Raw genomic sequence first — 144,179 nt, forward strand, 5'->3', positions numbered from 1 at the left:
ACCCCAACAAACATACAACAGCATATGACACCACAGTGGAGACTACGGACTGATAAAACATGAGAAGGAGCTTAGGACAGATGTTGAAGGAGGCCAGCCTCCTCAGGAAGTACATCCTGCTCTGCCCCTTCTTGTACACACAGTCCTAGTTGAGTGACCAGTCCAGTCTGCTGTCTAGCTGCAGTCCCAGGTACTTATAGTTTTCTACCATGTCCACCTCACTGCCCGCGACGATCATTGGCTGTGGAGAGGGAGGTGCCCGCCGGAAATCCAGCACCATCTCCTTTGTCTTGGAGATGTTGAGCTGGAGCTGGTTCTGTTGGCACCACTCTACAAAGTCAGCCACCAATGGCCTGTACGCCCCCTCATCACCCTCCCGGATACATGCCACTATCGCAGTGTCATCGGAGTACTTCTGTATGTGTCATGTATATGAGTTGTGCTTGAAGTCCGACGTGTAGAGGGTGAAGAGAATGGGGGAGAGAACGGTCCCTTGTGGCACCCCGTGCTGCTGGTCACTATAGAAGACAAACAGTCCCCCTTACGGACGTACTGGGGTCTGTCCGTTAGGTAGTCCGTAATCCACCTCATGAGGTAGGGGTCCACAGCCATGGAGGTCAGTTTGTCCTTCAGGAGCAGGGGCAGGATGGTGTTGAAGGTGCTTGAAAAGTCAAAGAAGAGCACTCTGACGGTACAGCCTCCAGCGTCCAGGTAAGAGAGCACGAGGTGGAGGAGATACAAGACAGCGTCGTCAACCCCAACGTTGGCCTGATAGGCAAACTGGAGAAGGTGCATAGCACCCTGCACCTGTGGACGCATGAGCTCCAGGACCAGTCGCTCTAGGATCTTCATTACATGGGAGGTAAGCGCGACCGGTCGGTGGTCGTTGAGCTCAGAAGGGCGTCCTTTCTTGGGTACAGGGACGATGCAGGAGGTCTTCCACAGTGACGGGACCCTCCTCATCCGCAGACTGAGGTTAAACAACCTCTGCAGGGGGTCCCCCAGTTCTGAAGCACAGGCTCAGAGGAGTCTTGGGGAGACCTTATCCGGTCCAGCCGCCTTACAGGGATGAAGCCTCCTTAGCGTTATCGTCACCAGGTCTGCAGTGATGACGGTCTCAGTCGTGGTGGGTAGGAGGACGTGGCAAGGTTGGAAGTACAGTGGTTGAGGTAGGGCCATAGAGCTTCGCAGTTCTTGGAGTGGGCTCGGGAGAAGTGGCAGGGGTGGAAGGAGAGGAAGCACAGGAGGAGGGAGCATCAGTGGAGCGGTCTGCAGGGCCGGGAGAGGCCTGGGACGAGGAGCCGTGAGTGGTGGGGGAGCTGAACCGATTGAAAAAGCTGTTTAGTTCATTCGCTCGTTCAATATTCTCCTCCACAGAGCTGCGCCCTTTCCCATGTCCGATGATGGTTCTCATCCCATTCCAGACCTCCTGCGCCTGGTTGCACCCCAGCTGCTTCTCCAGCTTCCTCCCTTACGCCTCCAGAGTCTCACTTCCTGCTGGGCCTTCCTCATCTCCTCCTCGTTCTTGCTCCTGAACGCCCACTTCTTCCTGTTCAGGGCGGCCTTGATTTTATATCAAAATGAACAATGTGAATGGATAGGGGAAAAAAAATTTTTCCTGCCATTTCTTTCCACCATCAACCATGACGAACACAGTTAGGAGCATTGCTCTGCACAGCTGGTGACTTCCCTCTGGAACACGAGAACCGCCGGCTGTAACACTACTTCCTATGACCAGACTTCTGATTTACAGCTACTTCTCTACCTTGCTCAGAAATTTTTAAAAAATGTGACTTTGTGCTGCCCGAAGGCAGGTACCAGCAGAATCACTGCTCGTTGTGTGAAATTAAGAATGAAAAAAACATCTCTCTACTGGCACTAGCTTTATATATGTATACCATCGACAGAAAAATGGAAACTAAAATCAAGCGCACCGGGCTTGAGTTTAGAGATAAGACTGTGGATCAGTATTGAACATTTATCCAAAGCTGTTTAAATCAATCCACTGGACTTTTTTTTTTTTAATTTCTAATTTTATATACTTATTTGATCCCCAAAGGGAAATTAAAAAAGCACACTCTACTTCAGTGGATCTTAACCTGTGTTCAATCGAACCCTAGGGGTTCGGTGAGTCGTTTTCAGAGGTTCGGCAAAGATGGACGTCAAGACAATATACCTGACACGATGTGTCGGGTGTTTTTGCCGAACAAACACGAATCACTGTGTACGTTTGTCACATCGTGTCAATTCGTGATGACACGCCCCCCTTAGCCATCACTGGCTGCAGGTGATCACGCTACATCGATTAGCCTACATGTGCTACATGGAATTTTGTGCATTCAGTAGTCGATTTATGCCTGTCATGATGGTACGTCATCTGATTGCTTTTTTAATATTTTAATCCATAGTAACTATGTTGAACAAAAAAAGAAAGTGGTCGGACGAATATGTGCAACGTGAATTTACGTGTACAGGTACTGTATAACGGAATTGATGGGAGTCAGCATTCTGCATGATTTGCAGTGTCAAGTTGAGCAACTCTAGTCTGGCAAAATAAAAGAACACTTCCTTAAGCTGCATGGAAAACAAAAGAAACAGACTTTGCTGTGAAAATGACATAAGAGTAGCACTTGCCAAGGTGAAGCCACGCTTATCTAAACTTGGTCTCTCAATAACAACAGCAGACGTCAGACTGATTTGCAGGTAAGTAATTTCTTGTGAGTTCATGTGCTGTCTTGGCTTTGTTCTTTGAAAAAGGTGACATTAATGCACAATTCATTAAATACACCAGTAAAACATATGCTTATGTCTTAAATTTGAAAATTAAAAAAAAAAAGATTTCACTAAAGAAGGGTTCGGTGAGTGAGCATATGAAACAGGCACGGTTCGGTACCTCCAACAAAGTCAAGAACCACTGCTCTAGTTTGTTCAAACGTACATACATATTAGTGAGTACAGGTCCCTGTGCGCGCACACACACACACACACACACACACACACACACACACACACACACACACACACACACACACACACACACACACACACACACACACACACACACACACACACACACACACACAGGGGGGCCTGTAGGCATGCAAGAGGAGGTTGAGTGGTGAGCAGCTCCTTCATGGTGCATCCCTCATGAGGAATTTTGTAGAGGGGACGGTGCCTTGCTCAAAGGCGCCTCGGCAGTGCTCCAGAGGTGAGCTGACACCTCCCACTGTAAGCTCACACACTGGGTGTTTTTGGGCGGGAGCGGGAATTGAACTGCCGATCATCAATCATAGGACAACCCGCTGTACCGCCTGCTCTACCACTGAGCCACTACCGCCCCCACAAGGGGCTGAGCATATGAAACCGGCACGGTTCGGTACCTCCAACAAAGTTAAGAACCACTGCTGTAGTTAGTTCAAACGTACATACATATTAGTGAGTACAGGTCCCTGTAGCACACACACACACAGCCCGTTCCACATTCCTCACCACTGTACTGTGACCCTCACCTTGATGGCCCTCATGCCCCCCCAGACCTCACGCACCTGGTTGCGTCCCAGCTGGTTCTCCAGTTTACTCCTTTAGGTCTCTTTAGCCTCACTACTAGGTAGTCTAACTACCTGCTGGGCCTTCCTCACTCCTGAACGCCCACTTCTTCCTGTTCAGGACAGCCTTGACGTCCTTGGTTGCCCATGGTTTATTGTTGGGGTAACATTTTACTATCCTGACAGGTACTACCGTGTCCACACAAAAGTTCATATAGTCTGTTAAACACTGAGCTGCCCACTGGACGCTCTCCTAATGTGAGCCCACGATGACATCCCAGTCGGTCGTCTGGAAGCAGTCCTTCAGCATCTCCTCAGCTTCAGGGGACCATCTCCTGACCTGCCGGGTTGTTGCTGGTAGTCGTTTCACCAGCAGGATGTAGGTGGGCTGTAGGTGCACTAGGTTATGGTCTGATTTACCTAGTGGGGGGAGGGTGGTATTTCTCCTTGGCATTCGTGTAGAACAGATCGATGGTCCTGTTATCCTGTGTGAGGCAGTCAACACACTGAGCCAGTGTGGGGAGAGATGAGTCTAAGGTGACATGATTAGACATGACTTAGGCCAACAAAACCATTGTTACACAATGAATCAAGTCTTGTTACAGCAGAGCCACACAGTTTTGTTGGTACGGGCCTAATGAACAATATCCCCCCTGAAGGCCTGCGCCACAACAATTTTAACATCAGGACATTCAAAAGGAATAACTACCCTTCCGGCAGTGGCTTTAGCCTTACTCTCCGCCTCCCATGAAAGCATGGCAACAGAGCAGGTCCTAGGCAAGATGAAAATGGCTGGGAAGCTCTCTAGCCAATGCTCCAATGAGGAGTGTTTCTTGGACAGGTTTCTTGGACACTTCAGATCTTGATTCTGAGCTGTAAACAACCACTGCTAGCGTTGCTTAGAGAGTTGCAGTAATGGTGCTGCAGGACATCCAGCAGTGATGGCGCTCATGAACTCAGGTAATGATGGGAGAGTAGATAAATCCATTAATCCCTACAGTGTGTGTTTACATGTTACCCACAAAGAAAAGGGCGGTGTTTGTTCATATCTGTGTTTTATGTAAAGCAATCAAAATAACGACCCACCCTGTGGAGCTCGGTATTAATATGAAGTATCCCAGGGGTCATAATTGTAATGTATTGTTTTGTGTAATGTTTATTTTGACACCTCAGTGTATTTTTACCTGTTTTTCAAGATGAAGAGATTAACACATTTTCTCAAGGACATTGAGAAATTACTTTTTTGTTGCTTGTTCATTTGTCATATATAGATTCTGTTTATCACAGTTTCTTTTTTCTTTAACTATCTTGTTTTTAAACACTGAGAAACCCTTCTTGGGACCTATAGGTCTGTCTAGTATCTTTGTATGTTGTTCTTTACTTGAAGCATGCAAACTTTTGTGTAGACACACACATCCAGGTAGGGAATAATCTAAAACATTCAAAAATCTAAATATCTTCAAATCATTCTATTATGTCAACATGCTTCATGTTTGATCCCCTTTGTGAGTGTGTGTGTGTGTGTGTGTGTGTGTGTGTGTGTGTGTGTGTGTGTGTGTGTGTGTGTGTGTGTGTGTATGTGTGTGTATGTGTGTGTGTGTGTGCGTTGCGCTCTTGCAGTAAAAGAACATCCTCTTCTGTTAATCCATCCATCTACCACAGTGGGATTCTTGATTGGCACTCAAATGTGGCAGAGCAGAGCTTAACCCATCCTTTACTAAATGCATGCATCCCCCCTTCCGTACACATACACACACACACACACACACACTCTCTCTCTCTCTCTCTCTCTCTCTCTCACACACACACACACACACACACACACACACACACACACACACACACACACACACACACACACACACACACACACACACACACACACACACACACACACACACACACACACACATCAGCTGTACCACTCTCATTATCAGGGTGAGTGACAGGGTGAATGAAGGGAAAGGAGGGGGGAGTTAATGATGGGAAAAGAGGGGATGGTGCAGTAGTGAGACTGACAAGCATTGCAAGCCTCCGTCAGATGACTGGAAGCTCTTTGAAGCAACAGATACTACAGCGGCTGACAGAAGAAGAAAAGAGAGAAGAAAAAGAGAAACCTTCGTTTCTTAACCTTCGATCACTTCCTCACATGGCTCTTTTCTATTTTCCACCTGGCCCAGGAATCTTCCAGCTTTGAGGCTTTCCAGTCCTGTTTCTCACCTCTACCTCCCCTTCCTCACAGTGCATTTGTTTTGGTCTGGAACCTGGCATAGAGCCTTACAACTATAAACTCTGGAAATTACAGACTGAACGACATATGCGGTGATTGTCTGAATTGTCTGCCTCACACCAGCACAGGCACCAACAAGGACGTCCAGATTTAATTATATTGCAGTCAGATGTAGCTTCACTCTCCAAGTGAGTGTGCCACAGATGGCATGGCCAGACTCCTCCAGCCAGAAACTTGCAGCTGTTGATGTGCCACACCGTTGTGAAGATGAAGAAATCTCATGGAAGGTCCAAGTTTCTGCAATAGTGATATATTCTTTCACCTAAATGATCCAGCGCCAAAAGCAGACTGTGTTGTGAACGCGTGATCCAGACTCTCCTCTTCTTGTTCATAGAGAATTCAAGATGGGTCCAGTTCTGCTGCTTCTTCTGTTGCCATCTCTCCTATCCAGCACACAGGTGACTCCAGAATTTACATCAGGAGTCACAGTGGACATAGGTAACAGCACTGACTCTTCAACAAACAGTACAGCAAGTCTAGGCTTCCCTACCATCCCCTCTATTTCTGTAAAACCAGCTTCCGTGATGCCTTCAGAAGCTCCTATTGAGGAAAACGATGACTGGTTACCAGCAGAGACCTTTATGTACACCGGCGAACCCTCCACCATTGAAGTGGCGCATTGCTCAAGGGCATACAGCCCTCCAGCGCAGACTGGTTCCCTGCCTATCAGCTTCACTGTTCCACTCCGACCTGCTCTGGATGCACTTACAAACACAGCCAACTTCCTCAACATGATCTTTCAGGCCAGTGATCTGAGGGAGAGCACTGTACAGGAGGATATGGAGTGGTACCATGCACTGGTTCGTGCCCTCCTGGAGGCTGATATGCTCATCCAGCAGGCCCTGCTTACCTTTGACGCTGACCCGACTGCCCCTGTGCCACAGCTGGTGCTTCGTGCTTCCCGTAACCCAATGGGCAAGGTGCAGACCATCGTCCTCCAAGATTTATCAAAAGCCTGGGAGAGCCTGCACCTGCCTGCCCCATCTCCTGATGACAGCTGGTTCACAAGTTTAAAATTCCCAGAGTCCATTCGGCCTAAGGCAGCCCTGTCAAAAAGGGTGCTACTCAATGACCTTAACACCTTAGACACACCCAAATGGAGACAAGGTGACAGCTATGTGACTAATCGCAGTAGTGTGCGCTGGGACAGCGCACCATTCCTCGACTGCAAGGATGGGCATTTTGTATATGGCTGGATGCTTACCTTGTCCACATCCTTCTATGGCCTCAAACCTGACCTCACCCCAGAATTCAGGTTAGGTTATGCAGATACACCAACACACACACACACACACACACACACACACACACACACACACACACACACACACACACACACACACACACACACACACACACACACACACACACACACACACACACACACACACACACACACACATGCACATTCTCACACGGAGATGAAACTTTGCAACTTGTGTAAGACATTTAAACATGACTGATACAGTAGAGACCCTAGAGGATACATGTGCAGTCAAATTATCATTGTCACTAATTTCTTTTTGTCATGAGTATTGTTATGTAAAAAGAATATTTACAATAGGTCCTTCAAAAAGCCACAAGGTTAATCATGAAGCCTCAATCATTTCTTTTTATCCATTTCATTTCAATCTTCTCAACTGGACCATTACTTTTGGTACATATTCTTTTAGGTTGAACATGTAGCAAACTTGACTGTAGCACAAATTACCAAACAATGTTATCAAAAATAGTTTTGTTGACATTAGACTTCAGTACATCTGAGACCTGACACTAGTATGTCAGAGAGGAGAACCCAAAGACTGAAAAGAAAGGATCAGTTATGAATTTTTGTGGAGTCAAACATTAAAGCTTCCTCTTATATTTGCCTTTCTCCAACAAATGGAACAGGAAGCAAATGGGACAGCAGCATTTGAGGTACAAAGACCATCTTCCATTATGTGTTCAATATGCACAGTCTCCGAACGTAACATTGAGTACATTTGCTCAGGAACTTCACCTACTGTAGGTATTCAAGGAAGGTATTTCAGTCCCTTTATTTTTCGCAACTCTAATATACAGCAAACAGAAAACTGTACTTATAACTTAATTATATTTTTCATAGTTTTCTATCTTTTGAAATCCAAGCATGTGTTGGTTTTAAATGTTCCAGATAAAGTGAAGGATATGATATAATCAAATTAAATAAGCAAAACCCCCCAAAAACAAACACTATATTAGATGGAAAATAAAATGCATTTAAAGCTGTTTTTCTTGAGTACATAGACCTCATCTTATAGGTGACCTTAGTATATGATAGAGTGCATAGATTAAACCAGTTTGTAATATGTAAAGTGCATAAAATCACGTCACCTTCAAAAATACTGTATGTAATGCTGAAATGTAACATTGATAAAGTTATAATTTTAATAGACAATAACGCACACAATGACACAATAACGCACACAATGACACAATAAAAAAACAATCTGGAATATATAATTGCGCCAATACTACATTTCTTAAATTTAGAATAATTTGCCGGGGCTACATAATTGTAATTAAGGTTTTGAATTCATGACTTGAAATTAGTGAATAATGCGGTATATTCCATATGCACTAATATTAGTCACAAGTACCAATAGAACTACATACTACATTTCTACTAGATTTCCAGTTTCCTAATGCGTTTCTATTGTAAATTTTACTTCACAACATTTATTTAATAATTGGCAAGGAACGGTAAATGGTGATGGACAGGCTGACAGACGAGGTTAGACAGGAATCCCCATGCCTATGATGTTTGCAGACGACATAGGGATCTGTAGTGAGAGCAGGGAACAAGTGGAGGAGAAGCTAGAGAGGTGGAGGTTTGTCAAGGAAAGAAGAGGAATGAAGGTCAGCTACAGTAAGACAGAGTACATGTGTGTGAATGAGAGAGACCCAAGTGGAAGAGTAAGGTTACATGGAGATGAGTTCAAGACGGTGGAGGATGTTAAGTACTTAGGGTCAGCAGTCCAGAGCAATGGAGAGTGTGGAAAAGAGGTGAAGAAGCGGGTACAGGCTGGATGGAACGGGTAGAGAAAAGTGTCAGGTGTGATGTGTAATAGAAGAGTTTCAGCTAAAATGAAAGGAAAGGTGTACAAAACAGTGGTGTGACCAGCGATGTTGTTTGGCCTAGAGACAGTGTCACTGAGGAAAAGACAGGAAACAGAGCTGGAGGTAGTAGACATGAAGATGCTGAATGTCTCTTTGGGAGTGACCAGGATGGATAGGATCAGGAATGAGTACATCAGAGGGACAGCACATGTTAGAGGTTTTGGAGATAAAGTCAGAGAAGCTAGACTGAGATGGTTTGGACATGTCCAGAGGAGAGATAGTGAATACATTGGTGCTAAGTTTTGAACTACCAGGCAGGAGGCCTAGAGGAAGACCAAAGAAGAGGTTTATGGACGGAGTGAAAGAGGACATTGAGAGAAGAGGACGCAGAAGACAGGGTTAGATGGAGGCAATTGATTCGCTGTGGCAAACCCTGAAGAGAGCAGCCGAAAGGAAAAGAAGAAGAAGACAAGGAACAGTAAATGTTTTATAGTAGAGAAAGGGTGTAGCAACCTTCTTGTCTGACTGACTATAGAAACATGCCTTATACCACAAGCCAGCCTTGAGACCGACACACAAGCATCCATGCAGACGGCTGAAGGTACCATACAGGGCACCGACTGATGATTCATGCAATTACTTATATATTAATGGAACAGCCAGTGGATGTAATCCATTTAGCTTTCTCCTGGACACTTCAACAATTTGAATGAGCAAATGTAACCACTGACCTCCTGTTAAGTGTATAACTGCTTGATTTTCTGAGGAATTAACAGATCATTAGTAATTTTGTACATTCGTTCATTCATTTTCTCAACCGCTTCATCCGCTTGCACATGTCGTGGGGAGCTGGAGCCTATCCCAGCTGTCATAGGGCGTGAGGTGGGGAAACTCCGGGTGCGTCGCCAGAGCAGAGCTACACACAAACACACACACACACACACACACACACACACACACACACACACACACACACACACACACACACACACACACACACACACACACACACACACACACACATTCCTATGGTTAATTTGGGACTGGCCAATCAACTTAAAGCGTATGTTATCGGAAGTGGGAAGAAGCTGGAGAACCCAGAGAGAACCCACGCAGACACGGGGAGATCATGCAAATTCTGCACAGAGCGGGACTCGAACCCGGAATCCCCTTACTGTGCAGCGACAGCGTTACCCACTGCGCCACCATGCTGCGCAATTTTTTTTTATTCAGATTGATAAAATATTTTCAAAAAATTCATAATGATGATGGGATTACCTTCTCTGTGGCACTCTGAAGACGACTTTGATAACCATGTACTTGATTGACAGTCTGGCAAAAAAAAAAAAATCACACTGTGATAGAGAATAAAAGAGAATACATTTTAAAGCAATACAGATGTCAGCAAGGAGAAAATGATTTCATGGTACTTTTTTACTCTGACAAAATTTGTCTGTCTTTGTTGTGTATCTGTGTTTGTATATTTCTATATCAGAGGTGTGATCCGTGTGGATGTCAACATTCAAGACATCGATTTGGACCAGTGTGAAACAGGAGATAGCTGGTTTGCTGATACTCACAAGTGTAACCGCACTTCCATGGAGGTAAAGATAATAACACACTTAAATGGGAAAAACAGTTACTTGGGTACTATTAGCTGAAGTTTCATAGAAAAGCTTCTTATGTACTATTGCTTACTGATGGATGGCTGTGTCCACTCATTCTGCTTTGGTAAATATCTCTAAAGCTAATAAATTAAAAAACAAAACAAAACAGTATATATATATATATATATATATATATATATATATATATATATATATATATATATATATATATAATATAAATATATGTTGTATAAAATATAAAGGGGAAGTTTATTTGACACCGAGATTAATCTTATGATATATTGATTCCCTCCTTTTTTGTCAGTCATCATTCAGTGCATTAATGCAGAACTAATACAACCATCCATCCATCCATCCATTCTCTTCCGCTTATCCGGGGTCGGGTCGCGGGGGCAGCCAGCAGCTTAAGCAGGGAAGCCCAGACTTCCCTCTCCCTAGCCACTTCGTCCAGCTCCTCCGGGAGAATCCCAAGGCGATCCCTGGCCAGCCGGGAGACATAGTCTCTCCAGCGTGTCCTGGGTCATCCCCGGGGCCTCCTCCCGGTAGGACGTGCCCATAACACCTCACCAGGGAGGCGTCCAGGAGGCATCCTGACCAGATGCCCGAGCCACCTCATCTGGCTCCTTTCGATGCGGAGGAGCAGCGGTTCGACTCTCAGTCCCTCCCGGATGACCGAACTTCTCACCCTATCTCTAAGGGAGAGCCCGGACACCCTGCGGAGGAAACTCATTTCGGCTGCTTGTATCCGGGATCTCGTTCTTTCGGTCACGACCCACAGCTCATGACCATAGGTGAGGACAGGAACATAGATCGACCGGTAAATCGAGAGCTTTGCCTTTCGGCTCAGCTGCTTCTTCACCACGACGGACTGATACAGAGTCCGCATCACTGCAGACGCTGCACCGATCCGCCTGTCGATCTCCCGTTCCATTGTACCCTCACTCGTGAACGAGACCCCGAGATACTTGAACTCCTTCACTTGGGGCAGGATCTCATCCCCAACCTGGAGAGGGCACTCCACCCTTTTCCGACTGAGGACCATGGTCTCAGATTTGGAGGTGCTGATTCTCATCCCAACCACTTCACACTCAGCTGCGAACCGCTCCAGTAGTGTTGGAGATCACAGCTTGATGAAGCCAACAGCACCACGTCATCTGCAAAAAGCAGAGACGCAATACTGAGGCCACCAAACCAGACACCCTCAACACCTTGGCTGCGCCTAGAAATTCTGTCCATAAAAGTTATGAACAGAATCGGTGACAGAGGGCAGCCTTGGCGGAGTCCAACCCTCACTGGAAACGAATCCGACTTACTGCCGGCAATGCGGACCAAACTCTGACATTGGTCGTACAGGGACCGAACAGCCCTTATCAAGGGGTTCGGTACCCCATACTCCCGAAGCACCCCCCACAGAACCCCCCGAGGAACACGGTCAAACGCCTTCTCCAAGTCCACAAAACACATGTAGACTGGTTGGGCAAACTCCCATGCCCCCTCAAGGACCCTGCGGAGTTTGTAGAGCTGGTCCACTGTTCCACGGCCAGGACGAAAACCACAGTGCTCCTCCTGAATCCGAGATTCGACTTCCCGACGGACCCTCCTCTCCAGAACCCCTGAATAGACCTTGCCAGGGAGGCTGAGGAGTGTGATCCCCCTGTAGTTGGAGCACACCCTCCTGTCCCCCTTCTTAAAGAGGGGGACCACCACCCCAGTCTGCCAATCCAGAGGCACTGTCCCCGATGTCCACGGGATGTTGCAGAGGCGTGTCAACCAGGACAGCCCCACAACATCCAGAGCCTTTAGGAACTCCGGGCGGATCTCATCCACCCCCGGGGGCCTGCCACCAAGGAGCTTTTTAACTACCTCGGTGACCTCAACCCCAGAGATAGGAGAGCCCGCCTCAGAGAACCCAGACTCTGCTTCCTCATGGGAAGGCGTGTCTGCGGGATTGAGGAGGTCTTCGAAGTATTCTCCCCACCGAGTCACAGCGTCCCGAGTTGAGGTCAGCAGTGCCCCATCCCCACTATATACAGTGTGGATGCTGCACTGCTTCCCACTCCTGAGACGCCTGAAGGTGGACCAGAATTTCTTCGAAGCCGTCTAGAAGTCGTCCTCCAATGCTTCACCGAACTCCTCCCACGCCCGAGTTTTTGCCTCAGCAACCACCAAAGCTGCATTCCGCTTGGCCAGCCGGTACCTATCAGCTGCTTCAGGAGTCCCACAGGCCTAAAAGGCCTGATAGGACTCCTTCTTCAGCTTGACGGCATCCCTTACCGCTGATGTCCACCAACGGGTTCTGGGGTTGCCGCCACGACAGGCACCGACCACCTTACGGCCGCAGCTCCAGTCGGCCGCCTCGACAATGGAGGCGCGGAACATGGTCCACTCAGACTCAATGTCCCCGCCTCCCCCGGAACGTGAGTGAAGTTCTGCCGGAGGTGGGAGTTGAAACTCCTTCTGACAGGGGATTCCGCCAGGCTTTCCCAGCAGACCCTCACAATACGTTTGGGTCTGCCAGGTCGGACCGGCATCTTCCCCCACCATCGGAGCCAACACACCACCAAGTGGTGATCAGTTGACAGCTCCGCCCCTCTCTTCACCCGAGTGTCCAAGACATGCGGCCGCAAGTCCGATGACACGACCACAAAGTCGATCATCGAACTGCGGCCAAGGGTGTCCTGTTGCTAAGTGCACATGTGGACACCCTTATGTCTGAACATGGTGTTCGTTATGGACAGTCCGTGACAAGCACAGAAGTCCAATAACTGAACACCACTCGGATTCTGATCGGGGGGCCGTTCCTCCCAATCACACCCTTCCAGGTCTCACTGTCATTGCCCACATGAGCATTGAAGTCCCCCAGCAGAACGATGGAGTCCCCAGTGGGAACGCTCTCCAGCACGCCCTCCAAGGACTCCAAAAAGGGTGGGTACTCTGAACTGCTGTTTGGTGCAACAGTCAGGACCCGTCCCCCCACCCGAAGGCGGAGGGAGGCTACCCTCTCGTCCACCGGGGTGAACCCCAATGAACAGGCGCCATGCCGGGGGGCTATAAGTATACCCACACCTGCTCGGCGTCTCTCACCATGGGCAACTCCAGAGTGGAAGAGAGTCCAACCCCTCTCAAGAGGACTGGTACCAGAGCCCAAGCTGTGTGTGGAGGTGAGCCCGACGATATCTAGTCGGAACTTCTCGACCTCACACACCAGCTCAGGCTCCTTCCCTGCCAGAGAGGTGACATTCCACGTCCCAAGAGCCAGCTTCTGTAGCCGGGGATCGGATCGCCAAGGTCCCTGCCTTCGGCCACCGCCCAGCTCACAATGCACCCGACCCTATGGCCCGTCCCACAGGTGGTGAGCCCATGGGAAGAGGGACCCACGTTGTCCTTTCGGGCTGCGCCCAACCGGGCCCCATGGGTGCAGGCCTGGCCACCAGGTGCTCGCCTTCGAGCCCCACCTCCAGGCCTGGCTCCAGAGGGGGGCACCGGTGACCCGCATCCGGGCAAGGGAAAACATGTTCCAATGTTTTTAATCGTCATTTGGGGTCTTCGAGCAGTCCTTTGTCTGGTCCCTCACGTAGGACCTGTTTGCCATGGGTGACCCTACCAGGGGCAGAAAGCCTCAGACAACTTAGCTCCTAGGATCATTGGGACACACAAACCCCTCCACCATGATAAGGTGACCACTCAAGGATACAACCGATCTTAGCTAATTCAAGCCACATTTATTTTTTTAATACCATCACATAACTTATATAAAGATATCTTCCAGGAAGGCCAGGTCCAGACCAAATAGTTCTGCATGAGCAAGAGCAAGGAAAGGAAAAACTGACTTGAACAGGCAGAAATCTTTAGTAGGAACCTCAAGCAGATTGGTCGATTTGATGGACTTTTAAAAATTGTATACTGATTAAATTTTTTTGAAACACCTGGGACAATGGCAACTAAAGTCTAGGCAAGTTGTGAAATTAATGTGATTAGCTGACAACAAGTTTGTTACATGATTGGGTATAAAAATTGCTTGCCAAGGAAGTTGTCCCAGCACATACAGCAACAATTTAAAAATATTTCTGGGCATGAAAAAATAATGAAAATGCAAAGATTTGAATTTCATTGCTCACATAATATAATATCATTAAAAGATTTAGAGGGACAAGGCCAAAAAAACAATATTACATGGCTTTGATCTGCTTTTACTGCAGAGTGCAGATCACACTGCAGTAAAAGTAGACATGATTCTGAAGTGCACATCACTGCTTGGGTTCAGGAACACTTCCAAAAGCCATTGCCTGTGAACATTGTATGTCACTGCATCCACAAATGATAGCTGAACCTCCATGCAAAGAGGAAATCATGTATAAAACAGCCAATACCACTCCTGCCTTCACTGGGCTAAAGCTCATTTGAAATGGACTGAAGTGAAGTGGAAAACTTCACTTCTGTATGAAACGTACAGGTTAAAGAGCAACACGTAGTGCAGAGTAGATTTCATTTTCAGGGAAGACATTTGTTTTTTGTTTTTTTAACAATAGACGATACACAGCACATTTTTATTGATGAAACTTCAGGGTGCCCTCTTTTTTGTGTAACACAAAATCATGCTTCATCTCTTAATTATGCAGTTAAAATAATAATTATCTCTATTTTAACTCTTGATGCTGCTTGTATATACTGTAGGCTCAACTTTGGGTAAAAAATGTTCACAACTGGCAAACGGCACTCACCAGACTGATCGATCGCAAACATTTTCAACTCTAAAATTTTTGTCACTTTATTTCAAGGGGAAAAAAAAATAAAATTTTGCAGTGATTTATTTGATTTCCCAACCTACTGCAGCAAGTGATAGACATCTGCTGCAGACAGAAAATATAAAGGCTAATCAGTCAATCTACAAACATTTAAAATGTAAAAAATACAATGCACACAGCAACACTTTGTGATTCAGAGTAATATATGTACAGGACATGCTTCCTTAAAGGTGAACAAAATACACTCAGCTCATAAAACACATGCTGGGAACCAAAGTTTACCATTGATACAGTAAGTTTCAAAAATATTTAACTGGAACATGAAATAAAAATCGTATATGGGTGCTAGCTTTCTGTTGAAGAACAGTCATGTCTACGATTAATGTTAGAAATATCCAAATCCATACAACTTAATCTCTTGAGAAATATGATGTGACAGGTGATTGAAAGTTCCAGAATGAATACTAAGTGTACTACAGTAAATTGTATGAAAGAGAATGTCTTTATTCTGCTGTTTCACAATTGAACTCTTCTGTCTGCTGCCCTCTGACTCCAAACCTATTTTAGCTCCAGTTTCTCTTTTCCCTGCCATTCTCTCTGACCAGACCCAATCCTCTACCTCTTATGTCAGACCACTTGCAGGCTGTGGCTGTGGGATGATCTAATGGATTATTGGCAATAATCCAGTCCACTGACATACTTCCCATTTATGCATCACACTCAGAGGTCTGAAACACAAGAGAATAATAGGACTAAAAATCCCCAAATCCTCATGGCAGTCTTACTTGAGTTAAGGATGGAAAACCTTTGGTAGAGCACAGTTTGTACTTGGTCACCCACTTTCTTCTTGAGACTATCCTCTCACCAAGCGAGTTAAGGTCATATTTTTAGGTTTATACGTCTCTCCTATTTTGTCTAATCAATGACTTCCATATGATTGCCTTGAAAGGACCAATGACAATAAAGTTGACTATGACTATGACTATACTTCCTTTGTCTTTAGTGCCCCACCATCATAGTTATTGTCATCTGCCTTGATCTGTGTTTCCATTCTATGCCAGTTTGTGATGAACTCATATATCTCTTGACTATTTCCAGTGTGCTTTAGTAACCCCCCCATTCCAAAACTTCCTATTTATGAAGATTTGCGAACATCTTGTGTGCTGATGACTCCCTAATTAAAGACAACCATTCTTGGCTCTTTGCACTCATACCTTTGGGTCCTACTTTCTGATGCTCACAGTTTGAGCACATTCATCTTTCTTGTCTTCTCCCATGTCAAACTCACCATCATTTCTCCTCGTATGTCATCTCATTGTCATCAATTTTCTGTTTGCAGCCTACATTTTCTCCCTGTATCTTTGCATGTTCCCTACGGCTTGCTCGCACCACCACAAACATACAATATAGATAAACTGGTGACTCTAAATTGCATCTGGGTGTGAATAGTGGGAAGAATCCTTGTCTCTCATACAACATTTTGATTAATTTGGGATTTGCCCAGGCTGTTGCGCCCTTCTTATCTGATAATAACTGTGATAGTCCTCACAACCCCTCATGGGATAAGGATACCATAAATGGATAGATGCCTTAAAGTGTCTTATTTCTTTTTCTAACACATCAACAGTTGTCTGTCTCAAGTCATCTCATCTCACCTGTACTGTTTTATCTCATCTCCACTCAGATCATCTTCATAAGTCATATAGTCTTGTCCATTCTCATTTCTTTTTCTGATGTCTTAAAATATGACATCTCATCGTGTCTCTTTGTGTCACATCATTAAATCTCACTCTTTCTCATTTCATCTCATCTTATCTCTTTTTGTCTCATTTCATAATGTGTTGTATTGCCCTATCTCCACTTCCCCTTCACCTTCATCCTTCATCATACCCTTACTCTTCTTCTTTTCCTTTCGGCTTTTCCCTTCAGGGGTCGCATCAGCGAATCAATTTCCTCTATCTAACCCTGTCCTTTGAATCCTCACACCAACTACCTTCATGTCTTCCCTCATTACATCCATAAACCTCCTCTTTGGTCTTCCTTTAGGCCTCCTTCCTTGCAGTTCAAAACTCAGCATCCTTCTACCAATATATTCACTATCTCTCCTCTGGACATGTCCAAACCATCTCAGTCTGGCCTCTCTGACTTTATCTCCAAAACCTCTAACATGTGCTGTCCCTCTGATGTACTTATTCCTGATGCTATGCTTCCTGGTCACTCCCAGAGAGAACCTCAGCATCTTCATCTCTGCTACCTCCAGCTCTGTCTCCTGTCTTTTCTTCAGTGACACTGTCTCTAGGCCAAACAACATCACTGGTCTCACCACAGTTTTGTACACCTTCCCTTTCATTTTAGCTGAAACTCTTCTATCACACATCACACCTGACACTTTCCTCCACCTGTTCCATCCTGCCTGGACACGCTTCTTCACCTCTTTTCCACACTCTCCATTGCTCTGGACTGTTGAGCCTAAGTACTTAAAATTCTCCACCTTCTTGATCTCTTCTCCCTGTAACCCCACTCTTCCACTTGGGTCCCTCTCATTCACACACATGTACTCTGTCTTGCTGCGGCTAACCTCCATTCCTCTCCTTTCCAGGACAAACCTCAACCTCTCTAGCTTCTCCTCCACCTCTTCCCTGCTCTCACTACAGATCACAATGTCATCTGCAAACATCATAGTCCATGGGGATTCCTGTCTAACCTCGTCTGTCAGCCTGTCCATCACCATAGCGAACAAGAAGGGGCTCAGAGCTGATCCCTGATGCAGTCCCACCTCCACCTTGAACTCCTCTGTCAAACCTACAGCACACCTCACCACTGTCTTACAGTCCTAATACATGTCCTGCACCGCTCTAACATACTTCTCTGCCACTCCAGACTTCCTCATACAATACCACAGTTCCTCTCTGGGCACCCTGTCATAAGCTTTCTCCAGATCTACGAAAACACAATGCAGCTCCCTCTGGCCTTCTCTGTACTTCTCTATCAACATCCTGTAAGCAAATACTGCATCTGTAGTACTCTTTTTTGGCATGAAACCATACTGCTGCTCACAAATGTTCACTTCTGCCCTTAGTCTAGCTCCCAGTACTCTTTCCCATAACTTCATTGTATGGCTCATCAGCTTTATTCCTCTGTAGTTGCCACAACTCTGCACATCTCCCTTGTTCTTAAAAATGGGCACCAGCACACTTCTCCTCCATTCCTCAGGCATCTTCTCACTATCTAAGATCCTGTTGAACAACCCAGTCAGAAACTCTACTGCCACCTCCTAGACACTTCCATACCTCTACAGGTATATCATCAGGACCGACTGCCTTTCCACTCTTCATCCTCTTCAATGCCCTCCTCACTTCATCCTGACTAATCTTTGCTACATCCTGGTCCACAACAGTCACCTCTTCTAGTCTTTGTTCTCTCTCATTTTCCACGTTCATCAACTCTTCAAAGTACTCTTTCCATCTTCCCAGCACACTACTGGCACCTGTCAATAGACTTCCATCCCTATCCTTAATCACCCTAACCTGCTGCATGTCCTTCCCATCTCTATCTCTCTGTCTTGCCAACCGGTATAGATCAGTCTCTCCCTCCTTACTGTCCAACCTAGCGTACAAGTCATCATCCCCTTACTAACCTCATCATATCTCATGTCATCTAGTCTCATTTCACATTGTCTTACGTCACATTATCCCTTAACGTAAGGTCTCCTTTGTTACTTGTTTGCCTGTTTGTTTGTTTTAAGGGGCAACATATTAAATAAAACAGTCCACTAAGCTCAGTCCACTAAGTCCTGGGCTGGGGAATGGAGGGTCGCAGGCTCAAGACCCATGTCGGGCAAAAATTTCAGTGTGAGCTGACAGTGGCAGGTGTCAGTTCACACCCGAGCAATGTCGAGGTGCCCTTGAGCAAGGCATAGTCCCCTTTACAAGTTGCTAATTAAGTGTACATCACAAAGGAGATGCCTGCCGCTCTACCTCCCCATCACATGCATGCCTACAGGCCCCGTGTGTGTGTGTGTTACACACCTGTACTCACTATGCTGTATATGCATGCAACAAATTACCAGTGTGTGTTGGAGTGGACTAATACTTTCCCTATGGGGATTAATTCAGTTGATTAAAATTAAAATGCAACATTTTGCTTTGTCATGTCAATCAATCAATCAATCAATCAATCAATCAATCAATCAATCAAACTTTATTTATAAAGCGCTTTTCATACAGAGTGTGTAGCCCAAAGTGCTTTACATAAAAACAAAATAAAAAGTTTACACAGGAAAAATCTGCCCCTCATGCCCAACACACACAAGGTAGACTAAAAGGTTAAAAGTATTATTTAAAAAAAACAAACAAAAAAAAAAACTAAAAAGATTTCAGTTAAAAGCCAAGTTAAAAAGGTGGGTCTTAAGTTTGCCTTTGAAAATGTCCACAGACTCTGTTTTCCTCAGGTCCTCAGGCAAGCTGTTCCACAAACGTGGGCCGTAGTGGTAAAAGGAGACCTCCCCATATGTTTTGGTTAAAACTTTTGGAGTAATTAAAAGAGCAGTGCCTGAAGACCTGAGAGATCTAGAGGGTGAATATGTTAAAAGCAAATCAGATAAATAATTAGGACCAAGACCATTAAGAGATATAAAAACCATTAAAAGGATCTTAAAATTGATTCTGAAGCGTACAGGTAACCAGTGCAGAGACTTTTAAATTGGTGTAATGTGTTCTCTCTTTTTGGTCCTCGTCAGAAATCGTGCAGTTGAGTTTTGTAGATGTTGTAATGGAGTAGTGCTTTTTTTTTTGGAGAGACCAGAAAGAAGAGCGTTGCAGTAATCAATTCTACAAGTAATAAAAGCATGCATTAGTGTCTCTGTATTGGTCCAAGATAAAAATGGTCTTACCCTGGCAATGTTCTTTAGATGATAAAATCCATTTTTAACCGTATTTTTGATATGAGCATTACAATTCAAATTAGAATCTAGAATAACACCAAGGATTTTTACCTGCTCAGATGTCTCAGAGCAGGGGGCCAGACAGACTGTTTTGAGAGTCTGTTGGGAACATCTGGCAGAACCCTCTGTCAGTGAGGTCTTCAACTCCCACCTCCGGGAGAGCTTCTCCCAGATCCCGCAGGAGGCTGGGGACATTGAGTCAGAGTGGACCATGTTCTCCACCTCCATTGTCGAAGCGGCTGCTCGGAGCTTTGGTTATAAGGTCTCTGGTGCCTGTCGTGGTGGTAACCCCCAAACCCGGTGGTGGACACCGGAAGTAAGGGATGCCGTCAAGCTGAAGAAGGAGTCCTATCAAATCTTGTTGAATTGTGGGACTCTGGAGGCAGCTGACAGGTACAGGCAGGCCAGGCGTACCGTAGCTCGAGTAGTCAAGGAGAAAAAATCTCGGGTCTGGGAAGAGTTTCGGGGAGGTCATTGAGGAAGACTATCGGTCAGCCTCAAAGAAAAGCTGGCAAACCATTCAGCGCCTCAGGAGGGGAAAGCAGTGCACAGCCAACACTATTTACAGTAGAGGTGGAGAGCTGCTGACCTACACTGGGGATATTGTCGGGGGGTGGAAAGGTGTCATGCCTTACACAGAGGAAGCAGAGGCTGAGGTCTCAGAGGTGGACCAGTCCATCACCCAAGTTGAAGTCACCGAGGTGGTTGCCAAACTCATTGGTGGCAAAGCACCGGGGGTAGATGGGATTCGCCCTGAGTACCTGAAGTCTCTGGATGTGCAGGGACTGTCATAGTTGACAGGTCTCTGTAACATGGCATGGCAGTCGGGGACAGTACCTCTGGATTGACAGACCGGGGCGCTGGTCCCTCTTTTCAAAAAGGGGGACCGGAGGTCCAACTATAGGGGGATCAAACTCCTCAGCCTCCTGGGGAACGTCTATTCCAGGGTACTGGTGAGGAGGATTAGACCTAAAGTCGAACCGCGGATTCAGGAGGAACAATGCGATTTTCATCCTGGTCGTGGAACACGGGACCACCTCTATAATCTCTATCAAGTGCTCGAGGGTTCATGGGAGTTTGCCCAACCACTCCACATGTGTTTTGTGGAACTGGAGAAGGCATTTGATCGTGTCCCTTGTGGTATTTTGTGGGGAGTGCTTCAGGAGTATGAGGGCTGTCTGGTCCCTGTATGACCGAAGCCAGAGCTTGGTTCGCATTGCCGGCAGTAAGTCAGACCTGTTTCAGTTGCATGTTGGACTCCGGCAGGGATGCCCTCTATCACCGGTTCTGTTCATAATCTTTATGGACAGAATTTCTAGGCACAGCTAGGGTCAGGAGCGAGTCCGGTTTGGGGACCAAAGGATTTCATCTCTGCTTTTTGCAGATGATGTTGTCCTGTTGGCCTCATCAAACCTGGACTTTCAGCGTGCACTGTGACGGTTTGCAGCTGAGTGTGATGCGAGTGGGATGAGGATCAGAACCTCTAGATCCGAGGCTATGGTTGTTGACCGGAAAGGGCGGTGTGCCCTCTCAGGTCAGTGGAGAGTCTTTGCCCCAAATGGAGGAGTTTAAGTATCTTGGGGACTTGTTCACCAGTGAGGGAAGGATGGAACTTGAGATTAACAGATGGATCGGTGCAACTTCTGCAGTGATGCAGTCGCTGTATAGGTCTGTCATGGTGAAGAAGGAGCTGAGTTGCAAGATGACACACACACACACACACACACACACACACACACACACACACACACACACACACACACACACACACACACACACACACACACACACACTCACAGTTTTAAGGTCTGAGTTACTCCTTCATACGAATTAAATCTATGCTGATTTGAACAACAGATTTTTGAGGCAGCCGTAATGATTTAAAGTGATGAAAGTGGCTGGTGTATTTTCGGAGTAAACATGACAGATGGCAGAATTCACAATTTGCTTTGACTGTGTTTTGAGATGAGATGTGACCATGATGAGAGTTAAGTTGACCACTCGATGTAATCCATATCACATTAACGTTCATCCTGTGGCATTAGGTCTTTGAGCTCCCGATGAGGGAGATGTTGGTTTTTATATCAGTGTGTGTTTGTGTGTGTGTATGTGGGGGTGGGGGTGGGGTAGCAGGATTTCTCTAGAAAAGGATAATACTTTCTGTCAAGGCATTATGTGTCCATTTAGCTTTTAACTTAGATTAACACACAGACCATTCAAGTGTGTGTGTGTGTGTGTGTGTGTGTGTGTGTGTGTGTGTGTGTGTGTGTGTGTGTGTGTGTGTGTGTGTATGTGTGTGTATGTGTGTGAGTGTCAGTGAGAGACAGACTGCGAGTAAAGTGACCTCTTTTTCATTCTTCACTTCAATGTGTCGATCAACTTCATGTTCTGAAATGTAAACTTCTATATTGTATATTTTACTGCTAGTAATTAATTACCATTATGAAGTCAATTTAGATATAATTTACCAGGAACATTTGACAATATGTACTGAAACCGATGATCATTAATAAAAAAATACTTTAATTTACAGGAACTGCCGTTTGGTACTGTTGTGGTCATATTTAACAACAATTTATATGAGTTCATAAAAAGTGTAATTGGGTGGAGCAGGTAACGCTGTTACCTCACAACAAGAGGCAACGGTGCTACCCATTGCGGGTTGATTCCTTTCTGTGTGGAGTTTGTATGTTCTCCTCGTGTCTGCGTGGATTTTCCAAATGTTTGAGGGTCATATTCACTGGACATTTTCTGAGCTCTATCAAGTGGACTGGATGCTGGCCAGCCATCCTTGTTTGTCTCTCCGCTTGGGCCTGAAGAAGCACCAAGTCTGCGTCCTGTGCATCGCTACGAACATTATCACCATCTGATGTAACCGCTGGCTACACCAGCTTCCATGGATGTTAGGGTAAAGATTAGGCATATCATCTTAGTATTGCGGAGCCTTTGGCCCTGTTCAGACTGCAGGCAAATCAGATTTCCTTTCCATATCTGATTTTTAGGGATGGCTGTTCACACTTTTTTTTAGCAAATGTCCAAATGCGATCTTGCTCTGTTCAGACTGGGCCACATTATCGGCTGATCTGACAGGTTGCTGTAGCAACAAGATCGGGGCAGGGTCGTCGGTCAGTGTGCGTAATGTGTGAGGTCATATAATTGCGATGGTGGCAATGACAACAACAACGACAATGAACGTGAAGTTTTGTTACCTTAGAGTATTGGCAATATCTGTCTGGTGGGGTGGAGCTGGAGAAAATCTCACACACACCAGACATCAATTTCTTCTTCTGTTTTTTACTGCAGCATAATGCCTAACACTCTTCCTTGTGGCGTCTTGCTCTCGCGTCGCGAATATGATGTGATGGTTCGTCATATCCGATCGGAGTGTTTGGACCTGTTCAGACTGAAGACGCCTCTGTCCCTATCCAACACACAACTACCTCCTGAATTTGTTTCAATCCATCCCACAAAAATACGAATGGGACTGTTCAGACTTCACACGAGATATGCAACATCAATCTGGATGGGCTAAAAATCAGTTATAGGCGACTAGTCTGAACAAGGCCTTTGTTGGGCATCTGTGTGACAGTAATCTCTGCTCTGTGGATGTTTTTCACAGAATGATCACTCTGATGATGGCTTTAGAAAACATTCTTTATTTTCATGTAATTTAAACTCACAACTGCAGACTCGTTACCGTGGCATGCTACTGTGACAGGTGTGATCAAATCAGTCTGATGTGAAATGGCTGTCATAATTAATTCTCTACCTCTTTAATCAGTAGAAATTAATATACCGTAATATGGACTTGTAATTTAATAGGTGCACTAATTGCTCTTAAAGTTAGTGTTTGACATAACAAATGATTAGTAATAACAATAATCAAAACAACCTCTTTGCTCCTTACAGTGTGTACCGATTACAGGCCAGGGTTTTCGACTGGGTCAGTACTGCTGCCGATGTAAAGAGGGTTACTACAACCCTGAAATAGCTCCTCTCAACTCCCGTAAGTATGATTTCAGTCTCTTGGATTACAATATATCTTACTTGAGCAATTATGGAAAAGTGCAGCAAATTCAGTAAAAGTAAAATAAAGTGCACCCTCGCGCATTCGTGCATCAATGCTTGCGACCTCACCTCATCGTGGCTTTTTGATTGTGGTCAAAGTATCCTTGGGCGAGATGCTGAACTACAAATTGCTCCCAGTGGCTCTGTGAGTGAATACTCTCAGTCTTGAAGAGCATGTGGTTCCTGTCACCACCACTGTGTGAATGTTTATATGAAAGTATAAATGCAGCAATTGGTAAAGCAGTCAGACTACAACAAGAAGAAAGTCCACTTTATTATCCCTCAATGGGGAAATTGCCTTTCTCACTCTACACTACAGTTGCATGTAGTTACACATAGGTTAGGTCTCTCTCTCTCTGTCTCTCTCTCTCTCTTTCTCTCTCTCTCTCTCTCTCTCTCTCTCTCTCTCTCTCTCTCTCTCTCTCTCCCTCTCTTCTCTCTCTTTCTCTCTTACACACATTTATTCATGAAGTCAGTATTACAAGATAGTTACGTTAACAATATCTAAGAGAGATTCACTCAAACATGAACACACACTTAAAAAAAACCAAACAGTGACTTAACATGAGTTTCTCATTCAACATGGAACATAAGACACCTTTGACACACCGTAGGTTCGTAAAAGTGTCTAAATGATCTCCCAGCCATCGGTGGTTCGAGTCCAGGGTGTGAGCTGATGGTGGGAGATGTCAGTTCACCTTCCAGCCACTGCCTAGGCACCCTTGAGCAAGGCACCGTCCCGCCTACAAGCTGCTCCTTTGGGGCGCGATCTCCCATGTGCGACCCGTCACTCTGCCTCCCCCTACTGTTTGATGTGTGGTGTTACTAATTGCATGCCTACAGGCCCCTAGTGTGCTTGTTTCAGGGGCGTGTATTCAATTATGTATGTATGCATGATATGTAACTGCATGCAACTGTAGTGTAGAGTTAGAAAGACAAGTTCTCCGTCGAGGGATACTAAAGTCCAATCCAATCCAATCCAAACTTTATTTGTTGAGCACTTTACCACAACCGCAGTCGACCAAAGTGCTGTACAGGCAAATGAATAAAAAAGAACAAACATTATAGATAAAAGACAAAATGGCTCAAATATTATAAGTAAAGTTAATCAATTAAAAACATAAAACATTCAATATGGATAAAAACAAAAGCAAATAATCAGAGCAATAAAAAGTAAGATAAAACAGATAAGACAAAATAAAATCTGGTGTCTATCTAGATGTTAAAAGCCAAGGAGAAGAGAAGCTCAGAGAGGTAAGGTGGGGCAAGGGCATTCAGGGACTTAAAAGTAAATAAAATAATTTTAAAATGGATTCTAAAATGTATGGGCAGCCAGTGGAGTGAGGCTAAAATGGGGGTAATGTGCTCATGTTTACGGGTGCTGGTCAACAGACGTGCAGCAGTGTTTTGGACCATCTGGAGACGGGAGATGGAAGAAGCACTAACCGCCACATAAAGAGAATTGCAATAGTCCAGCCTAGTGGTGACAAAGGCGTGGATAACAGTTTCAAAGTGTTGCCTCGAAAGAATTGGTTTTATTCTGGCCAGCTTCCTCAAATGATAAAAGCTGGACTTCACTACTGCCCTGATCTGGCTGTCAAGCTTGAGACCTGGGTCCATTTTTACCCCAAGATTAGTGATGCTTGGCTTGATATGCTGGGCCAAAGATCCTAGATCTGGAAGGGGTGTACCAGCGGTGCCACCAAAAAATATCACTTCAGTTTTCTTTTCATTAAAACTCAAAAAGTTCAGAGCCATCCAGGCCTTAATGTCATCAAGACATTTAACTAATGCAGCGATAGAGTATGCATTGTTCTTTTTGAGTGGAACATAAATTTGGCTGTCATCTGCATAACAGTGGCAGTGAATCCCATGCTTCCTAAGTATGGAGCCAAGCGGGAGCAGATAGAGAGAGAAGAGAAGAGGGCCCAGAACTGAGCCCTGTGGGACCCCACACAAGAGAGGAGCAGAGGAGGACACTGAGTTGCCAAGGCTGACACAGAACGTTCTATCTGCCAAGTACGACCTGATCCACTCCAGTGCTATGCCCCTGATGCCCACCCACTGTTCCAAGCGGGAGATCAGGATTTCATGGTCCACTGTATCAAATGCAGCAGTTAAGTCTGAAAGCACTAAAATAACACAGTCACCAGAGTCAGTAGCTAAAAAGATATCATTAAAAACTCTTAAAAGAGCTGATTCTGTGCTGTGCAGGGTTTTAAAACCGGATTGGAAAACCTCAAGAATATTGTAGTCTTTCAGAAAGTCTATTAATTGACTGTAGACTATCTTCTCAAGGATTTTTGAGAGAAAAGGTAGTTTGGAGATCGGCCTGAAATTGGCAGATCTGTAGGATCTAGCTATTAATAATTGTGAGAACGGAAGTTCCAACAGTGGGGAAAACCTCTTTAAGCAGTCGAGGAGGGACAGCATCATTTGGAGAACCTGAGGGCCTCAACTGACCAACAATCTCCTGTAAAAAGGACAGTGTCACAGGCTCAAACTGCTCAAAAACAGCAGAGCAGGTGATAGAGATTGAGGGGTCATAAGCAGGAGGTGAGATGAGAGCCCTTGTAGAAGAGACCTTGTCAATAAAGAAGTGAAGAAAATTTTCACAGACAACAGGAGAAGTCTCTATACCAGCGGTCTGCTCAGCATTAAGAGCTGAATCAATTGTTTTAAACAAAACACGAGGTTTGTGACAGTTAGAGAGGATAATATTAGACAAGTGTTCTCTTTTCGCTTTTTTCACAGTTTTTTGATAATGACGCCAGCAGTCCCTTAACATTTGAAGAGACACCTGCAGTTTGTCCTTTTTCCATTTGCGCTCAGCTTTACGGCACTCAGGTCTGGCAGTACGAGTCATGTCATTTAACCAGGGCTCAGATTTAGTTTTAGGCTGCCTGGTTTTTAATGGAGCCACAGAGTCTAAAACAGTCTGGCAGGTGGAGTGAAACCATGAGCTGAGCTCCTCTGTACTGCCCACAGACACAGGAATGACGGAGTTATGATTAAAAGCGGCCGAAAACTGAACAGCAGTGGAAGGGTTTATGACACGACAGCGCCGAGAAGCAGCAACAGATTTAACTGTATTAGCGACAAGACTAACCTCAAATAACACAGGCATATGATCAGAAAACACTGCATCACAAATCTCTAGGTTAAAAACAGGCAAACCATACGATAAAACAAGATCGAGTGTGTGTCCATGTTCTTGTGTGGGTCCAGACACAGACTGCACAAGACTAAAAGAGTCAATAAGGTTCAAAAAGTCAGTTGCCATTGGCTTTTCAGGACAACACACGTGAACATTAAAATCGCCAACAATAAGAACACGGTCATATTTAGGCATAATTTCAGCCAGAAAGTCAGAAAATTCGTTTAAAAAGTCCTTATTGTATTTAAGGAGGCCAATAGACCACGGCACACAGCACAGTGTGAGAGCGACCCAGCTCAAATAGGCTCAGTTCAAAGCTGGTGAATGAGGATAATGGGGATAACTGCTTACATTTATATTGACTTTTGTAAACAGTAGCGATTCCACCTCCTCGGCCAGTAGTCCGTGGGGAGTTAACGTAGCAACAGTCATCAGGTAAGAGTTCAGTGAAAGCGCTGGACTCACCAACACTCAGCCACGTCTCAGTCACACAGAGAAAATCCAAACCTCGGGATGTGAAGAAATCCTTCAGAATGAAGGTCTTGTTCGCTAGCGATCTAGCCTTCACCAGGCCAATCCTGGCAGGAATTGGCGGATCCGCGGCATCAGCTGTCAGGGAAGCCCGCCGCAGGAGCCGCAGGTTGCTGTGGTTCACCCCGCGCCAGCGGGGACGGGGAAAGCAGGGGCCACGGGGCGGGAACACCTCATCCAGGCCGACGACAGGTAGCAGCCAGGAGTCCACAGTGTCCAGTGAGCGCCGGGAAAAAGAGAGGCCAGGCATAGCTCTGGAAGTGGACTTTCTTTTTCTTAAGTTGATGATCAACTCACTTTTGCAAACTTCCTGATATAATGCACTAATTCTTAAATTATATTTCCTTTTATTTATCAGTTTTTAGTGTTTTTGAAGCACTTTAGTACTTTCATTTAATGAAAAATTGTAAAATGTTTGAATGTGATTGAAGTGTTTTTGCAAAAAAATCTTCTTCTGAAGCACTTTAGTGCATTCATCTAATGTAAAATTGTAAAAGGTTTGAATGTGATTAAAGTGTTTTTGCAAAAATCTAAAAAAATATTTCTTTCTTTCTTTCTTTCTTTCTTAAATCATTCATAGCTCTGAAATAGTTAAATTTGATTCTGATCCTTGTTTTACATATTCTTTTAAAATTGGCTTCTGCACTGCAGTCAGACGAACCTTCAACATTTTACCTTCCTGCTTAGATAAATCGACATCTTTGCTTGGCCCAGAATGAAATTTAGAATCTGCCAATCCTTTTTTGATTCTTCCTGTGTTTCAAACCTATAAAGTAAATCTGTTTGTCAAAAACAAGATCGAATGAGAGACAGATTCCCACTCAAAACAGGAATAGATTGTCGAGTCTCTGACAGTCTAGGAAGCAGTGAAAAATAGTTTCCTTCTGAGAACAGAAGGGGAAGTTTTCCGACATATTTGGATTCAAAACTGCAATAAAAAGACAGAGAGAGAGAGAGAGAGAGAGAGAGAGAGAGAGAGAGAGAGAGAGAGAGAGAGAGAGAGAGAGAGAGAGAGAGAGAGAGAGAGAGAGAGAGAGACAGAGAGAGAGAGAGAGAGAGAGAGAGAGAGAGAGACACAGAGACAGAGACAGAGAGAGTCAAAGTCAGCTTTATTGTTAAGTGTAACATATACTGTATGCAGGTCATACAGCACAGATGAAATTTCAGTCCTCTCTGACCCACGGTAAACAGGCAGTACAACAGGCAGTACAACAGATAGAACAACAGGCAGTACAACACAGACAGTACAACACAGGTAGTACAACACAGGCAGGACAACACAGGCAGGACAACACAGGCAGGGGCAACAAAGGCAGTACAACACACGCAGGACAACACAGGCAGGACAACACAAGCAGTAGAACAGGCAGTACAACACAGACAGTACATCAGACAGTAGAGCACAAAGTATTAGAAGAAACACTAGGGATGGTAAACATCTCTATACACTCTTTAATCCCGTAGGGGAAGTGACGTGTGCGTAGTCCCTGAGTTGATGGGGGGAGAGAGAGATAGGTAGTCAGGTGCTGGGGGGAGGGCAGGGCAGTGTGAGGGCAGAGTTCAAGGCTATGGCAGGGGGCAGAGGAGGGAGGGAGTTGAGCCTCCTGACCGCCTGGTGAAAGAAACTGTCCTTGAGCCTGCTGGTTCTGGCCCACAGAGACAGAGAGAGAGACAGAGAGAGAGAGAGAGAGAGAGAGAGAGAGAGAGAGAGAGAGAGAGAGAGAGAGAGAGAGAGAGAGAGACAGAGAGAGAGATTTTTTATTTTTGCAAAAACACTTTAATCACATTACATTTTTTTTTACAATTTTACAATTTTACATTAGATGAAAGCACTAAAGTGCTTCAGAAGAAGATTTTTTTGCAAAAACACTTCAATCACATTCAAACATTTTACAATTTTTCATTAGATGTAAGTAATAAAGTGCTTCAAAAACACTAAAAACCAATAAATAAAAGGAAATACAATTTAAAAATTAGTGCATTATATCAGGAAGATTGCAAAAGTGAGTTGATCATCAACTAAAGTGGATGGGACATTTTTGTGACACCAGATGTTCCTAAAGTTATTTAGGTGTTTTGTCATTTTATAAAAACCAAATTGTACATTCAAGCGACATCTGATGTTACAGCAAAAAACAGTAGCTGCTTCTTGAACAGTATTGTTTTTAATTCTCCTCTTCCTGGTCACATAAATTGCGAGTTTTGCCTCTCCAGAGATAAAATTTAAAAGCTGCCACTTTCTTTGATTCGATTTATTGTACCCAGCACCGTAGATGAATTTCCTGATACTAAAATTTTCACTGAACAGATTAAAAACATTCGTTAGAAGAGTGAAGAGCACTGCAAGTCTCCAACACTCACTCACACATGAAAGACTGTCTCACGAAGGGGACAGACGGGACACTGGCTGAACACAGCAGAGATAAAAGCATTGGAACCGATGGCAGCATGTAAAATTCTCCACTGGAGGTCAGCTGTTTTTTCTTGAGGGGAGGTTTGTATAGAAGTCTCCACTGTGGGTCAGGTCCATTTCCCGTCAGAGAGAGAGACAGAGAGACAGAGACAGAGACAGAGAGAGAGACAGAGACAGAGAGAGAGACAGAGAGAGAGTTGATACAAAATTCAAAAGAGATTCACGTAAACAAGATTTTCAATAGTACTGTGGGTTTTATGGACAAAGCAACATCTAACCTTGTAACATTCATCAAACAAAAAAAACAACAGACAAAATTAAGAAAAAAAAAACAATTACCCGTTCTTCACAATCATCTCTTCTACAATCATGTCTTCTACTTTTTTGCTTAGTTTTTTCAATCTATAAAACTCTTTCTCTGTAAAATCTTGCTCACCACTTATTGTTTTACTTTTCATATGAAAGTTGACACGATCCAGAAATGTGTTGAGGTCAGGGAAAATTTTTTCAACTTTTGCCCTAAAACCTTTTGTGTCTTGCAGGAATTTTTTGACCTTTTGCGAATCATATTTTTCTGTTACGGCCACTTTCGAACTGTTGTCATTTTCGTTGTCAGAGCTACAGGAGGTGTCTCAAGTGTTTCTTCAGCTTTGTTCATTCTTGTGTTAGGGTTTTTCCTTTTAAGAGCTATCTTTAATAATTCCTCGTCGATCACAATATCATCATCTTCCTCGTCCTTCTCCAGGAAAGACTCTACCACCTTGGCGGATGTGTCTCTGGCCCCTTCAGCCTTCACCAAATCACTCTGTCCATCCTTTGTACTGTTTTCCGTGTCCTGCGTGCTACTCTGTGGCTCTGGGTTGTTCTGTGGCTCCGGCTGCTATTCTGTGGCTCCTGTTTAACCATCCGGGCGGCTGTCTATCCGGCCCCCTCAGCGTCTTTGTTATTCTGTGGTTCCAGGTTGGCGGCTGGCGACTGTTTAACCTTAGCGTTGCCACCTGTGACAAGAAAAGAAAGGCAAAAGAAAAAAAGAACAAGATCTCTTTTGTACAACATACATCTTAATGTATGTACAGTAGATACCGTACTTTGGATATGTTACATGTTCACAATGTCGTTCCTGGGTTTGTGTTGAAATAGGTGCAGATGGTGATGGCCTTGTGGACGGAAGTGGTAGTGTTGGTATTTGTTACCCAAAGATGCCCATTTGCCTCCCGTGCTGGCCAGGCTGTAATCGCTGTCAAGATGGCAGCCCCTGTCGGGTGCAGGAGACTTGGCTTCTAAGGGTCAGCGTGTTGGCCATCCAGGGTGTTTTCATGTTCCTCATCTTTGTTAGCATGCTGGTTGCCTATCGGTATCGTCGAAACCGGGTGAGTCAGCACCTTTTGCTCAACACAACAATAAAGAATGGGTTCAGCAGATAAATAACCATTAGAACTATTCCAGGTACTGCAACATTATGTACAGTACTTAACCAAAGAATCAGCTACTTAGTTTTTATACTTATCTTTCAGTAAGCTGTTTTTTTAAAATTTGTATTGGTGATGCAAATGCCAACATTTCTTGCGGTGTTGCCATTGCTGTGTTTCAACAATTTATCTTTGAAAAGGATTTTTATATCAGCAGTATTATTTGATTTTGGAAAAATAAGGATCCTTTAACATCTAATCCAGCATCTTCATCACAACTTTGTTTTTTCATAATGACTTTCTTTCTCAGCGGATTCGAGCATCTGGCCTCCTGCTGCTGGAGATGATCTTGTTTGGTTCTCTGCTCCTCTATTTTCCGGTGAGTGGTTTGCATCATAATGAACAAGTTGTAGAATGGTGAATGTGTCTAAGTAGAAGTGATGTGGATTGGTAGGAAGTATTTTCCCAGTGGTAATGATTATGAATCAATAAAATAACCCATTAATAAAAGGCAGCCACAAATTTTAATCTATATAATTTCAATTGCTGAACAATGTGAGACATCCCTGCTGTAATTCTCTCTCTCTCTCTCTCTCTCTCTCTCTCTCTCTCTCTCTCTCTCTCTCTCTCTCTCTCTCTCTCTCTCTCTCTCTCTCTCTCTCTCTCTCTCTCTCTCTCTCTCTCTCTCTCTCTCTCTCTCTCTCTGTGTGTGTGTGTGTACGTGCGTGTGCTTGTGTGTGTGAATATGTCAGTATAATATTGTCATGGCATCTTATGCTGATGGTCATCATATATGACACATAAATCAAAGTTACATAAAGATTTACATGCCATAATTTGTTCAAGCATTGCTGTTATTCATAAATCATTTTTATTCCATATTTCCAAGCATAGGGAAACAGCAACTAGTAAATGAAAGTGTCTTAAGGTTCTGATTCCAAATTCCTGCTTAGTTCCATCTTGGCAGCTCCAGCAGACAATCCACTGGCCTGCATTAAGATCTCTCAGGACTAATATTAGGATTGGTTTGGCAGGGTTGACCTGAGAAATCTGTCAGTTAGTCAAACACTATGGAAGTATACAAAGGACATATAGATGTAACCACTCCAATCAAAAACTTCATGAAAGTTATGATTTCTGGTGAAAATTTAGATGTAGGCATTGACTGACAAATTTTGAGGATTTAGAGTTATTGTTGCTGTGGACATGTGATAGAGATGAAAAAAAAAAAAAAAAATAATTTTCATGTCAGTAATGGCTGCAAGACTATTTACTGACCAGTGGTAGTATGCTGGGTCTGAGTAAGATGGGGAAAACTGGTGAGCTTTTTTTTTTAACATCCCGCTTCAAAGCAGTGATGTATTGTAATTGTCAGTGTTCGTGTGTTGGTCTGTTCGTTTGTTTGTCCGTCTGTTTGTTAGTACCCCAACAATCTTCGCAACTGTTGCAGATAGAAAGATGAAACAAAAAAGCACATTACTCGGGCGGCAAAGGGAATGAAATTGAGATGATGATCTTGATCCTAAGAAAAGTAGGTCATGGTCAAATTTAAACTTTTGTACACTCAGGAACCGGATAAGAAAGATGAGGAAGAAGGCCAGTTTGAGTAAGACCATAGATCGAAGCTAGTGCTTTGATTTACAAAAGTAGATCAGAGCACTAGCTTTGATCTTTGACCTATGCAAGTAGGTCAGGGTAAAATATTGAATTCAGGGGTGTCATAAGATGTTACAGTCTGTGACTGCCTTATTTAGTAAGAGATGATAACTTGAAGCTCTGTGCAGCCATTGTGTTCTTAAACTGGAGCCAAATCCTGACAGTGCCAGTGTTTGGATTATGGAAGCTTGCATTAGGAACCACAAACAAACTGGTTGACAGTCAGCAAAGCTGTAGAAGTTTCAAAGAGAAAGAACAATTTTGGTGACAAGCGCATTTTTTTTACTATCACAGGCAAATATGTTTGATTGCTGATCAATGATGATGACATTTTTTTTAACCTATTCCGCCTGGGGGTTTTTGAGGCGGAGTCTTTCTTGAACTGTATAACAAACTAAATGATGAATATTGCATCATCTGTGAGATGTACAAGCATAATTTTAGTGTGAATTAGTTGAGAACTGAAAGATTTCAATTCCAGCATCAGAAAATGAGTATATGCTATGTTTGACAAACAGTTTAGTAGACTACATTTCTGTCCATGCCCGAAAAAACAATTGCAGCAACATAATCTCTGTCCGTTTTCCCTCATCCATACCTTGTATCCAATATTTCTCCATAGTTCTTATCAGACCTTGCTGTTTTTTGCTTCTCTGTTACTTTCATTTCTGTGTTGGGTTTTCATGAGGTGAATTTATTTTTTGTCATGAATATTTCATGAGCAAATTTTGAGTTCAGTGTAAGTAACAGCTGTCCACATTTCCTCCATAGTTTGACTAACAGAGTGCGTCTCTCTGTCTCTGCAGGTATTCATCACATACTTCAAGCCCAGTACATTCAGGTGTATTCTGCTACGCTGGGTCAGAATGCTTGGCTTCTCCATCGTCTATGGTACAGTGACACTAAAAATGTACAGGTAGGTTGGAATTCTTAACATCAAATTACACTTAAGGGCAACAAAACACATTCTGGGGCTCCTATTGGTTATAATTTGCATATTGTATTATTTAATATACTTATTTAAGTAATTTACACATAGAAATATAGATTTACAGTTTATCCTGAAGAACGGAAACCCAGTAGAGTCCTACATTATCAGCTAGTTTTTTCAGACTCAAAGAGGGTGAAATTGTGTTTAGTTTTGGTGCTGCACATATTCCTAATAATCTCAAATCAGTCTGTTAATTGGCTTCAGTACAGAGCTGTAAAATATTTTTTTTGTATTTAGAACACTTAAAATTATGACTACTGTGTAACTCTGAATTTCATGTATTTTATTCTATTTGTTTAATCTTAACGGATCTAACTTTGGTTCTGTTTGTTGTTTTTAGAATTTGTACAAATGTTCTTCATTTCCTACGACATGTAATTGAAACTGTATCTGTGTTTGAAATGCACTATAATAATTATGTATAAGCGATTTTGTAAAAAAAAATTACAAAAAACAACAGTGAATACATATTTTTTAATCATGAAAAACAGGCTAATTTGGAACAGTTGAACATTCGTATTTAATACAAACTTAATGAGACATTTCATTTTCTGTGCTGGGCACGATATGGAAGAATGGTCTAGTTAGGCTTCAGGACCATGGATAAGGGCCAATTACACCAACATGGTAAGAGGATTTAACCAATGCACACAGTTTGTAAAACATAATATTACCACTCCATAAATGACGGTTACACATGTCACGTCAAAATAACTCAGCAAACATAAGACTAGGTGAAAAGTTTACTCTGATGTCCACCTTCATATGGCTTTTTCTGTTGGTGCGTCATCAGCAGCACTTTGGTCTTCTTTTATACACTTTTTCCTTTAACTCTTTGAACTTCTGAGCAAGGATCTTCATTTCAGTGTGGAAGTTTTTGAACATCGATTCAAGACTGCTGACAATCCGAGTCTGGTTGAAAGTCAGTGCCAGCAATGTAGACTATAGGCTACCTGTAAGAAAACTGTTTCTTAGTGTATAATAGTGTATAATATATGAAGTAATATCTCCCCACCTATATATTTGAATAAACTCACTTGAAAACCTCACACTGTCACGCTTTAACTCCACCCACTACTGTCCAACCAATCACACCCCATCTGCCAGAAGGAATCATATGAATAATATGGCGTAAGGCAGTGGTCCCCAACCTTTTTTGCGCCACAGACCGGTTTCATCTAAGACAATATTTTCACGGACCAGTCTTCATTTGCTCGATAATCGTTAATAATGCCAGGACAGCTGTAGTCTAATAATAAATCATCCGCAGTTGTTTTATGTAAAATGCAGACATCAACAGACAATAAACAAACTTTTTTTTCATAAATTGATAATCAACATCTCTGTAAACGAAATAACTATAAGAAATTATATGAAGAACTCGACTGCACTGATGAGATTTATTTTGAAATGTAGCAACTTTCAATCAGTACATTCAGTCAGTCATTTTCAGATTACCACCCACTATATCCGCTGCAGTGGGTCACGGGGAGCCGGAGCCTATCTCGGCTGCACAAGGCGTGAGGCGGGGGACACTCCGGGCACGATGCCAGTGCACCGCGGATCAGCACATTCAATGTAGGAGAAATACTGATCATTTACAATAAATGGGTGAACAAGTTAATCAAATAATAATAATTGCAATTATGAAAATTAGCGGATGGGGAAACTGATCTAGGGGTAACGGGATAACGGGAGACAATGACACCTGACAATGACACCTGAAGTGTGTTCAGGACGTCCCGTGTTTTTTTTTACGGTCACTGCAGAAAATCCCGCTTCACAAAGACAGGAGGTTGGAAATGGAAAGAGGGTTTTTAAAACTTTTTTGGGGAATTTCACCATAATCTGCTTTGACTTTAATCCAGAACACTGGCGCGGTTGTGGGCGCTTAATTGTGTGGGATGATAACCTGTCACGTGACCGAGACCTGTCAAGCAGGACAGACGCATGCATTTGTCTGTGTGACATTGCGCACAGACGTCATTTTTCAAAACGTCTGTCAGACTCCGAAATAAATAAAACAGAAGTAATGTAAATTATTTTTTCTTTCTGTGAGGCCTGGTACCAAATGACCCACGGACCAGTACCAGTCCACAGTCCAGGGGTTGGGCACTACTGGTGTAAGGCATCAGGCAGCGAGGCTTTTTGTTGCGGTTATGCCTTTCGTCCACACAACAACGCAGATATCCAGGACAAAAATGCTAGCCGAAGTTAAGTTTTTTGTAAACGTGTTGTTGTGTGGACGCTGTAACCGAAACATTTTGTATTCTGGGGGTGTCTCCCTGCAACGAAAACCACTGTGACATTGGTGTGTGTGAGCCATGTCTTCATGTACACACAAAATGGATGAAGTTAAAACTGACTATTTTCTGACGAATAACCGCTCCATGTCGTTGGATCGTTGGATATTTGCTTGTCTGTTTCTTTATGAGTCATAAAGTTTATACAGTGGACAAAAATATTGTTTTTAAATAAAATCTGTGGTTCTATGATTTCTGGATGACTGCAAGAGGAAGTGCCTTAACACTGGATAAGATCCGTTGCATGCACGTGCAGGTCGAGTATTAATATCAACAGTCACAGGTGTTACGCAGTAGCCAGCGTACATAAGCGCCCCTTCGTCATTCATTACTTCCCTGTGGAATCTTCTAGTGAGATTCCGAGTGACAGGGAACTCTGACAGTCATCCAGAATTCATAGAACCACAGTTACATAAGTAACTTTCGTTCTATTTCATTCTTCCTGACTGCCAGAGGCAGTGCCTTAACATTGGATGACTTAGTATAAATGTAGTCACATCCTACCTTTTTGTGATGGCCTTGGAAACCTCCAAGAAAGCAGTTGCCACTGCATTAGCTGTAGCTACATTAACCCTGTAGAACTGGGCAAAAGTACATGGTGCAGCCCATGTGGCCGTAGCACAAATTCCACTGAGAGGGACGCCTCGAAGTGCCGCCCAGGAAGTGGAAACGCTTCTGATGGAGTGGAATCTGATACCATGAGAGAGTGGCATGTCCTTCAACCTGTATGCCTCCTAAATAGACATGACGACCTTAGAGAGCCTTTGCTTGGAGAGGTCATGTCCCTTCCTAAGCCCAACACAGCAGACAAACAGACTATCAGAGCGACACAACCCAGCGGTCGCTTGTAAATGGTGCTTCAGGGCCCTTACTGGGCAGAACAGTCCTGCAGAAGCAGCATCACCCTGCAGACATGGAGGGTCATAAGCTGCCAGCTCAATAACCTGGTTCACAGGACCCAAGGCCAGGCTCTTGGGCAAAAAAGCGCATACACACATCACACATAGATAAGGCATGAAGCTCGCTCATGCGTCTTGCTGATGTCATTGCTAGGAGAAAGGCCAGTTTAGCCGAAGCCCATTTCAGATCCGATTTCTACAGAGGCTCAAAAGGGGGAGACCAAAGAGCATCCAGGACAAGAGTCAAATCCCATGAGGGATACTCCACAGCCAGCGGGGGGTACCATTGCCGGGCTCCCCGAAGAAAATGGGTCACAAGGATGTGAGACCCTATAGTTCTGTTATCCATCCTTATAATGTCTGGCCAATATTGCAGCTACATAGACTCTGAGTGTTGAAGCAGACAGCTTCTTCACCAGTAGCGATTGCAAAAACTTTGGTATAACAGGTACCGAGCAATGCTCGGGAATCTCTGTGTGTGCATCACACCATTGTGAGAAAATTTTCAACCTGCTAGCATACAGCGCTCTGGTGGAAGGTGCTCTTGCATCCAAAACCATTTGGATCACATCATTGTTGCACAGACTCAGGAGAGGGTCCGGCCCTACAGAGGCCATACCCAGAGGCACAGGCATTCTGGGCTTGGATGCCGAATGCAGGACACTGTGGGTGCTCTGCTGCACCCTGTGCAATGTCAATGCAGTCAGTGGGAAAGGCAGAAATGCATAAAGGATGTGCCAGACACCCTGGCCATGGATGTGCCAGAGCGTCCTGTCCCAAAGGGCTCGATGTCTCCATCAGTGAGAACCAGAGAGGGCAGTGTGTTGCCGACTCTGATACAAACAGGTCCACTTCCGCCATGCTGTATCTGTGCCACATCTCCCTTATTACCTCTGGGTGGCGTCTCCATTCCCCAGCAGGAGGCTTCTGAAGGAACAGAAAGTCTGCCACCATATTCTGTGGCCCTGGTAGATACAAAGCCCTCAGGCTGCAAAAATAAGGAAAAGCCCATGTTAGAAGTTGCCATGCCACCTGTAATGACAGGGTTGATCTTGTGCCTCCCTGGCGATTTATATGGTAGACGGCCAACCTGTCGTCGAACCACACCAATACATGCCTGTTCCTCAGCCATGGTTCAAGGTGCTGAAGTGCTAGAAATATAGCAAAAAGTATGTTTATATGCTGCACCATTTTCATGTTTCGTCCAGAACCCTCTCACAGCTGTGTGCTGCCATACTGCTCCTCATCCAGAGTGCAAGGCATCTGTCACCACCACTTTTCTGCATGAGGGGACCAAACCCAGAGGGACACCCCTGGACAGAAAGGTCCTGTTCCTCCAGGGCTGCATTGTAAGGAGGCAGCCGCTGGATACTCGGACTCTCCTGGACCTGTGGGATGTTGGGTATAGACGAGGGCCGTTGATCCAAACCTGGAATGGCCGCAAATGTAGGAGACTCAGTGGTACTACTGCTGTCACTGATGTCAGCATTCCCACAGCCTGAGAAGAAGGCTGAATGGTAGCAAGTTGTTCCTCCAAAACCAGAGAAGAAGTTGTAAAATGGCATCCACCCGTCGCGGAGTGGGACAGGACAGCATTTTGCGGGAGTCCAGGTTTAACCCAATGAACGCGACTCCCTGGCTGGAAATGAGGCAGCTTTTCTTGTAGTTGACTGTGAGGCCAAGCCGTGTCACACGATCTATAAGAGCGTCTGTGTCCCGCTCCACCTGTTCCCCTGTTGGAGCCGGACCAACCAATCGTCCAGGTACGGGAGGATCTGCATGTCATGAGCTTGCATCGGGGCCAGTGCAGCTCGCATATGCACCTGGTAAAGACTCTTGGGGTCAGGGAAATCCTGAATGGAAGGACCTTGAACTGGTAGGCCCTACCTTCGAAAGCGAAGTGGAGGTATTGCCTGTGGTGAAAAGCTATTGGCACATGGAAATATGCATTCTTCAAGTCAATTGATGTGAACCAGCCGTGTGCCCTGACTGTGCGGAGCACATCTGCTGTCCTCAGCATATGGAAAGGTAGCACCTTCAGATAGTTGTTGAGCCTTCGCAAGTCCAGTATAGGGTGAAAGCCTCCATCTTTCTTTATGACCAAAAAATACATTGAGTAAAACCCACCATGCACCTTGTGCATCGAGTTGTTCGATTGCATTCTTTTCCAGGGGTGTGGCTACCTCCTTCCTGAGTTCCTGGGATTTTTTGGGATTGTTGACGATGGTCATCCTGATCCCACTGTAAGTGGGGGCGAAACACAAACCCCCGAACCCTCTGCGTCTGGGGCCCCAGAAGAGGGGGAGCACACTGCCGTTGTCCAATCTGCCTGACATTTGAAGCCCTTGAGTAGCCGCCCTGCCGTAATGGCGGCCAAGGTTGACTGGCACCATAGCCTGGTGCAAACCGTCGCCTTGTTACCAGAAACGGCAACTGGAGGCTGGCGAACTGCTGTCGTCTCTGATTGGCCTGGAGACTATGGTTCAAGGCCTGGTGTGCCGCAGTGCCAAACACCTGCCCTGGGACTACAGGGAGACCACAGAGTCCCAGGGCAGTTCCACCTGAACCTAGTTTAGCACCCTGGTCTATTTAAGCTACTTCATTTCAGTTCAGCGCTGTTGCAGTGCAGTTAGTATTTGAGCAGAGATCCGTGTATGCCAAATTGTTACTCCTTGACTGCTTCCTTATGACCACGAGTTTTGCCTTGCCTTATCTGTGATTTTCTGGATTTTGACCTCTGCCTGTTTTTACCATGATTTTTGTCTTTTTATGCTCCGTGAATGACCTTGGCCTGTTGGATTACGTTTTTGCCTGCCGCCTTTGTCCCATCTTTGTCCTGATCTTCTGTTTATGACCCTTGCCTGGATTTGACTTTAGGCTGATTAAAAGTTTGTTATTAATTGACACTCTGACTCTCGCCCTGGTTCCTTCGGAAACCGTAACAGACACCAGATGGGGGCATCTGGGTTTCTGGTTGCTTATTTTGTAGCTCAGCCAGCCTTGCTAGCTTGAGGTCCCAAGACATGAGGCTGCAATTCAAGCATTGCTCCTCTGTTAGCGCCTGCCTCAGGTGTGCCACACCCAGGCAGTTAGGGCATTCATCGTGGCCGTCATCTGCCATCAGTGATGCCACACAAGTTCGTCAAGCATGTATGATAAAAGACACAAAATACACCGTTGTCTCCCGTCACACGTACCACTTTGCAATGGGGAATCCAGTATGATTGTGGAGTGAAAGAAAAAACACTCCTAGTAACTAATAGAAAATTCACCATGAGCGAAGACAATCCTATGGAGAAACACATTTAACCGTGGGGCGGTGAACGCCCGCAGGAACAAATGGAGAACCCACTCTGAGCGGAGATGCTCTTGTGGGAAATTACATATAACTGTGGAGCTAGTAATGCTCACAGTAACGAATAGAGAACTCACTCTGAGCGCAGACGCTTTTATGTGAAAATACATATAAGTTAAGAATGAACTTTTTTTTTCTAATGTACCCGCAAGGGAGCACAAGCCAGTGTCTTATTGTGCCGGTCCCAAGCCCGGATAAATACAGAGGGTTGTGTCAGGAAGGGCATCCGACCTAAAACTTTTGCCAAATCAAACATATGACTTCCATACCGGATTGGTCGAGGCCCGGGTTAACAATGACCACCATTGGTGAAGGTAGAGGTAGGAAAGGCCAAACAAGGAGCTTATGATGACTTGTATGCTTGGTTGGACAGTAAGGAGACAGACTGATCTATACAGGTTGGCAAGGCAGAGAGACAGAGATGGGAAGGATGCGCAGCAGGTAAGAGTGATTAAGGATATGGATTGAAGTTTATTGACAGGTGCCAGTCGTGTGATGGCAAGATGGAAAGAGTAGTTTGAAGAGTTGATGAACGAGAAGAATGAGAGAGAACAAAGACTAGAAGAGGTGGCTGTTGTGGACTAGGAAGTAGCAAAGATTAGTCAGGACAAAGTGAGGAGGGCAATGAAGAGGATGACGAGTGGAAAGGCACTTGGTCCTGATGATATACCTGTGGAGATATGGAAGTGTCTAGGAGAGGTGGCAGTAGAGTTTCTAACTGGGTTGATCAGTAGGATCTTAGATAGTGAGAAGATGCCTGAGGAATGGAGGAAAAGTTTGCTGGTGCCCATTTTTAAGAACAAGGGAGATGTGCAGAGTAGTGGTAACTACAGAGGAATAAAGCTGATGAGCCATACAGTGAAGTCAGTCAGTCAGTCATTTTCATATTACCACCTCTACATCCGCCGCAGCGGGTCACGGGGAGCTGGAGCCTATCCCAGTGGCATAGGGCGTGAGGTGGGGGACACTCCGGGCACGACGCCAGTGCACCGCGGAGCCACACACAAAGACATACAACCACTCACACACACACTCACTCCTACGGGCAATTTGGGACCGGTCAATCAACCTGAAGCGCATGCTTTTGGAGGTGGGAGGAAGCCGGAGAACCCGGAGAGAACCCACGCAGACATGGGGAGAGCATGTGAACTCCGCACAGAGCGGGACTCGAACCCGGGTCCGCCGTGTTGTGAGGCGACAGTGCTAACCACTGCACTGCCCCCATACAGTGAAGTTATGGGGAAAAATAGTTGAAGCTAGACTAATTAGGGGGCAGAAGTGAGCATTTGGGAGCAGCAGTATGGTTTCATACAAAAAAAAAAGAGTACTAAAGATGCAGTATTTGCTCTGAGTGTGTTGATAGGGAAGTACAGAGAAGGCCAGAGGGAGCTGCATTGTGTTTTTGTAGATCTGGGGAAAGTTTATGACAGGGTGCCCAGAGAGGAACTGTGGTATTGTATGAGGATGTCTGGAGTGGGAGGGAAGTATGTTAGAGCAGTGCCGGACATGTATGAGGACAATAAGACAGTGGTGAGGTATGCTGTAGTTGTGACAGAGGAGTTCAAGGTGGAGGAGGGACTGCATCAGTGATCAGCTCTGAGACCCTTTTTGTTCGCTATGGTGATGGACAGGCTGAAAGACGAGGTTAGACAGGAATCTCCATGGACTATGATGTTTGCAGATGACATTGTGATCTGTAATGAGGGCAGGGAATACGTGGAGGAGAAGCTAGAGAGGTGGATGTTTGTCCTGGAAAGGAGAGGAATGAAGGTTAGCCGCAGTAAGACAGAGCACATGTGTGTGAATGAGAGGGACCCAAGTGGAAGAGTGAGGTTGTGGCGGAGAGGTTTGCTTAAGATAGGACAAATTACATAAGTATAAAATATTTATTTGTCAATTCAAATCATACATAGGTTGAGGAGAAGCTCGACAGTGTCATTGATGATGCAGACAAACAATGTCAACAGATACTTATCTAATGATATCTCTGGTAACGATATCCCAGGAGTTGAGCTAGCCCTCAACTCAACTCAACTCAGCTCAACTCAACTCAACTCAAGTGAAGTCTTTGTTGAGTTCTTATAGCCAAGCTCTGCCGTGTGTGTGTCTGTACGTGGTGGGCAGTCACTGGACTCACCGGCAACTGACCACATGTCAAACCAACCCCACATCAAACTGACATCAATGTCATCTTTGCAAAACACATTATGCAAGTATGGTGATTAGTCTACTGCCAATATTCTTCTGAAAAATAAACACTCTGCCTAACATCAAGGTCAGATAGTCCCTACGACTCAGTCAACTTCTCTAACACATTTGCATTTGCTGTAGTGTGTATTTTATATTATTTTAAACATTCCACCACAAGGTTACAGGGAGAAGAGATAAAGAAGGTGGAGGATTTTAAGTAGGGATGGGCGAGTACACCACTATCTGTATCTGTATCTGTTCAACCAACTAGATTATCTATATCCGTATCTGTACTCGGAATGGGTGGGGCTTAAACCGGAAGTAGGTGTGGTTTGACTGGAAATGGGTTGGGCATAAATCTCTACATTATTTTAAAGTCTAAAATTGATATGGATTGATCACAAGTTGCTATATTTATTGTTTATTTTAAAACTATTTACAGAATAAAAATTGAAAAATTGAGATTCAAATCGATGTTTTTGATCACAAAAATAAGAGAACTATTTACAGATCAAGTTTTTTATAGGACTGAGTCACAACATGAATATTCTTAAGTCTATGAATGACTATTTACCGAATTGAGAATTGAGATTCAACGCTTTTGATCACAATAGTAAAGGAACTATATACAGACTGAGTAAACACAAAGTGCATTAATGAAGTGCATTTAATAGTAAATTATCAACTACGAAGTATGAATGAACAATCAATCAATCAATCAAGTTTCATTTATATAGCGCTTAATCATGGCAACAGACATTTCAAAGCGCTTTAGCAGACAGAGAAACCCAACTGAACCCTCCAGAGCAAGCATAAGCAACAGTGGCGGGGAAAAACTCCCTCGATGAGGAAGAGACTCCGGGCAGGACCCAGACTCTGGCCTTCTCCCTTGTCTTTCTATCTTATCTGGATCCTGAGTATACAAAAGTTGAAATTTGACCTTGACCTAATTTTCTCAAGGTTAAGGTCCTTGTCTCATTTTCATCCCCTTGGCCACCCAAGTAATCTGCTTTTTGTTTCATATTTTTATCTGCAACGGTTGTGAATATATTTGGGGGACTAATGAAAGGACGAACAGACTAACACACGAACACTGACAATTACAGTAATCACTGCTTCTAAGCGGGATGTAATAAATACATAAGGGGTGGCATGGTGACACAGAGAGTAGCACTGTTGCCTCACAGCAAGTAGATTTTGTTCTTCTGGTGTCAGCGTGTGTTCCCGCCAGAGTCTTCGGTTCCCTCCCACCTCCAAAAACATGTAGCACGTTTGAACCAATCAGTCTAAATTGCCCATAGGTGTGAGTGTGTGCATGAGTGGTTGTTCAAGCACTGCATGAGTGGTTGTCTTTTGTGTAGCTTCACATTACACTGGCGACACATTCAGAGCATACTCTGTCTCTCGTCTGTAGTCATCTGGGATGGGCTCCAGCAGACCCATGACCTGTGAAGCAGAGAAAGTGACTGTAGACAAGACAATTACATTTATCTTGTGTATGAGAAAATGGATGAATATAAAAAAGATGCATGTTTTTTTAAAAATTACATCAACATTTACTTGGAAAAGTAAAATTCAATGTGCAATCATCTAATTTTAATAAAGCAAAAGTTCAGATGTTCACTTGAACTTAGTTTCTCTTCATGTTATTTAGAGTTTGTCTTCAGCAGTCAAACCCTGACTAAGTCTTGCCTTTCCATAGGGTCCTGAAGGCCTTCCTCTCTCATACGGCCGAGAGAGCACCCTACATGTCCAGCCTTCGCCTGTTGAGGATTCTGGGAGTGATGTTGATGACGGTCAGCTGGTTCCTATGTGCATGGACAGTGGGTGTCCTCCAAAACCGCAACAGGAACATCCCAGTAGTCACCACAACTACTACGTCAGATGGGCAGGGGTTTAACCTGTGTAACTTAGACCACTGGGACTACATGATGGCTGTGGGTGAGTGGCAGCAATGTGTGTGAGAAATTTCAAATTGATTTATCTGCTCACTACAAATTGGGGATGCTATGTAAAATGTACATGAAAAATAAAACACGTATTGATTTACAAAACCTTGCGTACAATTGAAAGTAACATAAAGACATCAGCACAAATGTTGAAATCAGAAAATGTGATTTGCTTTTTGTTGTTTTGTTACACAAGGTATTTTTATTAATTTTCCAAGTTATGAAAAGAGAGTATTTACAATACACATGTAAATCAGGGAAAGAAAACTACCACCCACCCAACTGCCCCTTCCCCTTCCCTGGACATAATCGACTGATAAATTAAAATGATTCAAATTGAAAATGATATCACCTAGCACCTAATGTTCTTGCCGTTTTTTTTTCACATAAAGTTAAACAATGTTGATTGAGTGTGTGAGTGTGTGTGTGTATGTGCGCGCGCTATGTCTCAGTTAAAATATTTTTAAAGTATAGGATTATTAATTTGAACACAGTTTAGAACAGGTAAAAAAAAGATGAGTGGATGGGGTGGTTAAATGCATGCGTACGTGCAACAAAAAAACAACAAGAAAGTTCACCAGGTAACCAAACACCGAAATAGAGGCAAGCTGAAGAAAACCTAAGAAAGACGTGAGGAACAGTGAAGCCACCAACAGAGAGATCAGTAAATGTCTGCATGTGCTGGAGAGTGGGACAGGGACAAAGTCCGCTCTAACTGCAGTCTGTAGGGAGGGGCGGGAAGTATGTGTGACTGGCCAATCACAGAGCGTGAAAACAGTCAGGATGATTTTCCTTCAGTCCGATCACGAGTATTAACGGGTTTTATTCGTATCGTACTCTTATTCGTCAAAAATACATTATCCATACCGGATACTCGTATGAAACAAGTATCCGGCTAAACCCTACTTTCCACTTCACTCTCAAACAGATGGTTTGAGAGAGAAGTGGAAGAAACCATCGATGTCAAAGTGGGAAAGCCATCTCTAAACTGAAGAAACCTCTTGGATGAGAGGCGAAATGTCTTCAAGAGACTTTCTTAAAGTCCAGTGGAATGATATAAACAGCTTTTCACCATTTCAAATGCTGCCTTTGTTATTTTTTCAATCAATCAATCAATCAATCAATCAATCAATCAATCAAACTTATGTTTAAGGCGCTTTTCATGCAAAGTGCTTTACTTAAAAACAATATAAAAACAGTTTACACAGGAAAAATCCCCCCCTCGTCCCCAGAACACACACAAGCTAGACTAAAAGGTTTAAAGTAAATAAAGAGATAAATACATTTTAAATACATAAAGTAGTTAAAGCTTTGCTTTAAAAAATGTCCACAGACTCTATTTTCCTCAGGTCCTCAGGCGAACTGTTCCACAAACGTAGGCCATAGTGGTAAAAGGAGGCTCGCCATGTTTTGGTTAAAACTTTTGGTGTAATTAAAAGGGCAGTGCTTGAAGACCTGACAATTCAATTACATATCGGGTTTCAGTCATTTACAAATTATTGGATTTTGTTTACATTTTACAGTGATTCAGATCTTGTTTACAAAAAAAAGTTTTGGAAATTAAGATTTTGACTGACTAAGCAAATACACAATTGTGCAAATTGCTTTCAATGTGTATCAGTGGCTGCAAAGTGTTAGGTAAGCGGACTTTTATCGCGAAGTCCACCCAGAGCAGTTGTGCGTGTTCAAAAACGGAAGGAGAAACAAGAAACGAATCGTCTTGTTTATCAAATGTATTTTCCCTAATACAATATTTCTGAACAGATCTGGGTTCTCTGTCCCTAACAAAAAATCTTTTGTTGTATGAACCGCGACAGGGGGCAGGAACAACTCATTCAGAGAATCTCAGATATTTATTATGCACGTCATTAGGCTCCACCTTAAGGATGGGCCACTATACATTAGCTCATATACATCGATATAGTTCTCTGATTGGTTGGTTCTCCCTTATACGGTTCTCCAGTCTCAGTCTCCACCTACAACAGAGAGCCAAACAAATTACACAGCCGGCGCCCGCCGCTAAACAGTGGACGCCCATTACACAATATATTTTCTAAACTCAAAAGTTATATCATTACTAAATGAAATATAAAGTAAATACAAAACCTGAGAATATATTTGATTACACAAAAGCTAGCGTTTACATATAACCTTTTTTTGAGAAAACTGAACTGTTTTGGTGTGTTTCAAAATATTTTGCAAACATATAACATTTTTGAAATGAGTCATTTACACATGGGGTTGTAAATATGGTTGGAGACTTTGTAGTATAGAAACCAGGGCAAGTGTTGAGCCTTATTTTGTAACAGTGCATTTTGTAATAAACGTAAAAAATGTCATAAGTTATTACATAATGCGGCAAAATTTATTACAAAATGCGTTGGGGCAGTTTATTACAAAATGCGGTAATTTATTACAAAATGAAATGAATAAGTTATTGCATTTTGGACTATTTATTACAAAATGCACCATTATTACAAAATGCGGCTCAACAGCTCAACCAAGCTGAAAGTTCATTGGGCATATAAAAGGGAACCAGACCATTCAAGCCCTTGAAAGTGAGTAGTAAAATCTTAAAATTAATCCAAAATTTGACAGGTAGCTAATGAGGGACTGTACTGTTTTGGATCAGCTGCAGTCTGCCTGCTGACACCACCAGAATAAAGTACACTGTAATCATCTAGTTTGGAGGAAAGACAGAGGATGAGAGGAATGACCTGATTTTGGTTTTCTCAGCTGAGAAAATTTGGACTGTATTGACCATCAAAAGACAAATCAGAGGACACTACAACTCCAAGCTTTCAGGTCTCTTTCCAAAAATTAGCAGACATGGTACCTAAATTAGTATAGAGATTAGTAATGTATAGTAATTGCATACTCATCCCTGTGGGAATTGTATTGGCTCAACTCAGGACTCATGGCCAAGATCCTGGCTTTGTATAGAGACATTGACATTAATTTAACATTAATGGTGGTTTGAGTGAACCTTTCAAATCAGACAGGTTATATGAGCTGGAAGTTGATTTATTACTATGTATCAATCACCAAAATCAAAATTAACACAACTGCAGTATTCATATCTGAATAAAATTGGTTCTGTTCATGCTCTACTCTGCCACAGCTGAGCTTCTGTTCCTGTGCTGGGGCAGCTCCCTATGGACTGCCATCAGGCCAGTCCCCTCAGCCTTCCATGAGCCTCGCTACATGGGCATTGCCATACACAATGAGCTGATTCTTTCTACCATGTTTCACCTGTTTAGGTAAATAACATGCATTTCTCTGAACCTTTCCATGTACAGTACAGTTCAGTTCAGCCAAGCCAAATAATACAGAAACACACAACAAGGTGTAATAATTTTCTCTCTCCTACAGGTTCACGTTTCCCTCTCTTCATCCTGACTGGATGTTGCTACTCTCCTTCACGTACACTCATGTGACTATTACCGTCACTCTTGCCCTGCTCTTTGTTCCCAAGGTACCCAGTATTTTTTGTAATAGAGTCATAATTACTACAATTAGGATAGAATCAAGTGTCAGAGAGGATAAGTCATTAACCGAGAGTTAAACACTAGTGCTCCGTGACTAAAATATAAACTATGTCTGAGCATTCCCTTTTCCACAAGTTACATTCTTACATACATCCCAAATAGCACCTGACTCTGGGGTGGATCTGTTCTCAACATCAGCAGTTCTGCCTCACCGTGTCACTCGCTTCGAGGATGCCCAGTTGCGGGCAGCGCACCGTCAAACAGCCGACTCTGTATGGATGCCAGGCAGATTCGCAAAGCGGATGCGCCTACCGAGATAGCACCTGATACAGGGGCGGATCCGCCCTCGCATCAGCAGATCCGGCAAGCTGATCGATGATAAGCTCCAACACACCTGATCCTCATTCAAATGATCAGGTGTGTTGGAGCAGGGAAACATCTATCTGGGGGGCGTGTCCCTGCAACGAAAACCGCTGTGACGTCTGTGTTATCCGTCTCTACATGTCCAAACAGAATGGACGGATTTAAAACCCGCTATTTTCTGACATATAACAGCTCCATGTTGATAAACATGGTTGATGGTTGAATATTTGTTCGTCATTGCCTTTATGAGTCATAAAGTTTATATACATATATATTTATTCATTCATTCAATCATTTTCCTCACCTAAGACGCCAACGCCAGTTCTGGGTCAGACCAGGATGTGCTGTCTGCTGGTGTGAGAACTCTGTAATGGAGGTCGTCCTCTAGGAGGAACCATGTGAATTTCCACACGTCCCAGTCTTCTCTCCTGTCATTCTCTGAGTCGTTACAGAGTTGTTCTGCTTATAAACTTGTTGATCAACACACTTATGCATTTACCTGAGGACGGAGATTGAGACATGCAGGGGGTCCGTGATTGGACAACACTACCTTATGGAGCCTGGATGATAGCATTATGTACACACCTTTCTCCACCCACAGACAACGGACCAGGACGCTGCTGAATAAGCTAAATGCAGTAAGTAGACTACGCTCCAAATCGTTTTTAATATATACTTAGGTCTTACTGGCAAAATTATATTGATCATAGATAAAGGTAAATTGTTTTGTTGTTTCTGAAATGTTCAATTATATCAAGTTAGGCTTTCTAAAGGTACAGAGCTACCATCAACATTAGCATCAATGTTAGCTTAAGTGATTCTCAAACTCATTAATGTAACTAGTTAGCTAAAGTGAACTTGAAAAGTTTGGACAATGTTTTTATGTCCGGGAGGTGAGGAGAACTGAACATTAGCTACATGCCTTGTAGGTGATTTTAATCCAGTCCTGAAGGACAACATGAGAATAAATTCAGTACATGTGTGTGGTGAGCTGTCATGTCAGAAGGAGTAAACTAGAGTTGTAGGTGCCATCCATGAGAGTGGCACCTACGTGCCTGTTTGTGCATCTTGTGGTATTGCTGTGGTGGGAGGAGTGACACTATGGGTGTGTCTTCAAAAATTAATAACTAATGCCACTTACCTGTGTTCACCGGTTACTTGTAGTTAGTGATGTCTAAATGGCGCCCCTTGGGGCTTTGAACCGTTAGGGACATTGGGAACGTGGGTGCCCTCTTTGGCAGGGTGTCTGTACTGCAACCACACAATGGTCGATGAGCCCAGAAAACAATGCTTTGACGTTTCCTGTATTGCATGTATTTTCCGAATAAAACAGATTATAATCTAATGTGTTAATGCTTGCTTACTATATTGTAGCCATACATTATAGGAAACTGTTTTATGATTATTGGTCCTTGCAGGGTTCAATAAAGCAATAAGAGATATAGATTACATGTTCATGCATGTATGTTTAATACATACATATACTGTATATATGTGTGTGTTCCTGTGCATGGGTTACATAGGATGATTAGTGTTACTGGAAATCAACAAGATCTACATTGTGAGATTAAAATCGGAATTCTGAGATGCCATCACAGCATTCTCATGTCTGGCTCAGTATTAGTGACATTGATGAAGTGTATGTCAGGTGCTGGGAACAAAGCAAACACCTCACCTGCAAGTTAAAAATTAGATGTGTGGTTTAATATTTTCTACTATGTGAACAACAGAGCTTGAAAATAAGTTTCTTAAAAATTTACATCCACTTTGTTCAGCCCCACCAGTTCTAAATATTCCCAGACTTGAGATCTCTTTCTGGTTGGTTCCATTGCAAAGCAATTAGAAAGCAAACCACCAGCAAACCAAAGCACTTGAGTGTTCCAAATGTCATCAGTCAAGTGGTTCTCCATGTCTGAAGCAAGCTTCCAAAACTAAGTGGCGATCGGTGGGCAGTGTAAGAATAAACAAAATATTATCGATCAGATCCAGAAGTGAATTGGAATTAATTGGTTGGCTCGTCATCAGTTATCTCCGGTGGTTAGCCTATGGCGGCTGTTTTGTCATTTGGTCATTCGTCATCCGCAACAAGAGTAAATTAGAACAACATATTAGTTATAAAGATCACTATTTATACAAGTTTTCAGCATTAACACCAAGTTAAATTAACAAGTTAACAAGTATCTGGCTATAGCTTTAAATTCACTGTTCAAACATGCGATTTGCTGTGTTTTGTCAACAATGCAAGTAGGGACACCTAATGTCAGGCAGTAACATTTCACTTTAAAAGCCAATGGTTATACACATCTTTATAAAACATTACAACTGATCTCTGTGGGAGTTTATGTGATATTGTGTGATGATTTGTGTGATTTCAGATGCTGTAAAAAAGAGCCACATTGGCCGTGCAGTGACGGACGCAAACATAATCAGGCATGTGATTCGGTGGTTCAGCCTCGCAGCTGACAGGGAGACCTCCAGGAGGCGTAGTGCTACTTCAAATGAGGACCCACCAGTTCCTCGTTGAAGCAATGTTTTCATGTTTGGTTTTCATGTGTTCCCGTCATGATTCTTTTTATAATCATGTTTTTATTTTGTGAGCCATTGTCCGTAGAAGAATGGCAGTAAAATGCTTTGGATACAATTCATAGTTGCGTTTCATTTTTCAATTTACAGTATGTTTTGACGTTTGTTCTGATATGGGTCTCACTGATAATTGATAGCTCTCAGCTGTAGCGAAGCTATTATTGCTGTTACATAGGACAATTTAACCAGAGACTCAGAGTGGGTTTTATTTATTTTATTTTTTTCGGACATGTTAATATAGCAGACTTCACACCTTCATCATATTTACAACATCAACAACATCCGAAAAAACGGGTAGACGGATAGAAGCCAATAAGCTTGTGAAATTCCCGTCCCCTAAAGCAGTGGTCGCTATATTTCAAAATAAACCTCATCAGTGCAGTCACTTGAGTCAAGTTTTTAATATTATTATATTTTAAAATGATTTTGTTCACAGAGATGTTATCAATTTATGAAAAAAAGATTGTTTATTGTCTGTTCATGTCTGCAGATGACATACCTGTCAACTAGTACGTTTTTGCTGTACAAAGTATGGTTTTTATGCATTTTAAGACATGTACGGCGTAGAAGAAAATCTGTATGGAAAAACGCAAATTTGCCATTATGGGTACCATCTGGTATGCACCGAATATCAAGAAACGGCAAATCAAACGAGTTCGCCGCGGTAGCCTCCATTCCGTATCATTTTTTCGTCGCAAACGAAACGAGCGGTTTGATGCTACTGTGCGCATGCGTGTGCCGCTTTGGTATTTCCCATTGCGTCATTCCGATAACGTGTGAACAGAGGTAAAGCACAGTACAACGTAGTTTTAACTTTTTTTTGGACACAATCATCGAGCCGCGACGAATTAAAACGCCGTAAGTTAAATGGAAGAGGCAAACATCACAAAGAGTGGGAGCAAATGTCAGGACGATACGAGGGATTGATACAAGCTTTGAAGAAAGGTGTGGAATATTCGTATTGTGTTGCTTGCAAAACAGAGAACTGGACCACCAGGGGCTGCAGTGTGTGTGTGTGTGTGTGTAGGTGTGTGTGTGAGTGTATGTAGCCGGGGCGGTCCGAATGCTCCGACTACACTGAGTTGTGTTCTGGTGCGCAATAGTCTGGACACAGAGGCGACTTTTTCAGTTGGAATTTATTCCTGTAGCGTGATGATATTAAAACAAACCAGAGTGTGAATATTCATGCCCTCCATGCAACACCTCCCGCAGTCACGTTCAAGGCAGACTCACTTAAAACATTCAAAATGTTACCGAAAATAAATAAAATATAAATGAATGAAAATAAAATACAATGTACATGAAAGAAAACCTACAATTTATGAACATAACACAGGACACTAAACACCTTTGCACATACCTGCAGCGTGATGATATTAAAACGAACCAGAGTGTGAATATTCATGCCCTCTATGCAACACCTAACACAAGGGTGAAATATGTTAAGTTGCAATAAAAAGGAGAGAACAGTTAGCACGCGCGCTCCTCCGCACCCCTCCACACACCCGCTTACACACACACGCACACAGGTAGAACACGTGGAAAGCTAGCTTACATTTTCCCATTCAAGAGCAGCTAATCGATTACATTTCACAACAGAAAACATCGTAAACATGTTACCGAACAACATTACTTTTCATTATTGCAAGAAATCGTCATTAAAACTTGTAACTAAAACTTTTTCTGGACAGCCGCTCGATGCACGTACCTCCCGCAGTCAGGTTCAAGGCAGACTGACGAGTCGGACAGACCGGATGTTACGGACATCACTTCCTTTATTCTTCAAAATAAAGGTGCAAAGGAAATACAAAATATAAAACTGAGATAAATAAATTCACATCCTCAAAAGAAATCAAAACACATCGTGAGGGATTTTGATGAAATTAATAAAACTCCAAAATTAATCTTTTCTTGTCTGTTACATGTACGTGAAAATAGCTGCCTCCGGTTTCTGATTTAAAGACGTATTTTGATACAAAGAGCCACACCAGAAACGTAGACGTCTCGAAAACCTATCGATCAATGGATGTTCATTTTTTTCCTAAAAAAGAACCAGAAGATTCCTCAACAGCTGAAGTGATGGTTTGCCATTTCATCACAGAGCACAATGTACGTCCAACAGTTGCCGATCACTTCACACTGCTTGTGAAAAACATGTTTCCCAATCGCAAGGCTGCAAAGGTTTGTATTTTTCTGTCCCTGTTTGAAATTTAAATTACAAGCATCATTGATTGATATTTAAGTTTGGTTTACAAAAACAAAAATGTTAACGATTTTTTTTCTCTTGAAATATCTGTTCTAATTTAAAAATTTAAATTACAAGCATTATTAATGGATATTTTAGTTTAGTTAAAAATTGTTCCAGAATTTTTCTTTCTTCGAAATATTTGTTTATAACTTTGTACAGTGCAATGAGCTTGGTAAAAATAGTCTAATATAAATTTGTACTAATGCTTTTTAAAAAAAAATATGTTTCAGGAATTTGCCTACAAGAGAACCAAGACCACCATGATAGTCAAAGGCTGCCTTGCCCCTGCCTTCACTGATCCGGTCATTGAAAAGTACAGAACACAGCCTTTCACACTGATGATGGATGAAAGTAATGATCACAACTGCAACAAACGACTTGTTATTCTGGCTCGTTTCGTTGATGGGGAAGCTGTTGTGACCAGGCTTCTTGATCTTCCAGCCCTCAAGTCAGGAACTGCCTCAGCAATTTTCCAAGTTGTGGAAGATTATGTCACAAGCAACAACATTCCATGGAGGAACATTGTAGGATTTGCGAGTGACAACTGCAACACCACAGTGGGCTCAAAGGATTCTTTCTTAACAAGACTGAAGAAAAAAAATTCAAACGTATTTAGTATTGGCTGTGTTTGCCATCTAGCAAGTCTGTGTGTAAAAGATGGCGTTAAGCAGCTACCATTTAAGGTGGATGACTTGTGGTAGAAATTTTTTTTTTTTCCCATTGCAGTTCTAAACGAATCGAGGAATTCAAGGAATTACAACAATTTGCAGAGGTTGATGTGGAAAAAATTCTAAAACTTTGTCCTACTAGATGGCTCTCCCATCTAGTAAAAAAAAGTGAAAAAGTGGTTGCCAGGACTATAAACCAACTGCCTGTCCTGAAAAGCTACTTTGCCAGCCACAAGGATGTTGAGAAAGCAGGCAAAGTAAAGACCATCAATGAGAGGCTGCAAGACCCAATGACAGATTTAGTGCTGCACTTCCTGTCTTTTGTCCTTCACCAAATGAGCAAATTCAATGTAATTTTCCAGGCAGAGAAATGTGTGATAGGAGACTTAATGACAGAAATGAACAAACTCTTCCGTGTTTTCTTGGCCAAGTTTGTGCAAATGCCCCACATCAAGGGCTGCACAAAGTTAACAGATGTGGACTTCACAAACAGAGATATACAGCATTCAGATGACAGGCCTACAGTGGGAATGGCTGTCAGCTGACTGTGAAGAGCATGACGTCACACCTGCTATACAAAGAAATTCTTCAATGTGTAAGAGAATTCTATGTAGCAACAGTTAGAAAAATGCTTGCAAAATTTCCATTTGAAGATAAAGTGCTACAGGATTTAGTAGTGCTGGATCCAAAAAAGATTGATTCCCTGGATTATACTCATGTTATTAGGCTGGCAGAAAACTTTGAATGTAATTTTGATTTTGAACAATTGAAAGAGGAATGGGATGATCTGCAGCTTATGCCCAAATCAAATACCCTGGAAGGCATGCAAACGGACAGTTACTGGACAGGAATTGTAAAGCAGACCACATCACTGGGAGTGCAGAGATTTCCTGAAATGTGGAAGCTCTTTTCCATTTTGCTGTGCCTCCCACATAGCAACGCAGATAGTGACAGGGTGTTGTCACTTGTGTGAAAAATCAACAGAGTACAGAAAGAGCATGGCGGAAGATACACTTGTTGCATATTTGCAAGTAAAGATGAGCTATACTAGCAAATGCTGTGACCTTTGCCCAATCAAAAGATATACTAGTTTCAGCAAAGAAAGCAACAGTATCATACAACAAAAAGAACAGTAGTAGTTAAAGCAAGACTTGTTTACATAATTTATTAAACATGTACTTCTTGTGTATAGATGAATGAAACGAAACAAGTGTAAAATATCAAATGTTAAACTATCATAATTAATAATGTCCAACTATGTACATAAATGCATTTGAAAAAAAATATGGTGTAAGATTATTTTGTATTTTGTAAGGAAAAATACAATGGTTTGTAAGGCCATGGAGCCTTGGAGGTTGACAGGTATGAGATGATTTATTAGACTGCAGATTATCGAGCAAATGAAGGCCGGTTCTTGAAAACATTGTCTTAGATGAAACCTGTCCGTGGCGCAAAAATGGTTAGGGACTGCTGGGTTAAAGGATATAGTCTAATATATTTTCAAGACTTGAATGTATTGATTTATTCCTATTAATAAAGGCAGACTGGTTGAGGGAAGTATTCAAGCTCGATGTTGGTCAACTAGATTTTGGATATTTCTGTTGCTAGTTATAGCCAAATGAGCCATTTTGAATAAAGGATCTGGAACGGATCTGGACCAGATGAGCTGCTTCATGAACGGATCTGGACCAGATCAGCGTCGGATTAGCCACTTCATGAACGGATCCGGAGCGGGTCCAGGCCAGATGAGCCGCTTCATGAACAGTTCCAGAATGGGTCCGGACGGCTGAGCTGCTTTATGAACGGGTCCGAACCGGATCTGGACGGCTGAGCTGCTTTATGAACTGATCTGGATTGGCTCCGCGTCGTAACTGTTTTGAGTCCGCGGTCCTTGTCCGTTCCAGATCCGTCCCCCTGTGCAAGTGGACTCCGTTCCGGACTCATTTTGTGGATCCGTTCCGGAGCCTGTAGCCGGTTTCGGGTGGAGTGAAATGGCTATCTGGGATGCAATACCTATACTTACATTATTTCACCGCAAAACCACACAGAATTTGGCTTAATCCCTAATTTAGGGAATATAGCTTTTAAAACGTTTAGAATTCCAGTTTTACAGGAATAATTCCTCTGAAGATTCTAAATCATCCAGGTCTTGATTGATCTCTGTGCTGAATTAAGTCAGCTAGTCTCGGAGGCAAAAGTTGGTGTTTTGACTGTCATCGAAGAGACTTCCTCAGTTCTAAATGGCTAGTGAAAAGTTCAAGATATTTAACCGAGTGAGGGTAGTCATAGTACAGGTAGTTCTCTACTTATGAACATCGTAGTTATCAACATTCGGAAAGACAAACGAATGCCGACTATTGTAGTGCCGTTCCCCTTTCTGCCACAACCCTTTCCGAGCAGCACAGCTCCATTCACGTGCATCTCCAACACTCATCTTCCCTTCTTGTTCCCATTTATTCCCTCTCTGAACGTCTTAGAGCATCAGGCTTTATATCTTTGATACTTTTGATATTTATTATGGACGATAAAGCAAATGCTAGTGAAGATAGTCATAGTGGCAACCATCTCTCTGATGACAACTCTGCCTCTCGCCAACAGTAGTTACCCCCTGCTCCTCCTCTTCCTTCCCTCTGTAGGTAAACTACATGCTGGAGTACTGTACAGTGAATTGTCAACATCAACATCCGACTCCGACTGACTGTTGTTGGATGTGCGTTAAAACTGTTCAAGAGTTCCTTGAAGTGTCTTCTTTTTCTTAATTAAGGTATGCGGTCAGTGTAGGCTTGACTCAGGGAACAGGACGCCCCTGCCATGCATAGTCCCCTGAGATGTCCGCCACTTGACAACAAGGTGACTCTCATGGCTAATGAGCTTGGGACACAAGCTCAGGTCTGATCATCCTGCAGCTGGCCGCCTCTGGGGAGGATGTATAGTGTAAAAGGCCGAAACACCCCATGACCCAGAGGAATACTACTGATGATGCATCCCATAAATTCAATTCTTCAGGTCTCCCATCCACCATTCACTGACAAGTTAATTGTAGGTGCTCACACAAGGATAGCAACATCTCATCCTGTGTTTTCTGAAATCTATTTATCTGGACCCGTCCAGTGACTGCTGAGAAAGATCAGCTGTCAGGGGAACAGGGGAAAGTCCTTGTGACGGCATAGAGAGACAGCTGCCAGGAGGGAAAAGACCCCAACAGGTCAGTTATGGGTTAGCTGCCCATGACTGTTGTCTTTCATGCCATGTAGGTAGTAGGAGACACCCCACTTAACTACGAAGAACCAAACAAAGAGAACACCCCCAGAGTCTGCGAGAGCGGGGGCGGAAGAAGACTCGTCGGCTGACAAAATGGTAATGACTGGACTGGAACCGACTACGAGTAAAGAAAGCACAGCGCAAGAGAACACCACAGCAACCAGCGCAAGCCCTGCCACGGTGGCGGACCACAAGCTGCAGATTTGTAGCTGCGGATGGAGGAAGATAACATCTTTTCAGGGTCTGAGGATTCACCAGGGAAGGAAAAGGTGCCTCAGGGGCCTCGCATTGATTACCTCCTGCAGAAGGGGTCAAATCAGTCGATTGAAGGTCACCAACTAGACGAAACCCATAGCTTGGAGAGCATCACTATCCCTGTCATGGAAGAGGTAAACTCAAGCACGGAATTAGCGGTGGAACAAACACCAGCCGTGGACCCACCCAAACTCCCCAACCTGCAGTCGAGCAGAGACTTCCAGGCTACAAACTGCGTGTGAAGTGGCCCGGTATGGCAGAGAGGACGGTATGGCAGAAGAGGGAAACACCCAAAGCGTGGCGTAGGGCAGGTGGGGTTCTTATCCCTAAGGAGAAAGACGCAATGAACATCAATCAGTTCCGCCCAATTGCCTTACTTAACGTGGAGGGTAAGATCTTCTTCAGAGTCATCGCACAAAGGTTGGTTGAGTACCTGCACAGAAATGAGTATGTGGATACATCTGTTCTGAAGGCAGGGATATCGGGCTTCTCTGGGTGCCTAGAACATGCCAGCATGATCTGGCACCAGATCCAAACGGCAAAACTGAAGAAAACTGACCTCCACGCGATCTTCCTGGATCTTGCAAACGCCTTTGGCTCTGTGCCCCATGAGCTCCTCTGGACTACCTTCAAGTTCTTTAACATCCCAGACACCATCGCAACCCTGGTCAAAGACTACTTTCAGGACCTGCAGTTCTGTTCCTCTACGCCCAAATTTACCACCTCGTGGCAGTGCCTGGAAGTAGGCATCATGGCCGGATGTACTGTGTCTCCCTTGGCTTTTACCATGGCAATGGAGGTTATCATTCGAGCCTCAAAATGGGTCATGGGTGGACAAAAACCCGGCTCTTGCTGCCGCCTCCCTCCCCTCAAGGCCTACATGGACGACATCACCACCCTCACTACCATCATCACATGCACCAGGAGGTTACTCAGAAAACTCGAGGAGAACATCAGTTGGGCCCGTATGAAGATCAAACCATCCAAGTCACGCAGCATCTCAGTGGTGAAGGGAGTGCTTACTGACTTGCAGTTCTTCATCGGTGATGTCCCAATCCCCACTGTATCTGAGCAGCCAGTCAAAAGCCTTGGGAGGCGCTATGACGCAAGTCTGAAAGACAAAGACCAGGTGAAGCAACTGCGCAATGACATCAATGCAGGCCTACAGGCGATTGATAATACCCAATTACCTGGGAAGTTAAAGATCTGGTGCTTCCAGTTTGGTCTACTACCCCGGGTGTTGTGGGCCCTGGCAGTCTACGAGGTGCCCATCTCAACAGTAGAGAAGCTGGAGAGAAGGGTCACAGTCCATGTTAAGAAGTGGCTTGGAGTTCCGCGCTGCCTCACCACCATAGGCCTCTACAGAGACAGTGTCCTCAAGTTGCCCCTCACTAGCCTTACAGAGGAGTTCAAGTGTGCTAAAACACGACTGCAGATGATCATGAACGAATCCAAAGACCCGGTGATTAGGGAAAATGCACCAACCTTGGTCACCGGGTGCAAGTGGAGACCAGCAAGAGCAGTGGAGGAGGCAACAGCAGCTCTCAGACATGCTGACATCGTAGGGAACATTCAGCAAGGAAGAGGAGGCCTTGGATTAACACCTAGCCGTCCTGCCTGGAGATATTCCACCGTTCCAGCACGGAGGAAGATGGTGGTGGAGGAAGTGCGGAGTCAGGAAGAGGCGGCAAGATGGGCCAAAGCAGTCGCCCTCGGCAAACAGGGTCTGTGGACACGGTGGGGAACTGTCGAAAGGAGGAGGTTGAGCTGGAGGGATGTATGGGCCACGGAAGCGAGGAGCTTGAGTTTCGCCATTAGAGCCACCTATGACGTCCTTCCAACCCCGACTAATCTCCACCAGTGGTTTGGCAATGATCCTGGGTGCGTCCTGTGCACCAAGCCAGCCTCCCTTCGGCACATACTCACCGGGTGTAAAACCAGCCTCACCCAAGGACGGTATACTTGGCGCCACAACCAAGTCTTGAAGAGCCTTGCTTCCACTCTGGAGGGAAAACGATCCAGCATCAATGCCCTACCACTACCAACATCTAACACCTCATGGGCAACTGACTTTGTCCGTGAAGGGGACACAGCGACGTGCTGTGAGATTCACGGCGGTGAGACACCGAAGTTAAAGTCAGTTCTAGGAGTTAAACAGCGTCACATTTGCCAGTAAATTAGCAGCCTGACATTAAAAACTAGTTAAAAAATTGTTTGGGACACACAGCAGCAAATAGCTGCACCTCACCTCTGACTGGACTACCGATCAATCGAAACAATATTTAATTAATAAACGAAGACGAACGTTGGAGCTTAAATGTCTGCTTCGAACTTCAGATCAGGAAATAACCCGCTCTGTTCGCACTGAGTGCACTCGTAATGAATTTAACCAGTTTTTAATGTCAGGTTTTTTAATATGCGTATTGACTTCTTTCTACGGTGGCAAAGTGATCAAGTGATCAGGTTTCCTTGATGAGGATTAGAATGGCTTATTGACATAACAATAGAGGCCATTCAAAGGTAGTCAGGAAGTCATGAATGCAATCATGACTGCCTGAGCAGCGCGGTTCTATCTAGTGGATGGATTGCGCAACTACAGCCTCTGCAGTTTATCAAATAAATTTTATTTATTTTTATTGTGTGCGCCTTATAATCTGGTGCGCCTTATGTATGAAATAAATTATAAAACAAACAAACTACTGAGGGTGCGCCTTATAGTCCAGTGCGCCTTATAGTGCTGAAAATACTGTATTTGCAGAACAGCCTCAGAATTGAGATTCAGTGCTTTTGATCACAATAGCAAAGGAACTACATACAGAACACATTTTTATGAACTCGGAACATCAAGTGCATTAATGAATAATACGCATGCGATAGAAAATGAATGAACTACAAAGTACATGCTCGAACAACAATTATCATACTCAACACAAATTTCAATTTTTTCCTTCTTTTTCTTTTTTTTCTTTTTATGATCAAACAGTTTTTTTTCAATTATTTTGTTTCTTCTTACCACCTAATGTTCTTGCCATTTTTTCACACAAAGTTTATTAAGGTGTGTGTGCGTGTGTTTGTGTGTGTGTCTGTTTATGCATGTGTGTGTGACTGAGTGACTGAGAGGGTGACAGACAGAGAGAGCACGTGTGTGTGTGTGTGTGTGTGTGTGTGTGTGTGTGTGTGTGCATGTGTGTGTGCGCTACGTAACAGTTAACATATCTCAACAGTAAACAAATTGTTAATTTGAACTGAAGTGAGAAAGTGTCAAACTAAGGGCAAGCAGGTAAAAAAACAAAACGACTGGAGTGGACGCGATGCAACACGGGCAGTTTTCAGCTTGGTCTGCTCAATGCACCCCGTACGCGCAACAAAACAAACAAGAAACAAGTTCACCAAGTAACCTTCAATAGACAAATAGAGACAGGCTGAAGAAAACCTAAGGAAAGCGTGATGCCACGCACAGAGAGATCACTCAATGTCTATGTGTACGCGAGAGTGGGGAATGTAGTGTAGTGTCTCTGTTGGGAGGGGCGGATGCTGTATGTGACTGTCCAATCACAGAGCGTGAAGACAGTCAGTTCTGAGGATTTTCCTTCAGCTATGCCAGCTGGGATAGGCTCCAGGTCCCCGTGACCCGCGCACGTGGATGAAGCGGTCAGGAAAATGAATGAATGAATGAACCAGTGCGAGTGTTGACAAGTTTGACTTGTAGCATGCTTGTACTTGTCAAAAATGCGTACCGGATACTCATCTGAAACGAGTATTCGGCTCAACCCTAGTGAAGGCTTCTTCCTTTGTTCAGGGATGGTCATTCAAGTTTGACATAGTTGACGTTATTCAACACAAAATCCAAAGGGTGTATATGTAGTAGTAGTTTATTTTATCTAATCCTGCTAACAATCCAATTAAAAAAATCACTTGACATCCTTGGAGGAAGTAATAGTTTGAATAACCTAATTCAAATGGTTTCGCATATTTCCCCACTGTGGGACTAATAAAGGTACATCTTATCTTGTATATGAATTCATGCCTATGTGTGTATTCCAGTTTCTTCATGTGTCAAAGACTGGAAGAGAGGAGATTGCAACAGAGGTATATGAAGATGAAGTGGATCTTCGGCGCTCATACCTCAACAGCAGTTTTCGCTCTGCATGGAGTGAGCGCAGTGTGGATCCAGATGATTTTCGGGTAACCACTCCTGTCCCCTCAGAACAATACCATCAGTTTGCACTTAAAGATAATTAAAATCCACAGTTAAATAAAGACTATAAATGTATCTTAATTTCAGGCATGACCACAAAAAAGATTGAGTTTAAGAAATCTTCAATGAACAGCAAATGAAATAAACAATAGAATTAACACATTTGCGTTATACAATCTTACTCCCCCTTTAACCTCTTATCCTGAACTGTTCTTTAATCAAAGCATGCCATTTAACTTTTCTCTGACTTGATACTTTAACATATTTTCTTCCTTTCTTAATTTTTACCATTTCCTAAATCCCTTCATTAAATCCCATTTTTCTATGCTTGCACCAGGATGAACTGAAGAAGTTATACACCCAGTTAGAAGTTCACAAAACCAAGAAGATGACTGCAAACAATCCTCATCTGTCAAAGAAACGAAGTTCTCGATGTACATTGGGGAGATCCATTATTCGACGCATTGTTGAGATCCCAGAAACCATGAACCGGAGGTGCAGCCAGGAAGAGAAAGATGGGTCTATAAACAGTAGAAGTGGGAATCAGTTTGGGTCTTTCAGACGCACCACAGATACAGTGTCGGTCAGTATCAGTTACAGAAGTTCAATGAAAACACCATCCCTATCAATGCACAAGTCCCAGAGTGACCATCACTGTGTCAGGGAAACAGAGTCTTCTTTGTGTGACTCAATGTTAAAGGTAAGGACTGTGAACAGATCTTCTCGGCAATCTGAAACTGATTCACTAGATATTCCACTAGGGGTTTCTAAGTCTGCCAGTGCTCAAAACCTGTCAATCGATACCAATCTCTTGCATCCCGATCACAGCAGGCTTCATAAGACCTGGAGTCTAACATCAACTACCAGCCATTGTTTGGAAAACATATCTAAGGTTAACCGAGCCAGTACAGTGCTAACAAGGTCAAAGCAGAATATATCCATTAGTGACCAAACCAGGAGTGCTCTCCAGTCTGAATCATTTGACAAGGCTGAGGTCTGTCCCTGGGAGGTGGAGCCTGAACATTCAGTGGACAAGGACCAGAGGCATGTCACCTATGCAAACTCTGATGATGAGGAAAAAACCTCATTGTCTCCAAAGGCTATAATTTGTCCCTGGGATCATTTACCACCTGTAGAAATGTTTCCTTCAGTAGATAAACAAGTGCAAGATAAATCATCTGTTAGCGCAAGTGCACCTGGCTCTCCAAGGCCAAAGCTCACAAAAGATCAACGTGTCTTCTCTTTACGCACTGCCACACATAAATTGCTTTCTGTAAAATCTATTATGGGATCAATGGATGCAGGAAGCAGATCCACTAAGGATGGATGTTTACACAAAGAGGATTCTGTTTCACAAAAAAGTCAGGAAAGTGCTTCCACGGCGTCAAGATCAGGAACATCTAGTAGACGTACAAGTATTGAAAAGAGAGCATTGCAGAAAAGAAGTCTGACAACAACTGATGGAAAACCATGTCTTGTGAAGCAGAATGCCATTAGACTGTCCTCTGGGGATTCCTGTGATAGAAGCCCAAGAAGACTTGTGATTGTAAAATCTGCAATTTATCCTTGGGATGTGGATGATGTGCAAAAAGACAGCACTTATGAAAATGTGTTTTTATCGAGACAAAATAGTAAACGTAGTAGTATAAGTTCTTGGGAAACTGCCAGCAGTTGTAGAACTCCTTCAACTCACAGAAGAGGTAGCAATCGAATTACACCAGTCTGTAATGTCTCACATGCAGATGTGTGTCCATGGGATGGAACTGGAGACACAGAAGGAGAGAAGAAACAGCAGAGCATAAAAACTGACATCTGCCCTTGGGAATCACAAGTATCTGACATGTTTAATGTATGTCCATGGGAATCTCAAGACAACATAGAAAAGCAAGGACGTACCAATAGTAAAATGTTTCCCTCAGAATCAGAGAATAGACCCAATATGCATTATACGAATTGGTCCAGGGATTTACAATCACAGCAATCTTTGAAGCAAGCCTCAGATATTTTCCCCTGGGAAACTGAAGAAACTTGTCAACCGTCAAGAAAGCAAGATAATAAATATGCTGTTTGTCCTTGGGAAGTTCAAGAGAAGTCCGAAGCGGTATATGAAAACCTAAATACTCTGATGACCAAAGAAATGTTAACAGTGCCCAGCAGACAAGAAGCTATTAATTCTGCTGCTTACCCCAGTGCACTGACAGAAAGTGTAAGTAATGAGCAACAGTACCTTTCACAACCACCAGTCCTACATTTGGTTGAACAAGACACTAAGAATCAAACAACAGAGTGTTGTCCATGGGATTTCCCTGATCCCCCTAAAATCATTGAAAACATTTGTCCGTGGGAAGAGGGGAACAAGCAGCCAACAAGTACAGACTTAGTTTCAAAAATGACCATCACTGTAGATAAATGTTCATGGGAGACTGACCATGAAGATAAACCAGAAGATTCCATAGAATCTAAAGGAAAAGACAACTTAAGAGTCAATGTATGTCCGTGGGAAACTGAGCCCCACGGAAAAACTGCGTCTAGTAAAATTATATCACATGGACAGAACATGGTGGATTCTGTTTGTCCATGGGACAGTAATGAACCAAATCCAAGAAAATCAGACACCCCTCACCCAATACACAGGCAAGACACAGCTTATCCAAATGTGTGTCCTCAGAATACAGAAGACCCCATGGCAGTCAGAGCAGTAGATGTTTGTTCATGGGAGACAAAGGAAACAAATGTTCCCAACAAACAAGAAAGCAATCGGACAGATGGTTGCCAGTTGGAAGCAGAAAAGCTAAAACTTATAAAAAAGCAAGATAGTTCTCAGACAGACAGCAATAGGGCAAATAATTGCCCAAGGGAGACAGATGAGCCAAAAGTTCTTGAAAAGCAAGACAGTAGTCAGGCAGAAGTTTACCCACGGGAGACAGAAAATCCAAAAGTACTCACAAAGCAAGACAGTTCTCGGACAGATATTTGTCCATGGGAGACAGATGAGCCTAAAGTTCTTGAAAAACAAGACAGTGGTCGGGGGGATGTTTGTCCATGGGAGACTGAAGAACCAAGAGTGCTCACAAAGCAAGACAGTTCTCGGGCAGATGTTTGTCCATGGGAGACTGATGAGCCAAAAGTTCTTGAAAAACAAGACAGTGATCGGGCAGATGTTTGTCCGTGGGAGATTGAAGAACCAAAAGTACTCACAAAGCAAGACCGTACTCGAGCGGATGTTTGTCCATGGGAGACGGAAGAACCAAAAGTACTCACAAAGCAAGGCAGTACTCATGCAGATGTTTGTCCATGGGAAACAGAAGAACTAGGTATAGTCAAAAAACAAAACAGCTGTGAAGCACAGTCATCAACTGAAAGAACATTTAATATCCCCAATAGAAAGGAAGATAAAGACACAGAGAATCTCGGGGCACTCAATGTAGAAATGCCTCCCCCAGATATTAGTACAGAGCACATAGGTGTGACCAAAGAAAATTTAGCTTTGGGTCGACGGGATGCTTTGTGTCCATGGGAGATGGTAAGGAGCAGATCTGGTTCATTTGCAGACAATTCCTCTGATGTTTTTACATGGGAGCCTGAAAATATTCCTGAAGAGGATGAAGAAGATGATGCAGAATGTGCAGCTGAGGCTCTAGTATTCCCCCCTGACTTGAATTAAATTCACCCATCATTTATATATTTTATCCTTACTACTAAATCAAGGGGAAAGTTAAATATGTGAAGCTATTTTCAGTATATCTTGTTCCAAATCAGAGATAACCTTGTCTTGAACTTCTGTAGACCTGTTGGTGAAGTAGTCTTTGGACACATGCCAAGATTTCTTTGTATGTGGTGCTAAGCAGCAACAGAGACCCCAACTTGTTTAGACATGGCCATTCTGATGTGTTAATTTTAAACATGAACATAATTCATGTTAATACAAAGAAGGCTTAAATAGCTGAAATTACCCATGAGTTATTTTGAACAGGAGAAACTCCTCAAATGAGAAATTAAATATATTCAAAAGGAAAGTGGATCAGTCACAAGCACCTCTGGAAAAAGTGTGATGCAGAGAAGCCAGTTCAGTGGGAGATCCAGGACATCAACAAGTATGTCCTACCAGTCATCAGGGACCCAGATGGAATTGTTACTTGCCACAGGAGGAGAAAGATGCCACTAACATGATGACTCCATGAAAACACGTCAAGGCTGGACCTTCAGGTTGCCTTGCCCTAAGCAGCAGATTCATAGAATCAGGGGCCTACCACAGCAGACAGGATCCAAGTAGCAGGCTGTCGTAAATGCCTTTGAGACAGTACAGCACAGAGCAGATGTAGGGTTGTAAGATGCGAGCTATGACCGCATACACTGAGAGGCAAGACCAAGTGGATGGTCTAGTGCAGTGGTCCCCAACCTTTTTTGCATATTTATATTTTCACGGACCGGTCTTCATTTGCTCAATTTTCATTAATGTTGCCAAGACAGCTGTGGTCTAATAATAAATCATCCGCAGTGGTTTTATGTAACATGCAGACATTAACAATAAAACTTTTCATAAATTGATAATCAACATCTCTGTAAATGAAGGGTTAGGGTTAGGGTTAATTGTAAGAAATTATATTAAAAACTCGATTGAAGTGACTGAACTGATGGGGTTTATTTTGAAATGTAGCGACTTCCAATAGTGCATTCAACGTAGGAGACATACTAGTCCATCTCAAAAAATTAGCATATTGTGATAGTTAATTAATTTCCATAATGTAATGATAAAAATTAAACTTTCATATATTTTTGATTCATTGCACACCAACTGAAATATTTCAGGTCTTTTATTGTTTTTACACTGATGATTTTGGCATACAGCTCATGAAAACCCAAAATTCCTATCTAAAAAAATTAGCATGTCATGAAAGGGTACTCTAAATAAGCTATTAACTAATCATCTGAATCAACTAATTAACTCTGAACACCTGCAAAAGATTCCTGAGGCTTTTAAAAACTCCAAGCCTGGTTCATTACTCAAAACCATGGGTAAGACTGCTGACCTGACTGGTGTCCAGTAGACCATCATTGACACCCTCAAGCAAGAGGGTAAGACACAAAGAAATTTCTGAGCAAATAGGCTGTTCTTAGAGTGCTCTATCACAGACTTCCCACAGACTTCGGAGTGCGAAGTCTGTGGGAAGGAAAAAGTGTTGCAGAAAACGCTGCACAACCAGAAGAGGTGACCGGACCCTGAGAAAGATTGTGGAGAAAGGCCGATTCCAGACCTTGGGGGACTTACGGAAGCAGTGGACTGAATCTAGAGTAGAAAACATGCACAGCCACCGTGCACAGGCGTGTGCAGGAAATGGGCTACAGGTGCCACATTGCCCAGGTGAAGCCAATTTTGAACCAGAAACAGCGCCAGAAGCACCTGACCTGGGCTACAACACTGGACTGTTACTCAGTAGTCCAAAGTACTTTTTTCGCATGAAAGCAAATTTTGCATGTCATTCGGAAATCAAGGTGCCAGAGTCTGGAGGAAGACTGGGGAAAGGAAATGCCAAAATGCCTAAAGTTCAGTGTCAAGTACCCACAGTCAGTGATGGTCTGGAATGCCATGTCAGCTGCTGGTGTTGGCCCAGTATATTTTATCAAGGGCAGGGTCAATGCAGTTAGCTATCAGGAGATTTTGGAGCACTTCATGCTTCCATCTGCTGAAAAGCTTTATGGAGATGAAGATTTCGTTTTTCAGCACGACCTGGCACCTGCAGTGCCAAAACCACTGGTAAATGGTTTACTGGCTATGGTATTACTGTGCTCAATTGGCCTGCCAACTCTCCTGACCTGAACCCCATAGAGAATCTGTGGGATATTGTGAAGAGGAAGTTGAGAGACACCAGACCTAACACTGTGAATGAGCTGAAGGCCGCCATCGAAGCATCCTGAGCCTTCATAACACCTCAGCAGTGCCACAGGCTGATTGCCTCCATGCCATGCCGCATTAAAGCAGTCATTTCAGCAAAAAGGTTCCCAACAAAGTAATGAGTGCATAACTGAACATAATTATTTGAAGGTTGACTTTTTTTGTACTATAAACACTTTTTTTAGTGGTCGGAAGAAATATGCTAATTTTGTTAGATAAAACCAAAAATCCCTTACTTTTTTACCGAAATCATCAATATTAAAACAATAAAAGGCTTGAACTACTTTAGTTGTGTGTAATGAATCTAAAATATATGAAAGTGTAATGTTTATCAGTACATTACACAAAATAATGAACTTTAGCACAATATGCTAATTTTTGGAGGACTAGTACTGATCATTTCCAATAAAAGGGTGAACAACTCAATCAAATAATAATTGCAATAATGTGAATTAGCGGATGGGGACCGCTGATCTAGGGGTAACGGGAGACAATGACACCTGAAGTGTGTTCCGGACGTCCCATCCTCTCCGTAGTTTTTTTTTTTTTTCCACTGCAGTAAATCCCACTCCACAAAGACAGGAGGTTGGAAATGGAAACAGGGTTTTTGATACTCTCTGGGCGATCTCACGATGATCTGCCTTGACTTTAATCCAAAATACTGGCGCGGTTGTGGGCCCTTAATTGTGTGGGCTGATAACCTGTCACGTGACTGAGACCTGTCAAACTGGACAGACGCATACATCGTCTGTGGATCATTCAGCATGGATGTCTTTTTTCAAAATAAAAAAATATTTCAGACTTCGAAACAAATGAAACGGAAGTATGTCAATTTATTTTTTCTTTCTGTGCGGCCCAGTACCAAATGACCCATAGACCGGTACCGGTCCACGGGTTGGGGATCCCTGGTCTAGTGTCAAGGAAATACAGTATGTGCCCAGCAGACATCTGAAGATCCCAAGTCCTGGTGGGAAGAATGACCACAAACAGCTACTGGCTACCCGACCAGACACAAGAGGAGTTGACAAGATGCAGATGAGGGCAGTAGTGACAGATGTGGCAGTCCCACCTGACAGTAACACAATGAAGGAAAATAAAACGAAGGAATAACCAGAGGACTCAGAGTGGCCCATAGGTGATATCGTTTGCTGCGATCCCCAAACTGGTACAATGGCTCCAGCAGATTCCAGATGGTCTGATGGTCAGAGGTCTTTTTTCAGAAGTGGTCTTAAGAACAGCAAAGATTCTAAAGAACCCCCAAAACTCCCAGGGCTCTAATAAAGAGGGATTTTTTTAATATACATGCATTACTATTTAAATACAGTTAGACTTAGTAAATATATAAAAACTACAAATAATGTTCTTTGGAGGAAAGTTCAATCATTTCTGAAGAATTGTCCCTATTTATTGACTAATATCTAGTTTATTAGTCATTTTTATATAAAGTGGTACCTCTAAAGAAATTAATTGGTTCTGGAAGAAATTACATAAGTAGAAAATTACGTAAGTAGAGACGTGTTTTCCATGCAAATGCCCTAATCCGTTCCAAACCCACAAAAATTCCGACATATTTTATGAAGTATAAAAATGCATCAAAACATGTAACAAATACATGTTATGATTAGATTATTACACAATAAATGCGAGTTGTGCATAACGTAAAAAACAAAGAATAAAGAATAATAAAATATGGTCATTTACCTTTTAACTGCTGTCCCCATTGTTTTTTGCCCTTTGGTTCATGCGCTCCTATCTCACGATGCTGAACAAGAGTGAATTCCAGTCCTCCTTTTAAACTTCTCCAAACACCCACGCGATGCCTTGAACTCCTTAAACTTCCTTTTGTTTTAATAACGTGGTGATTGTAGATGCATTACGGCCATATTCTTTGGCGAGATCAACCAAACGCATCCCTTTCTCATGCTCTTCTATTATCTCTTGCTTTCTTTGTATGGACAAAAAAACCTCTTTTCTTCGTCTTTTCTTTTCCTCTTTTCTCCGTTACCTTCTTGGGGTCCATAGCGAATACGTACTCAAAAAGTTATATTTAAGCAAAACTATTAGACTACCTTACGGGTAGAGTGCCGAATGCCGAGACATTCCATAAGCACTATTCTAGTTCCACACAGACGTGGAGTGGCATCCCTCTTAGCCAATGGGATGCCAGGAAGATATGTAATAGCCAATGGCAGAGCAGCTATGAGAATGTTGCGTTCAGGAACCTGTGGGAGATTCGAGGATCTGCCAATACTGTTTTTTTACATTACGTAAATCGAAGTTTCTTTCGTAAGTAGAGGTAATATTGTCCTGCTGAGAAATTTCATAAGTAGAGACATTCGAAAGTAGAGGTATCACTGTATATATATTTTGCTGAAAGATGATCAGCTGAACTCCACAGAAATAAAACTCGTTTGAAAAGTTAAAAATTTCAAGACACAAGTATTTGGGTTAATACATGGGGTCATGTATCAATACATGCTCCAGACAAAAACCACAATTGGGGAAGAGATTGATAAACAGCCATAGCCCTCTCATGTATGACAGAAAACTCGGAATCACTAAATTTCTCATAAAATTGGGTTTTAAAAGAAGCATTAATAGAGTAACTTTTATGGAGAAGAAAACTTTCTAAAAAATGCAGACCGTATTAGTCATTAAGTCAGTGTTTACACCAACAACCTATTAGTGAAATCTATTGTGTTCTTTAGCACATGGGTTTTTCGCTGCAATCTCATTGCTAAACCATGTGCCATGGTTGTGTTTTTTCTTTTTCTTCCCAATGGAATGACCTAGTTTCGTAAGCACTGTATTATTTCAACCAAATTTTGATTAAACAAATGCCTCAAATTGTTTAGACAGTTTTTTGTTTATAATTTTGCATGCAAAATCTTCCATGAAAGACTAGTGAAGAGTGCAAACAGCACTTTCTTTTCATTCCCTGAGGTTAGCATACAATCTATTAGTTAGAAAAATACAAAGTGTGGATATCTGTATTTTTTATTAGATGTGCACATTAATCTTAAAAGAAAAAGAAGTCAGTCATGGAACAACTTACAATTGCGGAAAAATGCATCATTACTCTTGGCTGACAAATTGCTGTAGGGAATGAGGTAACCAGTGTCTGCAGAGTACAGTGGTTTTCTCATCCTAAATATCATCCTTTGCTTCCAATCTTTCAACAGCCAAAAGCAATTAGAGAGCCTCATGCTCCTGCCATTATGGCCAAACTAACTTGCTACTGTCAAATTTGCAATAGAATGAATGGCTAATGAATTCAGATACTGTAGTCTTGTTGTGGTTTGGTAAGAGGAGCAGTGCCACCAAGTGGCCTATTTGTTCCATTGAACTGGGATTGGTTTGGGAACACTGTAGTTAAGGGCATCAAACTCCTCTCCGGGACTCAGTTTTGGACCGGTAATCATCACAGTCTGGAAAAACAAAAAGTGAAACTGAGCATCATTTGTCAGCAGTCAAAAAAAAATAAAAAATTTCTAACATGTCATCTATACCCTGATTTCTGTTCCAATGAAAATTATCAGGATCCAGATTAAATAACCAGATTTAGAAAGGTTTACACAGGAAAACAAATTCACACCAATGTAGAACACCCCTAATACAATTTAAATGTTTGTTCCACTATTATCTTGCTTAATATCACTGTTACACACGTATGCACACACGTACACACACTTTTCTATGAATTTCAAATGACACATCACAAATGACATAATGGAGGAAATTGATTCGCTGTGGCGACCCCTGAAGGGAAAAGCCGAAAGGAAAAGAAGAAGAAGAAGGATCACAAATGACATAACTAAGTGTGTCCATAAATAACAGGATAAAATGAGTTGTATCCATTTTTACCAATTTGTTAACAGAAATAATGAAAATTTCCATTTGGAAATCAGACATTTCAACTTCAAAATTTGAAAAAATTAAATAAAATTTTTTTGTTAGATTATAAAAACACACCATCATGGAAAACCTGACTTAAGAAAACTACTTCAGAATAAGTCAAAATTTAGTTAGTAACCAAGAGGTCTTAGTATGCATACTATGGCTTACATAAAATATCGTTGTAGGACTAAGAGCAAATGTTCCCTTGTATTGTGTCGGTTTTGGTGAGTGCACTGTAAATCAATTAAGCTATTGCTTTTTTGTAATACTTTGTAGACAGTCTCCGCACTTCTTGCTGACAGAATGTTCCTTGTTCACATAAGAGGGTTGGGTTTTGCTTTGAAGAAAATGAGATGCAGTACATAGTAACACATGCATGACAGGAAGTCAAAAAACGCATGTTACTATTGTCTGATTTTAGTGAAATAGTCTGCTATTTGTAGCTTAAAGGGGAGTAGAGCATGACTATTACTGTCCTTATTTCTTTTTAAATAGGAATTTAAAACTTTATTTTCAAAAGACACTTATTTCCATTATTTTACTAGGGAAGGGACTTTGTGGCAAGCAGAGTGAAACAGGTAGTCATGGAAATTATAGGTGCGTAAAAAAACAGCAAAAGCATGGAAAAGCATCAACATCGTAACAATGACATTACATTTAAAAAAAACACTGCTATATAGTTATTGTGAAATTGTCACAAGTCTTGAACAGGCTGGATTTTGCTTTTATCTGACATGTAACCCCTGTTTATACTAGCATGTAAGCACAATGTGAAATTTCAATAAAATTTTCTTCTTTGCTATGGTGCAGTGTTGATGAATTTCTCCCTTATAGGAAAAAAGTGGCATAAAATGGGTTTAAAAAACAACAGTATTAGCCAGTTCTCTGGATATACGCTAAACTTGCACAAGAGCAAACTTTTTCCTATTACATAGTCTAAACTATTTACAGCTTCAATTAACAGTACCTTTTAGGCTCTTATAACCTCCTCTTCAAGGCCAATTTTGCCAAACATAGAACTAAGCGGGACCTCTTGAAATTGTTCCCCCTGGATATGATTAAACGTATAAACTTAATTAGACATATTAAAATGACCACTCTACTTGAATCTGTTCCATTGCATATCTGTTTTCCTTCCTTAATCTTTTCTCAAATCTTTAGAGTCCATAATTTAATCATTAATTTGGAAGGGTAAACAGCCTAGACTCCGTTAAGTCTTCCTTCAAAGACCAAAAAACCAGGGTGGCATGGCTTTTCTTAATTTTTAATACTACTAGGCAGCCAACACAAGATGCATGCTGTATTGGTGATGTTACGATAACCCTGACTGCCCATCCTGGGTTCTCATGGTGAGCAGTGCTCACCATGAGAACATATGTAGGTCTCTGTTAGCATATGTAGGTGCTGCCCTGCCTGGGATTGGACGGACACCTACAAATAACCTGGTTGGGGACCTTTGTCTTTGGCCTTCTGAAATTCACTCCTTAGCCCCAAAGCATAAAATTAACTCTTTGTTCCACCAATGCAGGGTAAAACGTTTGAAACATGGCATGACTTAGGCCTCCGCTGCTTTCAAGACCTATTTATTGAGAAGACATCTGCCTATTTAAAGCAGTTATCAGAAAGGTAAAACTTACCAAATACATATTTTTTCAAATTTCTCCAGGTGAGGAACTTTGTGCGCTGTCAGATACCCAAATTCCCATCTTTGTCACCTGTGAATGACTTTTTTAATCTTGACCCACATAAGAAGGGAGCTATTTCTGTGTCATATACAGTAGATTCATACCAGGCGAGTCCTCATCACTGACTACTTTAGGCCTTCTTGATAACATCTGGGACTCCATTGTTAAGCAGGCGCATGACTCTTAAATGTCTGAATGTCACTCAGTGTAAGATGGTGCACAGTGCTCACCTATCTAATAAAACTCTCTAAAATATATCCAAAAGTTTCACTTAGAAACGTTAATGTAAGTGTGCAGAAGCCTCCCTAATTCATATGTACTGGTCCTGTCCCTCTCTAGGAGCTTTTCAGCATTCAGTTTTTCAGACCAGCTCTGAGTTCCTGAACCACAACCACAAGAATGACCCAGATCTTCTAGTGATGCTGTTTGGGGTGTCCCCAGAAAAACTTCAGGTACCTGTGGCCAAACAGAAGACCCTGACTTTTGCCTCATTGTTAGAGCGCCGCTCCATCTTACTGAAATGAAAGGAGGCATAACCCCCCCCCTAAAAACAAAAAAAAAAAACAACACACCCACTGGGTCAAAGAAACACTGTCTTTCCTCTCAATAGAAAAAATTAGATCGTCTGAGGACCCATAAATTAAATTTACAAGATTTGGGGCCCTTTTTTTGACAGTGTATATGCGCCGGACAGTGTATATCAATCTCAAACACTGAATTGTCAAATATGAAATTCATTCAGTTACAAATACTGAATCAACCTGTCTTGATTGGTATTTTCTGTTCATTGTTTATTTAAAAAAAAATTATTTTTATCATTAGTATTTTTTGTTTATTTTCTGTTATCCGCTCCTATGGTTTTGGTAGAGGGGGGTCAAGAATGTTCAACTGCTAAACTTTATATCTTGTTTTTAATAATAAAAAGCCTGGAAAAAAAATCAATAAAAAGCCCCTTGAAGAAAAAAAAAACTCAGTATGCCCTTCATAAAGGAAGTAATCCAGAGCTGCTGTTGAAAACTTCATTAATGTAATATGTTGTAATAACATGTCTGGAAAGAAGAAAAATAAAATGAATTAAAAAAAATTTAATAACTTATAACTAATGTGTCTGTGTCCTCCTGTTACATTGTGTAGGTTTATTAAACCCAAAGCTTGTACTGTGATTTATGGCTAGCATGGTGATGTTATGGTTAATTGTAGGTGAGGTATTACGTTGGTTCATTTCCTGCGATATATCATCATGGTAACGTATGCTGTACAGTGCAATAGATGAAAAATTTATTGCACACAGTTGTCTTCAGTCCATTCTTTTTTTATCTTAAACGTTGGCTGGATTCAATGCCAAAGTCATTACATTGACTTTTGTATGCTGAAATTGTCCTAACACTGAGGAAATGAAACTGAAACACAACATATAATTTAAAACATACCTGACCAAACCTTCATTTTGTGCTCATGTTATTTGGTTATTTATGGCCTGTCTAGTCAACTAATGGATTCCATCATTGTCCATCCATCCATCCATCTTCCACTGCTTATCCAGAATCGGGTTGCGGGGGCAGCAGCTTCAACGGGAGCCCCAAACTTCCCTTTCCCCGGCCACACCCACCAGCTCTGACTGGGGGATCCTAAGGCGTTCCCAGGCCAGTGTTGAGATATAATCCCTCTACCTGGTCCTGGGTTTGCCCCGAGGTGTCCTCCCAGCTGGACGTGCCAGAAACACCTCCCTAGGGAGGTGCCCCGGAGGCATACGCACCAGATGCCCAAAACACCTCAACTCACTCCCTTCCACGCAAAGGAGCAGCGGCTCTACACTGAGCCTTTCGCGAACAGCAGTGTTTCTCACCTTATCTCTAAGGGATTGTATCTTAAAAAAATTGTGCTATGGCCTTAACTAAATGAAATAATCATATGTTATGTATAGAATAAAATCCCCTCAGGGATCAATTAAGTATGTTTCTTCTTCTTTAAATAAATATGATGTCATCATCCACTGAGAGTAGAAGGTCACCTTAATTATTGGATCTTTGGCAGGAGCCCAGGCAGGCACAATCTTTCCATGTAATCTCCATTGGCTATAAGGGTTGGTAAGATGTCGTTCCATGACCAGGTACTCCAAGACGTCTTTAGACCGCTCCTCATTACCTAGAATCAGCCTTCCGAAGCGGTCATAGATGGCTAAAGTCTACAAGACAAACACATGTAAAGGAATATTCATTCAAATCATGTTTGTTTTTAAATCCCCAGACCACTGATGAGTTTGCTTACTACAATGTGAAGTAATAGTCTTGACAGATAACCTCAGTGGTAACCTCTTAACATAGGGTATAACTTCCAGAAATGGAAATGGATCTTAATACTACAGATATGCTAAATAAAGCCCAAAGTAAAGGAAAAGGGTTCTTACCTAATTATTTGTTACATTTTTAAATTATCAACAGCCTCTTCTGAGTGATGTAAAATAGCTTCTGCATGTTTGGGTCAGTTTCCATAGACACTTATTGGCTAATCAAACCATTTGACATTACCAATTTCTTAGGAGCCAAATTATACTTATGCTTAAATAACATCCTGCAACCACATTTTTTATTTTAAAAGGGATTGGATATTGTTTCCATTAAGCATCAGAAAAGGTGCTCGTTAACAGGTAGCAGGGAGGACAGGAATAAGTAAGCGATTGGATGAACTCCCTTCACCTCCGCCTATTATCAGAATAGTGAACTGGTATCAAGCTCATATAATCCACTTGATGACAGCTGAGCATCTTGAGTTCTCATCTGGTCCCGCTGTGAAAGCAGTCTTTGGAGAAGGTTGTGATTCGTGACCCAAAACAGATAACGGGACAGTGTTTTCCATTATTAACTGACTGCATGAGAACTTAAACAGCATTACAGTAGTACTGAAGATTATCAGAAGGGCCAACCTGACAACCTTGAGTAATTGCTCAATGAAATAGTACCTTGTCTGCAAATCTAATGATGTGCAACTAGGACAATCTAGTGGCGGAATTCCAAGTTTTCTTAAAATCTTCTTCTCCTTTCGGCTTTTCCCTTCTGGGGTCGCAACAGCGAATCAGTTGCCTCCATTAAACCCCTTTTCTGCATTCTCCTCTCTCAAACCATCCTCTTTCACTACATCCATAAAATTCTCTTATATGATCTCTCTAGGCCTCCTGCCTGGCAGTTCAAAACTCAGCATCCTTCTACCAATGTATTCACTATCTCTCCTCTGGACATTTCCAAACCATCTCCGTCTGGCCTCTCTGACTTTATGTGCTGTCCCTCTGATGTACTCATTCCATATCCTATCCATCCTGGTCACTCCCAAAGAGAATGAAGCTATGGGAAAGAGTAGTTGAAGCTAGACTAAGGGCACAAGTGAGCATTTGTGAGCAGCAGTATGGTTTCATCTCTGCTACCTCCAGCTCTGTCTCCTGTCTTTTCCTCAGTGACACCGTCTGTAAACCTAACAACATTGCCAGTCTCACCAGTTTTGTACACCTTTCCTTTTAGCTGAAACTCTTCTTTCACACCTGACACTTTTCTCCACCCATTCCATCCTGCCTGCACACGCTTCTTCACCTCTTTTCCACATTCTCCATTGCTCTGGACTGTTGACCTCAAGTACTTAAAATCCTCCAACTTCTTGACCGCTTCTCCCTGTAACCTCATTCTTCCACTTGGGTCCCTCTCATTCACACACATGTACTCTGTCTTACTGCGGCTAACCTTCATTGCTCTCCTTTCCAGTACAAACCTCCACCTCTCTAGCTTCTTCTCCACCTGTTCCCTGCTCTCACTACAGATCACAATGTCATCTGCAAACATCATAGTCCATGGAGATTCCTTTCTAACCTTGTTTGTCAGCCTGTCCATCACCAAGGAGGAGCTCAGAGCTGATTCCTGATGCAGTCCCAACCCCACCTTGAACTCCTCTGTCACACCTACAGCACACCTCACCACTGTCTTACAGTCTTCATAAATGTCCTGCACCGCTTTAACATACAGTACATCTCTGCCACTCCAGACTTCCTCATACAATACCACAGTTCCTCTCTGGGCACCCTGTCATAAGCTTTCTCGAGATCCACAAAACAATGCAGCTCCCTCTGGCCTTCTCTGTATTTCTCTATCAACATCCTTAAAGCAAATACTGCATAAGTAGTACTCTTTTTTGGAATGAAACTATACTGCTGCTTACAAATGCTCACTTCTGCCCTTAATCTAACTTCAACTCCTCTTTCCCATAACTTCATCGTATGGCTCATCAACTTTATTCCTCTGTAGTTGCCACAACTCTGCACACCTCCCTTCTGTTTTCTTAAAATATCTGCCAATAATACAAGAAGATGACCAAGAAGTAATCCAAAGAGATGGACTGTGTTGATTAGAAATTAGAGCACCTCTACATTATTCTGGGTCAGGGGTCCAAAGCTTGGGGTGAAAGGCTCAGTAGCTAAAGACATGACTAGAGTGATAACTGCAATTCAGCAAGGTGGTGTCACAAGGTCAATGGCACTACACAACCTGCAAGTACGTTGGAGACAAATAATTATTTAAATGGTCTAGGAATGAGGCCCGTTCGTTTAAGTCACCATACAAATATGTATAATTCAGATCAGAAAGCACAACTACTGCATGTCACCAATTGTATGCCATTCATTACACCCAAAAAGTGACTAATTTTGGTAAAGAAACAATGTCTTGGCTTTTTTCATAAAGTACCAAGACCACAAAATAAAAGAGCAAGAACTGTCAAGAGTCAACTATTTAAAAGCTCAGGCATACATAGAGACCACCTGGCTTCTTTCTGAGAAAAACCCTCAGAAAGCAGTCTGGCACTGTAGAAAACCAAAGACAGAAGACAAGATGAATTTGAAAAGATGATGCACGGTGAGAAGGCCAAGTAAATTGACTCCCATAAAACCAACTTTGGTCCAGACTTGTGTTACAATCACACTTGACCTCATCATTGCTCAACAAATCCTGATTGATAAGCCTACATAAGTTAGTTGAATTAAGACTAATAATGCTCTGAAGCTGCCAGAATGAAGTTCAGTGATTTAAATAAAATTATGTCAGTAGTCCATGACAGTTACTTGTGATTCTGAGACAAAAAGCATTACGTCAGATACTTTGCAAAGCCTCAATGGTTTGAGATTGACTGGGTCCAGAGTTTGCACACCATCAGTGATGCCTATCCCCTAGTATGTAAATACTTCTTTGATCCAAAAGCAGTAGAGATGTACCTGATCTCAGAGCTTTCGGCTCAAGAGAGGATGACAAAGGACAAACCTCATGACCAACAGAGCCATGGAGGGAGCCAGCATGCAGAGGAAGAGGCTGGAGGACTGTGATTAATTTTCCAGCCCTAGAACAGATCAAGCCTAATACAAAGAAAACACTGAAAACTTCCCAAATCAGTGGACTGGAAAGTTTAACTTGGAATTATTGTTCTTGAAAATGTACCATTTAATCTAACTTTTTATCAATCTGACCAAATACCATCCATTTTGGAAAAACTATTTCCATAAATTTCAGTTGTCTGGTTTCAGCACTTGTTAATCCAGCACGTGCACATGGTGACTACTGTGATATAGCGATGTTTAAAGCAGAAACAGTAACAAAGAGAGTTTAAGAAAAAAAAGATGAAACCAAAAAAATAAAAAGTTTTCAAAACCAACTGTTTAAATTCATATCATATTTGAATTAGTCTGTGAACTTACAGTACCCTGTATGTGTCATACCTGTCTTGAGTGCATGCGGACCGTCACCTGGCCATAAAGGTTTTGTTTCGACACCATGTCAGAGATACGGGCATGGACTATTCTTGGTGGTTCAATAGACTCAACAAACGCCCATCGGATTGTCTTATACCGGTTCCCTCTCGTCATCTCCTGAATACAAAAACAGGAGTAAATAATAATAATAATAATAGTAACAACAACAACAACAACAATAAAGATGAAAAAATAACAAATGGCATTCTGACACCACATTTCAGCCATGGCAGTCCCTGTATTTATTTATATCACTGAACATATAGTTTTCAAAAGAGGAACTCACAGGATAACATCTCTCTGTCACCAACAAACGAAGTTCCTGCTTGTTGAACCTGCAAATCAAATAAAGAAAGTTAATTTGTTTCTGACAGTGCATCAGTTCAGGGGTTCTGCAAACTAAGCATTGCTTCACCTAAGTCTTGATCAAGTGAGCCACTCTGCGTAAGTAGTGGAACAGCTTCATGACTGAAGTCTCAGCCCGACTAACTACCGAAGGCTCAGTGACTGACTACAGGTCAATTTGCTACTGGATTGAACATAAAAAGAAAGCTAAAACCAGCTACTTCATACAAAAGCAAATGGCCTGCTGTATTCCAAAGAGACATACTATGGCGCTTCACAAGTAACAAAATAGTTTAACATCAGATGCTTCAAATAGTATCTCATTGTTTTCAGTGAATGAAATTCACCCATTACCATCATTCATCATCATCCATTCACTTAATTCAGATCAACTTGAACAGATTTGGTGAACCTCACCCACTGACACTTAAATTCTCAAAAACAAAAACAAAACAAGAACCAATGCAGTCACAGACTGAAATATCCTGCGACACCCCTGAATTCAAAATTTTACCCTAACCCTACTTGCAAAGGTCATAGATCAAAGCTAGTGCTCTGAACTACTTTCACCTCACTCACGCTAGCCTTCTCCCTCCTCTTTCTATCTCATCTGTGTACAAAAGTTGAAATCTGACCCTGACCTAGTTTTCTCAAGGTCATCATCTCATCATAATTTTTGTCGCTTATGCTTGCTCTGGAGAGTTGAGATTTTCTGTCTGTTAAAGCGCTTCAAAATGTCTGTTGCCATATAAATAATACTTCATTGGTCTCATTTTCATCCACTTTGCTGGCCAAGTAATGTGCTTTTTGTTTCATCTTTCTATCTGAAATGGTTGCGAAGATATTTGTTGAAATAACTAAGGGATGGACGAACGGACGAACACAAACGCTAACAATCACAACACATCACTGCTTTGAAGAAGGATGTAAAAAACATGCTCAGATTTGTAAAATAATTAATTTTGACTTCTTTGATGAACACTACAATTAATGTCAATTTAATAGATTGTTAAAAATTATTTCATCTTAATGATCTTTTGTTTCATATCCATCCATCCATCTTCTTTACCACTTTGTCAGCTGTCGTGGGTCACTGGAACTTATCCCAGCGGGCTTAGGGCGTGAGGGGGGGGGAACTCCGGGTGCGACTCCAGTGCACCGTGGAGCCACACAGAGACACAGATAAACACTCACGCACACACTCATACCTACGGTCAATTTGGGACCAGCCAATTAACCTGAAGCGCATGTTTTTGGAGGTGGGAGGGAGACAGAACCAATATTTAATTGAAAATATGCACCAGACGAGTCTTTTCCAAATTAAGAGAGGTTGATTAAAATCAACATAATTGCTTAACACTAAATGTATATCAGCTCAGCACTGTAATTTTTCATAAAAAAACAGCTACTGGAACAAAGCGCTTTTTTACCTAATTCTGCCAACAATGCCGTAATAACAACAAAGAAAAAGTTGTTTGTCGTCAGGCAGCCTCACTACTCTTAGTGAAATTTTCTTACTGTGTCAGGCAGTTGTGAGCCTTGATGAAGGTTTCCTGTGCGTACTCTGCAAAATCCTTTGTGTTGAACCAGGAGTCATTTGCTTTGATTTTACGAAACCTGTTAGAAACAGCAAAATAACATGCTTTTCTCAATTAACTATAAAGTATGTCATTAAATAAGTACAATCAGAAAAACAACAACTTTTCTTAAGATAAGAAGAGATATTTGAAGTTTCTTAGGCTTACTTCAAAATTAACAAAAACTCATATGCACAAAAGATTAAGGCAGTTCTGGGGCCTAAACCGATTTGTGAGGTATGTGGTTATGATTATGTGGTTATGGTTATGTGAAGCCCGCCCTCATCTTTTTTTCCTCATCAGCCTTTTTGGTATAACTAAGACAAAACAATGTTGAAAATATAACTTTTGTGTTAATAAACATTTCAAATTGGTGTGCTATCTTGTGGACTTTGAGATTAGATTATGAGATCATTTGGCGCCAGTTTTATGTTTTTTCACATTTTAAAATACAGCCTGTTTTCAGTAATTACTTAGAAAATGTGCACCATTGCTGTAAAGCTTAAAGAAACTTCACATGGCTCCTTATTAATGTGCTGCGTACATTATGACTGAATTGGCAATTTTGCGTGAACAATTCCCCAAAAGAGGCACCTTCATTCTTGTGGACATCACTACTGCAAATTCAATTATGGCCTGAAAGGTCCACGTATGTTTGACAAGAACATCATTACATAAACATAAAAATCATAACACGAGCACAGAAGAAACAATCTTACGACATCCGAGACGTAGCAGTCTGTCGAAACTGCACACTCCTTTGTTTCATGCCTTCTTTAGACAGAAGCGAAATACGAGCATCACCTTCGGGTGGGATGTAGGGATCAAAGATTTTTTCTAATGGAGACAACAGATAAAACTTATCAGTGTAACCCCCAGCAGATGAAGTATAACAAACTAGTTTCACTTAAAAATTATTAATAAATGAAACGCAGGTCCCCACTTTCGGGATGCCAAGAAGTTTAGAAAATACAACAACCTGCTGATGACATCTGAGGACAAAGGTGACATGTCAAATTTATCTCAGTACAAATTATCTGATTACTGAACACTAAACTTTCTTCACAACCTAGCAACACGTTTTTCTTCTGTAACTTTTAGCAAAAAATAGGAACATACTTATATATCTGTCCATCTAAAAACTTTATGTAGGCCTGTCAAGATGTTTCTATAACAATTACTACCGGAACAAGCAATGTTGATGGTTCTCTCCATTAACTTCTGTTCTAACATGATGCCTGCGGCTTTGGCCCTGGCCGCTATCTTCTGATCATCATCAACAGCTTTCTTCTGCCTTATTCCTGGAGGAATATCACGCTTCCTCTTGGTACGGACTGGAAGGAAAAATGGGATAGGAAGACACACATCTGGAAATCCTTCAGCATTCTGAGAAGAGACCACAAGTGTTTTACAATCAGAGGTGTTTTAATTATTTGAATTTATCTGTGACAGTGTCAAATACGAAATGTGATCATTCATCTTTCTAAATTATAATTTATTATTATTGTTACAATTTTTGTCAGTGGCGGAAAGTATTCAAGCACATTTGTTTCAGTACTGTACTAAAATGTAAATTTAAATTTTTTCTAATTCACATGGGTGTTCATGCTACTATAAATGCACATTATACTAATATTTGAAGACAAAAAACACTGTTCAATCTACAAATCTTGCTTTGCATATTGAGAATTTTAACAAATTTTCAACAAATACAAGTACTTCATATGCAGTGCTGAGAAAAAGTGTACAAATTTCCTCCGTTTTTGCTCGTTTCTCACACATAAATGTTTCAAATCATCATAAAACACTTTAATTCAGGGAAAGGACATCGTCCAATATCACAAAATACCACACGAGTGAAAAAAAATTGCCCTAAACCTAATAATTGGATGTGCCACTCTGGCAGCAACAACTGCAGTCCAACATTTACCATAATGTTCTGGTCAAGAGTCTTGCAGTAACTGTGATGCTGTTACTCGTGTGAATTTACTTCAGGTAGATTCAGAATTCAGTGAATTACTGGTAGTTTTTCACAGCTGCATATCGAAACAATACCAGGACATCTTCCACCATAGTCAGGGGTGCTGACACCGAAAGTTTTAATCCTACGGATGTGTGGAAACTGTGTCGAAAAAATCCAGAACACTGTCGACAAGCAGCCAAAAACACCAACACACACCGTTAGTGCAGTTCTTAAGAATAAGATTAATAAAAACCACGATATCAATAATAAGAAAATACTGGGTTTCGATCTATCACATGTATTTCTAATACGGCTGTTACAAACATTTTATCTCTTTAACTTGCCAAATGCAGTCTCGTTTACTATACCTACGGATAATATATGTATATATATATATACCTATATATATATATATATATATATATGTAACATTAGGATTTAAAGTAATGTGGCTCTTAACTAACAGCCAGCCAGGAGAGTGTAATTTCATAATTCCATACCTTTGAAACAAAACATGTTGCTCTATGAAGACCCAATCCCAAACGCCTCAAGGGCACCGCCATCTTACTTCCTGCTCTTCTTCTTGTCCTTTCCTCCTTTTGTTCTTCCTGCTCTTTTGCTGTTTCCTCGTGGTCGTCTGTGGCGCATTACCGCCGCCCTCTGATCTGGATGGTGAATAGTAACTTAATTAGTCTTCTTCTGCTTCAGGGCGGTTGGCAAACAGCTACGAGGTACGATTACTGCCATCACCTGGACAAGAGCGTTCGTGTAATACTGCAGGTCTTTGAAAACACCCCCTTTCAATCTGAAACTAATAACTAGAACCAATGCAGTCACAGACTGTAAAATCCCGCGACACCCTTGAATTCAAAATTTTACCCTGACTTACTTGCATAGGTCAAAGTTTAAAGCTAGTGCTCTGACCTACTGTCATTGATCAAAGCACTAGCTTTGATCTATGGTCTTACTCACACTGGCCTTCTCCCTCGTCTTTCTCTTTTTCGGTTCCTTGGTGAATAATTTTGACCTTGACCTAGTTTCCTCAAGGTCAAGGTCATGATCTCATTTTCATCCTCTTTGCTGCCCGAGTAATGTGCTCTTTGTTTCATCTTTCTATCTGCAACGGTTACGAAGATATTTGGTGGACACACAAACAGACAAACGAGTGGATAAACGGACGAACACACGAACACTGACAATTACAATACATCACCGCAATGAAGTGGGATGTAATAGTAATAAGAACCAATGCAGTCACAGACTGCAACATCCTGCGACATCCCTGAATTCAAAATTTTACCCTGACCTACTTGCATAGGTCAAAGATCAAAACTAGTGCTCTTACCTACTGTTATTGATCAAAGCACTAGCTTTTATATATATTTATATACAGTGTGTATATACAGTATATATATATATACACACAGTGTATATATATATATATATATATACACAGTGTATATATATATATATATATATATATATATACAGTGTGTATATATGTATATATATAATCTCCCCACATATATATTTTAATAAGCTCACTTGAAAAGTCTCGCTCTGTCACGCTTTTTAACTCCACCCACTACCTGTCAATCAAGGGCCCAACCAATCACAGTGCCCAATAAATCACGGCACATCTGCCAGAAGGAATCACGTGAACAATATGCCGTAAGGCATCTGCTATGTTATTAGAAAAAATAACTGTAGATGGACTTCACAGTTAACATAATTTTAGTGTGTCATTACAGTTCCAACAATTTTCACATTTTGAGCAGGGTCCAAACAGCACGAACGAGACAGAATACAGCGACAAATTCTGAGTGAAGCGCCGCGCAACGAGGCATTTTGTTGCGGTTACCGCTTTCGTGCACACAACGCAGATATCCGGGACAAAAACTCCACTCCCCAGCTCAGGTTAGCTGTCCACCAGCAGCTCCCGAGCAGGAGCAGTTGGAAGGACTGTTGGAAGGAAACAGTGGCAGGGGAGATTCTCGGGTTCACCACCAATCCCCGTAACCACTTCATGTTTCTAACAGCTTTTCCCAGCTCAGCAACAGACCCGCTGAGGAACAAACTCTGGTAATTGGCAGCTCTGCGGTGCGGCACATTAAAATAACGACACCAGCGACCATAGTGAAATCTCGGGTGCCAGAGCAGGTGACATCGAGTCATTCCTAATAGTGATAAACGCAAATACAGTAAGATTGTAATTCATGTCGGCGCTAATGACACCCGGTTACGCCAAGCGGAGGTCACTAAAATTAACACGCAGTTGGTGTGCAGCTTAGATAAAACAATGCCATACTCCGTAGTGTTCTCTGGTCCCTTCCTAATCTGTCCAGTGATGACATGTATAGCCGCATGTCTTCACTCAACCACTGGCTGTCTAGGTGGTGTCCTGCTAATGACGTACAGCTCATACATAATTGGCGGACTTTTTTGGGAAAACCCGGTCTAATTAGGAGAGACGGCATACATCCCACTTGGAATGGCGCTGCTCTCCTGTCCAAAAATCTGACCACATTTATTTCTGATCCAAACCCCTGATCCATAGTTGAGACCGGGATGCAGAGTCGTTACCCACTACACTTTCACCTACTGTACTGTCATCCACTATACTGTCACCCACTGTACACACTATTGAGACTGTGTCTGTCCCTCGACCGTTTAAAGTTAATTAATGTAAAATTAATTCATTTCAAGTCCAGAGGGAGAAACTGGACATCCAAATTTAATAAAAATCAAAACCAAGACTCCAACAGCTCCAGAGTACAAGACAATAAAATGTGGTCTCCTGAATATTAGATCTCTGTCTTCAAAAGCTGTTTAAATCAATAACATTATATCATATTATCATATAGATTTATTCTGTTTAACGGAAACCTGGCTAAGTGAGGTTGAGTATTTTTCTCTGAATGAAGCTACTCTTCCTAGTCACCTAAATTATCAGATCCCTCAAGCCTCAGTTGGACGTGGAGGAGTTGCATCTATTTTTAATTCCTCGCTATAATTGAGCCCTAAACCAAAAATGATCTTTAAATCATTTGAAAGTCTTAGTCAGAGTCCATCAAACCCAAGTCAGGAACTACTTCAGTTTCTGTTATTTGTCATAATTTATCGTGCTCCTGGTCCATACAGTGACTTTCTGTCTGAATTTGCCGATTTCTTAACTAGTTTAATTCTTAAAACTGATAAGGTCATTATTGTTAATGATTTCAATATTCACGTGGACGACAGTGATTATAGCCTCAGTAGCGCATTCATGTCGTTTCTACACTCCATAGGCTTTGGTCAGTGTGTACAGGAATCTACTCACCAGTTTAAGCATACCCTAGACTTGATTTATGGAATTATGGGTCCTGATTTATGGGATTGAAATTGAAGAGTTACTTGTCTTTCCACAAAATTCTGTCTTTTCAGACCACTGCCTGATAACTTTTGACATTGGGCTATTGTGTAATTCCCTTCCTGCACAAACAGTTCATACTAGAATTTTATCAGATCAAGCTAGTTCTAAATTCAGGGAAGAAATCCAAGTATGCTTAATTTAATCCCACACCTGAACTACACAGCTGGTCATTGACATTCAGTTAATTTTTGTCCATCTCAAATTGATGAGTTTGCTGACATTACTACGGACTCTGCGAAAAACCTTAGATTTAATTGCTCCACTAGAAAATAAGACTATAAAAAAGGGGATTCGAGCTCCTTGGTTTGATTGTCATACCCACCGATTAAAGCAACATTCCCAAAAACTTAAGAGGAAATGGCGTTCTATTAACTAGGAGAACACCACTCTGCGTGGCAACATACTTGAATAAATACAGGAAGGCACTTTGTTCCGCGAGAGCAACCTATCATTCATCATTAATCGAGGACAATAAAAACAATCGCAAAGTCTTGTTCAGTACTGTATCTAGACTGACAAAGAACCACCGTGCATATCAACCGAGTATTCCATCAAGTCTCCACAGCAATGATTTTATGAATTTCTTCAATAATAAGATCCTGCTCATCAGAGACAAAATTAATGGCGTCCTGTCCTTCACCAACTCTAATCCTTCTTTAGGTCCCTTAGATCCAGAAAACACACAGCTGACTCCTGAATCTTTTGGTTCTATGGATGTCTTTTCTCCAAAACAGATCAGTCAGCTGACTATCTCAGCTGATTATTATCTCCTCAGCTAAACCATCCTCCTGTCTGTTAGATCCAATTCCAACAAAACTCATCAAAGAAGCCTTACCTTTACTTAGCAGCCACTTCCTTAATATAATTAACCTGTCATTATCAACTGGATATGTACCACGGTCCTTTAAAATAGCTGTAATCAAGCCACTTCTCAAAAAACCTAACCTGGACCCTGCTGTTCTAAATAATTATCAACCCATATCAAATCTTCCATTTTTATCTAAGATCTTGGAGAAAATAGTTGCTAATCAGTTATATGATTTCCTTAAATCCAATAGTTTACTGGAGAATTTCCAGTCAGGTTTTAGGGAACATCATAGTACGGAAACGGCACTTGTCAAGGTTAGCAACGACCTTCTAACCGCTTCAGAAAGAGGACTTGTTTCTATATTGGTTCTCTTGGACCTTAGTGTGGCTTTTGACAGAATTGACCACAATATTCTTTTGGCATGACTGGACGAACCAATTAGTATTAAGGGATCAGCATTGATGTGGTTTAAGTCCTATCTAACTGACCGTTCCCAGTTTGTTAGCGTTAATAACAACTCCTCTCAGTCCACTACAGTTAGTTATGGAGTTCCTCAAGGCTCAGTTCTTTGTCCAATATTGTTTATCTTATACATGTGTAGCCAGAGGCCATTTCCCTCCTCGTCACTATTTGGCAATGTGCCAGCTCTTACGCACAGCTGTGGCGCACTGATCGGGGGGGGCGGTGCTACGCGCACCATTATATTCAGGTACATGTGGTCGCTCCCGCTCCTCGCGCGCTCCCGTGGTGGCTGTGGCTCGGCGTGGCCGCAATTTGTTTGGCGTGGCATCGGCAGCTCCGTTTCATCACAGCTTCCCATTTGGCGTGGCATGAATCCGTTGTGTGGCCGCCATCTAGGTACACAATCTTCTCGCCCAGGTAAGCACCCTGCCGTCTTTCCCTCCTGTGTGTGCGTCGTGGTGACACGATCTCCACCTGTTTCAGAGTGGTTGGCTGTAGGGGGTCGAGGGAGAGTTGCTGACCTGTTTGGAGCCCTGCTGTGTGCGTCTACCTGCCCACTCTGGTACGCTAGTTTGCGCTTTGTCCGCCTGTGTTTGCTGTGTTTCAAAGCGCTCAGCTGATTAATATCTGTGCGTAAATCCCAGGCTGTGTACTCCAGGCGTGTTTCGAGACACACATCCTCCGGTTGCCTGGGGTGTGCTGTACTTGCGGCGCTCCGACCATTAAGGACACCACAGACCACTACTCCTTGGGCCACGCTGCTATCCTCTCTCTCTCTCTCTCTCTCTCTCTCTCTTAGTCCTGGCCCTTTTATACTGGCACTCTTAGTCCTGGCCCTTTCATACAGGTTTTCTCTTATACCGGCTCTCTTAATCACATTGTTTCAAGTATGGTACATTTAATTTAGGATTATTTGGTTCTTTGAGTTTCCTTTTTTTGTTCTCCATTTGGTTCTTTATTTTGGTTCTGTTCTTATTTGGTTAATTCATTCTTAGTTTAATTGTTATTTCGTATTTTGTTGCCATGTTCTGCTAATTTTGTTTCATTTTAGGCAGTGAGCAGAGAGCAGACTGAGTCTTAGTCAGCGGCTTATCGCCCTGATTTAAAGGTGTGGTTGGTTCACAGGCGGCTTTAGGGCCTGCATGGTCGCCCACGCCTAGTGAACACCACTTTACATTTGAAGTCGGTTTCTTTATCTCTGTGACCATTCAACATTTAGTTTATTATACTTTGATTGTATTTTGGTATTTTTCTACACTGTTACATTTTCGTTATCTACCATTAGTTCATTGAATTAGTTTGTTTATTTAAATCATGTAAATCATTATTTAGTCCACACCAGTTTGTGCTGTTCTTGGGCATGTTGTATTAATTGTTTTCTCCTTTTCTGTTAGGTGCTGCGGTCTGACAGCGGCAGTTTTATCCCTGGTGGTGGCGCGTTCTTCACGATCCCCTCTTTTTTTTGGTTTGAGTGTGTGCAGTGTCACTGGGTGATTTGTTAGATTTTGGTTGTCCCTGCTGCTTGGTAAGCCCGGAGCCCCAGCCCTCTTTATTTACTTTCAACCCAAGTGCTCATTTTATAGTACTGCATAACTGGTGTGTGCCACGTATTGTATTATTTTAATTCTTTTGTTAATAAAAATTTGTTTGTTTTAATGGAAAACAGTCTCGCCCCAGTGGTATATCGGACCTTTGTGAAAATTACAGGTGTGTATCAGAGATTAATGATTGGATGACCAATAACTTTTTACATCTAAATTCTGGTAAAACTGAGGTCATTGTGCATGACCCAAAAATCGTTAGGGATGTAGTGCCCAGTGACATAATAGCCTTGGATGGCATCACTTTTGAGGCCAAAACCACTGCAAGGAAACTAGGTGTCATCTTTGATCAGGATCTCTCGCTTAACACACACATAAAGCAGGTTTCTAGAATGGCCTTTTTCCATCTCCAAAACATTGCTAAAATCAGGCATATTTTAAAACTGAATGATGCGAAGAAATTAATCCATGCTTTCATCACTTCCAGACTAGATTACTGTAACTCACTTTTTTCAGCCTGCTGAAGACACTTCAACTAATCCAGAATGCTGCTGCCCGTGTCCTGACCAGAACCAGTACCCGAGACCATATTTCTCCTGTGTTGGCTTCTCTACACTGGCTTCCTGTGAAAGCTAGGATATATTTTAAAATACTCCTCACTTACAAAGCTCTTCATGGCCAGGCACTGACCTATCTGAAGGAACTTTTAGTTCCATATAATCCATCTAACGCATTACACACTCAACAGACTGGCCTAGTGGTGGTTCCTAGAATATACAAAGGTAGAGCCTTTAGCTGTCAAGCCCCTCTATTGTTGAACCACCTCCCTCCCTCAGTTTGGGAGGCAGACACCCTCTCATTATTTAAGAGTAGACTTAATGTCACGACCCGGCTCGGGGTCCGCCCCCAGCCTCGCGCTGGGTTTGCCGTGGCGCAGATCCCACACCTGCGTCCAATCATCCCAGACACACCTGCCACAGTTTTACCCCTGATCACGGACTATTAAGACCCGGCTTGAGCATGGACCCAGCGTCAGATCCTCTGTGTTGATGCCGTGTTTGTCGCCAGTTCATCCTGACTCCTACCTTGATATCGGATTGTTCTGGACCCGTATCAGAACCATGCTTTGTCCCCGACCACAAACTCTGCCTCTCGGACTTGAACCTTTGCCTGTCTGCCTGTTTCCCCGTAAGTCCTGTCTGTATCCTCCCGTGTCTGCACGTCGCCCGCCCCACTCTGTATCCCTGGACTCGTGCACCGGGTTTTCCTGTGCTCCCTCGTGGACCTTTGATGTGATTAAAGACTCTAGTTTAGACGCACTTGGTCTCCGCTCCTGTCTCGTCCCTGACCCATTTAATCCCACCGGTCACAATAGTGACTGTGTGATCTTGTCAATTTAAAATCTGAGTTTAGGATTTCCTGGGGTGCAATTCCCCAGGTGGCGTTGTCGACACATTAATTCTGGTATTCCTCACCACCCCATACACCGCTCCCGCCACACGTTTCCTGTAGGTAATTTGATAAGGAAACGCTCCATCAACTGCCTTTGTTATGCCGATGATACGCAATTTTACCTCTGGATTAAACCTGATGAAGTCAATCAGTTGTGCAAATTACAGGTGTGTATCAAAGAGATTAAAGATGTGGTCAGGCTCCTGTCTCGGTCCTGATTCATTTAATCCCACCGGTCGCAATAGTGACCAAAATTATGTTTTTCATTTATGAGAGTATAAAATGTTACCAGATGATCCATTCATGCATTTCCAGCGATTATTGCACAGGGTAAAGGGTCCCAAAGACGCTTGTGCAGTGTCACATGTTCACTTAAAATTGTCACATGACTAGAGCTGTTTACTTCCTGTATGCACCAAGAGGAGAGGATGGCAGACTCAAGAGCCCGAAAGAAAAGGTTAGTTAAGTATCTTAACAAAGATTGTGGTGGGGTTTTGTTTTTCTTAAGGACAGGAGACAGTGTAAAATACAAGATATTTATTTGTCCATTCAAGTCATGTTTAGGTTGAGTAGTAGTACAATAATATCATCAATAGGTTGAGTATGAGTCCAATAATATCATCGATGATATTGACAGACGGACAGGTTCAACAAACAGACAAGTTCAACAAATACTTATTTAAGCATGATGAGAGCTCTGGAGACGATGAAAAAGTCCTCCGGTGTGTTGTTGCAGAGTACTCTGGGTACAGGACAAAACTTCCAAGTACAAACTAGAAAATGGATCACATCTCTTTTTATACCCTAAAGGTGTGACTAGGGGGAGGTATTAACCTCGGCCCATCTGCTTTCAACCAGTTCTTTACGGGTTTTCAGTTGGTACGTCATGACCTCCAGACGTTACCAAAAATATCAAGTTGACTGTTTCACAAAACTATTTGATGACATAATATAATTAGTCATGCGAATCCTGTGAGGATCTGCTGCAGACATTCTTTGGATGACCCTGTGCAGAAACATACATTCTAATATCGGGTATAGCATATGAAATGATCTGGCTAGCTGCTTCTGTCAGTGTCTAACTTCTTCCAAGGATACCCACAGTCATGCAAGCATTTCCAAATATAGTCTAACAGGAATTATTTTCATGCAGCGTCTTCATGACCTCGAGACACCCTGGGGCCACCTTCACAAGAGCTGAATAATATGACACAACAATCCAGATCTTTGGTTCCATTAAATGATGTTATTTTGTTATATTATTGTATTATTTTATTGTATTAAAAACTTTCCACCACAAGATAACAATGATTTTTGGTACACATCTTGTTTAAGGTGTCTAGTGTTGGTGTAAGTCATTGCAATTATTCAAATGTGTTCAGTGTGATCATAAAACTAACAAATATGTCAACGGCAACAATAGTGACCGGTGGGATAATACATTGCATATAGCTATACAAATACTAATTAGGTATGTTAAAATGGAAATTTATCTGAATTGACTTATATACAGCACTGATTAGTCCAAGACCAATTGCCCCCCCCAATGGGAGGGGGGTGTAGGAGGGGTGTGTGGGGGGGGTAATGCACAACACATTTTTTCACATTTTTCTTTCTTTCCTGTTATCTCTCAGTTTGACCTTGGCTCAAATACTAGATATATTGGATGGAGATGAGCCCCCCGGAAAGACATGCAACATTGCACTGATACCTCAAAGTGAGAAAGAGGCTGTCCTAACTGATTGTGATAGCGATGGGTCAGACATGGGCAATGAGGGGCAAAGAGGCCATTTGACAGCCAGGCTACTGAAAGCAAATGCTGAACTTCTGCAAGTAGATGACGATGATGGTGACCTCATCACCACACACCTCTGTCTGGCAGAGCAAGCTCAGGTGCCTCAAGGTTGCAAGTTGTTCCATGACAATCTGTTCACCACACTTTCCCTCCTCGATGAGATGACAAAACGAGGATATGAGAGTTCTGGAACTGTAAGGCAGAACCATCTGTTTGACGTCTCATTCACATCTCAGAAGCTCCCCCGAGGAACCACTGAAGCACTCTGTCAAGGAGAGAATCTGACGGTTCGGTGGAAGGACAACAATATTGTCACAGTGGCAAGCAACATGGAAGATACAGTGAGGTGACCATCAATAGATGGAACAGGCAACGGCATGCCATCGAGAAAGTCAAACAACCAACCTGTATCAGCAGATACAATAAGCACATGGGTGGTGTTGACCTTCATGACCAACAGGTTTCAACATACAGCATTTCAATCAGGTTGAAGAAGTGGTGGTGGCCCATCTTTGCATGGGCACTCAACAGTGCTCTTGTGAACAGCCACCTCTTTTACTAAGACATCATGGGAGGGACTGCATTGTGTTTTTGTGGATCTGGAGAAAGCTTATCGTCTCACAGTCTTATGCAAAGCTTTGGCACGAAACCACTGAGCCACGGAAGGAGATCTCTAATGGCTGCTTTTGTTGAAGATTTTGTTGAAGATCAGTCAAGATATGATAATGCTTCGCACTGGCCAATAAACACCATGCAGTGTTTCCAGAGATGTCGCCGTTGTGACAAGTGCACTACCTATGCTTGTGAGAAATGCAAGTCACCACTACACATTGAGTGCTTCAAGATGTATCATGGACTGTAGAGTGAAGAGGCACTTTTCTTGAAAACATGTTATTAATGGCTACCACTCCCCCCCCCCTTTTAAGTCAATATAACCTCTGCTTGAAAGTTGAAAGCTTAAATATTTTATTTGTTGTCTTTTGTTGGTGTTAACGTTGCACTAAAAGTTGTACTATTGATGTTGCATTAAATTGATGTTGCACTAATTGATGTTGAAAGTTGCACTAAAGTGTTGAAATATCTGGATGAGTCTTTTCTTATTTTGTTTTTTGGTGCTTTTGGTGTTTTGGTTTAGGGGTGGGGTGGCTGGAATGTGGGCAGCCCTTTAGGTTACTGTAGGGTGACTTTATTTACTATACACTCTTTAACCCTTTAAACGCCGGAGTTTTTTAAAGAAAATATAAAATTTCGATATCACGATTTCAAAAGGTTATAATTTGAAAGTGATTTGAGATAAAGGTATACTGTAAATGAGAAACATGTTCAGTATGAAAGTCAGGGTTTGTTTCCCTTTGGGTTTCTGACAAAATGGCACCTTGAACAATTTAGTTTAATTAACTCTGCTGTAGGATGACTAATTTATTATGCATACTTTGAATGGTTGTACAACACACTATCTCACCGGTCACAATTGTGACCGATCATAAAACACACAATTTAACCTACTTTTTCCATGAAAATTTCAAAAAAGCATGATTGATTATTTCAAAGGGTTGCAAATGACATGATTTGGATATTTTTATGTCTGGAAAAAAATTGGGAATAAATGGGTTAAAACATTTTCAAAAATTTTACAATTAAGGCAACTTAGGCTGCCAAGTTTTTTCTTATAGACCTACACTGCTGAAGACTCAACATCCAGACTTACTGACCTCCTCTCTCCTCCTCCTTCTCTGACCATCTGTTAGAATAATGTACATACTGTAAGTTATCCTATATTTACTGATTTACATTCCTTTATTCTTTATACTGCATACCATGAGCATATAAATGTGTATGTGTGTGTCTTGCTATGCACTGAGTTATGTTTAGGCAGAGGTCGAAAGGTCACAGCTGAGGTAGCAGCTGATGACTAGTTTAAGATGTAAACCTTGACCTGCTGAAAAAAGGGCAATACCGTAAAAGGAAGAGGTTACTCTTGTGACATTATACCATACATGGTGCTTTGCTTATATTTTTGTCCCCCATCCTTTAGCACACATTGTAAACAGGGACTGCTCAAATGAAATAAAAGGAGAGGTTTTTGGCTGGGATGCTGAGAATTGGGTGGAGATTTGTAACTGAGCATCTCTGTCCATTCTCCTCGCGAGTAAAAAATATTACTGTTGTCTTCTCCTTTTTGTGTGAGTTTTTATTGTTCTGGGTTGTTTGAACCTGACATTAATTTGGTCCTTCGAGCCGGATGCCAATATACCTAAGGATTCCAGCTGGTGATGAGGACAGCGGAAAAGACTGTGGCCACGGCAGGCTAGCCTAGGAGCTGCCGATCAGATCCTCTCCAGGACCGGTCTCCAAATCACCAGCTGGGATGCACAGGTTGACGGTATTTCAAGAGAGGAAAGACGACAGTCGTGAGTTGAAGTTTGTTTAAAGAATAAGTGAATGACTGAGGGCCATTGCGCGAATTGAAAAAATCCTGAAAATACTAATCACTACCAGGTAACAATGGACGGCGGAGTCCGACAAATTCCGTGTAAAATAGAGGACGGCGGAGTCCTGCAAGGTAGAAGCTTAAATTCTGTAAAACAAAACGTGTTGGAGAGTGAGAGTGTGAATGGAAGTAAAATACCATTAGGTATTTTTATTTCATACCAAAACAGTAGGATCTTAAGCAGCAGACTGGGGTGGATGCAAAAGGCAAGAGTTCTCCACTCGAAAGAGTTGAAGTGAGAATTACCACAACAGAAAATTTAATTTGCTGCCCTACTGCTAGAAAATCAGTTTTTACAATACCCTAAGTGTTGACAGACTGGACCAAATTTCTTATAAATGGGGAAAGGAATAAGCAAAATAAAACCCAAAGATACACTGCAGTGTAAAGATTGGAAACTTATCGATAAACAGGATCCTAAAAAAGTTAAAAATTTTGACAGAATTGATGATAGTATAAGTTGGAGTATAAGTCGACCTGCTCTTCCCATCACCCCTAACCTAACCATCCGCTGGGGTCCAGCTGCCTTTCTTCCTCCGTGCCACCATACTGTTACACCCCTCATCCGCCCATCCACTGTGGACCATCTGCTGTGGACCTGCACCTCCAAGCCCACCAGTATCACCCTTCATCTATCCAAATGCTGTGGATCTGCTCCTCCAAGCCCACCAGTATCACCCCTCATCTATCTATCAGCTATCTTGCATCTATCTATCTATCCTGCTTTCTTTCTTCCTCCGTGCCACCATTCAGTCATCCATGCAGCTGTAATTGTGCCTTGAATTTACCAACTACATGATGAGGAACATGTATTGAAGGCAACAACCCAGGAGTCAGTGAATGCAGCCTGACTTTGATGTCCCCAATTCAGTGCCAAATCGTCTAACTATAACCATAAAGACACTGACACTATCTGGCCTATCTGTCTCTCTTTCTCTTACCCTATCCTTATCTTCCTTTTATTTATTTTCCACCCAATCTGTCAAGGCAGATGACTGCCCAAAAGAGTCTAGGTCCTGCCCAAAGTTTCTTCCTAAACAAGGGAGTTTTTCCCCGCCACTATCGCTTATGCTTTCTCTGGAGGGTTCAGTTAGGTTTTTCTGTCTGTTAAAGCGCTTTGAAATGTCTGTTGCCATGATTAAACGCTATATAAATAAAACATGATTGATTGATTGGTTTATAATACCAATGCGTTTGTTTTCATATGTTTGGTATGAATATTATTGTTTTACCGTGGAATTTCCACAAGTTACTTTCCATGGTTACTGAAAGTGGTTATCTATTACGGAAAGTGGTATTTCATTCAGAAACGTACTAGAAATATGATTATCAATGTTATTGTAAAAAGAGGCTCCCTCTGGCCTTCTCTGTACTCCTCTATCAATATCCTCAAAGCAGATGCAGTTTTTGCTTTGAGGATATTGATAGAGAAGTTCAGAGAAGGCCAGAGGGAGCTGCATTGTGTTTTTGTGGATCTGGAGAAAGCTTATGACAGGGTGCCCAGAGAGGAATTGTGGTATTATATGAGGAAGTCTGGAGTGGCAGAGAATGATGATAGAGCGGTGCACGACATGTATGAGGACTGTAAGACAGTGGTAAGGTATGCTGTAGGTGTGACAGAGGAGTTCAAGGTGGAGGTGGGACTGCATCAGGGATCAGCTCTGAGCCCCTTCTTGTCTGCTATGGTGAAGGACAAGCTGACAGACGAGCTTAGACAGGAATCTCCATGGACTATGATGTTTGCAGATGACACTGGATCTGTAGTGAGAGCAGGGAACAGGTGGAGGAGAAGCTAAAGAGGTGGAAGTTTGTCATGGAAAGGAGAGGAATGAAGGTTAGACGCAGTAAGACAGAGTACATGTGTGTGAATGAAAGGGACCCCAGTGGAAGAGTAAGGTTACAGGGAGAAGAGATCAAGAAGGTGGAGGATTTTAAGTACTTAAGGTCAACAGTCCAGAGCAATGGAGAGTGTGGAAAAGAGGTGAAGAAGCGTGGACAGGCAGGATGGAATGTGTGGAGAAAAGTGTCAGGTGTGACAGAAGAGATTCAGCTAAAATGAAAGGTGTACAAACCTGTGGTGAGACTGGCAATGTTGTTAGGTTTAGAGACAGTGTCACTGAGGAAAAGACAGGAGACAGAGCTGGAGGTAGCAGAGATGAAGATGCTGAGGTTCTCTTTGGGAGTGACCAGGATGGATAGGATCAGGAATGAGTACATCAGGGGGACAGCACATGTTAGAGGTTTTGGAGATCAGAGAGGCCAGACTGGACATGTCCAGAGGAGAGATAGTGAATATATTGGTAGAAGGATGCTGAGTTTTGAACTGCCAGGCAGGAGGCCTAGAGGAAGACCAAAGAGGAGGTTTATGGATGTAATGAGGGAGGACATGAAGGTAGTTGGTGTGAGAGAGGAGGATGCAAAGGACAGGGCTAGATGGAGGCAACTTGTTCCTGACCCACCTTGGGACTGTTTTAGGGACGTCGGGGGCTGTCCCTTGAGGGGGGGGGGGTACTGTCATGGTTTGGCGTGGCAGTTCTGGTGTGTGGCAGGGAGAGGCCAGGCTGGTAGGTGGAGCCACGGCTCCACACCTGAGACTCATCCACACCCCCGTTCTGATCGTTCACACCTGAACTTCATTGGGGTTATCATGATGAGGCTTTTTAAGCCTAGCTCAATGAGAGCTAGGTGCTGGTTTGTTTCTCATGTTTGATTCCTGGAAGTCGGTTCGGTTTTGGAGATTCTCGTCTGTCTGGAGAATTTTTGTGTTGGTTAATAAATCATGAATGGAAGATTCGCTTTTGGTGTCCTGCATTTGGGTCCATGTCCTGCACCATGTGACAGTCAATATATTGCTAAAAGGATGCTGAGTTTTGAACTACCAGGCAGGAGGTCTAGAGGAAGACCAAAGAGGAGGTTTATGGATGTAGTGAAAGAGGACATTAAGGTAGTTGTTGTGAGAGAAGAGGATGCAGAAGACAGGGTTAGATGGAGGCAACTGATTCGCTGTGGCGACCCCTGATTCCACTCCAGACGTCCTCATACAATACCACTGTTCCTCTCTGGGCACCCTGTCATAAGCTTTCTCCAGATCTACAAAAACACAATGCAGCTCCCCCTGGCCTTCTCTGTACTTCTCTATCAACATCCTCAAAGCGAATACCGCATCTGTAGTACTCTTTTTTTGTCAAGAAACCATGCTGCTGCTCGAAAATGCTCACTTCTGCCCTTAGTCTAGCTTCAACTATTCTTTCCCATATCTTCATTGAATGGCTCATCAGCTTCATTCCTCTGTAGTTGCCACACGTCTACACATCTCCCTTGTTCTTTAAAATGGGCACCAGCACATGTCTCCATTCCTCAGGCATTTTCTCACTACGTAAGATCCTGTTGAACAACCCAGTCAGAAACTCTGCCACCTCTCCTAGACACTTCCATACCTCCACAGGTACTGTATATAATCAGGACCGACTGCCTTTCCACTCTTCATCCTCCTCACCCATATGTTACAACCCTGCCGAATATAACTATGGTATCTGAATAAATGGCAGTAACAAACCAAAAACCCGGATGTTTAAGCAAACAGGAACTCGAGCAGCTGAAAGTGGAAATAAAGTGAAGCAAACACAAAAGACTTTTCAGTTGTAACGGATGTTTTTATATAATTCAACACAAGACTGGACCACAAAACCGGTGAGACTGCCACTTAAAAATGATGTCACATGGTCTAGGGCAATGGATGTTGTCAAAATTAACAAAAATAATCTAGAACAGAAACACAAACTAAACAATGCAGGTAACTAAACAAGAAAATAATAACCCTGCCTACCTATACTACCGAGACAGTCAGAAACTGACCAAAAGTACAATAGAAAGACAACATCCTCCTAACTAGTGTTTCTAGACAGAGGAATACTAAGTGTGGTAATGTATAGAGGCCTCTGTCTAGCTACCCCTAGGCCATGGACTAACAACATACAAATAACTAACAAAGGATAACTAAACTAAAATGGCAGTACTCACCACACAAAACATGAAACCAAGATAGACAGAAGGAGAGCTGAGATGAGATATGAGATAGATGAAACCTGAGAGATGAGATGAGAAAGATGTTGCTCTTAGAGATGACAGATTCAAGATGTAGCTTCTAGAGATGACAGATTCAAGATGTAGCCTCTCGAGATGACAAACAAAGAACTTATATATTGGGTGTGTTTGGGGCGGGACATGCAATTTCAGGTAGTTGTGGTAACTGGCTGCAGGTGGAGTGATCAGCAGGTAAAATGAAAGCTCCTTGTTGGACAGCTCCAGGCAGGCACTGGAGCTGGATTGGGTGCTCTGGCCTAGAGAAAACAAAACACAGGACACAGACACACCACACCCATCTCTCCCACATACACCCACCTGCACATTCACACCTACACACAGTACTCACAAAATACACACGTAGGAGAACGTAACACCATACATTTGAATAAGCTCACTTGAAAACCTCACGCTATCACTTTCCGGCGTCTACCCGGAAGTTGGGGCTGCTAGCCGGGTTAGCTCTGGTCTTCACATTTTTCCATGTCTCTCACTTACTGAGCTGTTTTGGCTTTGTCAAATATTGCGGTTTATATTCTTTGATTGTGATGGACCTCACGTTGTCATGTGGGGAACCCCGATGCTTTACTCACCAGGACCAAATTCACGAAGCTGGCGTTGTGGTGAGAATGTTTTGTCTCTGGCTGGATTTTGGTGCAGTCGCTCAGATGATACCACCTGGTGCTTCCTTTGTCGTGGACCACTGTTGGGGGCTGTCCTCACCACGGTGTACGGCCCTTCTCTCCGTGGCTCGTGCCACTTTTGTGTTCAGAAAATTATGTGATAGACAAACCTAAGTGTTGTGCTATCTATGTTTGTGTAAGCAACTGTGTTTTGTGGTCATTTCCATTGTTAAATAGAGATTCCCAACGACTACCCCTGTTGAGATGGCCCAACTTGGTCACCTCAGTGTGGTGACCCTATATGTATCCTATATGTTCACTCCAACTGCTGGGAACGTGCCCCCCCCCCCCCCAAAGGGATTTAGCGTACACCCCGCTTCACTAGCAGTGGAGAGTGTATGTAACAATGTGGAAATATCTATAGCAATATGTGTTTTCAGCTGGAAAAAATGGAAGCTAAACTTCCCTATGAGCCCTAGGGACTCAGCAAAGCCTGATTATCGGGGTCTGTGGTTGGTAAAATATTACAATATTACCCACCTTTTACCTCCACAGCCCTCCCATGAGCAATGAGCACAGAATTACCAACAAAACTGTCCCTGCAGCAGCTTGAACATGTATTATCATTAGCAACATTGTGAATGTGAATTGTAGAACCTGACTAAAGCTGGCCCTCCTCTCCAGCTGAGGGATGGATGGTGTCCAGACAGGCAAAGTCTGCGGCGTCTCTCATGTTGGAGTCGGGCGCCAATATGGCCTCCCACTCTGCCTTCTGATATGACGGGGGTGTTTCCAGTCTTTCCACCACCTGATCGATGCTTCTTAGGATCAACTGTTGAATGCGAAGGGAAAAAAAACTGCATCCACAGAAAACAAACAGCAAATCTACATTTATAAGTAACTAATGAGGTGGCAGACAATATAGAATGTACAGCTTAAAATCTGTTTTTAGTGAAATTTGTCAGACATTGAATATTGTAATGGATGTAATTAATCCTGTCAATGTTTTTATTTGGGGTGATCCAAACAAAGATTGACTCAAAACCACCTGTAATTTGATTTGTCATTTTATACTCATCTGGAACTCCAGTTGGGATGCCAATAGCATCAATGTAAACTGGACTGTCTTCCAGGGTTGTGGTGTACGACCTCAAGTGTGACCATGTCGTCACCTCAGCCTCGAACACGTAAATCTGTATGGGAGAAATGAGACACGCAGGTGCACATTCCTTGCCCAATTTGGGGCAAGGAATCACTTGTGTCTTGGTGTTAGACTTGTTAGTTTGCAGTGGAACTTTAGCGAGTGCAACTGCAGTTTTTGCGAATTCTTTACTAAATCATTAAATTTCTTCTGGCATTTTTCATAGACTCGACATCTCATGCACCACTCTTTTTCTCTCTTCTCTGTCTCTCCCTGCTTGAGTTGAAATATTCCTGAATGGAATGTTACCCTTGTTTTTAAATTAAAAATTCACTCCTATCTTTAGTAAAACTATTGTCCTTTTTCATGGGTCCCGGCTGTCGCGGGAGGGCCCGTCCCCCGGCAGCCAAAACGTCACGACAGGACATGGACGTGTGGTTTGCTCTTTTCTTCAGTCTCAAAGAAATACAGTTTTTGACCACATCCCTTGTGAATTTCAAGTCATCTTCTATTGTTTTCTTCAATCTTTCTCAAAAGCTGTTTTAAGACATGAATGAATGAAAAATACCTCAATAATCTTAAAGGGAAATTATTTTCCTCTGCTAAATACACGTACAATCATGTTACACAGGAATGCACAAAAATCCAAATGTCACAGATAGACAACACAGCATTCACATTCAATAAACACATTAAAAATCCAGAGTAAATCATGTCAAGAATTATAAAAATGAAAAGTAGACCTTTTAAAACCTGCCTCAAGTCAGTAAAAGCAGTGTCTGCGTCAGAAGTTCAAGTCATAGTCAATCATGGCCAAATGTCTTCCCCACATGTGATGTCATCCATCCATCCATCCATCCATCATCAACCGCTTATCTGGAGCCGGGTCGCGGGGGCAACAGTCTCAGCAGGGATGCCCATACTTTCCTCTCCCCAGACACCTCCTCCAGCTCCTCCGGGGGGAGACTGAGGTGTTCCCAGGCCAGCCAACAGACAGTCCCTCTAGCGTAACCTAGGTCTTCCTCGAGGTCTTCCGGTAGGACATGCCCGGAACACCTCCCCAGAGAGGCGTCCAGGAGGCATCCGGAACAGATGCCTGAGCCACGTCAGCTGGCTCCACTTGAGGCAGAGGAGCAGCGGCTCTACTCCGAGCTCCTCCCTGGTGACTGAGCTCCTCACCCTATCTTTGAGGGTGCACCCAGCCACTCTTTGCTGGAAACTCATTTCAGCCGCTTGTATCTGGGATCTTGTCCTTTCGGTCATGACCCAAAGCTCATGACCATAGGTGAGAGTAGAAACGTAGATTGACAGGTAAATCGAGAGCTTCGTCTTACGACTCAGCTCCTTCTTCACCACAACGGACCTATACAGTGGCTGCATCACTGCAGAAGCTGCACCGATCCGTCTGTCAATCTCACATTCCATCCTTCCCTCACTCGTGAACAAGACCCCAAGATACTTAAACTCCTCCACTTGGGGCAAGGACTCTCCACCAATCTGAACAGGGCACACCACCCTTTTCCAGTCAAGAACCATGGCCTTGGATTTAGAGGTGCTGATCCTCATCCCACTCACCTCACAGTTGGCTGTAAACCGTCCCAGTGCACGCTGAAGGTCTAGTTTTGATGAGGCCAACAGGACAACATCGTCTGCAAAAAGCAGAGATGAAATCCTTTGGTCCCCAAACCTGATTCCCTCTGGACCCTGGCTGTGCCGAGAAATTCTGTCCATAAAGATTATGAACAGACCCGATGATAGAAGGCAGCCCTGCCGGAGTCCAATATGCACCTGGAACAGGTCTGACTTACTGCCGGCAATGCGAACCAAGCTCTGGCTTTGGTCATACAGGGACCAGACAGCCCTCAGCAAAGGGCCCTGGACCCCATACTCCCGAAGCACTTCCCACAAGATACCACGAGGGACACGATCGAATACCTTCTCCACAAAACACATGTGGACTGGTTGGGCAAACTCCCATGAACCCTGGAGCCCTCGATGGAGATGTGTAGAGCTGGTCCAATGTTCCACGACCAGAACAAAAATCATATTATTCCTCCTGAATACTTGGTTCGATTATTGGTCTAATCCTCCTCTCCAGTACCCTGGAATAGACTTTCCCTGGGAGGCTGAGGAGTGTGATCCCCCTATAGTTGGAACATACCCTCCGGTCCCCCTTTTTGAAAAGAGGGACCGCCACCCAGGTCTGCCAATCCAGAGGTACTGTCCCTGACTGCCATGCGATGTTGCAGAGATGTGTCAACCATGACAGTCCCTACACTTCCAGAGACTTGAGGTACTCAGGGCAAATCTCATTCACCCCCGGTGCCTTGCCACCAAGGAGTTTGGCAACCACATTGGTGACTTCAGCTTGGGTGATGGACAAGTCCTCAGCCTCTGCGTCCTCTGTGTAAGACATGGCAGCGGGATTGAGGAGATCCTTGAGGTATTCTTTCCACCGCCCGACAATATCCTCAGTCGAGGTCATCAGCTCTCCGCCTCTGGCTGTGCTCCACTTTCCCCTCCTGAGGCGCCGAATGATTTGCCAGAATTTCTTCAAGGCTGACTGACAGTCTTCCTCCATGGCCTCTCTGAACTCCTCCCAGACCCGAGTTTTTGCCTGCGTGACTACTCGAGCTGCAGTACGCCTGGCCTGCCTGTACCCGTCAGCTGCCTCCGGAGTCCTACAATTCAACAGGACTTGATAAGACTCCTTCTTCAGCTTGACGGCATCCCTTACTTCCGGTGTCCACCACCGGGTTCGGGGGTTACCGCCGCGACAGGCACCAGAGACCTTGCGACCACAGCTCCGAGCAGCTGCTTCGACAATGGAGGCGGAGAACATGGTCCACTCTGACTCAATGTCTCCAGCCTCCTGTGGGATCTGGGAGAAGCTCTCCCGGAGGTGGGAGTTGAAGACCTCACTGACAGAGGGTTCTGCCAGATGTTCCCAGCAGACTCTTAAAACACGTTTGGGCCTGCCGAGTCTGTCCGGCCTTCTGCTCGGCCAGCGGATCCAATTCACCACCAGGTGGTGATCGGTTGAGAGCTCTGCCCCTCTCTTCACCTGAGTGTCCAACACACGTGGTCGGAGGTCTGATGATACGACAACAAAGTCAATCATTGATCTCCGGCCTAGGGTGTCCTGGTGCCATGTGCACTTATGGACATCCCTGTAGCTGAACAAGGTGTTCGTTATGGACAAACTCTGACTAGTCCAATAACAGAACACCACTCGTGTTCACATCTGGGAGGCCGTTCGTCCCAATCACCCCTTTCCAGGTCTCACTGTCATTGCCCACGTGAGCGTTGAAGTTCACAAGGAGAGCAATGGAGTCCCCAGTCGGAGCACTATTCAGTACTCCTCCCAGGGACTCCAAGAAGGCCGGGTATTCCGCACTGCCATTTGGCCCGTAGGCCGAAACGACAGTGAGACACCTGTCCCCAACCCGAAGGCGCAGGGACGCAACCCTCTCGTTCACCGGGGTGAACTCCAACACAAGATGGCTGAGCTGTGGGGCCACAAGCAAGCCCACACCAGCCCGCAGCCTCTCATCTTGGCCAACACCAGAAAAGTGGGGAGTCCACCCCTCTCAGGGGTTTGGGTTCCAGAGCCCAAGCTGTGGGTTGAGGCGAGCCCGACTATATTTAGTCGGTACCTCTAAACCTCCCTCACAAACTCTGGCTCCTTTCCCGCCAGCGAGGTGGCATTCCATGTCCCTAGAGCTAGACTCTTTGTCTGGGGATTGGGTTGTCAAGCCCCATGCTGACGACTGCAACCCAATCCACACTGCACCCGTTCCCTACGGTTTCCTCGACGGGTGGTGAATCCACCGGAGGTTGGGCCCACGTCGTCCTTTTGGGCTGAGCCCAGCTGGGCCCCGTGGGCAGAGGCCCATTCACCAGGTGCTCCCATACAAGCCCCAACCTCCTGGCGTATGTGAAGTGTTAGGGTATAAAATATACTCTCTCATCCTTCTAAGTCACCCAACTCAAACTATCTGACTCCAAGACACTAAGACAACAGAACACCCTAACAGAGGAGCGCATACAGAAGTCGAGGAAGGAGACATCAGACGACGAGGTTTAATCCACAAGTTCTTTTAGTTGTTTACAGCCAAAGTTAACAGATATCTGGGGCTTCAGGTCACAACTCTAACACGAAGCTAGCAGTCAACGACGATGCCAAGAAGACCGAATCCCTGCCTGAAGTTGCCCAGTGTTATACACATCGAGATGAATATGCATGAGCTTAAGGCTTGAATGATTTGATTGGCCCTCTTCTGTTGCAGGAGAAAGGAAACATCTGCTGATGGCTGCGGTTCCTTTTTGTCACGTAGCGACAGTTTTCTACGAAACCAACGCTCGCGCCGATTCCTGTGTATGAGACATGTTCCAACCACAGGAAGTTGCACAACAGTCATACCATCTGGTGACCTAACTGTGTCTTCAGATGCACTGTTGTCTTGACATGACCTGTGAATCCTTTATTCTTTATTCAATATGAGTGTAAAAAGCACAATAACAGCAAAGCATGATTAGTTAACTCTTCAATTCCCTCTCTTGGCCTTTTCATAAAAGGCCACACCAACACCTGCAATGCAAAACCCAAATCGTTCAACACCAAGCAATCACTCATCAGCGTAAGCGGGCAGCTGGGGGGGGCTCGGACCATCCCATGTCAATCAGTCTGATCGGGGGTCCTAGCGCCGTTTCTTCTTCTTCCATGGGGACGGCCATATACTGCCCCTTCACTGGATCTATTGCTCGCTCGACTGCCCTTAAAATAAGCTGGCGAACACAGGGAACAATGCAACATCCGCACAAGCCAAACAAAGCGAGCACAACAATGAGTGACACTATAATAGACGTAATCAGCCCTTTCCATTTACCAAAATAATTCAGAGCATTATCCCACATAGACGTATCCACCTCAGAATGGTCTTTCATCTTTTTGTTAAGGGTCCTCAGACCCTCAATTGCCTTGGTCAAACGGCCATCTGGAGCTGTATTGTTAGGAATGAATGTACAACAAGAGACACCAAAGAGAGCACATACACCACCTTAGTCAAGGATGTAAAAGTGCTGGGCTCTGCTGACTTATTGAAACACTCCTGGTCACAATAATAGAGAAATGTATTTCGTTCCTTACGTGACGGTGGCGTATGGACGATGAAAGATTCATTGGTTCTTTCACATACCCATACGCGTTGGGATGCTGCGTCCAGACTGGGTGGATTTCTAGCACTTGGAGCTACGTATGGCTGAAAGCAAAGGACAAACAAAACAAAACCTATGCCTGACAGTATTAACACTGTCATTACACATTTCCCTCTCTTGGACTGGGGGAAACCCAGTCCACGTAAGAGGCAGGTCATCATTTCAGAAAGTCGAGGCAGGCCTAATGAAAGAGTAATGAAACCACTTCTTGAATTGAAAGAAGGACCACACATGCTGGGATGACAACCCGGATTCTGCGTCCTAAGTAGCCCCAGCACCAGCCAACAAAGGTGCGATAGGCCAGATGTCTGCACCATCTACAGAAAAAGGACACAAAACTATTTATTTCACAATGTTTTCAATCCCGAGTATTACAACTGTTGTTGATTTCCTGATAGGATGGCCCTGTGTTCTCATTATTATTATTGGATGTATTGTTTTATGTAAATAAATGCTTGTATATGTCAACATAAATGGATTGTGAATACCAAAAAATGTTCAACATGTCTATTAATAAGATAAAAATCAAGGTATCGCAAATACAATATATTAGACTTTGTTGTACCTATATATGTCCTGTTACTGCATTAATGAAGGAATGCCTAATGAAGCAAAAGAAGACATAACTAGTTTTTATTCCGACATTTTTCAAAGAACGACCTACCGATGTATTGGTCTCAGACGTGAAGGGCCATACTCGGCCCTCAGTACGTGACCGGCCATTTGTAGGGTGTACACGTTTAGGCACACAGGCTGGAACCCAGGATGTTGAGTCATGCACGAAACTTCATCAACCTCCTGCAGACGGCTCCTAACCTACAGTGAAAAACATGGTAAAGGTCATTTGAATTTACAGTTGTAAAAGTAGCTGAATACCATAGAGACATAACTTTGTGGTTTAGCTGTGAGCTTGCTACTTGTATCTCCAAACAGCAGTTTTTTTCTGCTTCTGTTGGCATACATTCAGTGTCCACAGGGACACCTGTACAACAGGTGAAGACACCTCAAAATAGAGCAGATAAAGGCATCACTGCAATATGGTTACATCATTTCACCATTAACCTGGTGTGATGGTGGCAGGTGTCAGCTCCGTGTGTCTTGTCACAGAGGACTGCCTCAAATATTTAGCAGCTTAGTAACGGGTTAAATCAATGTGATAGAAAAATAAAGTAACTTAGCCGTGAGCAGAAGCTAGCATTAGCCACATGGTAATAACTATAAGAACCACCATCAGACTTTACTGTCACTTATAGAAATACAGCAACATTTTAACAGTAAACACATCTGTACATATACAAAAAACGAAATAAGACATATGACATTATTATTGTGTGACAAGAGGCGGGAGTAGAAACAAAAGTAGCTACCGGACGATGCTAACGTCCTGTGATGACGTAGTTTACACAACAAAACAACACAGAACCAACTAAGTAACGTTCACACGTACTAACCATTCAGAAACCTCCTGCTGCAGCCGAACAGTCGGTGTTTCTTTAGGAGCTTCTGGCTCCAACTCAGGGTCATAAATGTACAGCGACACGATGGGTCCTCCAAACGCCATAATGATAACAAACGTAACGCCGGTCAGTGTCCCGTTAGCCTAACGCTCTCCTTCAGAGGGGCGTGGTCCAGGTGAAGGATGCGTGGACCAGCGGAGCTCATTAACATGCTGCAGCCGGAGGCCTGAAACAAAGCGTTTTGTGAGTAACTCAGATGAGCGATTTTGAAAAGCTGATATTTAGGACCACAGATCACTTTAGGTCAAAGTATTTGGAATACAGTCTAGTTGGACATCTGGCAGATGAATGACATTAAGTTAAAAATTCATAATATGGGACCTTTAAATGTTGTTCAATTAGTGTTTTTAACTTGCTAATTGTCTGTAGACCAATGACAGGAGCAAAATCTGAACAATTTCTATGAGTTCAAGAATTATTTTGTAGTATTCATTATCTTTGACCGTATCAATAAGAAATGGCAATATTTTTAGTAGAACAATCATTTGGCCTGAGGACTACTTCAACTTATTATCACTTGAAGCTAATGTGCTGTAAGTTATAGGGCTTGGTTTGTCTCTGACATCAAGTGGAGAGTAGGGAAATCCAGTTAATGCAGTACTGAGGACATCCATGTCTATTTGACCTAAAAGAACTAAGTGTTTTAACACACACTTTATTTATAATGGAGCAATACCTTCAAGAATTATATGCATCATATCCTGAGGTGTTAGTTGGATTAAGTTAAAGGCTGGAAATTCTACCAGTTTGCTCCTTCTGTTGATGCCAAATGTAGTTTTCAAACTGTTTCTAAGATACTCAGTATTTGCCTTCTCAATGTCACCACACTGCTGAACATGTCTTTAGTGTCCTGAGCTCAAAGTCATCCTCGTCAAAATACATTTGCATGTCCTAAAACGAACGTTCACACTGCCGGCACTTACTATAAGCAAAACCAACACCCTCTTTAAATCCACAAAGTTCATGTTGTGCTAGTGTCTCCACATATCGAAACCAAAGCTCCAAATATTTCACGTTCACCATTCCCTGTTTGAATATTAACACCACCATATAGCTTTACCAAGTCCTCATAAAAACTCCCCAAAATTCCAACTCAACATTCAGACAGCTCACTCTTCTTTGCAATGGCAAGGAGACGGATTGCAGCTAGTTTTGATCTATATTTTGGATTAATGTTTCCCAATGTATAATAAAACCTTAGCAGCTTATTCTTGGAAGCATGAGATCCAAGTGGGTTGCAAATTTCAATTTGATCAGAGTAAATGATTATCTGTAAAGCAGAGGGTCGGCCGAAAATAAAGGGTATGATTTCATGAACTCTCCATCAATGATGTCATACAAATACCCACTTCTGCATTTCTGTAGCCAATCTACCATTTCCAAAACTCTTGGATGGGACAATGACTATTCTAAACTTTTGATCAGAGTTATGTAATGAAAACATTTGGGTTTTGTGGAGAGGACCTTTGTCGCCCCCTTTTTCTGCAAGCAGGCAGTATACCCAACAGAAACCTCCCCTGACTCCACAAAATTGCAATTTTCCTTAATCACATTGTCCTGTCTGTATGTTGTCGCAACAGAGGCAAATGGATCCTCATTCCGGTCAAATACTGCCATCGCTTCCTTTTCAAGTTCAATTCCTTGATGTTGCTGGAATACAGTTTGTAGCTGACTCCTTAGATCAGTCACCAACAGAGTTTGGTATTGCTGCATTGATGCCAAAATGTCATTCACACCTCTCTGAAACACAGGCAAGAAAGGAGAGCATGTCCAGTTCTAGAATTATTTAAAATTATTGAGTAATGCTCCCTATAGGGAAATTACCATACAACCCCTTTCATAAAGATTAATAAGAGTAACATCAACACGGCAATGTTTTTCAATGAATTGATAAGGCATTAAAAGTAAATTGAAAATATGGATTCATCTTAACTAGATAACAGAGTAAATACAACAAATACAAAGCCTTACAAAATATCACATCTCACAGATACAACATATGTGGCAGCTGAGGAAGACTAATTGGATAACTGCAAGTTTACAAAAAAGTTTTTGATAGTAAACATCACACTATTTTAAACACAATGTTTTAAACTGCAGACACCATGCAGCATAGATGTACAAGATTCAGAGTGAGAGGTAGGCCTATGCCTAATACAGTTCACAGCAAAAACACTCCAGGCTACTACCTTTGACCTAATTTCCAAGATTGGACTTGTAATGCAGATAATCAACAAAGCCACAGATGAAATAAATGTTATAATATTGTATGTAGACAAACCTGTGAAAGATGGTGTTTTTCTCTTGCAGTCAACATAATAGCAATAGCTTGTCTGGTTAAAGTGTCACGCCTGGTGTCCTTTAAAAAAAGAAAATTCAGTGTGTAAAACACACTGCTGTCACAAACACAGAAATGCCGTCATAAAACAGCATTTTATACAATCAAATTAAGATTTGTTTTGGTATGCTGAGACATAAACACAAAGACTGATGTTGGGCTTAGCTGAATATAGTTGTCTACTGAAGGAAACAGGATTACCTTTGATTGACATGATGCAGAAGAGTCAAGTACAGCAGGACATGGAACATCGGGAATATTCGAAGTTATATTTAAGGTACCATCAACAGTCTGGGACAAAGCAGGATGACTTGGAGAGGTACAGGTGCCATGATCAAAGCCAGAGTACAAAGATGCAGTAGTGTCAAATGCTCCAAAATGTTGTGGAGACACCGATGACGGACGGGGCTGCATTACATCTTCAGCTTGCACTCCGTTGTCCACCACTGCTTAATCCCTTTGATGCTCTCTGTTTTCCACCGTCGCTGGCCTGTGTGCACACACGTTTCTATTCACTGCTGATGAGGTCGCTATTGCTCTCTTCTCTCTCGGTGACCGGCCGCCACTTTCCGGGTGTTCCAGGTGGTTTCTACGGATGTGATACTGTGGCAGGATAGTGCTACACACCCCACCGTGAGGGGGTAGTGTAGCAGACAATTAACGAGTGTCGTATAAGTAGACCTGGTCGGACCCTTCTCCATCCTTTTTCCGCTTCCTCTTCCTCCTTTACGGAGCCGACAGCTGGGCGTGGCAGCGTCTTGCGGTGAGCAGTTAGGTTGAAAAATAAGTGTGGTGTTACTGGGACCTGGGCTGTCTCCCTTGGGCCGGTGCGCGTGCGGTGCATCCTGAGGAACCACCTCTCCTGGTCTGGGCTGCGGGCTTCCTCCTCCTGCCGCGAGTGACACCTCAATTCTGCTCTCCGTGCGCGGCCGTCATTGCCACTGAGAGCCTCACTGCTGTTTTGGTTCTTGGTTCCTCGTTCTTTGTTCGTTGTACTTTTTTTCCCTGCATCTGTGTGTCTGCTCCGGGGTTTGGCTCATCTGGAGGCCTCTACCACCATAAGCCGGCGCTGATTCGGCCTATATTGTGCCAGACACCATTACCGGTGGTCAAGGCCGTATCATACGGCGTCCTCAACGTGAGCCAAGAGAGGGCGTCCCGACCCTCTAATTGACGCTGAGCCACTACCCCTGGAGGGTGGTTTTAATTGGAGGGGCAGACTCTCCCCATTTTTTTCAGTTTATTCATCTGTTATTTCTTCCGTTGAGTTATTATTGATCAGTTTGGTGCTGCAGGCCCAGAGCGGCAGCAGTTCCCCTGGTGGTGGTTCCTTATTCACGTTTTTGGTTTGCTGTGTCACGGGTGCAGTGTAGTTTTTTTTGGATCTCTCCCCTTTTTGTTACCGCTGTCTTGGTAAGCCCCAGCCCTGTTTTTGGTAATCCCTCATACACTCTTTATAATCATATTTGTAGTATTCATTTCGCCTGTCCTCATTTTAAAATAAATGTTTAATAAAGTTTTTTTAGAATTGGAAATCACACTCTTGTCCTGTGGAGTATTCTCGAACCGTGTGCCTTGGATCAATTCAAAACCTGCATATCAGTAAGTCTTGTTCATATCCTGGGGTGAAAGCCCCCAGGTGGCGTTGTCGGCAACGGCTTCACGCCGCTCGCCTTGCCACAATACCATAGTGAGTTGTACACTCGATACTCTTTGGAAAATCCATTGATTCCACAAACAACACGAAAATCTGGACTACGACTGTGAGCAGAATTTATATGACTCAATAAAGATCTGAGAGTGAGAGCCACAAACACACAACAAATAACACAGCGCCAAATCATTTTCCCTCCTGTTTGTAGCCTACATTAGCTACGTGCCGTGTACCGCTTCTGCTTCTGAACCCTAGATGACCTGGTGACACATCATGTGATACCAAGGGTAAGTACTGTAATTCCTTCCATTATAAGGACAGGAAAAACTTACCATTTATCAATGATAACATATATGTGACTGAATTTTAATAATTATAAAGTAATATGAACTTATTTAGATTAATCTCCTTTGTATAAATGCAAAATAAACGTATCTAGGTTGAGTGCTACTTCGGTGCAGATGGTACAATCCACCATGTTGCGTTTTTTCAACTGGGGTCTGTTGCATTTTGAAAATAACCGCGCCTCACAAATGCCAGTGGTCTACCGCTACTGTGAATTCATCATTCTAAAGAGTCCTATGTGGATATCATTAGAGTCAAACTATGGTTAAACTGGACGATGTTTCAGTTGGCACACTCAGAGGTATGCTACAAGGGTTACTTTTATGTTGTGCTGATGTTATATTTTACAAAGCTAACGTAGCTAGTGTGGTGGGGTTTCGTTTTTTCTTAAGGACAGGAGACAGTGTAAAATACAAGATATTTATTTGTCAATTCAAATCATGTATAGGTTGAGTATGAGTCCAACAACATCATCGATGATATTGACAGACAGACAGGTTCAACAAACAGACAAGTTCAACAAATACTAATCTAAGCATGATGAGAGCTCTGGAGATGATGAAAAAGTCCTCCGGTGTGTTGCTGCAGAGTACTCTGGGTACAGGAAAAAACTTCAAGTACAAACTAAAAAAGGGATCACATCACTTTTTATACTCTAAAGGCGTAACTATGGGAGGTGAGAATCAGTTGTTTAACTTCATTCCGTCTGCTCTCCACTAATCTTTCCCCCAGTTTGAGTAGGTACATCATGACCTCAAGAAGTTAGCAGAGACATCTAGTCGACAGTTTCACATGGCTGATGACATAACCTAATCAGTCACACGGACATTTAGTGCAGACAAAATTATTAAAAGATACTGACATTTACGCAAACACATTTAAAAACAGATTAGCTTCTTGCAGAATCTTTCATGACCTCGAGACTTCCTGGGGCCGTCCCAAGTGCTGAAAGATTTGAAACACACACTCTAGATTTCTGGGTCAAGAAATGATATTATTTTATTATATTATTATATTATTTTATTGTATTAAAAACTTTCCAACACATACCCCCCTTCCATGGCTTTTAAGCCATGGACCAAAACTTGGAATTTTAATAAAATGCAACAATCCAAATTTTAACAAAGATGGCTCAGATCCATGGCTACTGTCTCACTATTCTTCACTACAGATGGAGGCGAAAACCCCGATGATTACATTCTTGGGGAAAACTTCCTCCGTGACCCTCACTGAGCGATCACTTTCTTAGCCTGTAGAGAAGACAATCCAAACTTAGTAGCCTCCAAAACATTTGAACATGACCCTTGCATCTATAGATGTATCATTGCTAAATTTTAAAATAATTCATGATTCATTTTATTTCATTATTAAAAAAAGATTTTTAAAAGCTTTTAAACTACTGATCAATCAAGTAAACACACTTCTAATATGAATTATGACATTCTGATTACTAAAAAACAAAGATTACTGAAAAACTGAACAATATATAGTAGTGAGTTTATGAATTATCACTGAAAAACTTCTTGGTGACACAAAGTTATCAGTCCTTCACAGTGTTCTTGTCCCGTACTTGGCTGAGTGGCAATAAGGACATTCCCCCAGAGCTCAACCCCTAATGGTGTAAGGATCTCCCTGCTTCACTGACATCGAGACGAGTGGAATTTATACATCCACCCCCCTTTGTAGTCAGACTGGTGGGTGAGTTCTGGCAGGAGTCCCCACCGCCGCTGTGCGCGCTGTAGAGGGACGCCTCACTCGTCTTTTCCTCTAGGATGAGTTGTCTGGATCTTTTCCTCTGGGATGAGTTGTCTGGATCTTTTCCTCTCACACCAAAACAACTGACATCCTCAACGACTCAACACACGATGTCCTCAGTTGAGGCCGTTGCCTTTGTTGGTTCCTCAGCCGAGGAACTCTCTGGGGTTGCAAGAGCTGCAACCTTTGTTTCCAGATCAGGGTCTGGAGTGGCACCTTCACCAGCCAATGGAGGGAGAGCAAATCCTTGGTCAGTTCTGGCTGGTCTGGTAGATGAAGTGTGGCAACACGTGTCCCCCTTTCCCAGCAAACGGACTGCAGTTCCCGTTCGCTCAGTCACTTGGAAGGGACCTGTCCACCTAGGTTCAGAGCATTTTTGTTTTGTTACTTTCAGCCACACACACTTTCACACACATCCATTTCTCTGGAGACATCCACCTGTTTTTCTGTGAGATGGGAGACAGTGATGGTGGGCCTTCAGCACCTTTGGTTGTCAATGGAGCTGTAGGAGCTGGAAAAGGTCTGTTAGTGTGAATCCAGCCTGTGGAAGAGTTCAGTGACGTCCAGGACCACTCCTTATATCCCTTCTAAGTCTGCCCTGTAGATTATTAACATCATTATTGGTATCACTTCTCTTTAGGGAATTGAATAACTGGAAACTGCTGTATCATCATCCCTATCATAGCCAGGAGAAGAAGGAGCATTCCCCCCTTCCAGGGAATCCTTCCCCTGGCCTTCATCTTTGTTACTGAGAATGTCAATGGGTGATTTTAAGCAATGCTTTAAATGATACCACGCAGGGGATCCTTTGACCTGCACTGCAGTGGAAGTGACTCTTACCGCCTCGTACAGACCCTCCCATCGGGGGATGTTCCACTTTCGTCTGAACACCTTTATGTACACCAAGTCTCCCGGTGTCACTGAAGGTGGAGTCTCCTCACGGTCAGCTTTTGCCTGTAATGAGATAACACGAGCAGAGATGCTCCTGTGGATATTAGTCATTTGTCTGACATACGACTTCATGTCATTTGTCAAAATATCAAGAGAAGGTCCCTTAGCTGTTTTGTAAATTGGAGAAGGCATTGACTTGCCGGTTAACGCTTCATGTGGTGTTATTTTCAGGTCTCTATGAGCACTTGATCTATATGCCATGAGCGCAAGTGGCAGTGCATCTACCCAATTTAACCCCGTGCACATGCACATTTTCAAAAGTTAGTTTTTCAAAATCCCATTCACTATTTAATAATAATAATAATAATAATAATAATCCACACTTTATTGATCCCTCTTGGGGAAATTCTTCGTTGATAAAACTTTGGAGGCGATAGTCGATGGTCTCAAGACGCAACATGTTTTTTCCTTCTCCAATGTTGAGAAAAAGGGCTAGGAGGACTTTTTCTCCTGTCGTCCAATGTTTGTCTTCCGAGGGGACATCAGATCCCCAGATGGAATCATGAGGCTTGAAATCCACATATCGGCTTCTTCTGGTGGGCAGGTCCTCGAGGGTCAGACGGTAGGTGTGGTCGGATACGCGAACCGGTGCACAGATGGCAGATGAATTTTGGGGCAGGGCCATGTATACTCTCTGTGAGAGTAGTAGAGGGAATGGAACGGATTGTTTTGCAGTGACTTGGAATGATGGAGCCTTTCAGATTGGCTCCAGTGATGTTGACGCACAATTGAAAGCAGGTGCCATTGATACCAGTGCAGTGGTCCAGGTCATTGTGGTCGAGAGTCGCTCTAAGACCTAGGGGCTTGGCGTTGGTTAGAAGTGGCAGTGGGGTATACCGAGGTGCGTTTGGGTCTGCGAGGGTGAGTCCCAGGGTCTGGTTCAGGATGCTGAGAGAATGGGTTTCGCTGAGTGGGGATGCGTAGAGGTGTGGTTGGGACACAGCGTGGGGGAGGATGGAGCAAACATAGCAACCAGACTTGTTGGCTTTATGGGCTGTAAGGTTGGCGTACTTCCACCAAAGGTTGGCGTGGAACGGAGAAGGATGATCGGGGTCGTTCTCATCATCGTGTATAGTCCATGTGGACCTGAAGTGGCTGGGGTCGTCGTGTGGTGCTGGCGGGATGACGGCCGGGGCGATGAGTCTTTTAGCTGCTGGGAGGGCAGGGTTGCCTCCGACGGCGGAGGGAATGGTTTTAGGTGATAAGACACAGACACGAATGTGAAATTCCGGGTCCGGGCCATCTGTTGCTGGGCACAGGCTGAATCTGACGCATCCTGGGGTGGTGGGCACAACTGTTATTACTGCGTGGGTGTCGTTTGTTGACATCTTGGGGAAGAGCTGACGGTAGGCTTTGGCGGTTTTCGATACTGCCCATTGGTACTGATCGCCGGAATGTGTTGGCCAATATGTGTAGAGGAAGACTTCAGTCCATGGTTCCTCGTAGGGCTCTCCTTGGTTGGAGCTATAGTGGACCATTTGAGGATTCCTTGGTGCTCCAGCATACCAGTAGAAGTCGTGGTATTTGGCTCCGTTACGTCGTTGTTTATTGGCTTGTTTCCTCCAGGAGTTACAACGGTAGCAGTAGGTGGTGAGTGCTTCCAACAGGATGGTGATCGATGCCTTGGTTCCATTGAGGGGTAGACAGTATGTGTAAGGTTGAACACCTCTATCATAGCTGGTGGTTGTTGGGCATTCTGTTGCTTTGTACTCGTCCCCCCAGATTTTTGCTTGGATGTTTTGCTGGTTAGTTGGAGTGACCATCAAGAGTCCAATGGTTGTTACCAGGAGTTGCTGGACCTTCATTGTAATTCTTGGACCTTCTTGCAATGGGACTGGTGTATCCACGTGTCTCGTTCAGCAATTTTGACGGCCGTGGGGGTGGTGATCAATACTCTGTAGGGCCCGTCCCACTTAGGACTTGACCAGTTTTTTCTCTTGATCACCTTAACCAAGATCAGGTCCCCAGGTCTCAGCAGCTCCTGTGTGGGCGACAGAGATAAAGAGGAAGGGGGCAGATCATTTGCTCTTTGGATTTCTCTTTTTTCAAAGAGTTTGCACAGCCATTCTGTAAGGGGATCGAGCTGGCCTATTTGTTCTTGTACTGTTTGACCTTCCCACAGTGGGAGGTTGAATGGTCGGCCGTGTACCGCTTCAAATGGTGTCAGACCTGTGTTTGTGGGTGTGATGCGCATGTATGTTTTGACTAAGTCTAAACACTCTGTCCATGGTTTTTTGGTTTCTTCCATGGTTTTGCGGAGTCGCAATTTGACCGTACCGTTTGTTCTTTCAACTAGGCCTGCACTTTGCGGGTGATACGCACAGTGATGTTTTAGTTCGATGCCAAGGTGTTTACTTATGTTTTGGACAATTTCGTTGATGAAGTGTGTACCATTGTCACTATGAATGATGCGTGGTATACCGTGTTCTGGGATGATGTGTTAGCATAAGGCTTTGGCGACTGTGAGTGCGTCTGCATCTCTGGATGGGACTAGTTCGACCCATTTGGTTAGTGTGTCAATCAACACTAGGCAGTACTTGTAGTTTTGGACTGTGTTAAACTCGATGAAGTCCATGTGGATGATTTCAAACGGGTAGGAGCCAACTGGATGTTGTCCTCATTTCGGTCTAATGTTGCCTTGGCTGTTGTGGCGGCAGCATGTGATGCAGTTCCTACAAAAGTTTTTGAAGAAAGTTTGGAGGCCTTATGACATATGAAAGGCTTGTTCCACTATTGAAATCATCCCTCCTGTTGAGACATGGCTCCTGCCATGACTCAGCACAACAATTGTGTGGAACAAGCTGCGGGGAATGCATGGTTTCGTATCAACATGGTAAAGGTCGTCGGTGATTGTAGCACTAGACAGCATCCACGAGGTGTTTTCTTTGTCCGGGGCAGCCGATTGCATGTCTTTGAGGACTTCTAAGGGGATCGATTCGGGAACACGCGGTTTGGCGGCTTGATGGAGGTGCATGGAGACGGCGTGTTTGGCCGCAATCTTGGCGGCTGCATCAGCCTTGGCATTGCCTAGGGAGACTGGGTCGGTGCCTGACGTATGGGCAGCACATTTGCAAACTGCTATGGTTCTGGGTAGGAGGACGGCCTCCAAAAGGTCTTGGAGGAGCGTGGCATGCATGACGGGTCAGCCCGAGGAGGTCTTCATACCGCGCCTGGCCCATTGGGCGGCAAAAATGTGGAGTGAGGAGAAGGCATATTGGCTGTCCGTATAGATGGTGACGTCATCTCCATGAAAAAGTCTGCATGCTTCTGTGAGGGCCGTTAATTCTGCAGCTTGGGCTGACCAATTGCCAGGCAGTTTTCCAGACTTTAGAGTAGAGGTTTGTGTGACTACGGCATAGCCAGTGTGGTTCGTTACATCAGGGGCTTTGGAAGAGGAGCCATCAACAAACACAATATGACCAGTCGAAAGTGGTGTGTCCTGGAGATCTTTTCGGGGCTTACAACAGACGGACGTGCGTTCTTGGCAGTCGTGTGGGTCACCGTCTTCGGCAGTAGGCAATAGGGTGCAGGGTTCAGGGTGCCGCAACGTTTGATGGTTAAATTGGGCTGTGAGAGCAACGTAGCAGTGACGGTGAGATGTCGAGCTGGTGAGAGGAAGGACATTTTGGTTTGGGTGAGCAAAATGTCGATTGCATGGTTAACAAGTAGGGTCAGAGGGTGGAACAGGACCAATTCGGCTGACATGGTGATAGCCATGGCGGCGGCACAGATGGCCTGAACACATGGGGGTAGCGCAGCGGCAACAGGGTCCATTTTCCTGGAGTAGTAGGCTATTGGCTTGAGCTTTTGGCCATGGGGTTGGAGGAGGACAGATGTCATGAAGCCGCTTTTGCAATCTACCGTTTGGGTGAAGGGTTTTTTGTAGTCGGGCAGGGCCAGGACCCCGGAGTCAGTGATGACGTGTTTGAGTGCTGTGAAGGCCTCGGCAGCTTCGGGGGTCCAATCCAGGCGGGCAGACAGGGGCAAATCCTCTGAGTATATGAGGTTTAGTAGTGGCTGTGTTTTCTCGGCGTAGGACGCAATCCACGCACGGCAGTAGTTTGTCAGACCCAGGAAGGCCATCATCTGTCTCTTCGTGGCAGGGCGTGGTGCTTGTAGAAAAGCATCTTTTCTTTCTGCGGTCAGTTGTCGACCTTTTCCGGAGATCCTGCGGCCCAAGAAGGTGACTTCCTGCTGGCACCATTGTATCTTGGCAAGCGAGGCTTTGTTTCCTGTGTTGGCCAGGTGCGTACACAAGGATGCTGCTTCGAGTTTGTTTTCATCCGGTGTAGGGCTGGCTATGAGGATATCATTGACGTAGAGCAGGATTTGGGTGCTTTGGGCATGGCCATGGAGTGCGATGCAGTTGTTGATCTCTTGAGAAAAGATGGTGGGACTCTCGGAGAAACCTTGAGGGAGTCTCGTATAGGTGTATTTCCTTCCATCAAAAGTGAACCCAAACCAACCCATGGCAGAGGGATGGAGAGGAATGGAGAAAAAGGCATTGGCGAGGTCAATGACTGTGAACGATCGTTGCTCCGGGCGGAGCTCATTCAGTAGAGTATGTGGATCTGGAACGCACGGGGCTCGTTGGACGATGGCTTGGTTGACTGCTCGGAGATCATGGACCAGGCGCCACGTAGTAGAGTCTGCCTTTCGAACTGGGAAGATGGGTGTGTTACACCAGCCGTGGGGCACTCCACGAGGATTTTAGCAGCAATCATGGTGGCAATGACGGGACGGATGCCTTCCCTGGCATCGGGCTTTAAGGGTTATTGCTTCACTCTGGGTCTGTACGTTGTCTTTGGCTCGATTGTCACTTGGGAGGCTGTGGTCAACAGACCCACATCGGCTTTGGAGGTGGACCAGAATTTCAGGGGAATCTGTGGGAAGTCGGAGGCTACATGAAGGGCTTGGACTGGCTGTCAGGCAGACAAGTGAGTCGTTGGAGAGGCCGTAGTATTCCATCCGAGGGGGCGTTTCCACATAGTGCCGTAGTAGCAATGGTCCAAACGAAAAGTGGTTGGGTCAACTTTTCCCAGTGACGCGTCTTTTCAGCTGCTGATGCGCGTTGGTTCAGCTATTGCCACGACATCTCAGCAGAACGAGCTAAGGATACATACGGCGTTGCATCGAAGGGCATCATGGCTGATACTACCTCCTGGACGGTTGTGACCGCACAGGCCCAGTCCGGACCCCACAAAAGGTATTTGATGTGTAGTCGCGAGGGCCATAGGAGGTGGAACCTCAATAGCCACTGGCAGTCCACCGGGTGGTGAGGGAAGAGGATGGTCACATGGAGGGGGAATTGCGTTTGGATGACTGTAGAATGGCATGGGACTGAAGATTTGGTCTGTGCGAGGAGGTCTAGGGTCACCGAAGAGGGCCCTGCTGTGGTTAGGTCCAAGGCATAGAAAGTGGTAGGCGTGGACGGACTTTCGAGGACCAATAGCGATGCGTTGTCCACTTTAGAGACTTTGAGCGTCGTCCCATCAGCAAGAATACTGAGGCTGAGTGCTACAAGGATGTCTCGGCCTAAAAGGTTGACTGGACAGTGTGGGCTTAGAACGAAGGTGGTCGTGACTTCTGTTCCATCTTCGTCAATGACTTTACTTTTTTTGGACCAGGGGTTGGGCGTTGGTTTTCCAGAGGCCCCTTCTACAAGGATGCTCCGACCGGAGGGTTTCAGACCTGGAAGTTCATCTCAGATGAGAGACACTTCAGCTCCAGTGTCACAGATGAAGGTGACGGCTGTCCGCAGTGGGCCTACCAGAAGGGTTCTGGTGGCTTCAGTTGGAATTACTAGGGACGAGAAGATGGCCTGCAGGTCTAGGATCTGGAGGGTGCGTCTGGATCTGGTGCGTCACTTCCTCCATTGTCCGCACTGCGGTCCCGTGCTAGTCATTGTGAATGACTGGGGTTGAACGGGGGGTCTCGTCTTGAAGGGCCTCTGCATCTAGTTTTGGGAAGGGGGCAGTCCCGGGCAAAGTGACCTGCCTTGTTGCAGTTATAGCAGATGTCGTCTTGGGTAGCCGTGCGGCGTGGGTAGCGTCTGTGCTCCTGGTTGGGACGGCCTCGGCCTCTGTTGTGATGGGCGTTTTGGTAGTAAATTCCAGTCGGCGCTGGGGGTCGACCGTGGTGAGGGCGTCAACTCCTTCCAGGAGGGTCATTAGTTTGGCTGTGGCGCCTGCAGCTTTGCGTTTTTGTTGCACCTCAGTGGCATGCGTTGCCCACTGGACGATTTCCTGGACTGTGGCAGTCCTCCAGGTAATGAGGTGTTTCTGGATGAATCCTCGAATGATCTTGCATGCCATCCATGAGGTGACTCTTAAGTTGGCTTTGGTAAGCACCATTTGGGTTTTGGTCATCTTGGAGGCCGCTATTGGCTCTAAAGACCTATTCCAGGCGGGCTCTGTATTCCTCGACAGACTCAGAGGGTTTCTGGCGGCACTGGCGGATCTTGGAGTAGTGTGGAACTTTTCTGAAGGTTTGTTCCACTCTGTGGAGGACTGCTGCTGTCCTTCCGGCTAGGTCGTCTGAGTCGTGTGGGAGGGGGGTGCCATCGGTTCCGTTCGGGTTGAAGGAGCCTCGCACTCTGCTCCACGATGTCCTAGAGCCATTCTAAGGGCGCTTTCCATTTCTCTGCCATTGAGGTGGTAGCTAAGAGCCAGGCTGCGGAAGTTCATTGTCCATTCTGTGGGGTTATTTTCGACGTCCCCAAGGCCCTTGCAAGCTTCGGCGCATTCCTGCTGAGTCCATGGGCGGTGTACCAGGATGGTTGGTGGCTGGCCATCCGGCTGGCCTGTGTAGGCCGGATTTGCAACTGCAAACATGGGGTATTGGGTGACGGCTCCAGGTGATTGGGCTGGGTTTTCAAGCCATGAGAAGGGGCCGTCGGCTTTGGGGAGTGGTTGAAACTGTGGGCTGCCTGTGTATGCTGGAGGACTACTGGTGGCGAAGGGGTTGTTCATTCGTTGGGGTGAGGTTTGCATGCCCTCTTGTGGCAGCTCAGGATACAAGTGTTCTTGCTGCCTGCGAGCATGACGGGTGAGGGAGGGCGAGCTATCATCAGGGAGGCGTGGGTTTGCATTTCTTCGGAGGCAGTTTTTTTGGGTCCGCCCCTCGAGGGTGCTCTGAAGATCTTCCTGTTTCTCGTCAGACTTGTTTTGGCTTTCGTGGCGATCACTTGCTTCAGTCGAGTGTTCTGATGGCTGTTTGGGCGTTGTCTCGTAGTCTGGGGAGATGCCCAGCGCAGCCATCATGGCTGACTGTTTTGCTTTCTTTTTCTCGTCTTTCTCTTGGATGGCGAGTTTACGTGGGAGGGGGCTCGGTCAGTCGTCCCGGATGGACTGAACCTATTACGAGCTCTCTTGATTGTTCAAATTGGTATTTTACGGTCCAGCCTTGTAACACAACAAAATTTCACTTGAATTCTTTTTATTCATCAGATTTTACCTTGTCCGATGTTGCCCTGGTTCACGGGGGGACCCGTCACCGGAGCTTCTCCTCGGCACAGGAAGTCGAGTTTGGCCTCTTTCGGAGTGACGAACGTGTTTTGATGGAATGTGGTTTGGTTCGATGGCCTTCGTGTTCCCGCGTCGATTTGTAGTCCAGGTCTTGGGTCCCAGGTTTCGGCACCAGAGAAATGTTGGGTCTAAATCTCGAACACTTACTCAAAAACTGTTCTAAGTTAGACCAGGGTCATCAGACAAAGGCACCCAGAGAGGTTTTAAAGTTTTACCAGCTGCAGCAGGGAGAGACACAGAAGAGGTGCACTGAACTTAGTGCAATTCGAAGTAGACTCTGACTGTGTTCCACCCGGCTGCTTTCTTTTATTAAAAAATGGATAGAGCAGGGTTAGATAAAGACGCGCGCAGGCGCCGTAACAGTTTAGATCACACACAAGGTCAAGAACAAAAATATGTTTTTCTGCATGTTGGGAGTTAACCTGTGGTTATCTATGTTGGAACATTCTAATCGTCATCAAGGTTGTAGCTGTCTGCAGTAGGTGATTAACCGGAACAGGATGTGCTTGTCAGTACATTGGGTGCAGCACTTCTAAGGTAGACTATGACACTTTAGAAACACACACTTCATTTGAATTTTAGCTTATCTTACAATGTGTCTATATGATGTTTATGTATAAGCATTATAGTGTATTTTGGTTTATATTTATGTGTTGTGTGACTCTGTATCTACTACACCCCCCCCCCTTTTTATTTCTTTTTTTTATGAAGGTAACCGTATTAGTCACAATCAACCAGACACTATTACACTGCCAGGATCACTATAGTATCAAATCTCTATGTAAGCCAAACGATAATAACTACAAAAATTAAAAAATGCGTATTCAGATATCCCAAGCCAACCACAGACAAAGATCAAATTGTCAATTTACACGTATCTAGGATGTTTCTGTATTAGCTTTGCACACATGCTGCCAGCACAGCTCCTCCAGACACCGAAACAACCAACCGCTCACAATTAGCAATGATAAGCTAAGTAATGCTAAGCTTATTATGCTATCCAAAGCTCCTAGGTTAAAGTATTTTCATTTAAATGTGCTATTTTATGCTAAGCTAACATGCTAAGCTAACATGCTAACATTCTAAGCTAATATAATAAGATGATATGCTAACATGGTAAGAGATAGTGAATATATTGGTAGAAGGATGCTGAGTTTTGAACTGCCAGCCAGGAGGCCTAGAGGAAGACCAAAGAGGAGGTTTATGGATGTAATGAGGGAGGACATGAAGGTAGTTGGTGTGAGAGAAGAGGATTCAAAGAACAGGGCTAGATGGAGGAAATTGATTCGCTGTGGCGACCCCTGAAGGGAAAAGCCGAAAGGAAAAGAAGAAGATATGCTAACACGCTAAGCTAATATGCTAACACGCCAATGTATGCTAGTCTATACTAATATATGCTAGTTTATGCTAATTTGTGTCAAGCTCAGAATTGTTACAGTGAGCATCTATGAAGTGACTGAAGTGTCTGACAGAAATGACTTTTAACTCCACATTAATGTTTTTCACAAGATGGTGTTTGTAAACTGGATAACCTCCAACATGAACCCAAAATGGTATTCTTAAGCTGGATAGCCTCGAACCCCAAACATCTAAGCCTTACCCACTATTAGAGAAATTAATTCCATTCCAGTTATCATGAAAGAATCTTAAGTTTAGTTACCAACAACTCAACAATCTATTTAACCTTTTACACACTCGATACCACTACACCAAAGTATTACACATAAAAATATGACGGTTTATCACTCATCACTAACACACACACACACACACACACACACACACACACACACACACACACACACACACACACACACACACACACACACACACACACACACACACACACACACACACACACACACACACAGCCAAATAAACAGAGAAATAGAGAGTGAGAGATCAGGGGGAGGGGGTGAGAGAGAGAGAGAGACGAATAGAGAATAGAGCAGACAAAGAACAAATAGACAGGTACTTATAGGCAAATGATCAATTTATCAATCTCCACAAGCACTTAAACAATTTCTATGGCACTTGAAAGAGTCTAACAGGAACATAAAAATTATCCCACCCCAGTCCGGACAAATATTTACAGAGATCTCAGGTGGACCGGCCGTACTTTCACATTCCACATGGGAATCCAGCTCAAGGCTCTACGCAACGACCGGAGATGAATCGATCATTGACGCACTTCATGTGTTTATCACCCCGTCACCTATGGAAACCTGCCTGAACGGCGTCAAAACTCTTCATCAATCATCAGCTTATGACCTCATAGGCGCAGTTCCACACGATTCCACCAACCCTGAAGTTAGAAAACCGTATGGCACCCGATCTGAACTTCCGTCCTCCACAGCAAACAAGTCTCTAATTTTATTGTGGCTTTCGAAGCTTTGTTCTTTAACGATTCAAACAAAGGCCACCCGTGGGCTTTTACTGCTGTGTCCCACCAGGACGGAAAACGTCGGACATTAACAGTCAAACAAATAATTTATGTGTACTAATAGACTGTCAGCCAATAACCAAAGACCCATAATTTACCGATTCAAAATTGGATCTGACATCTTCACAAAACTTTCTCGCAGAATAGTCTTTTAAAACCTCAACCTTAACCTTTTTATTTTTGTTTTCTAAAGTTTATTGATAGTCACCCATTTAATAAGAGAAAAGAGTAGACACATATTTTCATGCAAAGCAAACAGATATTAAGCAGACAAACAACATATATTCAGACAAATACTCAACCCACGATGACCCACACAGGTAGTTTTGGGAAGACTAACTAAACCAATTTATTTTAAAATTATGTTTAGAAAACAGATCTCACCAGAATCCATAGCATCTCTTCCAGGCAGACAGTAATGCAATTTTTAAGCCAAAAAGCTTACTTCATATGTGCGCACAGTGCAGTCTGTCTGCCTGAAGGAGGGGCAAATGGGCGGCGGATGGAGTCTTGAAACCCTTGCTGTTCGTGACGCCACTTTGTGGTGGGGTTTCGTTTTTGTTAAGGACAGGAGACAGTGTAAAATACAAGATATTTATTCGTCAATTCAAATCATGTATAGGTTGAGTATGAGTCCAATAACATCATCGATGATATTGACAGACAGACAGGTTCAACAAACAGACAAGTTCAACAAATACTAATCTAAGCATGATGAGAGCTCTGGAGATGATGAAAAAGTCCTCCGGTGTGTTGTTGCAGAGTACTCTGGGTACAGGAAAAAACTTCAAGTACAAACTAGAAAATGGATCACATCTCTTTTTATACTCTAAAGGCGTAACTATGGGAGGTGCGAATCGGTTGTTTAACTTCATTCCCTCTGCTCTCCACTAATCTTTCCCCCAGTTTCAGTAGGTACATCATGACCTCAAGAAGTTAGCAGAGACATCTAGTCGACAGTTTCACATGGCTGATGACATAACCTTATCAGTCACACGGACATTTAGTGCAGACAAAATTATTAAAAGATACTGACATTTACGCAAACACTTCTAAAAACAGATTAGCTTCTTGCAGAATCTTTCATGACCTCAAGACTTCCTGGGGCTGTCCCAAGTGCTGAAATATTTGAAACACACACTCTAGATTTTTGGGTCAAGAAATAATATTATTGTATTATATTATTGTATTATTTTATTGTATTATTTTATTGTATTAAAGACTTTCCACCACACTAGCATAACGAGTTGTGGGTGTCAGGGAGGCTAATTGGCCAAATGACATAAAATTGGTAGGGTTTTTGGTGCATGATGATTTCCATCTAAAATGAAATTGCATGCAGACCCATTTAAAGCTTTCATCATTTTTATCCACAGAGCAATTCTAAACTTTAACCATATCCTATTGTACCCCTAGGTGTTCCAGTTTTACCTGATTAATGTGTTTTACATTTTAGCTATTTTACTCATTATTAATGCTTTTATGAATTAATAGTAGGGCTGTCACTTTAACGCGTTAATTAGATTAATTACAAATCCTGTAATTAATTAGATTAATTTTTTTGATCACTCGACAGCACTAAATATATATGTATTTCTTTAAACATTTTTAATTGCAGTTTTGTGTTTTGTTTTTTTTTAATTTCTGGTTGCCACTTATATGTAAGTTTCTCTTTGGCTTTTTCTGTGTCTACATGCTTTGATTTTTATTGTTTTTCTCAGCTAAGTTGTAAATAGGGTATCTACCTCAATGTATTTCTGAGTTTAAATATAAGTTGAATTAATGAATGAATGAAAAATAGGTGAAATCTTATTAGGCTTTGGGACTTTGATTGTATTTTCTAATTGTTAAGAACTGTAAATGAAAATTGTATTTTCTTATTAAGAACTACTTATTATGAAAACTATCCAAACAATGCTAATTGTACATGAGGTGTCAGGGCGTTGAGTTGGCAAAATATCCTCAGCTGCTCTGTTCAAATCTGAATTCACTGATGACATCAATTTTTTGGTACTGACTGTAACTTGTCTTTATTGCAGCTGCTAATATTGGAGAAGATTTATTACCTTCGCTTTCCCGTGATGACATCAAAGATCTGTTTCCTGGTCCTGAAAATTTCTTGAGGCGCCGGGCTATATGGCTTGTTGTGAATAAAGATGAAAAGGTCAGGTCTGTCTTTCACAGTACTGTATGTCAGAACACTACTCACAAAAAGTTAGGGATATTGAACTTTCAGGTGAAATTTATGGAAAATGTAAAATGTTAATGCTACAGTGATATTATAGCATAAAAGTAGGGCATTTAAGTAGAAGCAGGTCAAATTAAGTTGACCTGTTAAGGTTATAGTGCATTTTAGGTGCATTCTGAAATTCCATCCGAATGCTAAATATCCCTAACTTTTTGTGAGTAGTGTGTAACAGTACAACAGACTTTCCACAGATATCACAGAAATGTTAAGTAACTTCAGTATTTAATATTTCAATATTTAGTACTACAATATTTAATTATTTTAGGTAAGTCTGCTTTGAGTCCCTTTCAACACTGGATATAAAATGAAAAGTGCTTTTTAAAATGTTTTTTAATCTACTAAAAGATAATGTTACTCTGTAAATGTTTGTGTACATGTATTGTAGGTGGATACTGCTCCTGAAATTCAGCAGTCACCCCCCGCTGGAGGCAGCGACCTTTCAAAAGAGGAGGCCAGTACTTCTAAATTATGAATATGAAAGTTAGAGGAGAGCCCGGTATACGCGATCTCATCCCCACTGAGATCCAGCGGCGGTACAGAGGGAGCCGGGGAGGTAAACAAAAGCGGGATAGGCTAGCGGCTAGAGCTAACAGCCGCCGGCGGGTCAGACCCTCGGTTCCCTCCGTCATCATGGGGAACGTGAACTCGCTGCCCAACAAGGTGGACGAACTGACGGCGCTGTGCAGGACTGAGCAGCGCTACAGGGAGACCAGCTTGTTGGTGTTCTCTGAAACGTGGCTGACGGACTTCGTTCCCGATGCTAACGTCGGACTGACCGGCTTTTCCTCCGTACGAGCGGATCGGGACACGAACACCGCTGGCAAGAAGAAGGGAGGCGGTCTGATCATTTATACCAACAACAGATGGTGTCACCCAGGACATGTGACCGTGAAAACCACGCTGTGCAACAGGAATCTGGAGCTAACAGCTGTTAGCATCAGGCCCTACTACTTGGCGCGTGAATTTTCACACGTCATTGTCCTCGCCGTCTACATCCCCCCACGTGCAGACCCAGAGACTGCACGTGAGACCATCTGTGGGACCACCTCTGATCTTCGGACCCGGCACCCAGAGGCGCTTGTCATCATCACGGGGGACTTTAATCACGTCACCTTTGACTCATGTCTCCCCACCATGTCCCAGTGTGTAGACTGTCCCACACGGAAGAACAGAATCATTGATCTGTTTTACACTAATGCCAAGGAGGCATACACCGCCACCCCCCTCCCCCCACTAGGCAGATCGGACCACAACCTAGTGTGCCTTCAGCCCACCTACATCCCGCTGGTGAAACGGCTGCCAGCAACAACACGGCAGGTCAGGAGGTGGTCCCCGGAAGCAGAGGAGACGCTGAGGGACTGCTTCCAGACCACCAACTGGGATGTCATCGTGGGCTCACATGGGGAGGACATTGAGGGGGCAGCCCAGTATTTAACAGATTATATGAACTTCTGTGTGGACACTGTGGTCCCTGTCAGGACGGTCAAGTGTTACCCCAACAACAAACCCTGGGTAACAAAGGAGGTGAAGGCTGTCCTGAACAGGAAGAAGCGGGCGTTCAGGAGTGGGAACGAGGATGCGATGAGAGAGGCTCAGCAGGCAGTGAGACTCTGCCTGAGGGAGGCCAAGGACAGCTACAGGAGGAAGCTGGAGAACCAGCTTGGGCGCAACCAAGTGCGGGAGGTCTGGAGTGGCATGAGGAACATCACCGGCTATGGAGAGGGCCGCGGTACAGCGGAGGGGAACGTGGAGAGAGCTGACAAACTTAACAGCTTTTTTAATCGGTTCAGCTCCCCCATCACTCCATGCGCCTGTCCCCTGAGTTCCCCCGGCCCATCTGATCCGACTCCACCTACCTCCTTCTCCCCCTCTCCGTCCGGCTCATCTGCCTCCCCCTCTCCCTCTCCGTCCACCTCGCCCACTTACTTCAGCCCAAACCCAGATCCTTCCCCCACCCCAACTGCCGGACCCCCCGGCCGGAGGGATCAACGTGCCACGCCCCCAATCACGGCCATCACCGTGGAACAGGTGACGTCTGCGTTGCGGAGGCTTCGCCCAAGGAAGGCGGCCGGACCAGACCAGGTCCCCCCTAGACTCCTCAAGGCCTGTGCTGCCCAACTGGGCGGACCCCTACACCAGGTCTTCGACCTCAGTCTCCAGCTGGGGAGGGTCCCGTCCTTGTGGAAGACATCCTGCATCGTCCCTGTACCCAAGCGGAGACGCCCCACTGAGCTCAACGACTATCGACCAGTCGCTCTCACGTCGCACGTGATGAAGACCCTAGAGCGACTGGTCCTGGAGCTCATGCGTCCCCTGGTGCAGGGCGCGATGGACCCTCTCCAGTTCACCTACCGGCCACAAGTTGGGGCTGATGATGCAGTCCTGTACCTCCTCCACCGGGCCCTCTCCTACCTGGATGTCGGGAGTTGTGCAGTGAGGGTGCTCTTTTTCGACTTCTCGAGCACCTTCAACACCATCCAGCCACGGCTCCTGCGGGAGAAACTGTCATCCATGGCTGTGGATCCCTACCTCGTGAGCTGGATCACGGACTATCTAACAGACAGACCACAGTACGTCCGTATGGGGAACTGTCTGTCATCAGTGGTGACCAGCAGCACAGGGGCCCCGCAGGGAACGGTACTCTCCCCCCTTCTCTTCACCCTCTACACAACAGACTTCCAACACAACTCGGGTACGTGCCACATGCAGAAGTTCTCTGATGACACTGCAATTGTGGCATGTATCAGGGGGGGTGATGAGAAGGAGTACAGGAGAGTGGTGACGGACTTTGTGGGGTGGTGTCAGCGGAACGAGCTTCAGCTGAACATCTCCAAAACCAAGGAGATGGTGCTGGATTTCCGGCGGGCACCACCCTCCCCACAGCCAGTAGTCATCGGGGGTAAGGAAGTGGAGGTAGTGGGGACTTATAAGTACCTGGGGCTGCAGCTGGACAGTAGACTGGACTGGTCGCACAACCTGGACTGTGTATACAAGAAGGTTCAGAGCAGGTTGTACTTCTTGAGGAGGCTGGCCTCCTTCAACGTCAGCTCTAATCTGCTCAGACTGTTCTACCAGTCCATTGTGTCCAGTGTGCTGTTTCACGCCATTGTGTGTTGGGGTGGTGGTGCCAGGAAACGGGACACAGAGAGACTCCACAGGCTCATCCGGAGGGCTAGCTCTGTGATCGGTCAGGATCTGGACTCGATACAGACTGTCCTAGAGAGGAGGACTATGTCCAGGTTTAGGTCGATCCTGGGTAACACCACCCACCCCCTGCACACCACCATCACCCAGCAGAGGAGCTCCTTCAGTGGCAGACTGCTGTCACCAAGCTCCTCCACTGAGAGACTCAGGCCCTTCTTTGTGCCTCGTGCCATCAGAGGGCACAACCACTCTCTCAGGAGGAGGGGGTCTGAAGCCGCAGGGTCATCAAGGTCGGGTGAGAAGGGATAGACGTGGGGGGCCTGGGACGCACTGTGGATGCACTGTGGGACACTTTGTGGGGGTCCTTAATCAGTTCACAGCTCGGCTCATTCACGTGTTACTCATCACACTTCATCTACATCCAATGCTCTTTCTTCTCTTCTTCTCCCATGTGCCTATGCTTCCTTCCTTTTATTTTAGGCTATTCTTTTTCCTGTTGTTATAATTATGTAACAGCATGTATATAATGTTACTTATACTTTCTGTCATGTGTGTATATATTGTATTTATTGTACCTCTTGCGAGCAGATGTCACCTGAATTTCCCTTGGGATCATTAAAGTATATATCTATCTATCTATCTATCTAAATTTGTGACTATGTCCAACCCAGAATACATAGTCTTCACAGACAGTGAGCTTGAACAGGTGCGACGCTCCTACTTTGAGCATTAATGGCTGGGGACCGAGAGCAATGTGACCTTATCCAAGGAGCTCTTCTGCCGACTCATAAGAAACACCAAGACTTACATGATTTCTATCGCAAGAGCCACAGAGGACTGCAGATACCCCACCAAACATGAGGTGAATACCATGGCAAAGCGATTGGTGGAGTACTATCCAATGATAAAAGACAAGTCATCAAACAGTGAGTGGGTGAGTAGATATTTGTCACTTTTGCTTGTTGATTTAGATAAGTTCTATTCATACAGTGCTAAACCATAACAGAAGGTTCAGATGGAGCTAGACTTTGCTTAAAACTATAATTACAGTATAAGAAAGCTTGGGTCTTTTGTCATTTTTTAATGTTGACTATGTATGGCTTGCAGGAGCATGTTGCCAAAAAGATCATGAAGAGACTCTCAAATGTCAGAAGTCCAAAGAAGGCCACAGTTCCTCCATTGAAGAAACTACGACAAGATGATGATGTCGGTTCAGACATTTGTACCGCTGACTATGATGGAGATTCCAGTGGATCCACCATTATTCTGGAATGGTCACCTATTAGGCCCATGGACATCCCACTGCTAGATCTGTCACCTAGAACTAGCACCCCACTGCGGACCCGGGACAGCAGTGATGAAACATGTAGGTATTGTATTAAACGTGATTTTTGGCTGAGGTAATTCACCTGAAATACACTGCATATTCAGCAGCTCTAGAATATTTCAGTGTCTGTCCAAAGACATGTGTATACTATTGTCCAATGTTTTGCTTTTATATCAAGTAACATGAACATAAATTAATTTGTTCCACTTCCAGAGTTTCATGTCCTCTTTCCACCATAACTTCCCTCTAGTGTCTTCAGCTGGTTCAGTTGACTTCATGGACAGCCAGAAAACTCAAGCAAGACACTACAAGACCCTCCAGGAAATGTACAAGTCCAAAAAGCCAAACAAAGCTGCGGTAACTCATTTGCTGAACCTGGAATTTGAGGCTCGAAGATGCTTCATCACCTCTGATGTCTTAAAGGAGCAAGACAGACCAACAAAGATTCTAGACCCATGTTTCCAAGAACTGGATCACATAAGTAATGTTGGTCCTATTCACTCCACATTTTCAGCTCTTCCAAGAAATTATTTTAGCATGACATAATTGGCATAATGTTCATATACCTTAGACATTATAGATCTCTTTTGAAGAACATTACTCATCAAAATGTTTGACAAGGTCTAGCAGTGAACATAATTTTTTTCAGTGAATTTTCTTTCTGTATCTGATTCTATTTTTCAGGTGCTGGATGAGCTGCAGCGAATCATCCAACCAACCAACTCCCAGTACATCTCTGAGATGAAGAGCAGATGGGAAACCTTCTATTCAAAGGTCCAGTTTTATGGGGTGATGAAGAAAGTCATGAAGCCTCCTAAAACTTTAAATGGAGGTAATGGAGGTGAAGTTACAATACATTGCCTTGTTAATTTTATATATAATAATGTGTTGTGATAAGCTATTTATGGTACTGTATTATGCCTTTTTCATTAAACCAGTGGAGCATGTCACAGCTGTGTTCAGAGCCCTGCCACTGCTCTTCCCGTCCAGCACCATGCCACCTAAGAAGCTGAGCTTAAGCAGCAAGGCTCTTTTCCATGTCCTGACAGTGAGATTTACAGATTTACTGCAATATTTCATACTATATGTTCCAGTTATTCACTCATACATTTTATGTCAGGTTTAGTTACTTTGAGATAAACTTTTATCCAAAGGTGAAGTGTTCTCCACAGTGTAGTTGTTGTAGTCCTAACTTCATTGGAATTAGCTGTGGTGCATTCAGTATTTGCAGTGCTCAACAATGACAGTACCACATCTTCTCCCTCTCAGGAGTTACTGTGACTATGTGTTTTAAAGTACAAATATGATTTTACCAATGTCCTAGTCCAGGTCAAAGTGTGTGTTACTTGTGATATTTTCTAATCATCTGCATTTGTGTCATCTAGACTTCAGAGGATCCTGATGGTTTCCTGCGCCAGCAACCAATGTTCTGTCCACTTGTGCTTGTGTCTGAGGGCAACTGCATGATCGCCATTGGAAACATGCCAGTGACCACCTTCAACATCGAGAGGCTTAATGAGGGACTGCTCTACCTCATGGCATATTACTATGCCCTGCACCTCACTTACCCAAAGTGTATTTCCACACTCCTGTCAGTACTGCAAACAGAAATCCTCCAAGATTCCATTCATGAGTAAGATTTGACCCCTTCCTACAAAAAAGCCATTGGCGAGTGGAAGTCCTTCATTGAGTGAGTGAGCCTCTTTGTTTATTTTGTGTTTGTTTCTTTACTCTGCCCCACTCTCGGTGATGTAAGACTTTCAGAAAATGTCCAAAGTTCTGTTTCAGACAAGGTTCATGACAGTTAGCCACATTTGTTGGTGAATTTGAAAACTTTTCCTGTGGGATATTATGCAATAATAGTAGCTGCAAAGTTATGTTAATTGTTAATTGCTGCTACAATAGCTTATACATGTATATATGTATTGTTTTATTTTATTTTTTTACAGTGAAGATATAACTCATCAAAACACAATTGTATTGCAAAGTTAATAAAAAATATGAAAAATGAGAATGTTTTGGTGTCTTGATTTAAGACAAAGTCACTTATTTTTAGAATGCTTTTTGAAGAAATTATGTCTTATTTTAAAAAATTTTATACTCACTATTAATCCCAGATTAAGATGTACTTTCTTAAAATTAACTCAGTCAAGAGACCAAAATTATAATTTTAAGAAGCTTAATCTAAAATAACGGAGTTTTTATTGCTTATTATAGAAGAAATTACTTAAATTTAAGGTTTTCTGTCTAGTTTTAAGGCCCATTTTAGTCTCTCAGAGGCAAGAACTTTGTGCTTATTTTAAGAAATCTTGTTAAGTAAAAAAAGCTTACCCTATTGGCAGATTTTTTTGCTTGATACAAGATAATTTGATCTAATTTAAGAATATTTTGCTTCTTTCTAGTAGGTCTGTTTTTGCAGTGTATTTTTACTTGATTTCCTTATTTTTACTGGCCGGTTATTATGATTTATTTTTATATCAGCTTAATGTTGCTTCTCTTCAGATTGTTTCCTGGATCATAGAGACACGATAGGCATGGTCTCTTAACTATGCTATTTCTCGGCACCTTTTCTGAATTTTGGAGTCAAATTGTGTCACTATCAGTTACTGCCGGCGCTTGGTTAAAGACACACAAATTGACACACAAACGGCTACTTCACCGCCGGAAGCAGCAAGGGCCCTGTGTTCTTCACTCAAAACCCAGGAAAAAACACGAAATCCACCGTTGGATTTCTCAAGATCTGTTAGGCACACCTCGGTCTACCTATAGACCAGACAAAATAAGTCCACACTTGGACCCTGGTTTCCCAAAACTAGTCCCAACACAAGTCCACACTTGGACATCAACAGTGGCCTCCCAAGACCAGTAACAACATACCTCTGTCTCGCGAGACCCTCCTCCCCAGCTGCTGTCTTAATTTCTGGCTGTTTCCCTTTTAGTCATAATGCCAATCACAGTCCAATTTTTGCTTCACTTCTTTAAGTGAAACTCTTGGCAGCAGCCGTCCATGTGCACCTGGAGTTTTGACAAACACCCTCTCTGCTGCGACAACTATCACACATTCTCTGTCTCTGAAGTATATCAGCGGCAAAGACTACTTGGAGCATCCAACTACGCTTAGTGACTTAAACTTTAGATATTGTCACTTTGCCAACTCAAATTTGTGTAAGGAATTTTAAATGACCTTACCTTTAGCTAGCCTGTCACACCACACAGACAGGATGCCCCTCGGAGCCGCACCGACCACTCTCCTTCCCTTCAGAGATCCTCTAGTTAATTCTGGATCCTGTTCATGACGCCAGTTATGTGGTGAGAGTGTTTTATCCAGCAAAATACCAAAATAAAACCAAAGTACAAAGAAGATGGTTTACAGCCAAAACGGGAATTCTTTTATTGATTCTCAGATCATCAGTACAGATCAATCGGGAAACAGCCACTGGACTCATCTTCTCATGACCCTTTTATACCCGCTGGTCCCTATTCTTTTGTACGTTTTCTTGGGAAAACAGGAAACATTAGTTTTCCAGTTGAACATCCAAATCTTCGTCACCACCCTAAAGTCATGATGACCCCCTTCCTGTCTTTTCTGTTTTTTACTATTGGGTTCTCCTCTGCTCTTATGTGCGCATGCGCAAGCAGGCTGCAGTTTCCTCTAATCTGTGCGAGTTTGTTGTGCATAAATTTGCGTTTTTTTTCTATGTTTCTGTGTATATTATTTTTAACATTTAGATAATGTATAGCACTAGGTTAGTGTACTCCAGGGATGAGTTGATGTCTATGAGGGTCAAAGGAGACCCAGCAACACATAATCTCATCCCCGCCAAGCTCCAACGGAGATATCGTGGCTACCGAGTGGGTCGCGTTGAAAGGCCTAGACTAATGGCTAGAGCCACTAACCGGAGGCGAGTCAAGACTTCCGTCCCCTCCATCATCATAGTGAATGTGAACTCGCTACCGAACAAGTTGGACGAACTGACGGCGCTGTGCAGGACTGAACAGCGCTACCGGGAGACCAGCTTGTTTGTGTTCTCAGAGACGTGGCTAACTGGCGACATGCCAGACGCTAACATCGGAATAACCGGCTTCTCCTCCATGCGAGCAGACCGGGAAATTAACAGAGTACGAAGAAAGGAGGTGGATTAATTATCTATACAACCATAGATGGTGCCATCCGGGACATGTGACGGTGAAATCGATACTGTGTAACCGCGATCTGGAGCTAACAGCTGTTAGTGTCAGGCCCTACTACCTGGCGTGTGAATTTTCACACGTTATTGTCCAGAGGACCACCTCTGCTCCTCGGACCCGGCACCCGGAGGAACTCTCGTCATCATCACTGGTGACTTGAACCACGTCACCTTGGACTCATCTCTCCCCACAATGGTCCAGTGTGTTGACTGCCTCACACGGAAGAACAGAACCTTCGATCTGTTTTACACAAATGCTAAAGTGGCATACACTGCCACCCCCCTCCCCCCACTAGGTAAATCGGACCATAATCTAGTGCACCTACAGCCCACCTACATTCAGCTGGTGAAATGGCTGCCAGCAACAACATGGCAGGTCAGGAGGTGGTCCCCGGAAGTGGAAGAGACGCTGAGGGACTGCTTCCAGACCACTGACTGGGATGTTTTTGTGGACTCACATGGGGAGAACGTTGAGGGGGCAGCTCAGTGTTTTACAGATTACATGAACTTCTGTGTGGACACCGTGGCCCCTGTCAGGACAATCAGGTGTTACCCCAACAACAAATCATGGGTAACAAAGGAAGTCAAGGCTGTCCTGAACAGGAAGAAGCGGGTGTTCAGGAGCTGAACAGCTTTTTCAATCAGTTCAGCTCCCCCACCACTCCTGGCTCCTCGTCCCAGGCCCCCCCAGCCCTGCAGACCAATCCATTGATGCTCCCTCCTCCTGTGCTTCCTCTCCTTCCACCCCTGCCACTTCTCCCGAGCCCACTCCAAGAGCTGCAAAGCTCAACGGCCCCACCTCAACCACTGGACTTCCAACCTCGCCACGACCTCCTGCTCCCACCACGACCGAGACCGTCATCACTGCAGACCTGGTGACGACAATACTGCAGAGGCTCCGTCCTTATAAGGCGGCTGGACCTTGTGGTGTGGGTTTCGTTTTTCTTAAGGACAGGAGACAGTGTTTAAAATACAAGGTATTTATTTGTCAATTCAAATCATGCATGTATTGTTATGTTATTAATGAAAAGTCTCACAACTTGTTAACAGGTTCAGTACTCTTCACTGCCATGTGTGATCTGACGTACGTTCATTACAGCAGCCGTAAATCATACCACGCCCCGTCACTTTACGACAGTTACTGATATCAGTACATCTTCCCCCTTTAGGAACACAATATATATATAAAATACAACATAGAACAACTGGCATTGAAATATCCAATCCAATCCAATCCAAACTTTATTTGTTGAGCACTTTACCACAACCGCAGTCGACCAAAGTGCTGTACAGGCGAATGAATAAAAAGAACAAACATTATAGATAAGACAAAATGGCTCAAATATTATAAGTAAAGTTAATCAACTAGAAACATAAAACATAAAATATGGATAAAAACAAAAGCAAATAATCAGAGCAATAAAGTAAGATAAAAAAGATAAGACAAAATAAAATCAGGTGTCTATCTAGATGTTAAAAGCCAAGGAGAAGAGGTAGGTCTTCACGCGAGATTTAAAAACAGACAGAGAAGAGGCCTGTCTGATTTGCTGAGGCAGATCATTCCACAATTTGGGTGCCACAACAGCAAAGGCACGGTCCCCTCTGAGCTTCTGTTTGGTTTTAGGCACATCCAGGAGCAGCTGATCAGCTGACCTGAGAGAGCGAGCAGGTACATAGCGGTGTAGAAGCTCAGAGAGGTAAGGTGGGGCAAGGGCATTCAGGGATTTAAAAGTAAATAAAAGAATTTTAAAATGGATTCTAAAATGTATGGGCAGCCAGTGGACTGAGGCTAAAATGGGGGTAATGTGCTCATGTTTACGGGTGCTGGTCAACAGACGTGCAGCAGCATTTTGGACCATCTGGAGACGGGAGATGGAAGAAGCACTAACCCCCACATAAAGAGAATTACAATAGTCCAGCCTAGTGGTGACAAAGGCGTGGATGACTGTTTCGAAATGTTGCCTCGAAAGAATAGGTTTTATTCTGACCAGCTGCCTCAAATGATAAAAGCTGGACTTCACTACTGCCCTGATCTGGCTGTCAAGCTTGAGACCTGAGTCCATTTTTACCCCAAGATTAGTGATGGCTGGCCTGACATGCTGGGCCAAAGAACCCAGATCTGGAAGGGGTGTACCAGCGGTGCCACCAAAAAACATCACTTCAGTTTTCTTTTCATTAAAACTCAAAAAGTTCAGGGCCATCCAGGCCTTAATGTCATCAAGACATTTAACTAATGCAGCGATAGAGTACGCATTGTTCTTTTTGAGTGGAACATAAATCTGGCTGTCATCCGCATAACAGTGGTAGTGAATCCCATGATTCCTAAGTATTGAGCCGAGCGGGAGCAGATAGAGAGAGAAGAGAAGAGGGCCCAGAACTGAGCCCTGTGGGACCCCACACAGGAGAGGAGCAGAGGAGGACACTGAGTCGCCAAGGCTGACACAGAACGTTCTATCTGCCAAGTACGACCTGATCCACTCCAGTGCTATGCCCCTGATGCCCACCCACTGCTCCAAGCGGGAGATCAGGATTTCATGGTCTACTGTATCAAATGCAGCAGTTAAGTCTAAAAGCACTAAAATAACACAGTCACCAGAGTCAGTAGCTAAAAAGATATCATTAAAAACTCTTAAAAGAGCTGATTCTGTGCTGTGCAGGGTTTTAAAACCGGATTGGAAAACCTCAAGAATATTGTAGTCTTTCAGAAAGTCTGTTAATTGACTGTAGACTATCTTCTCAAGGATTTTTGAGAGAAAAGGTAGTTTGGAGATCGGCCTGAAATTGGTAAGATCTGTAGGATCTAGCCCAGGTTTTTTAATCACAGGTTGCACTATTGCGTGTTTAAAATAGACAGGGACGACACCTGAGGAGAGAAATAAACAGTATCAACTGCCTATACACAACTGTGCTTTTTATAATAGAAAATAATGACTGAAATAATAATTTAAACTAATAAAAGTAAACATCAAACGAGTAGTAGAAGCTGCACTCCTACAGTAAACATCTGCAGGTGATTTACAAACACCTGATTGAACAACAGGTAATCAAAAAATCAAAAACATTACACACACATAGTCAACGACTGTTACAGTCTCTGTAGTCTCAATTACAGATCGAGTTTAACAACAGGCTTTCTGGCCCTCTCTGATCTGCGTAGCTGCATAGACTGTTCCATCATGTTGGATGTGTCCTTTATCATCCCCTCAACATGTCTTTGGGGTTCCGTTCCAGTGTCACTTCCGTGTTCTTCATCTCTTTGCATCCTTCCCCTTATTTCCTGCTCACTTAGCCTGTTCTCCTGCCCCTGGTCATCCTCTCTAACCACCTGAGGTTGCCATGGCTCTTTGGTCTTCAACAGATGTCTCCTGTTTCTGCGATACACGTCACCATTTTCAGCGATGACATCATACGACCTGGGAGCAACTTGCTGTAACACGACAGCTCTTCTGTCCCACGACCCAGGACCCTCAATGCGAACGACATCCTTTTTCTGTAGTGGCCCCAGAGCCCTGGCCGTGCGATCATGACACGCTTTTTGTCTTCGTTGTAATCTCCTGGCCTTTTCTGCCCACACATGATCTCTGTGTTCAGGTGAACGTGTGATGTGACTGGGCAGTCGAGTACGAATTTTTCGCCCCAGCAACAGCTCAGCTGGTGATTTGCCACTTTCCAGTGGGGCTGCTCTGTAAGACATCAGAGCCAGGTATGGATCTGTATTGCTGTGCGCTGCCTTCTTAAACAGTCTTTTCACAATCTGTACTCCTTTCTCAGCCTTACCATTGGCTTGTGGGTACAGAGGACTGGAGGTTACATAGTTGAACTCATACTCTGAAGCAAATGCCTGAAACCTGTGACTGGCATAGGCTGGGCCATTGTCAGAAACCAGAGTTAGCGGGATGTCGTGTCTGGAAAAGATTGCCTTCAGCTGACTTATCACAGCTCTTGATGTGATACTGGATAATAGATATGTCTCAGGATAGTTTGAATAGTAATCTATTACTAGTAAATAGTCTTTGCCATCATAGTGAAATATGTCAGTGCCTACTTTCTCCCAAGGCTGTGATGGGATCTCTGTGTTAATGAGGGGTTCCTTTGTTTGTTTGTAATGATGCTCCTGACATGTAACACACTCACCGACCAGTTGGTCAATGTCAGAGTTCATATTTGGCCAGTAGAGGACTCTCCTCTTTTTGCTCTCCTCTTTGATTTTTCTGCACCCAGGTGCCCTTCGTGTATTCTGGTGAGCATTTCTCTGCGCATAGATGTGGGTATGACAATCCTGTCACATTTAAGCAGCAGTCCATCAACCACAGAGAGCTCTGACTGAATGTGATAATATTGTTTACACGACCCCTTTTTCCACCCTTCTCCTAGATTTTTCATCACTTTCTTTAGAATGGGGTCCTTTGCAGTCTCTGCGGCTATCTTTAATAGCTGTTTCCGAGTGCCTGGAAACGCTGCATAAACTATGTTAACGTGTTGAACTACATCGTCTTCCTCATCAGTGTCCTGAGTGACATTATTAGCAGCTCTTGATAGTGTATCTGCAATGAACATCTGAGTGCCGGGTACATATGTGAGTTCATAATCATATCGCTGTAGTTTCATCATAAGTCTCTGTATCCGTGGCGACATTTCACACAGGTTTTTCTTGGCAATCCCGAGCAAGGGCTTGTGATCTGTTTCAAGGATAATCTGAGGGAGTCCATAAATATACATATGAAATTTTTCACAGCCAAAGGTCAGACCAAGACATTCTTTTTCTATTTGTGCATATCTGCACTCTGTTTCTGTCATTGAGCGTGACGCATACAGTACTGGATGCCACGCCCCCTCGTCCTCCTGGAGGAGGACGGCTCCCAGACCGTCTTTTGAAGCATCTGTAGAAACTTTTGTTTTCTTTTCAGGGCAAAAGAACTTAAGTAGGGGTTCACTAGCTAGGACACTCAACAGTTCCTTCCATTCTGCGTCAAGCTCATGTGCCCACTGAAACTCTGTCTTATGCTGTAACAGCTTTCTTAAATTAGAAGTTTTGTCAGCTAAATTTGGCACAAATTTCCCCAAATAATTCACCATCCCAAGGGCTCTCTGCACCCCTTTTCTGTCCTTTGGCTTCTCCATGTCATGTATTGCTTTTACTTTCACTTCATCTGGTGTGAACTCCGGCTGCAGTGATCTTGTCTCCTAGGAATTTGATTTCACTGACACTGAACTGACATTTTTCTCTGTTCAATTTGAGGCCATACTGCTGTATCCTCCTGAGTGTCTTGTCCAGTCTGGTGTCATGCTCTTCCTGTGTGGCGCCCCACACAACCAGATCATCCATGTAGACCCACACGCCGTCCAGCCCCTCAATAATTTGCTCCATTGCACGGTGAAAGATTTCAGGGGCAGAACTAATTCCAAAAGGCAAACGTAGGTTTGAGTACCTACCAAATGGAGTATTAAAGGTGCACAGCTTAGCACTCTCTTCATCAATCTTCAACTGCCAGAAGCCGTGTGAGGCATCCATCTTAGAGAAATACTTTGCTCCAGCCATTTCACTGATTATTTCTTCCCTTTTCGGAATTTGATAGTGTTCTCTTTTAATGTTAGCGTTAAGGTCCTTGGGATCCATACAAACACGGAGTTTGTCATTTTTATTCGATTTGACACAGACCATAGAATTTACCCAGTCTGTGGGCTCTTCCACCCTCTTTATGACAGCTAGGCTCTCCATGCGGTCTAGTTCTGCCTTCAGTCTGTCACGTAGAGCTACTGGAACTCTTCTGGGTGCATGGATTACAAGTTGTGCGTTCTCTTTCAGTTTGATGGAGTATGTGGATGGAAGTGCTCCAAAGCCCTGAAATACCTGTGCATATTTGTGTATTATGGCATCTTGAGACTGATCTGCGTAGCTTATCGGGGCACGTTGCACGTTTACCATTTCATTTATGGCATAGACTCGTTTAACCAAGCCCAAATCCACACAGGCTTTGTCCCCCAATAATGTCTCGTGTCCATCAGGTACGACAGTGAACATCAACTGGTGAAGGCGGTTCTTGTGCTCAATCGTCAGCCTGCATGTTCCTTTCGTCTCTATTCTCTGTCCATTATACGCCTTCAAAGCTACTGTTTTGGTTGATATCTTGGGTCTCACTTTGAGATGTTGTACATCACTCAAGCTTATTAGGTTTACCTTAGCCCCTGTGTCCAGCTTAAAGGACACTATGGTGTTATTCACCAGCAGAGCAGCAGTCCAAACTTCACTCTCTAGTTTCACTGCGTGCACTTCTCTTCCACCTGCAGCCTGTTTCACATAACTTTGCACTGTTCCAATTGACAGATCTTCTTCTGTGTCAACAGCATGCACTGTCTTCTTACTCTCATATTTTTCATCTCCAAGACACATCTTAGCAAAGTGATTTCTACGTCTACATTTGGCACATATTTTACCGTATGCGGGACACCGTCGAACTGCGTGTCTGTTTCCGCACCGTCTGCAGTCATAGGACATCAGTTTCTGTGGCTCTGCACGTCCGTCCGTATCCTTTTTATTTATAACATCTCCTGTCCCAGAGTGCTTAAACTGGCCGCTGTGGTGTTACTCTGTCCGAAAGTTTTGACATGCATGGCAGAAAGTTCACTGGCGTTGCACATTTTCACGGCGCCGTCTAGAGTGAGATTACTGTCGCTTAACATCTTCTCTCTCAGCCGCTTGTCACACACACCAAACACGATCTGATCTTGTATCATGGAGTCTTTAAGGTCACCAAAGTTGCATGTTTGTGCCTTCGTCTTCAGGTCAGTTAAAAACGCTCCAAAGGACTCTCCTTGCTTCTGCATAAGAGATCGGAACACGTACCTCTCATAAACCTCATTTTTTCGGGGTGAACAGTAGTCATCGAAATGCCCCAGCACTGTGTTCAGATCATCTGTCTTCTCTCCCTCCAGAAACGAGAAGGTATTGAACACCTCTATAGCCTGCGGGCCAGCCACTGTTAGCAGCAAAGCAACATTGCGTTCTCCTGAATTAGACGCAGCCCCAATCGCGGTGAGGTAGAGAAGAAACCGCTGCTTGAATGTCCGCCAATTTTCGTCCACGTTTCCATCCAGCTGCAGGTGACCGGGCGGTTTTATCCCCTCCATCATCTCAGTTTGTCTTTGTCATAAGTTCGTCAATTCCTGGTACCATGTTTTGTTATGTTATTAATGAAAAGACTCACAACTTGTTAACAGGTTCAGTACTCTTTACTGCCATGTGTGATCTGACGTACGTTCATTACAGCAGCAGTAAATCATACCACGCCCCGTCACTTTACGACAGTTACTGATATCAGTACAATGCATAGATTGAGTAGCAGTACAATAATATCATCAATAGGTTGAGTAGCAGTACAGTAATATCATTAATAGGTTGAGTATGAGTCCAATAATACCATCGATGATATTGACAGACAGACAAGTTCAACAAATACTTATCTAATTATGATTATGATGAGAGCTCTGGAGACGATGAACAGTCCTTCGAAGTGTTTTTACACAATATTCTGGGTACAGGAAAAACTTTACAGACGAGAGCTGCAGCGGAGTTCCAGGTACAAAATATGAAAAGAATCACACATTTATACTCTAAAGAAGTAGATGTACTCTGATGACATTGCGATTGTGGAAAGTATCCGGGAGGGTGATGAGGGGGACTACAGGGCATTGGTGGCTGACTTTGTGGAGCGGTGCCAACACCTCCAGCTCCAGCTCAACGTCTCCAAGACAAAGGAGATGGTGCTGGATTTCCGGCGGGCACCTCCCTCTCCACAGCTAGTGATCATCGAGGGCAGTGGGGTGGAGGCCATAGGATACTATATGTACCTGGGACTGCAGCTTAGACAGCAGAATGGACTGGTCACTCAACTCGGACTGTGTGTACAAGAAGGGGGAGAGCAGGATGTACTTCCTGAGGAGGCTGGCCTCCTTCAACATCTGTCCTGAGCTCCTTCTCATGTTCTATCAGTCCGTAGTTTCCAGTGTGCTGTCACGCTGTTGTGCGTTGGGGTGGCGGGGCCGGGAAAAGAGATATGGACCGTTTTAACAGACTCATCCGCAGAAGGGGCTCAGTGGTTGGGCTGAGACTGAACTCTGTGGACACACTTCTGGAGAGCAGAGGCCTGTACCATAAAGCTGGATTACGGTTTAGCGAGATAACTTCAGACTTAACCCTGGCTTTTCGGTACCATAAAGGTGGCTGACATTCTATATGGCTACGTTGTCGCGGTAACCTATGCTGAACACCTAACCTGCTCTGGAGCAGGATAAGTTCAGGATAAGAGCTCAGCAGGTATAACAGCCCCACCTACTGACCAATCAGTTCTCTTGAAAAATGGGATGTCC

The 144,179-nt window shown here is 43.5% G+C and overlaps 3 protein-coding genes, 1 long non-coding RNA gene and 1 pseudogene across 5 annotated transcripts; 4 read left to right on the top strand and 1 right to left on the bottom strand.

Annotated features, from left to right (window-relative positions):
• The first annotated feature begins 6,359 nt into the window (after positions 1 to 6,359).
• gpr179 (G protein-coupled receptor 179) lies at positions 6,360 to 62,948 on the top strand. Its single transcript, XM_068322332.1, has 12 exons — positions 6,360 to 7,090; positions 10,409 to 10,517; positions 24,138 to 24,234; positions 31,538 to 31,767; positions 32,117 to 32,185; positions 34,269 to 34,378; positions 44,903 to 45,141; positions 48,271 to 48,409; positions 48,522 to 48,624; positions 62,060 to 62,234; positions 62,513 to 62,749; positions 62,914 to 62,948. Exons 1-12 carry the CDS (start codon positions 6,360 to 6,362, stop codon positions 62,946 to 62,948), a joined length of 2,274 nt encoding a protein of 757 aa, XP_068178433.1.
• Positions 62,949 to 64,896: 1,948 nt separating this feature from the next.
• On the top strand, positions 64,897 to 68,129 carry LOC137600605 (probable G-protein coupled receptor 179). The gene is made up of 2 exons (XM_068322333.1): positions 64,897 to 65,527; positions 67,936 to 68,129. The coding sequence occupies exons 1-2, from the start codon at positions 64,897 to 64,899 to the stop codon at positions 68,127 to 68,129; spliced, it is 825 nt and encodes a 274-aa protein (XP_068178434.1).
• A 2,958-nt stretch (positions 68,130 to 71,087) lies between these two features.
• Positions 71,088 to 83,986, bottom strand: mrpl45 (mitochondrial ribosomal protein L45). 2 transcript variants are annotated; one of them, XM_068322628.1, is made up of 8 exons: positions 83,853 to 83,986; positions 82,574 to 82,775; positions 82,109 to 82,226; positions 81,331 to 81,429; positions 79,754 to 79,802; positions 79,462 to 79,584; positions 75,700 to 75,873; positions 71,088 to 71,534 (listed from the first exon to the last, which is right to left on the bottom strand). In XM_068322628.1, exons 1-8 carry the CDS (start codon positions 83,913 to 83,915, stop codon positions 71,436 to 71,438), a joined length of 927 nt encoding a protein of 308 aa, XP_068178729.1. In that variant the 5' UTR covers positions 83,916 to 83,986; the 3' UTR covers positions 71,088 to 71,435. The 2 variants fall into 2 exon arrangements, with proteins under 2 accessions (XP_068178729.1, XP_068178728.1); XM_068322627.1 differs by having other exon boundaries at positions 79,435 to 79,584.
• Positions 83,987 to 88,316: 4,330 nt separating this feature from the next.
• On the top strand, positions 88,317 to 89,625 carry LOC137599617 (uncharacterized). The gene is made up of 3 exons (XR_011036835.1): positions 88,317 to 88,451; positions 88,518 to 88,596; positions 89,429 to 89,625. It is a non-coding gene; the product is annotated as an uncharacterized lncRNA (long non-coding RNA).
• Positions 89,626 to 89,745: 120 nt separating this feature from the next.
• On the top strand, positions 89,746 to 90,581 carry LOC137600606 (uncharacterized; annotated as a pseudogene).
• Positions 90,582 to 144,179: the final 53,598 nt, after the last annotated feature.

Source organism: Antennarius striatus, chromosome 8 (assembly GCF_040054535.1).
Source record: "Antennarius striatus isolate MH-2024 chromosome 8, ASM4005453v1, whole genome shotgun sequence".
Taxonomy (NCBI): Eukaryota; Metazoa; Chordata; class Actinopteri; order Lophiiformes; family Antennariidae; genus Antennarius; species Antennarius striatus.

Coding starts and splice junctions, on each gene's coding strand:
- mrpl45 (XM_068322627.1), bottom strand. CDS start 83,915: ATGGCGGTGCCCTTGAGGCGTTTGGGATTGGGTCTTCATAGAGCAACA. Junction 82,227..82,573: donor CATCAACATTGCTTGTTCCG/GTAGTAATTGTT, acceptor TGTCTCCATTAG/AAAAAATCTTTGATCCCTAC. Junction 75,874..79,434: donor TCCGCATGCACTCAAGACAG/GTATGACACATA, acceptor TTTGTCTTGTAG/ACTTTAGCCATCTATGACCG.
- gpr179 (XM_068322332.1), top strand. CDS start 6,360: ATGCCTTCAGAAGCTCCTATTGAGGAAAACGATGACTGGTTACCAGCA. Junction 10,518..24,137: donor GTAACCGCACTTCCATGGAG/GTAAAGATAATA, acceptor TGCTCCTTACAG/TGTGTACCGATTACAGGCCA. Junction 62,235..62,512: donor CCCCTCAGAACAATACCATC/AGTTTGCACTTA, acceptor CCATTTCCTAAA/TCCCTTCATTAAATCCCATT.
- LOC137600605 (XM_068322333.1), top strand. CDS start 64,897: ATGGCAGTCAGAGCAGTAGATGTTTGTTCATGGGAGACAAAGGAAACA. Junction 65,528..67,935: donor ATGGGAAACAGAAGAACTAG/GTATAGTCAAAA, acceptor TTCGTTTTTCAG/CACGACCTGGCACCTGCAGT.